Raw genomic sequence first — 142,558 nt, 5'->3', positions numbered from 1 at the left:
AGTCAAAGCTTAACATTTGTTCAGTGCAGACAAGAATTCAATCAAACATACTACAATGAGAGTGTTGCTGTTCCAAATAATTGCCCCTGGAATACCCTTACCCCCGCAGCCAGTCTAGATCCGTTGGGAACCGTGGTTGGATGCAGTTAATTATTATGCAGAATATTACGGCAAAATAATGGAGGTAATTGATGCATTGGATAGCACAGACAGTTCCGCTGTTGCAGCTGTAAAATCATTGCCTTCTGAACAGCTATTGGAAGATATTCTGTTCATTGATTCTAATTTTAAAATCGTGTTCAAAAGCATCATCCTTTTAGAATCGTCTAAACTACAACTCTCAGAAGCCCTTAATATAATGGATAAAGTATCACAAACCGTTATCCAAAATAACAACTCACTAATTTCAGAAAAAGTGAAATGTAAGTTGAGAAACATTATTGCTAAAAATTCTGCCTATTCACAACTTCACAACTACTGAGCGAGAGGAAAATAGGTTTTTTTTTGCGTTAACCTATTAAGGGAATGTTCGTGTACAAGTTTATGTACAAAACCGGTCCTCCTCTCGCTCAGTAAAATTGTAATGAATTCTTAAAAATAACTATCTCAATATTACTCGTATCACAATATTACCAACCTTTACCCTATCATTTGGCTGTTGTTGGCTAGAAATACACTATTGCAAGACAGGCTATATTATAACTAAGGTTCGGATAAAGTACTGTAGCTGTATCAGGGTAGGTTGTATAAATGTATAGGATAGGACCTTGACTTGGTTCAGTAAACACTATCCCCTTCCACTAATTAAAACTCTACCTGGTGGGAAGAGGGCTTCCCACATCCTAGCTAAAACATTAGTAAACTGGCTGGGGGATACGAGACAGCTAGTTTATGTTTGTAAACAAAACGCACGGACCAAGAACACCTGTCCTGATACAGCTACTTTATCCAAACCAATAATGATAATTTATAGATGGAAAAAATAAAAATGGAAACTAAAAACACAAACAAGAAAATGAAAATTTGGCACTCAACTAAAGAGCATGAAACTTGAATTTGCGTATGCAAAAACTCTCCATGATAACGAAAATAAAAAACGCCTAACGAAATGTCTGTAAATATGAACGACACTGTCGATTTCTTCTAATATTAGAACTCGCACATCCACACAAAACGCTCGGCTTCCATTTGAATTCCTCTGTTGTAGTCAGGGGCGGCTTTAAGGGTAGTGCTCTCGTGTCATGGCACTGCCCACTTGGCACGGGCGTAGGGCCGAAATCTTTAGATGGCGGCATATTTTGCATGGCCTATATTTTTAATTATCCTACCGGTATCATTTTTTTAAATTGCGCTCAAGGATTGACACATTATGAAATAGTTTTAAAGTAAGGACGACAATTGACAAAACGGTACGATTTTTTAAACACTGATGAACGTTACTGAACAAGTAATAACTACTTCACTGCGTTAACATTATGAATTTTGATGGTAAACTAGTACCTGATTGACTAGTTTCGACGTGGTAGTCAGGATTCCGAGAATCACGAAAAACCACGTCGAAACTATATTGCGCTCCATTATGTCTGACAGGCAAAGTAAACATTGCCGGCGGAGGCAGGGAGAAAGGTAATTCCTACTTAACCAATGGCAGAGATCACATTCCAGAAGTTGGGCAGAGGTAGAACACTTCACATCGCTCAACTTGAAGATAAGCGTGAGATGTGACCTCTGTCATTGTTCGAGTAGCAATTACTTTTCTCTCTTCCTCCACCGGCAGTGCTTACTTTCCCTGTCAGACATTATGGAAGTATAGTCAATCAGGTAATTTACCATCAAAATGCATACTATTAACACATTTAAGTAGTTGTTACTTGTTCAGTAACGTTCATCAGTGATTATACAAGTGTTAAAAGAATGTATCCAAGAACCGGTTTCTGAGGCTGACTCGAACAATCAATTTCCACCAAGGATCGTGTTACAGTTTCAAAAAAAAAAAAAAAAAAAAAAAAAAAAAAAAAAAAAAAAAAAGAAAAAAAAAAACAGAGACGCATAATTAAATTTAAATTGTTTTGCATTGTCATTCTCTTAAGTTCGGCAAAATAATCCGTGTTAATTGGCCAGTGGTATAGTCCCGCCGCTCTTATTTCCGACAGCCAATCACGTTGCAGGAGGTCGGCTATATATAAACGTGTGCGTCTTGTGATTCGCTGATGACGACGTTATGCATTTCCTAAGGCTCGATAAATACTTAATATAATCGCCCGCCATTTTGGCTCTTTCGTTGGCGTTCGCAGAAGCTCATGAGGACGTTATTTACCGCTCAATTATTTGCTGAATTACAGTGCGTTTGATTTATTATCATAGGAGCTACGACATGATAATGTTTAACGGTGTGGGAAATAGATTCCTCGTCTGGTAGCTCGGCAACGAAAGAACAAAAAAATGACGAACGATACTACTTACCTACACTTAATAGAACCATGATCTAGGATAGAACCTTCACTTCCTAATACGTAAGCAAGAGGAGGAGTCACGTCAGGAATAACAGCGTCGCGACTTTAGTGACTTGTAGGCCTATTGAAGTTGAAGGCTTTGTGCTAGTGTGGTACGATTTTGAAATAGTTAGACAATAATAAAATTGTCTATTATTTTTATTTACACGACGTAGTATAAATTTAATGTGCTCCTTTTCTTTTGTTTCATTGACAATGACGAAGTGACATTAAACATGAGTGACAAACAAACGCGCATTTCGGAAATTAGTAAAGGAAAAGCGAGAAAGGGAAGCTAAACTTCTAAAAACGCTTGGTAGAGTAGGCCTAAATACATTTTATACAAGAAATGTTGCTGGTTCGAGAGCAGTATTGATAGGCCTATATCGTCGCCTTGCAGACGTAACTTCACAAAATCGATTTTAGAGATACGCCCGTTTTAAGTAGACTACTTCCAATTTTGTAAACTACATACGGATGTATTCAAAACCGGTGTTTTTGGAGTTAACGTCTCTTCGTCGGCAAGGTGACGATGTGCTATTAACACTGCAACCGTAGTAAAAGATGTAAATGCGAACAAATTCAAGATAAAGAAAAACAAAAGGTTTCTGAATTCGAGTCGCACATACAGCCACCTGTTGAATTATACGTTAGCCTTGTTAATGATGATCCATCAGAGTGGTGTGTTAATGAGTCAACAATGGTCATTTTTGTACACCATGGAACTAATCAAAATTATTGTAACAGTGACTATTCTAATTAAGGAAGGCTGATAGCCGGTAAAACCAGAAATCTGAACAAAACGTATCTTATTGTAAACTTTTAAATGGTGAATAAACTTTGCGTAATTAGGCCTACTTAGTATATTCCTGTGCTATTGCCATGTAAATTGGAGGCAAGACTACGATTGCTACTCAGCATTTCAGATTGAAAAAAAAAAACATATTCTAGTATTATATCTCATTATGAAAAAAAAAATGTAGGCTACTGGCGCAATGTAGGCCCACTAAAAAGAGTTGTTGCTGCAGTGAAAAAGCTAACAAGTCGTGGACTTCCTCTACGTGGGTATGTTGAAAAATTCCATTCATCGCATAACGATCAGTTTATGATATCTTTTGAACCTATAACTGACAAGAGAAGTACTCGAGTTGTTAGAAAAAAATATTGGATATTTCTATATCATTAACAAGAAGTAATGGCGTAGTTATCAAATCTAAAAAGAAACATATGATTTTCCAGTGCGTTTAAGCAGAGGTCGTCTTCATACTTAAGCCTATCACATTACATCGGCCTACGAAATAAATCGTAATAGACCTGCATATATAGGCTAAAGAATTGCCATTTGTTACGTTCATGTGTTCAACACAGAACAGAACAGAATGTTTTATTTTCGCTGGCAGAGTTAAAGCCATAAGACCTTCTCTTCCACTCAACCAGCCTTAATCAATACAATACATATTTAAATTGCGAATATTTACACTACACTTTAAAGATTCTCCAGCAATATTCTTCAGTTCATTTTAACGACTAGTACATGTTTATTTAAATTTAGATAAACCTGTAAGATAAAAACACCGTAGTAACTTCATTTATGAGCTAATTTAATTCAATCAATTATAATTAATTTGAGATAGCTAGTAAATGATGAGAATTAATTTAATATAAGTTTATTAGAACTATGTTATAGGGAGAAAAAATATAAATCTAAAATATATTTAGTCTATATAATGAGGATATTAACGTAATGACATTTTACCATTAGGACTCCAAACATCGCAAAATCATCATTTGTAACAGTTGTCGTAAAGTACGCTTACATAAAAAACTTTTTTTTTTAATTAATAGGGTTTACTTAACTGTTTGTCATTCACCAATATGAAGCCAGTTGAATACTCCAATTTATCGACAGAGTCGTTGCCCAAGATGCATAATGCGAGACTGGTCTACTCTACACCCGGTCTCTGGCCTAAATTTTAATTTCGGGCTCGTGAATCGGCTTTACTGCACTTTCGAAGTCCGAGAATACCAAATAGCGCAATCTGTTCAACAAAATAATGTCCTCTGTTGCCACCACAAAACGAGTTGCTTTCCCCAGTGATGGATTTGTCGCTAGCTAGGCTACTTACGTATTTGAATCAAGCTTGAATTGTTGTCACCTTTTTAAGATTTCCGTGTTTTCTTTGCGTGGAAAAAAACAACAACCTTTCCTTTCATCTCATCAGTAATGACGACAGTTGATCGAGCTTTCTTCTCCGGGTAGGGTACATTCTGATTGGGACAATTTGCCTTCGTCTTCAACAGACTTGGCTGATTGTGAAGACGGTCTTGTACCAGTATTTGTTGCTTGCTCGTTGTCTTTGTCGAATTGTTTTCTAATCTACTCTAAGCATACCTTCCAACAACTTCGTACACTTGAGATATAGTTTTCGAAGTTCTAGGACTCCACGACACACCTAGTCGTAGCCCCAGCTGCGAGCACGAAACAGACAATTCCATAATTTGAATAAAGTGAGTTTATGATGTTTATGCTCGACCATGCCGAAATGTAGTAATTATACACCTGGTAGCAGTCCTTTAATGCATGTCATTAAAGTACACCTATTCATTAAAGTTCAGGTTTTCGATTATTCTCGGATATGCAATCGAAAGACTAGGGAAACGTCACGGAGGCTGGAAATCCAATACTGTCGCAGAAGGTTATGTTCTGTTACTATAATAATTAGCGTTAATTGTAAATAATATTCAAATAAATTCAATTTGTCATCTCGTTTTTCAATTTTAAATCAATTTCCAGGTTATACATTCTCTGCATTACATCAAGGTCAATGACATTATTGTTCCTCGGAAAAAATCAATACTTTAGCGTCTGCGCACATCTCACAATTCACGAGCTATGAACAAGGTCACTTCCGATCTTCTGTCAGATACAAATAAAATGAATACTTCTGAATAATTTCAAGTTAGAATTATGGTCGAGCATAAAAAGTCGTATGAAACTTGCCTATAATGGTAATTAAGACGCTCGTATGAAAATTATGAAACTCGCTTGTGCTCGTTTCATAAACAAGCATACTTGCGTCTTAATTACCACCATTATAGGCTCGTTGCAAAATGTACTATTTCGTTACAATTTTTCTGTATGACCTCGATAGGCCAATCTGCATTGATTTTCAGTCAAACTGGAACAAATCTCATACAAAATTGTGTATGAAATATAGGTCTTTGTCCAAAACCGAACATGTCCAGAGGTAACTTGAAAAATAAAATATCATGTTAACACTCTTTCAGCCAATATTAAACAAGTTCTATATGAATATAATATACAATGTAATGTCCTATATTTTCAATTGAAATTAAACAGGTCCCTTTTACACATTGTCTTGGGAAATCCCTTGTGTAGATTTCAGTAATCTAGCCCTACTCCTCTTGGGAATACCAAATGGATCTGTTGTGTAGAGCAGACCTTTCCAAGTGGGCAGCCCCCGTGATGCCGCGTGGCTGCCCTGGGTTCGGAGGGGCTGTGTCGAGCCTCAGGGAGAGACAGCAAATGAGTGGGAAAGAGACGGAATACCGATCGCTGAGGGGGTTGCACGCGTGCAAGGGTAGAGTAAGCCAGTGAGGTACATGGATGGCACATTTTATGACACATACGAAGAATTACAAGGCCATTACAAAATAATATAACAAAATAAAATTGTCCTTTTTCTCTGTAGTTAGGAAGACAAATTATATTTCTTTGATTTCTTTCTCTTTCATTTACATCAGGGAAAATTGTTTGAGCAGAATGAATGCGTAACACTGCTTCCAACGCAACATCGGACAAACATGACCTAGTTTTACTCTTATTCAGCTTCATGAGTGAGAATAATTATGTGTTCGCAAAGGTATATACAGCCAAACATAACAATTAACTTGCATGTCAATGCGTGGATAAGTGGAAACTATTTTTGTTCCAAGTTCTTACAAAACGCAACGAGGCCGCCTGAAATACTATTGTAGGCTAATATCTATCTTTCAAAATTGAGTGACACTGAAGCCTTATCAATTCTATTTGGAATTTGACTGGAGCCTGCTCAACATTTACGGAAAAGGGCGTCATAAAAATGTTCATAAAGTTCCTACACGCGGCGGGAGATTGTGGAGAGAGACTAATTGACTCAAACGTCATCAGGAAAGGACACAATATCTCTGAAGTTGAAATCATGCACTCCCTTACAAACATTCCTTCCGTAAAAGGCCGGCTACTTTTGGCGATATTTAGGGTAACAATATAGCTTGCATGGACAGCTCTTTCGGAACTTGGTTCAATATGCTGCGAAAGAAAGGAAAAATTAATTTTTAATGACATCACTATACAAAAAATACATAATAGTTAAACGGACAGAAAATCCTTTAACAGTTTAACAAACGATTTTTATGATAATTCCCATACATTGTTGACAACTGTTCAAAATAAACTTACTATAACCTAACCATTAACTTAATTATATTGCCTTTAGAGTACTTAATTACTTGAAATGATATTTATCTCGTCGTAAGAAGACTGCATTTCGACCTTTAGTTTCGTTATTAATGCCTTCCTCTCTTCGCCGATAATATGAGCGTGGGTATCAGAATGTTTAACTTCAAAGTGACGCTTAATATTTTACGTTTTTGCCCTACATTGATATGGCATATTAAACATTGAACACTGTTGTCGTCAGATTAGACAAGATACAAGCCCTCCCAAAAGGGGTTAAATCTTGAGCCGACTGTCGACGCACTTCTCTTCATTCTTATTCAAAACAGTTAAGCACAAACGATAGTATACCATATGGATGAATGAATGATGGAACACATAATCCAGTAATGCCTGCAGAATATCATCGAACAGACGAGAAGAGTTGATGATCGCAGGCATTCGTATACCATCACAGCCACAGCAACAGAGAGGAGTGGGGGTCCGCCCTGGGCAGACACAGGGCAGCGTCCAGGCGCCCTAGTCCTCAAATGCTGTATTGGAATGGTCTGGAGTAGAGGTGATAATCTACCCCTACCCTTCTTAGGAATACCATGTGGATTTGTTGTGTAGAGGATAGTAACCTACCCCTAATCTTCTTGCGAATACCAAATGGGTCTGTTGTGCAGAGGGCATAACATACCCCTACTCTTCTTGGAAATACCAAATGGATCTGTTGTGCAGAGGATAGTAACCTACCCCTACTCTTCTTGAGAATACCATGTGGATCTGTTACGTAGAGGACAGTAACCTACTCCTACTCTTGTTGGGAATACTAAATGAATCTCTTGTGTAGAGGGCAGTAACCTATCCCTACTCTTCTTGAGAATACCATGTGGATCTGTTGTGTAGAGGACAGTAACCTAACCCTATTCTTCTTGAGAATACAATGTGTTTCTGTTACGTAGAAGACAGTAACCTACCCCTACTCTTGTTGAGAATACAATGTGTTTCTGTTGTGTAGAGGGCAGTAACCTACCCTTACTCTTCTTGAGAATACCATGTAGACAGGGGCGGCTTTCGAAGAGGGGCTGCGGAGCTGCAGCACCCCCAGATATTTGTGGTTCTTGTCTCGTTTTATGTTGTGAAATACATTTATTATACAGTCCCTATTTAGCGGTTCGAATTTTTTAAAACTACGCTCTCATTGACATACACGCAATCGTTAGTGAAGTCACTTTCTTCCCTGGTGCTGCCAGAGCGAAGCCAGAGACAAGGACTATGGGTGAAGCCACTTCCTCCCCTGGAGCTGCCAGTCTCCTCTCGGATGCTTTGCGCGTTAGTTTTACCCCTCCCCCTGCTGCCCCTGGCCGTGAATCCAGAGTTTCCAGGCGCTGCAAAAATCGCAGCAGCTTGTGAGTAGCGCGCAGTTTTAAATACATTTTCTTTAATGTTGTGAGTATAACAAGTGCAACAATGTTTAATTCTGTACAATATTTACAGTCTATTCACTTCAGTACCTTAACAATTCAGGAGAAATGTGAAATTAAGTGCCCATCAGTTGAATCTCATAATGGAAAGAGCCGCTAAACAAAATACAAAAGCTCACATATTTTTTGCTAATTTATCCAGTATCCCTGCTTTCTTCTGTCGATTTCCATACAGTCTGTATTAGATTAATGTGTTTCAAAGACAATTCCATCAGATGGGGCAATAAGATGGAGTTTTAAAATAAGAACAGTAAATGTTGTTCATGAGAAGAAGGAGCCATTGCTAGAATGTTTTCAAACCATAATGGAATCTGAAACATCTAACAACATCACAATAAATAAGGCAAGCGCCCTGGTGCGTGCTCTTGAAGATGCTAAATTCAATTTCTGACTCAGTTTTTTTCATTTATTGATATATCATGTAGATATAGTATACAACCAACTACAACATCGCCAGTTAGATATTTCTAAGGTTCAAATCTGCATATAAAAATTAAGTTATGGTTTATTTAACGACACTTGCAACCGCAGGGGTTATATCAGCGTCACTGATGTGCCGGAATTTTGTCCCGCAGGATTCTTTTAAATGCCAGACATGAGCCTGTCTCATTTAAACACACTTAAATGCCATCGACCTGGGCCGGGATCGAACCTGCAACCGACTATGCTACCGAGGCCGACTCTGCATATCAAGCTTTGTTAATGCCATACAGACAATACGGAACAGTGCACAGTTGAGCAGCGAGATCTGTGAAAATGAAAGCGTCGTAAGGTCGAAGGGATTCAGATAAGGGTTTCGGCAGCCAAGGAAATGTGTGACCTCTTTTTCACACAAGCAAACACCCGATTCCAGTTCATAGATCATCTGATATTATCTTCTCTTCTGTGTCAAGAAAAATGTAAATGCTACAAAAACTCATTTCCTGAAAATGACTTAAATGTATATGTGAAGCTTTTCCCAATGCTCGATAAAGACAAACTCAAAACGGAACTCACTGTGTTGTATCAGAGACAAGAATTCAGAAATATCAGTGACGCAGTGAAGCTCTTGCAGGTTCTTCTATCTAAGAACTTACAGGTCTCATTTTCAGAAGTTGTGAAACTACTACGCATAACTATCACCTTACCAATGACAATTTCCGAACCAGAACGTAGCTTTTCGTGTTTGAAGAGAGTAAAATCCTATCTTAGAAATACGATGAGAGAAGAGAGACTGACCGCATTAGCTATGTTTTCCATTGTAAAGGCTATGTTAAACGGCATATCAGATTTTAATAAGAGGATGATTCAAAAGTTTGCAACCTACAAGACAAGGCGCATAGAACTAATCTTTAAATAAAGTAAGTTGCATGGTTTATTTTTGTATGCAGTCCCCCTGAATTCAATATCCACGAGCCGCCACTGCATGTGGATCTGTTACGTAGAGGACAGTAACCTATTCCTAATCTTATTGGGAATACTAAATGAATATGTTGTGCAGAGGACAGTAACCTACCCCTATTCTTCTTGAGAATACCACGTGGATCTGTTGTGTAGAGGACAGTAACCTAACCCTATTCTTCTTGAGAATACAATGTGTTTCTGTTACGTAGAGGACAGTAACCTACCCCTACTCTCCTTGAGAATACAATGTGTTTCTGTTGTGTAGAGGGCAGTAACCTACCCTTACTCTTCTTGAGAATACCATGTGGATATGTTACGTAGAGGACAGTAACCTACCCCTACTCTTCTTGAGAATATCATGTGGATCTGTTGTGTAGAGGACAGTAACCTACCCCTATTCTTCTTGAGAATACAATGTGTTTCTGTTACGTAGAGGACAGTAACCTACCCCTACTCTTCTTGGGAATACAGTGTGTTTCTGTTATGTAAAGGACATGACTTACTCCTACTCTTCTTAGATATACCACATGGATCTGTTGTGTAGAGAACAGTATCAGTATCCTACCCCTACTCTTCTTGGGAATACCATATGAGTCTGTTGTGTAGAGGACAGTAACCTACCCCTACTCTTGTTGGGGATACCATGTGGATCTGTTGTGTAGAGGACAGTAACCTACCCCTACTCTTGTTGGAAGTATCATATGAATCTGTTGTGTAGAGCAGTGGTATTCAACTAGAGGTATGCAAATACTTAGATGGTACCTAAAATGTAAACAAGCATATACGTTTCATGAATGATCAGAACTAATGAAAACTTACGTAAGGGAAAGATTTCATGACATGGCACACGATGTTGATCAAATGGTAAGAACATTAAACTGGACAAAAAATTTGTGATTAAAATTGATGTATTGATGGATGTGTCTGATGATACAAAGTCACTTATAATATTATGTTCGCTCTTTTGGTGTTAGGAAATGTGCTATTGCTGATGACATTCTAGAATGGAATTACCTGAATATAAAAAGGGAGAGGATATTTTTTAAATTATTGATAATTTCAAAAGATTAGAATTAAATTTGTAAAGGTACTTGTGTGTAAGTGTTTCAACAGATGGAGCTGCTTCATTGACAATTAGAAAAAGTAGTCTTGCTACTCGTATTCGCGAAATTAACCCTGCACCTGATTGAATATCTCTGTATGTTCTCTAGATACTCATTCTTCTATATATTATTTTCATTTTGTTGGTAGTTTTAACCGATAAGCAGAAATACAATGTAAAATAAGCAATAGACGGCCCCATTCATTCCAAAAAAAAAAACCCATTCTATATATTAGTTTTTAACAAAATAATCTGCCCTCAGTGAGGATGACCATAAAGATCCAGAATAAAAGCACTACAGAATAATTTAGAAAGACAAAAAAAATTACATACAGGAATTGTTTAGTAAAAAATCCAGAGATATGCAAACCCAATAGAATCATCAATGGCCAAAATATAAATGGTAATGTAATATTTGGATTGAATCCTTAAGAATATTCAATAATTTTTTTTTAATTTAAAAAAATCGGAAACCAAGTGCTTTTAAAATATTACACGTGAATTTAGGAAGTGTGCCATGTGCACCAAACAAAAGACCAGAAACACTCCACTGACTAATGGGAACGTTATATTTCTCACTTAGGTATGGGATACAGGACTCATAAATGGGTTTCTTCTCATCAACGTGTTGTGCCTGCCCAACATGGATTGTAGGATCAAGAACTATTCCCTTAGATTGAGCCCTGTGGATGGCTACAATATCTGCTCTTCTATTCGAATCTAAGGATGAAACGCAGTGGATCTCCTCATGTACCTCCCATCCACGAAGCTTGAGGACATCAGCAATATCGGTCCTGATCTCATGGTGTCGATTGTTGCGCAGCAGCTCCGTTTTGCGACAGAATCCCAACACATGACCAAGAGTTTCCGTCTAGTTGCAGCTAGAATGGCGACAACAGGTTGTGCTGAAACTTCTGCCGGGCACAGATCTAACCTCAGATAGATTGCTGGACTTTTAATTGCATTAATGTATTCTGAAATTGATAAATTTACTTTTGATGACAACCAGGAATTTGCCTTGGGGCACTCAGAATACAGGATAACACCTTTGCCCTTATGAGGTAATTTACACCATGATTCAAAACTTCTGTTCCGCAAGATCTTCCTCAATTGATGACAAGTAGTAGTGTCACGGAAGATAATATAGTTATAATTTGGAGACATTACTTTATACACAGAGAAAACTTGGTCGTGAAAAAAATAAGTCCCAATTCATACAAAATGCAGGAAATTGCTGTTTTATTTATTTATTCTAGTGACAGGTACATAGATAGCGTATCTTTGACCTAATCACAATCTCAAGATTAAAACAATAAAACTGGATACAATTTAAAATTAAATCTGAAAAAGTAACTAAATAAAATCTTTATAGAACTAAGAACTAACCAGAGATGTGAGGCTTCTTGCTTCCCAGTATCTGAAACATTCTGTCAGTGATTTTAGAGCTGGGCAACGTTGGAGATGATCCCTATTCATCACTTCTTGAAGGTCGCAAGGGGTGCAGGTTGGATTTGGATAAATATTGAAGCGGTGGAGATGCTGCACCAAGCAGTCATGTTCAGTTGCTAGGCGGAAATGCGCGACTGCCAATCTCTTGGTCTGTTAGGTATTGATAGAAGGTCCCTTCTCCAGTGTTTGTCATGTTTTTTCTGCAATGTCATGGGAGTGGATGTTGTGGGCAACTTCTTTGATATACAATTTTATTGTCTGGAAGGATGTTAGTTTAGGAGATGTTTGCAAAATTTTAGCACCTTTTTTGTCAAGACATCGACCTGCTCCTTGCCAAATGAGTTGCAGTGCTCGGGGACTCACTGTAGAAATTGCTGTAAAAGTATTAAATTTAATCAAGTCGCGTGCACTGAACTCCCGTCTTAAAAAAAAAAAAAACGTGCGAGGAGATGAGATACACACACTCAACTGTTTTTGCACACTAAGGTGTGGGGGTTATCAAATATTTTCGTGAATTATAATTTCTATATTATTGATTATTATATCTGTATTGGCACTTTATTTTTATTGTTTTAAGAAAATTTTTCCTTTATTGGTTCATATTTTTTATTTTGTAATATATTTTCTGCTTATTTGTTGGTAATTATCACTTGGACGCATATTGATTCGCCTTTTTTAATTAAAAGATTCCTTACAAAATTGAAATTCGATCTGGTGACGTATTTTGAAGATGAAGGACGGATTTGTCAACTAGCTTATTTGACGGATATTTTCAACTAATTTAATTATCTCAGTCTTCAAGGACAAAATATTCTAAAGCTAGGAAGTTTTGATTGACTGCGTTAATAAATAGTAATAGTAATTTATTCACCATAAAGATTTTTACAAATCATGGCTTCGTCAATCTTATTTCGAAGTCTTAATCAAGTTTCTGATTATACTATAAGCTTATTTATGAATTTGTAACATTGTTATTGCAGGACATCTGCTGACACGATTTAAGGAGAATTACAACTAAGATAGTATAAAAAATTAATAATAATACCAACAACAACAACAATAATATTAATATTCTTAGTAACAATAACGACCTATATGTTTTCACAATTACATATTAGTACTTTCATGCAAGGTGTAAAGACATAAATTCCTTTACACTATATGGCATATGATGCAGCAGCAACCTGTTGACTATGCTTTTAAAATTTTTTTCTTTACTACTTAATATGGAGCTTGAAATTTTATTATACATGTTTATGCCTCTATATAAAATACTTTAAGACTTGTGGTAATTCTATGAGTGGACAAATGGATATGACTTGATGTTCTTGTTTGATACATGTGGTAGTCTGAATTCAATTTGAATTTTGCTTGTTTTTATGAATGAAAGACACTGTTTCTAGAATGCATATACAAGGCATGGGCAGAATTTTGAGTTCTCTAAAAATTGCTTTACTTTGCGACCTTATAGGTACCTACTTGTTTCATAATTTTTACAATTTTCTTCTGTAACTTAAAAATTTCCGTAATTTTGCTTGTTTCGCCCCATAATGGTATGGCATACTGAATCTGGGAATGTATATAGCCAAAATAGATGGGTCTGAGAACTTCATTAGAGGTTGTTTTGCTTAAAATTCTGAAAGCAGATAACATGAATTATATAGCGGTTCAACTTTTCTATAATTTTCTCAACATGATAGTTCCAGGTTAAAGCAGAGTCAATTCAGATACCTAGGAATTTTGCATTTTTAAATTCCATTATGTCTTTACCATTGATTTTGATAGGAGTAGAATTTTATTGCCGATATTGTTAAAGAGTATGTAAACAGTCTTACTAACATTCAATTTTAACTTATTTTGCTGAAGCCAGTTTTGGAGGTAGCCATTGCTCTGATTGACTTTACTTAGCAACTCATTTTTATCGTTAGAATTACATAAATAACATACTGGTATTATCATCAGCAAACAAAACTGTCTTAGCAAAAGGTATATGAACTGGGAGATCATTGACATATAATAAAAAAAGTACTGGTCCAAGAACTGAACACCATGTTTCATAGAGGTGGAAGTCGAATGTATTGTATTAATTTCTACTAATTGTTTTCGACTGTCAAGATATGATTTAAACCAATTACTTGCTAGGCTTCTTATACCATGCGACTGTAATTTAGCTATTAATAGATCATGGTTTAACATATCAAAGGCTTTACTGAGGTCTATAAAGAGACAAAGACTATTTTCTTTCTGATCTTTTGCTTCGAGAAGATTTTCAATGAAGGAAAAGAGAGCATCGTTTATTGCCTAATTCTTCCGAAAGCCAAATTGAAAGTTTGAAAAAAACATTTTGCGATTCAAGAAAAGGAACTAGCCTGTTATATATGATTTTTCTAAGATTTTTGAGAATATTGAGAGCAATGATATTGGTCTATAATTTTCCATGCAGGAAAGATCGGGATGCTCTAGGAATACTTTGAACACTACATACAAAATGTTTATACAGCCAGTGCTGACATACTGCGAAGAAATTTTAATTACTTCACCTTTCATAAACGACATACTGCAGAGAAATTTTAATTACTTCACCTTTCATAAATGACATACTGCGGAGAAATTTTAATTACTTCACCTTTCATAAACGAAATAGAATATGTTCAAAACCAAGCTCTCAGGCTCATTACTGGTGGAATCAAAACAACTCCAATAGATTCTATGAGATTCCTCACTAATATTAACAGCATCAAAATGACAATAGAAGAAAAAGCACTGATTTGATATGAAAAACTTATCAGATTACCAGGAAACAATTGGCATTCATACAGTCCTCTCTGTAGATTGGAAACTCAAAAAAGTTTCATATCCATGGTTCAAGAATTAAAACAAAATCAATATCCCGAATTTAAAAGAAAATTTACAAATTAAACCAAACCATTTTACTCTATTAAATATAGAATATAATCTAAATTTAACAGAAGAAATACTGAAATCAGAAGTAAACACTGAAATAATGAAACAATTGTCTTTAGAGACAATTAATATTAGGTACCCTCCACAAAACTGGCTTCATTTATACACCGACGGACCCTTGATCTCCAGAGAACAAGGTGCCGGTGCAGGTGTTATGTGCTGTCTCTTCTCACTTTATAGATCTCTTGGATATGGAACAACAAGTTTTGATGGAGAAATCATTGTAATAAGTGAAAGTCCCAGGAATCTTCTATGCCACATCATTGAATTTAAGAATGCAGTTATATTGTCAGACTCTAAAGCAGCTATTCTATCAATAGTCTCTAAACACATACGTTCATCTCAAACAGCAGAAATATCTAAAATGCTCTCTCAATTAATATCACTCAATAAAAGAATTGTATTCTAATGGATACCATCCCATTGTGGAATCCTGGGAAACGAGAATGCGCATGTTTTAGCAAAGAAGGGCAGAACTGCTACTTACAGACCTGTTACTAAATCTACGTATTACTCTGTGAAAATATTTATTAAATCTACATACTTAGACTTCAACAAACAAAATTTGATAACACAATCTCAAGGGAAAAAATGGAACTCTCTGCATCATAATCCACAGTTAATTCCCGATTTACCACGAAAATCGTCTGTAGCTGCATTTAGATTGGCAACAGGCCATGATTGTTTGGCCAAACACATGCATAGAATTGGAATATATCAGTCCCCTAACTGCCCATTGTGCAACTCAAACCAATAAATGGATTCGGAACACCTCAAAATCTGTGCTTCAGTGGCTGACCATGATAATATCTTTGGAAAATATTGGAATGCAAGAGGTCAAATGACTTTATTGTCAAATGCCTTGCATTAGAAAACAACAACATAATTTTCCATGATTTATTTGTTACCATTTTTAAAGACAGAACACTTTTGCTATTTCTAAATATTCTAGAAAGATTTCTGTTGATAAGGAATTGTTACATATATCAGCTAGGGGCACAGAAATGAGGAGTGCAACATTTTTTATTACAGAATCTGGTATTCCAGCAGCACTACATAAAAATTTATTTTTTAGGCACTGAATAGTTTTGGTGATTTCGTCATTATTAACAGGGGATAAAAAAATTGTTTTAGCTTTGTTGGTACCGATTTGTAATTTAATGGTGGGATCATGTTTTTATTTAGATTTTTTGCCATATTGGTGAAATATTCATTGAAAATTTATCTGTTATTGTGTTATTTTGTACGCTTATTTTGATATCTACTATCTTTCTTCGGTTTTTACCCGTTTCTTTGTTTATGACTTCCCAAATGGCTTTATTCCTACTTTCCGCTTTTAAAATTAAATTATATTATATAATTTTTTGCTTCTAAGATAACTTTTCTGAGGATAGCAGTGTATTTTTAAAGTACTGTATATTTTAAATTCTTGGTTATCTGTAGTTTTATTAATGTTACTTAAAAGTCTCTTTCTCTTAGAAGAATTTAAAATTCCTGTCGTTATCCATGTTTTATGTTTTATGGGTACCATACCTGGTAGTTTTATTGTTTTGATAAACTTTTAATTTTGGGAATACCTGGTTGAAATAGTTCTGTTGTTTTAAGGTTAACATCTGGTTCATCTTCCTCTTCAACAGGTCTGGTAGTATTCTCCTTCCCAAGTGGTACTGGCACATAATTTGACTGAAGCATGCCTTGGTCTTTCCAGTTAAGTACAATGGGGATATTCTTCTTTTCTTACAATAATCATTTAACCAACCGTGCTATTTTTTTAATGATATTTTAGCTTTTCCGTGTTAGTTCGTGTGTTGCCCATGACATGTGAAAAATTCCCTGCCTACATTTATGTCCATTATTGCAACATTGTTGAAAATTTTCATCTTCTTTTTTAGTTTCCTGTTGAATGTTTTTACTTTTGTATTTATACAAGAACTTTCGATTGGATCATGTCTGTGTGGTGCACGAAATCGAGAAGTTGAGTCAAACTTTTACTTGAGTTACATATTTCTCGCTACATCATTTGTTCCACCCCACATTACAATAGTGTCTTTCTTGGTTAAATTCTTTGTTTCATTAGTTGCATTATTTATTATGCCCTTTATTAGATTGTTCTGAAATTCCGAAGCAATACCTCATGCATGACTATCTCCAATTAATATCAGCTTACGGATATTCTGCTTTATTTTTTTTATATATTTTTTTAAGGTTCTAACTGACACTGCTGGTTCTTCTGAGGTCGTTTTTATACACAAACTTCTGGTTTTTCACATTTTGGAGAGCCTGAAATCTGTCTGAAATGTTTACGGTATATGGTCAACTGATTGCGAAACTGTTCTAGGTTTGCACGTTTTGTTCGGCTGTAGCCATGTTTGTTGTTGTTCACAATGTTGGCTGGGAACAGTAGTAAGCCTAATTTTCGCTTCAAGGGAACTGCGTTCTTTTACGATAATTTTGATGATTTCTTCCATTGATTCTAACTCTTCTCTTGTCCTGGTTAATTCTTCTAACAAATCTGCACAACATTCACACTGGATTTTAAAGGGTTGCAGTTTCTCCAACTATATTTGAACATAGGCCTAGTTGAAAAAATTAAGTTAGTATTGCGGATGGAGTTTTGGAAATAATCAAATGCCACCTAGAAAATCCCAGGATAGTTTTTAAATACTTTCCAGAAATTGAGAAAGAAGACAAACATAAGATTATACGAGGGTAATTTCACAAGTCATGGCAACTATGTTATACGGGTAGCCATAGATATGGGACATCCTGTTGCAATGCAGTGTTGTTGTTTCGCTTACTCCGGAATCGACCTTGTCCTTATCCAGCACTGCTACCCGACTACAGCACTGACCTACCCCATTAATTCCTGGCTTAGTTGCCTCATGAGTGATGCCTTATTGGTGTCACTTGTGAGTTTCATATCTGTCTTTGTACGGTTGACTAAACAACAACAAACATCAGTTATTAGTCGAATACATGAAGCATTGGATTTCAATGCTGATAATCCACTTTGAATCCCGGTGAATCCAACTATAATTTGTGGTGGACAAAGACGGTGCTTGATGGAAGGACTTTCTCGGCTCTACCGACGTCTCAGTATTGTTACATTAATCATCGTCACACTGATTTTGTCCAATAAACGTGACAGAAATTTATGTGTTAATCTTGAAAAGTTGCTTATTGTTTATTGTAACCCAAATTATGGGCGTGAAGTTGTGGATGAATAAGTACAAGTGAAAAAGTCTGTAGAACAGAGAAACTACTTTCCAATGTACTTTGTTAAGTTACTTATGGTCTAATGGATATTTACTTTATGAATCATGGGTGATTCGATATAATTTCAGTGCCTTTTATTGCCCTATTTTTGTTGCTTTTAGAGGCTTTTTAGGAGCCTAAAGTACCATTTTTAGTGCCTTAACTTCCGATGTCTAATAATAACTAATTTCTTGTTCTAGTGTTCAGTTACACATAAGATGTTTACATGTTTTAAGCTACTATTTAGGATTATTTCTAGTTCATGCATTTGTTTCTGATACACTGCAGATTTTGATGTACCGTAATAATGATATCTTGTTGGAAAATGGGGTGTTACTGCAAGTTTACCAATACGAAGTTTTTTGTCTTCTGTTGCTGTTGCATCATCCCTGTGAGAAGCTTTTAGGGTTGCACCATTTGTTGTTCTTCATTCCTGGATAAATTTTTCTGTCTTCTTTTCTGTGGGCCACTTTGCTATAAAAAATCTTGAAGGTGAATTGGAGCTTTAAGCATCGGTGTCAATCTTGTAGAAGGTCCACAATCTTCATCTTCCTCTATGGCAGGTCTGGTAGCATTCTCCTTCCCAAATGGTACATCATTTGACAGAAATGTGTCTTAGCCTTTCCAGTTGAGTACAAAGGGGATATTCTTCTTTTCTTGCAATGTCATAGCAAAGTGGTTATAAACTTGCTATTGTCATTCGTATGTTTTGAGTATCAATCAGTTTATGTAAAGCGAATATTTTCGGTACTGGTAATATGAAAAACTTGCCGAATACATTAAATAAACTTGCCACTTGGCGACAATGTATTGAGTTCATTGTTAGACGTCGCAAGACGATCATAAAACAGGAATATTTGTAGTTTTCTGCAGCATGAAAATAAGAGAGTGCACACTGGTCAAAATGATCTGTGTTGGTCCTTCTAGGTGGCTGTACTTGTTACGCTCATAAATAATAAAGTTTGGGACTTCAAATTTTCAGAGGACCTATAGAGAGTAAGTTCAATAAAAGTCCCAAAGAACGAACATGATGAGTCAATACACAGAGGAGATAAATTAAATAACAAAATGGGTCAAAATGACATTCTTATTTAAATTTGTTCTGAACATGGAGAAACCGAGCAACATCACATTCTTACATTCTTCAGTGCAACATAGGCTATGAAGATCTGAAAGAACTATGCAGCTAGCTGTATGTGGTGCAGACTAATTTCAGCATCTAACGCTGAACGACCTTCTAGTGCAAATCGCAGTATATGTACAAGACTGTGCAGTAGAATAAGTAAAGAAATCCTTCATGCATTAATAAAAATAAGTGTTGAAGGACCGGACGTGCAGGGCTTTGTATACCAGGCAGAAGTCAAGGCGAATAGGGCTATTATGCTATTATATAAATATAAAGCATATTATTTCTCTTGGTGCATGCTTGCTTGAACATGAAGTCATAACTATTAATGTGTTTACAAGTTTCAAATGGATGTTACTTTTATTTACCAGTAGGCCTGTAGCTATCTGTATTTCTTACTGTAGGCCATTTAGCCCTATTGTTCAAAGGTTACAACTTTTTGTAGTAGGCCCTATCATACAGTTTTACTCATTCTTTTAACTGATTTTATGTAAATTACAGTACATAAACAGGATGCAGAAATCTTAAAACCTGAAGTTATCAGGATCCCACAAGACGAAAATGTCTTAATGCTACACTGTTAAGGTCTGCTCTCACTTAGCAGAATCGAACCGAATCGAATCGAAACGAAAAGTCTGCTGCCGCTCACATCCAGTGGAATCGAACCGAACAGCACAAGATTTATTAATTGTTCTTCGTTCATATTAAATTGTGATTTTTGTATACGTACTATTTCAGCAATAACTTCCAATAATAAAAATTAAGCCACCAAGAATGGATTTGGTTCATTTATTTTTTCATGAAGGCTTCACGAGAACTTATGATTAACGCGAAACAAGAAATTCTGTTCCGGCAGTGGAATAAATATTCTAGCTCCTGAATTCTGTTCTGTTCGATTCGATTCAACGCACCGCGCGTTTTCTGCTGTCTTCCATTTAAATATATTGTGAAGAGAAATTCTGTTCGATTCAATTCCACTAAGTGGGAGCTGATCTTTACCCACCATTATTAAAAAGGGCTTGTTAGAGAAGCTACATCCTATACACTTTCCAAATTGCAGATATAATTTCAGATAGAGTTGCAATAATTGTAAGAGGGAAAAACTTCTTATCCATTTGAAGTTCTCTGTACAGATCAGCTTTAACAAACAAGAGAGACATAGATACCAGTACTAGGCCTACATACTTAGAACAAAATTATGGAATCATAGAAAATGTTGATTTGATAACAGAAATAAAAACAAATAAATTTGATATAAGAAGTGCATCCAGAAAATAAGTTCTGATTTATTGTAAATGAAAGAATCGTCATATATCATTATTTTATTACGGTACTGGTATTACAATATTACAATATATTATCAGCTGTTTCTCTATTTATTTGCTTCAGTATTGGGACATTGTTATGTATTCTCTTTTAAAAATAGTCTGCAGTCAGTGTTTTATCGCAGTCCATTATGTTATCATCACTGTTGATCATCACAGTGATTTTATTTTATTTTTTTATTTCTTCCAGGTTAAGAGTTTTAGCTGAACAAAAATGCAATAGGTATCATACTGGTATATTCTCATGTCAATGAAATAGTAATGAAAATGTCGCCATTACACTATTATACAGACAAACGAAATTGCTTTTCAAATGTACCTCGTAGGAGTGTCAGGAGACGTGTGAAAACAAGAACTTAAAATACAGTAGCAGCTATTGCAAAGTGGGAGATATATTAACAGTAATTTTCAATATTCCTGGGATCTTGAAATATGAAAGATACAATACGAACAATTACCACGAGGTTTATTTCGGGTTAGGGAATTTATGTTTTCCATCTCTCGCACACCTTATAGTCTTCCTTTGAGACTAAGCAATAATGTTGGATATGTGACAACAAGTATGAGAATGTTAACCAACGTCATAAGCATAGGAGAGGATGCGCCACTTTTCCAGCTGTAAGTTTCCATGGATTCTGAAAAGAGAAAGTTACATTTCTTGTTAATTAAAGAAACCACTAATACCTCAGCAATTTTTCCAGTTTAGTTTATGAGTTCTGTTCTATTATTTGTGGCAGACATTTTCGAATTTTCTCTGATTTTCATATTTATAATTTTACTCTTTCTTTGTTTCTCCCTTAACTCAATATAAACATTTTGTTTATACCTACTGGAGAGACCTTGGTAATATAATCTTTTTGTGGATCCTATTCGGAAACTTGAAGCTTTTCAGTAGGTCTTACCTACTTACTTACTTACTGGCTTTTAAGGAACCGGGAGGTTCATTGCCGCCCTCACATAAGCCCGCCATTGGTCCCTATCCTGAGCAAGATTAATCCATTCTCTATCATCATATCCCACCTCCCTCAAATCCATTTTAATATTATCTTCACATCTACGTCTCGGCCTCCCTAATGGTCTTTTTCCCTCCGGCCTCCCAACTAACACTCTATATGCATTTCTGGATTCGCCCATTGGTGCTACTTGCCCTGCCCATTTCAAACGTCTCGATTTAATGTTTTTTTTATTGGGTTATTTTACGACACTGTATCAACATCTAGGTTATTTAGCGTCTGAATGATATGAAGGTGATAATGCCAGTGAAATGAGTCCGGAGTCCAGCACTGAAAGTTACCCAGCATTTGCTCGTATTGGGTTGAGGGAAAACCCCGGAAAAAACCTCAATCAGGTAACTTGTCCCGACCGGGATTCGAACCCGGGCCACCTGATTTCGCGGCCAGACGCGCTGACTGTTACTCCACAGGTATGGGCGATTTAATGTTCCTAATTATGTCAGGTGAAGAATACAATGCGTGCAATTCGGTGTTGTGTAACTTTCTCCATTCTCCTGTAACTTCATCCCTCTTAGCCCCAAATATTTTCCTAAGCACCTTATTCTCAAACACCCTTAACCTATGTTCCTCTCTCAAAGTGAGAGTCCAAGTTTCACAACCATAGAGAACAACTGGTAATATAACTGTTTTATAAATTCTAACTTTTAGATTTTTTGACAGCAGACTGGATGATAAAAGCTTCTCAACCGAATAATAACAGGCATTTCCCATATTTATTCTGTGTTTAATTTCCTCCCGAGTATCATTTATATTTGTTACTATTGCTCCAAGATATTTGAACTTCTCCACCTCTTCAAAAGATAAATTTCCAATTTTTATATTTCCATTTCGTACAATATTCTCGTCACGAGAAATAATCATATACTTTGTCTTGTCGGGATTTACTTCCAAACCTATCTCTTTACTTGCTTCCAGTAAAATTCCTGTGTTTTCTCTAATCGTTTGTGGATTTTCTCCTAACATATTCACGTCATCTGCATAGACAAGCAGCCAATGTAACCCATTTAATTGCAAACCCTCTCTGTTATCTGGGACTTTCCTAATGGCGTACTCTAGAGCAAAGTTAAAAAGTAAAGGTAATAGTGCATCTTCTTGCTTTAGCCCACAGTGAATTGGAAACGCATCTGACAGAAACTGACCTATACAAACTCTGCTGTATGTTTCACTGAGACACATGTTAATTAATCGAACTAGTTTCTTGGGAATACCAAATTCAATAAGAATATCATATAAAACTTCTCTCTTAACCGAGTCATATGCCTTTTTGAAATCTATGAATAACTGATGCACTGTACCCTCCCATTTTTTCTCCATTATCTGTCGAATATAAAATATCTGATCAGTAGGTCTACCTTCAAATAAAGTAATTTACAGTGGGTGATCAAATTATTAGGGACACTTGGTGAAAGTAGGAATTTCCTCTTCAAATTCACATAAAACACAAGTAATTTGGATTTTCTCAACTGGAAAAGCTTTATTACTCTAAATAGTGTTTTATAAACAATATTATTACATATTTAATTATGTAATAATGAATATGGAATGAAATAAACAAGAAAACTAATATTTTATCACACATCCCTTTGCAGCAATTACAGCATTAACTCTATTTGGCATACTAGAAATCCACTGGATACAATTGTCTTTAATTTCTTGGCCGTGATACCACACATTGAACAGTTTTTCTACTAAAGATTGTTTATTGGTAATAATTTCTGAACGAATTTGCCTCTTCATTAGCTCCCAAATATTTTCAATCGGATTAAGGTCCGGAGAGTTACCAGGCCATTCCAGAACCTTAATGTTGTTGTCAGACAGGAATTTGGTCACATTATTTGCCTTGTGACAGGGCGCAGAGTCGTGCATGAACACAAAATAATCATCTGGAAACCATTCAAGGACTTGTGGAAGAAGCCGTTCCTTCAGAATCTTTATGTATTGATATTGTCTCATCATTCCTTGAACAAAATACAGACGACCAGTTTCATGACCACTAATCACAGACCACACCATGATGAGACAATATCAATACATAAAGGTTCTGAAGGAATGGCTTCTTTCACAAGTCCGTGAATGGTTTCCAGATGGTTATTTTGTATTCATGCACGACTCTGCGCCCTGTCACAAGGCAAATAAGGTAACCAAATTCCTGTCTGATAACAAAATTAGGGTTCTGGATTGGCCTGGTAACTCTCCGGACCTTAATCCGATTGAAAATGTTTGGGAGCTAATGAAGAGGCAAATTCATTCAGAAATTATTACAAATAAACAATCTTTAATAGAAAAACTGATCAAAATGTGGTATCACAGCCAAGAAATTAAAAACAATTGTCTTCAATGCATTTTTAGTATGCCAAAGAGAGTTAAAACTGTAATTGCTGCAAAGGGATGTGTGACAAAATATTAGTTTTCTTGTTTATTTCATTCCATATTCATTATTACATAATTAAATATATAATAATATTGTTTATAAAACACTATTTAGAGTAATAAAACTTTTCCAGTTAAGAAAATCTAAATTACTTGTGTTTTATGTGAATTTGAAGACGAAATTCCTACTTTCACCAAGTGTCCCTAATAATTTGATCACCCACTGTAGGTGACAATAAAGTCTTACGGAGATGTAGGCGAGAAAGAGAGAGTAAATTTGACTTGGAGCTTCTGCAGTCGGGGGCATTATTATTTTATATATCGTAAATGTACAAAATAGAATCGTTGGGTTTATGATACTTCTCTTCCAAAAGAAATCGTGCTAGGAATTTTACCTCAATTAAAAATTCAATGTCCTTGGTCGAGTTTGAACTTGCGAACGTGGATCTGAGGACAAGCATGATAGTCACTGATGCTGTACTACTAAAGATTTACTTTGGTCTTGTCTGTTTCTATTTATTTTGAAGATAATAAAATTCTAGTTTTCATTTTTTTCTCATTTCATTTATTGTATTCCATAGATCTTACATTAGCATTGAAGCTTTAAGATATGGAACAAGTCAAAATTTTACAAGGTTATAATTTTTTGTCGAGATAAAATGAGGTGAGGCCGAGGATTTTCCATAGATTACCTGGCATTTACCTTATGGTTGGGGAAAACCTCAGAAAAAACTCAACCAGTTAATCAGACCAAACGGGGATCTAACCCAAGCCCGAGCACAGCTCTGGATGAGTAGTTTTGTTCTTTCGCAGGTTCTTGAAACTTTGTTGTACTATTGTCCTAGTCGAATGACATTTCATCAATGTTACACATAAGGTGATTAAAAAAGGATGGTGTGAAAGTAAAGCTGATTTATTCATAATCAAACGAACTGAACACAACTCTATTATCATTAACTTCAAAGTTTTACCTGTACACTACAAAAGCTCGATTTGAGCCGCATTGGTGACATGACAGATGTCGAGACGATACTCCAGTTTTGTCCAGACTCATGCCAGCATGTCCTCAGATATTGATTCCACTGCTTTTGTGATGAGTCGTCTCAGATCGTTCAGGTTCTATGGCATGGGGGTGACAGACACGAAGTCTTTGGTATACCACTACAGAAAGAAATTGTGGGTTAAGATTGGCGATTGCGGAGGCCAGAGTGATGTTGGTGAGTCGTATCCTGTATGGCCAATTCAACGTTCTGGAAGGTATTATTACACTTCCGTAAAATATGCCATACTATGGATTAAGGCACCTGTGGTTCCCTACTAGCTGGCTTTGTTGACTTGCTTGGACTACGTTCGTAAATGGCTCGTATCCTGTTTACTGTGGACGGACCGGACATTTCATAGGACATAAAGAGCCACAAGTTTCGAAGTACCTCACCCAGGACGCAATGTAGTTTCTATCTGGTGCATTCTTACCAAATTCATTCCTAAAGTTTCCAACAGCTCCCCGTTCGTGTGAATTCCATGACTCGAAACTCCTCTTACTTGTGTCAATGTCGCTATCTTGTGTAGCACTATACTATGTCTCTGGTAGTGATGACAAGAACTAGCAAATAAACACACAACAACTGGAGACCTGTTGATTTCACTATTCTGAATAATTGACCATTTATCATTGTTGGTACTCTCACTAGAGGTCTTTACTTTTGCACCATTCTTTTTTAATCACGGCGTATTAAGCAACTCTGTTAAAATGTAGGTACCTGGATCATTATAATCTTCGTCATTGTCACCATCTCTATAATCTTCATAACTGTCAAAATAGTCGACAGCACCTTGAGCTGATATGTAATCCGATACATTTGTCCTGCGAGTTGTAGTTTCATTCATGTCGATCTGTATTGTAGGGCTACTGTCATCAATTGTAGGAGCAGTAGCTACATCTTCAGTAGTCAGGTTATTGCTAACTGTGACAAACGATGTGTTAGTAGAAGTTTCAAGTGTTGTATTGTCGGTAGTAACAACGGTGATAGTAGATGATTGAGACGTGAGGGTGTTTACAGTTGTAGTCATAAGTTCGTTCGTGTCTCCTAGTCCACATCGAAACCACCACAGTCCTGTTGGACGAGGATAGTCTGGTTGGTGAGGATGTCCATAATCAACCTGCAAAAAAGAAATAGGGTAGGTATCACTTCAGTTTATGTAGGTACCAGTACAGACTTCAATTAAGATGCAGTAGCAGCAGCAGTAATTTATTCTACATATTATTAATAAATGTTAAAGACATAATGGAAGTTAAAAATACAAAATTTCTAGGCATCTGGATTGACTCTGCTTTAACCTGGAACTATCATGTTGAGAAAACAATAGAAAAATTGAACCATATATACTTTCAGAATTTTAAGCAAAACAACCTCTAATGAAGTTCTCAGATCTATGTATTTTGGCTATATACATTCCCAGATTCAGTATGGCATACCATTATGGGATGCAACAAGCAAAATTACGGAAATTTTTAAGCTACAGAAGAAAATTATAAAAATTATGAAACAAGCACCTATAAGGTCGCAAAGTAAAGCAATTTTTAGAGAACTCAAAATTCTGCCCATGCCTTATATATACATTCTAGAAACAGTGTCTTTCATTCATAAAAGCAAGCAAAATTCAAATTGAATTCAGACTACCACATGTATCAAACAAGAACATCAAGTCATATCCATCTGTCCACTCATAGAATTATCACAAGTCTTAAAAGTATTTTACATAGAGGCATAAACATGTATAATAAAATTTGAAGCTCCATATTAAGTAGTAAACAAAAGAAGTTTAAAAGCATAGTCAACAGGTTGCTGCTGCATCATATGCCATATACTATAGAGGAATATTTATGTCTTTAGACCTTGCATGAAAGTGCCTACTAATGTGTAACTGTGAAGGCATATAGGTCGTTATTGCTGTTAAGAATATTAATATTATTATTATTGTTATTATTATTATTATTGTTATTATTATTATTATTATTAATAATTTTATACTATCTTAGATACAGTTCTTCTTAAATCATGTCAGCAGATGTCCTGCAATAACAAAGCTACAAATTCATAAATATGCCTATAGTATAATCAGAAACTAGATTAAGACTTAGAAATAAGACTGACGAAGCCATGATTTGTAAAAATCTTTATGGTGAATAAATCACTATTACTACTATTACTATTAAAGTGTTTGCCAAAAGCCATTAGCCAATAATAAGAGAGTACAATAGATACAATAACAACAACAACATAATAATAATAATAATAATAATAATAATAATAATAATGAGGCTAATAAAATTACAATAATTAATAACTAAAATAATAGAAAACCTAAGTCTCTACATTAAATAGATAACATTAAAAATATGTATGTTTATTTTTTTCTTGGTTATTTAACGACGCTGTATCAACTACGAGGTTATTTAGTATCAATGAGATTGATGATAGCGAGATGGTATTTGGCAAGATGAGACAGAGGATTTACCATAGATTACCTGACATTCGCCTTACAGTTGACGAAAACCTCAGAAAAAACCCAATCATGTTATGAGGACAAGCAGGGATCGAACCCACGCCCGATTAAAGATATTATAATAATATATTGACAGCTGTGAGCAGTATGGGATGTAAACAAATGCAAACAAGACGAAGACCATGGTCATAGAAAGGAAAATAAAGAAGGTAAACTTGGGAAATCTAAATGAGACAGTAGAGCAAGTGAACAGCTTCAAATACTTAGGGTGTACTATAAGCAGTAACATGAACTGCTGCCAGGAAGTCAAAAGGAGGATAGCAATGGACAAGGAAGATTTTAATAGAAAAAGGAGCATCTTCTGCAGACGTCTGGAAAAAGACCTAAGAAAGAGATTAGTGGAATGCTTTGTGTGGAATGTGGCTTTGTATGGGGCAGAAACATGGACATTACGACGAAATGAAGAGAAGCGAATAGAAGCATTTGAAATGTGGATATGGAGAAGAATGGAATGTGTGAAGTGAATGGACAGAATAAGAAATGAAGCTGTGTTGGAAAGAGTAGGTGAACAAAGAATGATGCTGAAACTGATCAGGAAGAGAAGAAATTGGCTGGGTCACTGGTTGAAAACTGGCTACTGAAGGATGCACTGGAAGGAATGGTGAATTGGAGAAGAGTTCGGGGCAGAAGAAGATATCAGATGATAGACGACATTAAGCTATATGGATCATATGAGGAGACAAAGAGGAAGGCAGAAAATAGGAAAGATTGGAGAAAGCTGGGTTTGCAGTGAAAAACCTGCCTTGGGCAGAACACTGAATGAATAATAGATTCAATAATAATACAAATTACTAAATATTTTACAGGTATAAAAAAGTGAGTCTATGTATTAAAATAAAGGAATTACTGTAATAATAATAGATACATACAGTAGATCTAATAGAAATGATCGGGACGAAATTCAAATACAAACTACTGAGTCATTTATACCCGAACACACACTTTCTGAAGTCGAAATTGCAGTAGAAAAGCTGAAAAATTATAAGTCTTCAGGTATCAATCAAAATCCAGCAGTATTAATACAAGAGGGTGGAAGTGCATTATCTAGCGAAATTTATAAACTTGTACTTGCTATTTGGAAAAAAGAAATTACACCAAAACAGTGGAAGGAGTCTATAATTGTACCTATCTTTAAGGGGGAAAAAACTAACTGCAGTAGGTAACTTTCGAGGAATATCACTTTCGTTGATGTCGTACAAAATTTTGTCCAATATTCTATTGAGAAGATTAACTCCATATGTAGATGAACTTATTGGGAATCATCAATGTGGTTTTAGGCATAATAGATCGACTATTGATTAGATTTTTTGTATTCGACACATACTGGAGAAAAAAAAATGGGAGTATAAGGGTATAGTACATTAATTATTCATAATTTCAAAAAGGCACATGACTCGGTTAAGAGAGAATTTTATATAATATTCTTATTTATATTAATTTGGTATTCCCAAGAAACAGTTTCATTAATTAATATGACTCTCAGTGATACATACAGTAGAGTCCGTATAGGCCAGTTTCTATCTGCTTTTCCAATTCACTGTGGGCTAAAGCAAGGAGATGCATTATCACCTTTACTTTTTAACTTCGCTCTAGAGTATGCCATTAGGAAAGTTCAGGATAACAGATAGGGTTTGGAATTGAATGGGTTACATCAGCTGCTTGCCTATATGGATGACATGAATATGTTAGGAGAAAATTAAAATACGGTACTCGTACAATTAGGGAAAATACGAGAATTCTACTTGAAGCAAATAAAGATATAGGTTTGGAAGTTAATCTCGAAAAGACAAAGTAACTTATATGATTATGTCTCGTGGTCAGTGATCAGAACATAGTACAAAATGGAAATATAAAGATTGGGAATTTGTCCTTTGAAGAGGTAGAAAAATTCAGACACTCAGGACGAAATTAAATGCAGAATAAATATGGGAAATACCTGCTATTATTCGGTTGAGAAGTTTTTTTCATCCAGTCTGCTCTCAAAAAAGCTGAAAGTTGGAATTTATAAAATTGTTATATTACTGGTTGTTCTTTATGCACTGCACGCATTGTATTCTTCATCTGACATAATTAGGAACATTAAATTCAGACATTTGAGACGGGCAGGGTATGTAGCACGCACGCGAATCCAGAAATGCATATGGAGTGTTAGTTGGGAGGCCGGAGGGATAAAGACCTTTGGGTAAACCGAGACGTAGATGGGAGGATAATATTAAAATGGATTTGAGGGAGATGGGATATGATGATAGAGACTGGATTAATTTTGCTCAGAATAGTGACCGATGGTGGACTTATGTGAGGGCGGCAATGAACCTCCAGCTTCTCTAAAAGCCATAATGTAAGTAAGTTAAATATAACCATAGCACAACTATAATACGGAAAGTAATAAAACTGTGATATTAATAGTAAATATTTTAAAAGCATGCAAAAACGATGTCCTAAGTTGATCGAATTGACTGCTATACAAGCTTGTAGATTTACCGGTAATGCATCTGGAGATAGAGGAAAGATATTTAGAATTGCTATTGTAGAAAAATTTGTCAGCTTTAATGCATTTCATAGGAACACGAGAGTTAATGTTTGTGAAAGAGTCACATGTTATATCATCTTCAAGGGCTTTGACTGAAAATAGAGCATCTAGTTCCCAGCATCTGGAGTAGGCCTACCAATAAACTTCGACAATTAAACTAATCACAGTTTTTGTCACAGCTGTTTCTTGAGTCACTGGGAGAAATTTATATGACATGAATTTGCTTTGGATAATTTCTTATTTAGCTGATTCAGACTAGAATTCCAGATTACTGATGTCTATTCAAGTTTGGATCTAATTAATGTGAAATATTAGAAGAGAATCAGATGTAGAGGAAGAATAAATTATTGACCGTATTAGTTCAAATGAAAATATTTGGGATTAAGAGGGATGAAGTTAAAGGAGAATGGAGAAAGTTACACAACCCAGAACTACACAAATTGTATTCTTCACCTGACATAATTAGTATCATTAAATCCAGACGTTTCAGATGGGCAGGGCATGTAGCATGTATGAGCGAGTCCAGAAATACATACAAATTATTAGTTGGGAAGCCAGAGGGAAAAAGATCTTTGGGGAGGCCGAGACGTAGATGAGAAGGTAATATTAAAATGGATTTTAGGGAGGTGGGATATGATTGTAGAGACTGGATTAATCTTGCACAGGATAGGGACCGATGGTGGGCTTATGAGAGGGTGGCAATGAACTTCCTGGTTGCTTAAAAGCCATAAGTATGTATTAGGTGCAATGTTCTGGTTGCATGGGTGTGTATGTGTGTGTGTGTGTGTGTGTGTGTGAGTGTGTGTGTGTGCTGTAGCCTACATGCTTGTGAAAATAAAGTTTACTGTCAAATAATACTCCAAAGTGTTTAACACAATCATTCTGTTAATCTGAACATTATTTATATAATAGATGAATTTCAGAGAAGTACTTTTCCTCGAAAAGGTTATGACATTCCTCTCAGAAACATTAATTTTCATAGCATCATTTTCTTTCGACCACTTTGCAATTACATCACGTTGAAAAGATTGACAGTCAGTAATATTGTTTTGTTGTACGAAAGATTTTTAAATATCGGCGAATAATAAACAGTACTTATTCTTGCAAATCAGGCCTTTAAGGTATAACTCCGTATAAAATTGATTTGAATAATTTCGGGGAAAAAGTTGTTCCGGGGCAGGTATCGAACCCGGGACCTTTGGTACGTTTAACCAAAGGTCCCGGATTCGATACCCGGCCCCAGAACAATTTTTCCCTCGAAATTATTCAGAACTTATTCTTGTACAGATATCATTGATGAAGGTTATAAAAAGAAGAGACTCTAAAGTAGAGCCCTGTGGCACTCCACAGTTTAAGTTATATGATCTGAAAGTTTGTTAAATAGACGTACACAATATTATTTATCACTTAGTTTTCAAACCAGTTTATGTAACTTACAAAAGTTCAATACTTATTATCTTATGAAATAAACCTTTTATTTGGAACTACCAGTGGGGTGTGGTGATATTTCATACAGAGTAAGCAGTAAGCAACAAGAAATTAAAACATTACCCACGGTACAAACAAATAAGAGTACAGAATAATAATAATAATAATAATAATAATAATAATAATAATAATAATAATGATGATGATGATAATCATGATGATGATAATAAAATAATAATAATGACAATAATAATAATGATAATGATAATAATAATAATAATAATAATAATAATATAAGTGCATTACAGCTCATAAATAGTGAGCAGATTGAACTTGAGCAGAGGAAGATAGCTATATTCACGGACAGCCAAGTAAAACTGGCTCTTCTAAAAAACTCCTCAAACCATAATAATATAATCGAGATAATACGTGAAAACATCAAAAGCCTAAAAGAACAGAACTTCATTATCCACTTCGGATGGGTCAAGGCTCATGTAGGAATAGAGGGCAATGAACTCGCGGATAAAACAGCAAAAGAGGCAGCAACAGAAGATGGTCTTGAAGTGGCATACAACAGGAAACCTAAGACCACAATTGTAACGGAAATAGAAGAAGAAGGGTTCAACGAATGGGAGAACGACTGGAAAAACTCACTTAAAGGAGCTATATGTAAGAAGTTCTTCCCGTCTGTACGTCAGAGGATGAAACAAAATATTACGCTGACAGCAGAAGTAACCGCCATGATCTCAGGCCATGGAAAAATCAAGGCATACCTGCACCGTTTCGGGATCAAAGACGACTCAACGTGTTCATGCCTTCAAGATGCACAAACAGTAGATCACCTAATATACTCGTGTGTCAAGTTGAATAAACAAAGGGATATTCTGAAGCAGGGAATATATAGAAATCAAGATAGATGGCCAGTGTCACATGAGAAACTATTGTTAAAACACTATAAGGGATTCAGAAACTTTGTTCAATCAATAGATTTCACATCACTGTAAATATTGTAAATAGTGAAAAAACTACTCTACTTAAAATTAGTATTAGTATTAGTATTCAGTAGTAGTAGTAGTAGTAGTTAGATATTATGTTAAAATAATTATAAGCAATTCACCACCTTTATTAAGTCAATAGACTTCACGGCAGTGTATTATATTGTAAATAGTGAAAGCACTACTCCAGTTAAAATAGTATTAGTATTAATAATTTTAAATAATTCATAAACTGTATTCAGTCAGCTGACTTTACATCCTTGTAAATATTGTAAATAGTTTACTATTAGTTTTTGTTTTAAGTTCCGACAGAATGTAAAAACAGTGTAGCAACAAATGTGTGTAGTATTGCATTACTGCAATGGAGCATACTGAATAAAAAGGGGATTCATATAAAAAAAAATAACAATAATAATAATAATAATAATAGTAATAATAATAATAATAATAATAGGGGGAAGTCTTGCAGCGCCCGTCAGCTTACAGTAGGCCTACCAGTCAGTGTGTGTTTTTAAATACCGACAACAATTAGCAGGACGCGAAATGTAGTGTACGTTACCCAGTTCAATGCCGAATTCGAAGGTGTTCTATTGGATCATGTGAAAGATCTATCTGATAGATTATTACCACTCACAAGGAAAGAGTTTTTGAACTTAGCTTTTCAACTTGCGGAGGCCTTAAAAATTCCTCTTCAATTCAACCATGACAAAAAGACTGCTGGTAAGCAATTTTATTATGATTTCATGAATTTTATTTTATTGGGTTATTTTACGACGCTTTATCAACAGCTTAGGTTATTTAGCATCTGAATGAGATGGTGATAATGCCGGTGAAATGAGTCCGGGGTCCAGCACCGAAAGTTACCCAGCATTTGCTCATCTTGGGTTGAGGGAAAACCCCGGAAAAAACCTCAACCAGGTAACTTGCCCCGACCGGGAATCGAACCCGGGCCACCTGGTTTCGTGGCCAGACGCGCTGACCGTTACTCCACAGGTGTGGACGATTTCATGAATCATCACCCGAATTTGTCTCTCCGAACTCCTGAATCGACAAGCCTTAATAGATCAATTGGGTTTAACAAGCCACAAGTCAATTGATTCTTTGAGAGTCTTACAAATCTAATGGAAAAATATGAATTCGCACCCTATAAAATTGATAACTGTGACGAAACTAGTGTCACTTCTGTACAAAAACATTCCAAAGTTATTTTGCTGAAACAGAACCGTCAAGTGGGTAAACTGACTTCGGCTGAAAGGGGAAGAAGTGTTACTGTACTATTCTGTATGAATGCTGGGGGTCAGTACATTCCATCATTTTTCATATTTCCTCGACAATGCATGAATGAAAGACTTCTCATTGGTGCTCTCAAAGAGAGCATAAGTGACACTCAATCAAACGGATGGATGACATCCCAGTTGTTCTTGAAATGGATGCAGCATTTTGCTCACTATGCCAATCCTTTTGTTCAAAACCCCGTTTTGTTAATTTTAGATGGCCATATTAGCTATAAGGACTTGGAGGTGATCACCTATGCTCGAAACCAGAATATTCATATGTTAAGTACTCCACCACATACGACTCATAAGCTTCAGCCTCTTGATCGTGTTTTCATGAAGCCATTTAAAGATGCATATTATGAAGCTTGTGGGCTCTGGATGAGAAAGAATCCCACTGCAAGGATAACAGAGTATGAAAGAGCAAGTCTTGTAGGTGATGCTTTTGCAAGAGTTTGACAGGCTGAAATTGCAGTAATAGGATTTCAGTGTACAGAAATTCATCCCCTAAATCCCAATGTATTCACAGAGCTCGATTACCTACTGTCAATGATGACAGACATAGCAATGGATTCGAACATGGATCAAACTGAGAGCCCAACAGTTAGGCCTATGCGTCCATTCCCTGACATGACTTCTGCACCTAAGGCAAGTTCACATCATGAGACTAGTCCTAATTGGCCCACTCCTACTGATAGGCCTAATGATACCACTGTTGTAAAGGAAACAATTCAGCAGCTCAGCCCAATTCCGGATGCCAGTAAGAAGCGAGAAGTTAGTCGACGCCGAAAATCTGAAAGAAGTGAGGTTTTGACATCCAGTCCTTACAAGACATATCTAAAAGAAAAAAATAATGAAAAGTTGAAGAGAGAAGTCAAGAGCCTAGTGCGTGGGAAACGCCCCCTATCAGGAAAATTCATCCCAAAAAGCTCAAGAAAGACAACCAAGAAAAATGACGAAAAGGAGGAAACTACATGCAATTTTTGCGGGAATCTCATGACGAAGATTGGATCCAATGTTTTTCATGCCAAATGTGGGCTCACGAAGCCTGTGCCAGCATTCCTGAGACATCTGACACGTATGAATGTGATTTTTGTCAAAAGTAATATGTGACCGGTACTGCCTGCCAATTTTCTGATTGTAACGATTTTATGGACATTTAATTTGTTTATGTTTTGTATTAATATTAATTTCTGATTTTTTTTTTTTGTAATTACCATTGAGTTCAATAATATACGGTATGTACTTAAATTATATCAAAAGAGTGTGTCAAAAAGTTGAATGTTTTCTTATTTATAACCCAAAAACCTTAAGGGGTCGGAACTGCAAGACTTCCCCCTAATAATAATGATGATGATGATGATGATGATGATGATGATAATGATGATAATAATAATAATAATAATAATAATGATAATAATAAAAGCAGTGAATCTTCTCTGTAGCTATAGAAAACTTATAGCAGGAATTCATAGAATAAGTTCACAGAGTTTTACTACCTCTCCTAATGCTGCATTCAGATGGCTTGATTTGATGCAAACTAACAGTTCATTAATATTTTTACGCAGATCGTCGGAAATATATGTGACAGTTACTTGGAATTGAAGAGCAGGAAAATCAAACATGTTGGGATAACTGCAGTAGCGGCTGGTGGTCAAAATAATGAGTGTGCTACAATCTCTATATCGGCCTACTGTATACACTTATATGCATTTATCTTAATTTGAGACTCGCCTAGTGACGAAATATGGAGTTCCTTCCTACTGCAGAACTTGTCAATTACCCTGGTGTTAAACGTTAAATCCCTCCATACTGGACACCATACTCTTTTCTATTGACAGTATTGCAAGAGCAGTGAGGCGATCCTGGGACATAGTGTTCCTTAAAAACGTTTTTATGTGTTTCAAGCAAGAAAAACATATTTCTGGCTCAGCAGTGGTCATTGGTGTTGTAACCAAAATATTTAACAACTTCGTTACTTCACAGAATGGATCCCGTGAATTGTTGGAGACTATGTTTTGTAACAATTGAACAGCCATCTATATTTCGGAAGTCGGATCTTCCGTATAGAACTCCAAGTTGTGTCTTTAACATTCTTTTGTTCAGTACATTATAGCTGTTGACAGCAACTTCAAGTTCGCGTTCAGGAAAATTATGCAAAAAATTGTAAAAAAAATTCGCTGTTTAACAATTTTGTTGCATCTAGGTAGCTTAAAGATTGGAAACGATGAGTAGTTTCCTGAATTATACGGTTACATACCTCCTTGGCATCAATTTTCTGGGATTCAATTTTCCGTCGCTTGCCGATTGATTCAGGAGGTACCACAAAAAACTGTTAGATGGCAGCAGCAGTCGAACATTTGAATTACCAAATACATTGTACATAGTTCCGAGTTCCTCCACAAACAAGCATTCTTTCCTTACGCTTTACTTTTGCAATCTCCAAGCTGTGTTGTGCTGAAGCTGACTACAGCACTTCCCCGCGTAAAAATAGCCAATCAGAGCAGTTATTTCAGCTTCGCACATGCGCATTAACTGTCTACATTCTAATGTAAGTTTTGAGTAGCACAACGAAGAGCGAAGAGCGAAGACTAAACACTCTATAACGCGTCATGAACATAACAATGGGAAATTGTCAAATGGCAGATCAAATACCATGGTATTGCAAACACTTTATTTGAGCAAAAAATATCATTGTGCTGTAGCACTGTAGCACATAAGGATGGGCCGCCCCTGGGTAACTGTCTTTAAGGGAATCAAAACCAATCTCGGAGAACATCCTTTTATTCTGAATTAATGAGGGATTAATGAGTTCCAAGGAGCATAGGGAATCGAGATTATCGAACCTTTTGTTGAACTGTTGCAAAATAAAATTATATAAATAATTTAACAAAACAGGTATCCATAGGATGTCTCAATATCAAGTACTTTATTTAATCTTGTTCTTTTTCTGTGTGGCTCATTTACATCCCATTTCAGCTCTATCACGCCCCATATTTCTTCAAAGTTCACATGTCTCGCTTCAAGTTCTGTTTTAAGCTCTTTGACTTTATTTACACAATAACCAATATGACGAGACTTTGTTTGCGATATAGAGAACCAAACGTCAGTAAGAGGGAAAATATTTCCAAATACTGTCAACATAAAATGAAAGTTAAAGTCCTTCAATTAAACTAAACACTCATGGGCAGAAATCAACGCCTCATGATCCCACATTTCATAAGAATCAGTCATTTTATAAAATAATGAGATTAGCTAGTCGCGATATTCCGAAACTGTTCCTACTAATTGTGAATTGAAGTTCCTGCATGTTGCCGACACTTTGGGCAATCTCTTGCTGACTTCCTCACATAGTGCATGACTTCTTTTAGTTGATTTTGAAAAAAAAAAAAAAATAGTTGCCAATCCATTCAAAGTTAAGAAGAATACTCTGCAGTCTTTGATATTAGAAGCTGACTGTGACAATACTAAGTTCACTTCAAAGACATTATACAGGGTGATTCATTATTACGTGTAAATACTTTGTGTGTGTGTTGTAGAGGTGAAACTAAGACTAAAACGTTCTATACAACTTTTTCTCAAAACCTTTAATCCCAGAGTTCCAGTAGATGGCACCTGTGTCGTAGTAACTGCATAAGCATTACTTTTCTCCCACACATTTGGTGTGGTATTGTGGAGAATCAGTTACTCTGACCTCGAGTTCTGCCTCCGCAGTTGAATGGGGAAATCTACCGCGCATTCTTGGAACGCGAATTGTTTGGTCTGCTACATGATATCCCTCTTGCAACACGAGTGAACTTATGGTTTATGCACAATGGTGCTCCTGCGCATTACTGCCGCAACGTAAGGGCGTATCTCAATGCTGTGTATCCAGATCAATGGATAGGCTGCGCAGGGCCAATTCCTTGGCCAGCCAGATCACCGGACATGAACCCTCTGGACTTCTACCTTCGGGACCGCCTGAAGTCGTTAGTATATGCCTCTGCTGTACCTAACGTAGAAGTACTACAACAACGAATTGAACATGCGTGTAGAATTGTTCGTAATGAGTTGAACGGGCTGTGTAACGTTCAGAGATCACTAAGGCGGCGAGCACAGGTATGTCTTCAAGTTGAGGGACAGCACTTTGAACATGCATTACACTAAGAATTGTGCAAATGTCTAAAGTCTAGAAGAAATTGTTTTACATTTTTTACTGTGTTTTGTTTTAGTTCACAAAACGTGCATAAGTGGACTGCCGAGGATATGGGCTTAGTGACTTTGGTTGTTTTTGTATTGAAGTCAAATGCACTATACGAAAGTGATAATTAGTTTACATTTGGCGTTTCATCCTTTCTTTGTTTGGGACCGCAAGTTCTACGCAAAATGGCGTTAACTCTGGAATTAAAGGTTTTGAGAAAAAGTTGTATAGAACGTTTCAGTCTTAGTTTCACCTCTACATTACACACACAAAGTATTTACACGTAATAATGAATCACTCTGTATAGTACATAGTATTCAACATAGTTTCCCCTATTTGAAGAATCTCTGCCCTCGTTGTGACCTCTGAAAACTTGTTCTTGCTTTCCCAAAAAACAAACAACATCAATCAATCGGCTACCCAATCATTCACAAGAATAGGAGTGGTAAGCACAATAAGCCTCAGGCTGCAATGTAAGTCTTCGGGTCCCTCCTCCGTACAAGAGAAAAGAAAAAAAAAGTTTCATAATGTCCCTGTTTCTGCTAACAAATTCATTATGCTTTTGGTCACTCACATTTTTTTTTTTGGTTATCAGTCATGTGATCTATCCTAGAGTACAGCTTTTTTCCAATGTTATTGCATGCAGGTGATTCTGAGAAAGACTGTGGTCAGTGACGGTTCCTCGGGGGAGGGAAGGGAGGAACGTCCTCCTCACATTTTTCTTCTTTTGCAAGTAAATACCAAATGAAATATATGCCTTGAAATTCGAGGGAGATTCGATAATTTTTAAGTTCATAGCTATAAGAAAACCTCAGTTGATCGAGTTTTAAACGACGCGCAATCATGTGCTGCTAGAAAACTGTGAGAAAGATGCGAGATTGTTTGTGTGGAGGAAAGCCAATCCTTTCCTCCTTTACTGCAGTTAAAACACATAGACAACAGTGCACTAGCCGCGAGAGACAGAAGCAGAGTTTTAAAGCAAGTAAATGAACGGAGAGGGAGGAGATTCTCCTCTGAATCAGCGCATGGGCAGGAAATATAGAAACCGACTGGTCGTGCAGCAAGCTTGCTACTGCTGCCATGTAACGATGCTGCATTCAGCCAGACTAGAACACATCTAGAAGGAGACACCATAGAAACAGTTTTAACGCAAAGCTATGAAAGACACCATATTATAAACTTTTTTAAAATTATAAATCAAAATATATTATTCATTGCACTCTGTATAGGCTACTATTCATGGTTTGAAACTTTCGAGGATATCTGAAAGTTGAAGTTGGGTTTATATAAAACAAAGAGAAAGCAGTTCTACATTATTATCGCGGATCTTTTTGGCCCCTGAAATTCACTTCCATTCATTGTCTGCTAGACAGGGCAACAGCCAAGTTGTCAGTTTTGTACAAATATATTTGAAATTGAAAGTACTCCAAACTACATTATTTTCAACATAAAAAAATAATCGGCCACCGGCAGCTTTGAACAATAATGGTAGTGTGACTTTACAAGAACTGACATTCTTCAAAAGCATGTGATACTGAACTTGTAAATGTACGTGTGGCAACACAGACCACGTGGGTGGGTGAAGTGTTCTTGCTTTCCTAACAGATTATTTCCCATTCCCATTTCCGTAAAACGGTTCCGATTACGTGTTAGTACCTAGTCTCTTCCAACAGTGTGATGTTGTATTGTGAGTGAAAAATGCTGCGAGGTTGTGAATTTCCTTGTAATTGTTTATTTGTGCAAATATTCAACAATGAATGGGAGTGAAAACATATTATATTTTGGACAATTTAGGAAACTCAGTTTACAAGAACAGATTATTGCTATACAATAGGGAAGGCCAACCCCAACACTACTTGGTCTTACATATATGAATGTAGGCAATTTGTAGCATGTTTCATTCAAGGTGTCATTTTATACTGTTAACTTCCTTCCTCCTCTTAAGAAATATGCAGGAGCCACCACTAACTGTGATCCTTTTTTATAGCCTTGCGCACATTGTTCATATTATAACCCCCATGATTCCAAATAATTTAATAGTTTGGAAAAAAGAAGGCAGGGTCAGCAATATAATTTTTGAACTGAAGAACAATCAGTCATTGTTGTCATATAAATTAGAATTAAAATGCTTTATGCAAGTTTTAACTTTAGTGCAAATATTTAATTGAGGAGATGGACGATCTTTCTACAAAATTCATTTTTTGTTTTCAAATGACCAAGAAGAAAAAATACACCAAGGAAGATAACATATTACACCGTCATATTTAGCTGGAAGTCTGGTATCCGTCTCCATTTCGAACAATCAACACTGCCACTACAATAATCAGTTTATGCAATTGCATACCTCAGCCCTCTAATACAGCACTAGTTCAGTTTATCACTAAATAAGATAAAAAAAACTGTTACAACACTTAAGAAACACAACATAATGATGTTCGCGTAGGCTTCCACGACTGGTGAACATGGTGTGTGGATAAGCTTCAGGGCTTCTACCGCGTTGTCTTGGTGTTATTGGCTGACGTTTCGACCACTGTGTTGTGGCCATCTTCAGAGCAGTTGTTGGATAAGGAAATAGTCTGCCAGCTCTTATATATATAGTAGTCTCGATGGGGGGGAGTACTTGCTGTGAAAGGTCGTAGGTTCTCCTTCTGGCATGTGATTGGTCCTACGTTGTCCAATCCGGTTGAGGTCTGTATGAAGGGGAGTATTCATATTAAATACTGGCCCTCATAAGGTCCGAAAGAGTGACCTTGATACCGTGCCCGATGTCCGGATGAAGGGGGGGGCCGCCTACATGTGGAGACCTGGTTTCTTGTTCCTAAGTCTAGGTCGTAGGTTCTCCTTCTGGCATCTGCTTGGTCCTACATGGTCCAATCCGGTTGGAGTCTGTGTGAAGGGAAGTATTCATATTAAATACTGGCCCTCATAAGGTCCGACAGAGTGCCTCTTTCGGACCTTATGAGGGCCAGTATTTAATATGAATACTCCCCTTCATACAGACCTCAACCGGATTGGACAACATACGACCAATCAGATGCCAGAAGGAGAACCTACGACCTATCACAGCAAGTACTCCCCCTCCCATCGAGACTGCTATATATATAAGACCTGGCAGACTATTTCCTTATCCAACAACTGCTCTGAAGATGGCCACAACACAGCGGTCGAAACGTCAACCAATAACACCAAGACAACGCGGTAGAAGCCCTGAAGCTTATCTACACACCACAACATAATGATGTTAACCATAAATATTTTGTAAAAAAAACCGTTCATTTCGAATTGGGCGTAGATTCAACCTCACTAAACCGAACAAGACTTTCTTTGTGCGTGAAAGAAAAATAATTCAAAGCATTGCTCCAGAGGAGTGTATTAATATAAAGGCTCAGTGGTTTGCATGAAATAAAACATAACGTTTCAGTATCAGGATTTTCTTCTAGTTTCTGCTCCACATTTCTTTAACTTATAAAAAATACAATATAGTTCCCTTCTTTTTGTGTACCGTACTTTTAGTTGTGTTTTAATATATCTCTCATTCATAGTTGTATTTTTTTCTGAGTCAATCTTTGCTACATGTTCATGATAAAAGCTACAAACATTAGATATTGGTCTCCCATTTTATACTATCCCCAGATGATTTGCTGTCCGAAGTTGAAGCAATTTCCTAACAGTTGATGTAGAATGCTCCTACTGCCATCTAGCGACAAAATGTGGCAACTACCTAATGGATTACAGCAGAGGCCCAAGCGCCTGGAATTGGGTCTCTCTGTGACTTCGACAGATATTCCGCATCACTTTAGCATGGTTGGTATATAGATGCGCAGCAACAAAATCAATGCAATCACATAAGTAACTCAATTTCGATCAAAAGTGGAGTTAGGCCTCTCTTGGATTCTGGGATTCAATTATATTACGAGTTTATAAATGCAGGTAGCGCATTTATGTCATGACAAGAATAAAAAAAAAAATCAGCACCTATGCATTTGGTTAAGTTGAGTACCGGTACCTGGAAAGCAAGAATGTATCAACGGACTTAAAGAAAACATCAGTAGAGAAATTCTTAGCATTTCACGTGAAAAACTCCACTAGGTTTGAAGGATTATATTCTGAGGATGTAGGCTTGCATAAGCCAGATGATAATGATTCCGAACGTCTTTTATAAATGAACAATACGTGCACTTTTACTTTATAAACTGGTATAGATTGGTAGGCTTAGTAACACAACCTTGTCCAATAACAAATCTCTGCTGAATGACTGAAAATGACAAAACATGGAGTACCAGTACTGGTACAAAGAAAATTAGACCATGTATGATCAAAAGACATTTACCTAATTCTACAGCTCAACAACGAAAGTGTTTAATACATGTGTAACAATGATAAATCCTATATTATACATCTTGATTAACTTACACACTTTTATCACTTAAGAATTTTGTTATGCTAACAACTTGCTAGTGTTAAAGAAAACTAAGTAGTGAATTACTGGTATCTAATTGACTAATTTCGACTTCATATTAGTCAAGTAGGTAATTCACTACTTAGTTTTCTAACACTAGAAAGTTGTTAGTATAACTAAATTCTTAAGTGACAAATCATAAGTACATTATAAGAATAATGAAATTGATGCTTGGAGATACCATTACCAGTATTAATTCTGGATTGTAGTCACAATTCTTCCTGAGATGACCTCTCACGATATTTATTTATCAGAAAACCTAAATGATAAGGCTTGCAAAAGCAATCCCCACATATTGGAGAAGCTAAAAGACAATATTCTACGTGAGATGGCAACTAAAAGACAGTCTTTTACATGAGATGACATTAATTATCAAAAATAATCTTTGCTGTATTAATGACAAATTTTTACTAGGATACCAAGAATGTATGGTATGTGAAAATGAGAAGCATTTGGAGCAAAAACTATAGGTAAGTGTTCCTGTCCCTTTCTGTGTTTCCTCTATTAGCCAAGCATAGGCAATTAGCCAGTGGCATTTCATGGTACAATTTATAGGTGGTTACAGTTAATTTATATTTATAAATTTTAATTCATGGTACCATAATTAAAATTGCAATTTGGAAAACGTATTATATGACTTTCACGTGTTAAATTTTGTATTAACTTGTTAACATGTTTCGGCCTGCTATCGGCCATTATCAGAACTGGTCGTTGCTGGTCTTGGCGCCTTTTGTTTTGTTTCCTGTAGGGGTATGTTTGTGTAGTGTAATGTGGAGTCAAAGAGTGTGTGTGTTATGAAATTGAGTTGTGTGTTGAGAATTTCATTTGGATGTGTTTTTGTGTGTTTCTATATTTCGTTTTGTTCTAGTGTGTTTAGTTTCTGGCTTTTTGGTTGAATGTGTAGAATTTTCATGTCTTTGTTGATGGCTGTATTTAATAGTGGAATTTGTAGTGGATTGAAAGGATAAATTCCTATAGGTGGTCATAAAGATCCATGTGTGGTTAGCATTTGTGATGTGTTCTACATATGTGGAAGTGTTTTGTTATGGCTGTGATGTGTTCTTTGTAACGTGTTTGAAATGATCTGACTGTCCTATGTAGAAGTGTTACCGGTACATTTGAGTTTGTATACGACTGTGTGGCTGTATTTGTTTGTTTGTGTTGTATGTGTGTTGAGATGTTTTTGAAGAGTATTATTTGTTCTGTATGCAATGTTGTAATATAATTTCTTGAATGAGGTTGCAATCTTGTGTGTGTTTTCGTATGTTAGTGTGATGTATTTATGTATGCAAGCTAATTATATCAAGTTTAATATTCTAAACCAGCCTAATAACATAATCTAGCCCCAAAACCTAACTTTATACGTTATACAGTACAGTACCAGTATAACCTAGCAAGTTAATCTCACTTTACATGGTAATCTAACCAAGCTCATTATCATCACCTAGTCTGGTACGAGGTTTCTAGGTATTCGCACTGTTTCTAAATGTAGAGACATCCAATGTTTCGGAGCTACATGTCGGCTCCATCATCAGGGAATGTAGTGAAAGGGGAAAGGGGAACCTTTTTTTTTGGATCCATTGCCAAGAACTATTCTCCAGGACTGGACCTAGCCTGATAATATAAAATATGTAACTCTAGAACATAGAATGTTTTATATCATCACATGGTTAACACACACACAACCCAAAAACTACATCACAATCCAGTCACCATAAAAATCTTAGCTATTAAATTATTTAAATTTGCATTCTTACCAGACCAGTCTCACAGTTGTAGCTGTAGTACGAGCTATTGGAGAAGAAATAAATGCGCCTGCCAGTAACATACAGCACGTCTTCTAGATCACCCTTGATGCCTCCCCAGTCTGTGATTGGTTTGGGGTAGGTGGCAGGGACTTGAGGGTATTGTGACGCATCATACTTCCAATACAAATCTCCTGTAAGACAATTTCCTTAAGAATAACTATTGTCAAGTAAATATACGAAGTATATTCGTCATACATAAGTTATATACTACCAATCAAAGAGACTCCCCCTCCCCATATTCTGGTCATCGACACTGTTGGTAAATTGGTTACACAACTGGCTTCATATGGGAGAATGGTGAACAGTCAAGCATCCACCATTAGTTAAAAAAATACAGTTTTATAATGGCAGAAACTATGCCGAAACTAGTTACAATTATATAGTATTACTTCTTAAATTTCAATAGTTATAACACAAGTACATTATTAAAAGTTGTCAATTTAACTAGTTTTAGTGCATTATCATTAGAAAAAAGAACAACAGCAACAGCAAGTGGAAAAATAGCAAAAATCTTTTGATTCAATACAAAACTGAGATTCACTGAAATATATTTCCTATACCGGTAATAAGAAAGTAAAATTATAGATTGGTAAACGAACAATGAAGAGGTATAGAATTCCACGTTTCTTTTAGAAGACTATGATAGAAGTTTTGATAAAAGAACAGGAAACGAAGAAAAATTAGAAGGTCATAATTATGATAAAACTTACCTTTGAAGAAATAGAAAATCCGATGACCACCCCACATAGCCCCTTGAACATTATCAGGTATTCCAAGCCAATTCAATGAAATATAATAAGGATTCCTATACGTGTTAGAATAGTAATTATAGCACCAATACTTGTTCTTCTTGAAGAAATAAATTAACCCTGCGCTAGTTGCAGTGGCAGCATCAACACTGCCTGGAAGTCCAGGCCACCGATGAGAGATAAGCTTGGGGTAGCCACTTGCGAGTCCATCTGGGTATAACTTCCAATAGTAGTCATCTGTCACACAAATTTCAATAATTTATTTCAATGGAATATGAACAAATAATGATTCAAAATGTTTCTAATTGTATTTATGCAGTGATAAGAAGAGTAGTAGTAATGGTAGTGATGAAATTGGTATTGTGGGTGGTGATGGTGTTGTTGGTGATACCGTACTGTGATGTTGGTGTAGATTGGTGATAATGGCAACAACAGTGTTGGTCATAGTTCTTAAAGTGATGATAGCAATGATAGCAGTCATGATGATTGATGATAGTGGTAATCACGATAGTGGTAATCACAATAGTGATAGTGATAATGATGATGGTGATAATAAGAGTGAGATAACAGTAATGATGATGTAGATAGTTGTGACGATTATAGTGATGAAGATGACTGTGGTGGTGATAAGTAGAGACAGGTAAAATATAAAATGTCATATTCTAAATAATTCCTGTTAGCAGCACAGGAGGAAGGATTTTCATGAACCATGATGTGTATAGAATGCAATTAATGCCAAACATTTTTTCATATTAGGAAAATTTTGGTAAAATTCTCACATTTCATAAAAATATTTATATTTTTCCATATTTCGTACGATTTTTACTTCTCTGTTAATATTTCCATAACTATCACTGTACCACATTTTCCAGATTATTATTATTATTATTATTATTATTATTATTAATTGATTACTAATGGACTTACTTTTGTTAATTATGTAAGATTGACACGAGTAAGTCCACTAGTAATCAATTAATTATATTCAAGTGTTAAAAGTAGTGCACGCAAGATTCAAAATGGATTATTATTACTATTATTATTATTATTATTATTATTATGACTACTTTGAAAATTCAAATCTCTTTAGTACTAACCAATTTGGCTTTAGAAAAAGGAAATCAACAAATGATGCAATTGAGCTTTTAATAACCGAAATTTTAAGAAATTTTGAAAATAGGTCACAAGTTAATGCTGTGTTTTGTGATCTCTCCAAAGCGTTCGATTGTGTTGATCACAACTTAATTTTATCAAAATTAGAATTTTATGGTATTCGAGGAAATACACTAAATATTTTTAGAACCTATCTTCATAGCAGAAGGCAATTAGTCTCAATAGGTGAAAATTGGTCAAGTCTCTCCAGTATACATTATGGTGTTCCACAAGGCTCAATAATTGGTCCACTGCTATTCTTAGTAGCAATAAATGACCTTCCTAAATTCATTAAAGCTATAACAATTATGTATGCTGATGACACTACATTCTTATGTTCTAGCTCTACTCTGAATGAATTACATGCTCTAACCAATGATATTCTATCACAAATGGCTTAAATGGTTTGAATCTAACTGTTTTTTGCTTAATCAAGAAAAAACTATCAACATAACTTTTACCCTAAATCATGTAATAAAAAAGGACAACATACAAAACTATACCAAATTTCTAGGACTTTTTATAGACTCCAGTTTAACATGGGAAAAACATATCGAATATATATGCACAAAATTATCAAGAGTTATATATTTATTAAAGAAATTAGTGACTTGCGTTTCTCAAAATTATTTAAGATGTGCCTACTTTTCGTTCTTTCAGTCGATAATTAGGTATGCCTTAATTTTCTGGGGCAATGGTAGCAAAATTGGGAGTGTCTTCATTTTGCAAAAGAAAGCCATTAGAATTCTATGTCAATGAAACTATCTTGAACATTGTCGACCTCTTTTCAAACAATCACAGATATTAACTGTAATAAATTTATATATGTACGACCTAGTCCTTTACACTCGACAAAATATAATTACTCATTAATAGCCAATATGATCATGAAATTAGAAATAGTGAACAAATTAATATCCCATACTGTAGATTACATAAAACTAATACAAATTTTTCTGTCATGGGGATGAAATGATATAATAAGCTTTCCAGTCAATATTGTAAGTTACCAACCAATAGTTTCAAAGCTAGATTTTATAATTGGCTTTTAATTAATCCTTTGTATTCTGTAGAGGAGTTTCTTCACATAAATTCATACGAAATTGTTTTTTTAATAAATAAAGTTATTTACATTTAAGTTAGTTACAATTATTACATTAAGAGTGAAGAAGTGTTTTAATTAATTTTAGAGTTTCAAAATGTTTTGTGTTTTCATTCTAATTAAACTTCACTGTTTTCAATTATATGTGTATTTTCAAACGTGACGAAGCCTATCACTGTATGGCTTAATAAATTGAATTGATATTACAGAGAGACAATAAAGATGTTTTCCAGGAAATATTTGAAAAGCTCAAGCCACCCATTCTACCAACATTCCAGGATTCCTAAGGGCAAGTGGAATATTAAAATTCCTTCTTAAAAGCCACTGAACTCGTAGTGTCAATGAATTTGGGAAGTCAAAACAAAATAAGTGGTTCTTATCCCACATTTGCTCATTCTTTCGAATCTAATGAAAGTCTTTCCAGTGTTGTCGTGTCTAATTTTATATGTGCGATTAATGTTTCAAATGTGTTTCAATCATCAATTTTGCTTTCTGCTTAATTTATACTTTTTTTTTTTTTTGCAAACTTCATAAGTATTTCATCATACGAAACAATATTAACTGATAGAAAGTATAATCTTTTGAAAAAATATAGAAGAGTTACTTATGTTGTATTGTGACCAATGTTGAGTCCAGCCAATGTGAAAACTTTTTCTTTCCTTTTTTCTTTTTTTTTTTTTTTTTTTGTTTTCTTCAGTACAAAAAATTGAGCTATCTAGTTCCTGCATTCAGGTAAAGATTTGATGATGATGATGATGATGATGATGATGATGATGACAAACTGTTTAATTAATTACAGTAGAATCCCGATTATCTGTCACACTATTAACCGATTGTTGGATTATCCGTCTGTCATTCTCTCCTTTTTTGTTGCAGAAAAAATATTGAGTACATTAGTACGTATTTTTTTATAGAGAGTGATATTAAAAGCCTTTGCCCTTACACATTATGATCTACTGTTCGACTGACTTGTTTAATTTCTCTGCAAAACGTCTTTCTGAAGTGCTAAAAGAATACATGTTGTGCTAAGTATCGAAGAGAAGTGCATATAATTGAGTGGTTTTTGGAAAGAAGAACTGTAGTTCATCTCACATCGGAATATGAGATTGGAGTTACAACTATGCGAGATTTAATAAAAACAAGGATAAAGTGTATAAATTACTTCAATCTATAACATGAAACCTACACTTTTGCTATCTTTCCACAGAAATTCATCATAGGAAGTTTCCTTGACACTTAGAAGACCGTCATTAATTCATTCATTCATAGTATTCTAACGCTACAAACCCAGCATTCTCCAGTCTTTCCTATTTTCTGCCTTCCTCTTAGTCTCCGCATATGACCTATACTTAATGCCTTCTATTATTTGATATCTTCTCCTGCCACGAAATCTTCTTCCGTTCACCATTCCTTCTAGTGAATCCTTCAGTAGGCAGTTTCTTCTCAGTCAGTGACCCAGCCAATTCCTTTTTCTCTTCCTGATTAGTTTCAGCATTATTCTTTCTTCAACCACTCTTTCCAACAGAGCTATTATACTTAAAAGTTCTGATCCAGTACCTAATGTGTTAAAACACATAACCACAGAGAAGTTTATGAAACTGAATTATGCAACACTTAATTTATGAAAGTCTTCTATGGTACGGATTATCCGATTTTTTCGATTAACCGTTCAGCCCACCCCCTTCAGTACCTCGGATAATAGAGGTTCTACTGTATGTAGATTTATTAATTTCATTTAGTAGCATATTAAATATAGACATAACTATTAGTCTTTAAACGTTGTTTTGTAAAAAATTATGTAATTCTGCTCCAAATGGTTTAGGAACGAAGATATTTCTTCCAATTAATAGTTTGTTTTTTTTTTGTTTTCCTGGCAAGTCAAGCCTAATACAAGTGATAGGAGCGGGACAATAATTATCTAAAATAAGTTACGGCATGTTAAACAAAGGAGCATTTTCATTTGGCAGAGTACTCATGAATCAACCTTTTATCTGTTAGAATTTCAATGAAAAATACTTTCTTGAGCTTTATTGTACTTCGGCCAGAATAATTTATCCATCTTGAGCTGTTGTAAGTAGATGAATATCATCCACATTGGAAAATCTCAAACGAAATGCCATATTTGAACATCGAATTAGGCCTACTTCACTTGCGTCCAAGTTATCCCCTATTGAAATAACCAGGGGCGGCTTAGAGGTAGTGCCGTTGTGCCATGGCACTACCAGAATACAAAAGGAAAAGGAGAATTCATATTTTCCGCTCAAAACCTGAGAGAAACAAGTTACGCTTATACAATCTCTACCGTCAATATGATCTTTGCAGCGAAACACGTTGTAACCAGTGTTTGGAGGATGGATCTGTGCCAGGCACTACATCCCATAAGAAATATAATGGGATGCGCGCGCAATCTTCATGTTCGCTCGTCCTTTTCAGCATCTAAAGCATGATCTAAAATGTGCCAGGCATAATTTGCCACTGGCTTTTGCAATGCCTGTAAAACTGTATACATCCCCATTTTCTACGCTGATCCCTTACTACCTCTCGCTCTGTCTGTCCTTCCACTTTGTCGGAACAAGTTTCTTAGAGTGAAGACTGCAACAATAAGATAATAAAATCTCTCCCGGTTTCTTCAAAACTTGGCTTGAGAAAGTTTTCACTTTATTATTTCTACAACAGTACCAATTGTAGTGTGAACGTGTTAAGTCGTGAGGTTGTCATCGTAATAGTGGTCGTGTTATCGTGTTGTGTACTGTGAAAAAATGAACTCGGTTGGCACTTTATTGAAATCTCCGTTTTCAACATTAACATATGAAGACAAACTTCGTGTTAAAGAATTAGGCAGACCTATACCGCACTTAAATATTCATCAAAAGCAGCAAAGTACTAAAGTTAACAGATCTCGCAAATTCAACCCAGATATTTATTTAAAAAACAACTGGTTGTGTGGATGTGATGTGAAAAATGCGTTCTTCTGTTTCCCGTGTGTTCTGTTCGGAGGTGAACTTAGCTGGTCAAAAGTGGGTGTGACAGATTTAGTACATTTATGGGGTAAAATAAAAACACATAATAAGTCAAAGGTTAATATGAATAACGTCTTCAGTTTGTCTGTGCTTGGTAAAGCGAACATTGAAAATCAGTTAAATTTACACTACAGACTCGCGATTGCAAAACACAATGAGCAAGTTGATAAAAACAGATATGTGTTAAATTTAATAATAAATTGCATACGATATTGTGGGCCACTAGATTTAGCACTAAGAGGGCACGATGAATCTGAGGAGTTTTGTTTGCAAAATAGACAACTTCAACAAAAAAATGATGGATTTATTTTCAAGTCAGAAGAATCGGCGAATGGGTTTTATCTATCGCGCATATTAACCTGGTCAACAAAAGTCCTCCAGTGCTCCAGTTGTATAAATTTTGGTGAGTGATTATTATTATTATTATTATTATTATTATTAGAGACGAGAATTTCATGCACTATAAAATCCCAAAATATGCATGCATTAATGCACTATCAAACAATGAAATATGCATGATCAAGCGAAAAATACATTAAAATATGCACTTTTATTTTTGTTTCAAATATCTTATTTCACTTCACTTTTTTTGCACAGTTAAAAACCTAACAACATTTTTAAATTGGTTTCTGTGAGGTTCCTGCACTTGTCAGTCAATATGTTTTTTAGGCAGAGAATGACCTCTCTATATTGCAAGAAGTTTAAATTTGAATGAACATATTTGTGACAGTGTCAGGTCAAATTCTTCATTCAAGTTTTCGCCACAAATAACCTTCTTCACTGAACAAAAGAATCCGCAGTCCGAGTTAGCATTTATGACCCTGTTCAATTTGTTTTACGCCGCTACTTCCACTTTCCCACGGGCATAACTGAGGGATCTATGAAATTCTTTGCAGATTCTTTCTTTTGTTCCATTCTTACAATATGTGAAACAGATGCAACATGCTGATCGACTTGAAATTTTTTAGTACATTTCATCTGAAATTATAATAGACCTTACGGTTACCTAGATACGATTTAAAAACGGACATCGTAATTTAATAATTATTTTAAACAGGTTTTGTAATTTCTTTACAAAGAACAATTGTCATATAAAATGTTCGGAAACAGAACAGCATTGCTTAACTCTTTACTCCAACAGTCGCAAAATACGACATCCTCATCTGACCTAATAAAATCTTTTCCTTTACAGTAATCCACTGTGCAAAGAGTACTTTTGGAATCTTTAAATTGGAAACATATTAGAACCACATTAACACGCGCAAACAGAATAAACAAGCACATTAACAACTTACGATATTCACACACAGCAAACACAGTTTAATGATGATTCCAAATTTAGAAGAATCTAAATTGCTACTAATACTAGAAATGGAAGAGAATTTACAACCTCCCTGAAAGAGGATGCTTTTGACCTAAATTATTTGTCGGCAATTTCCTTGAACCCTCTATATTTCCTCTCTACTTACTATTCTCAAAATATCCAACGTAATAAATTCATTTATGACACGCAGTGTATAGAGGGTCGTCCGTAAAGTGTTGTAAAAGTGGACTTCCGTCCAGGGAAAGGTCTTCTAACACCTTATTGTGAAAATCTTAACATTTTATTTAATTTTTCTGTTATTTATTTTTTTTCTTTTTCTTCTTCAATCCTGATACCTGAAGCTAAAATATGGGACATAAAATCGAGAAACTGAGGTGTCCACACAAAACCATTAAAACATGCATTTAAACTGAATGTAATGTATATTATATGCATTATTAAGCTAAAAATTACCTAAATATGCATTAGGCATGTTTTTATCCCTAAAAAGTCGAAAACATGCAAATATGCACGGCAAAAGTACACATATTTGGAACCGGAAAGTAATGAAATGGATATGTACTAAGTTTGAGCTATGTCTTATGTTCCTATAAAAACATGCATTTGCATGGAATTCTCGTCTCTAATTATTATTATTATTATTATTATTATTATTATTATTATTGCTTATTTCTTGTCTTTGGTTTAGACCATAAGCGGATCCAGGGAGGAAATAGTAGGAAAAAGAGTTACTCTCCCCCTTAGAGTATTCTGGATATACCACTGATTTTGGCACTAGGCATTAAATATGTATGAGCTGCCACTGGAAATAACGTGAGGTGAATGGCTCTGATTGGTTCTTTTATCAATGACGTCAGTGCAGCATTAAGCATTTAACATTATCAGGAGGGTGCAAAAACTCTCTATTATAAAAGTGTTTTACACGTTATTTTTTTGTATGACAACATTATAAAACAGTTAGGTAATAAAAATAATTAATGAATGGTACGGTATCAAATTTGTAATGATGGGTAGTTTGATATCATGGTCTATGAAGAATGGATTGCTATTACAGTAGTGATGTATTAAATATTATTGTACGGAAATCGTTTCATTATATCAGGGGCGTATTTTGCGGACTTCCGGGGCTACCGGCGGTAGCCCAAGGAAATTACAAAAGAAAAAGTTTATAATATAACATAATGTAATAAATTTGTATCGTTAGTTTTACCATAGTAATTAAAATTAAAGTAATTGTTAGATTTACATGCGCTCTCTGCTCTCAAAAAGAAACAAGTTGTCAAGGCGGCATCGCTGGAGAAACCGCTTGCTACGTGAGGCAGCCTGTGACCGTTTTGCTCACGCTGTCCTTCGCACAACTGCCCGTCCCCCCCTTCTGTTTCCATCATGCACTGTAGGCGGGCGAGTTGCCGCTCTCGTGATCGGTTTCTTCGCAGGCGCGAAGCAGCAATACGCTTAGTACGCTAGCAATTGAATGGGATTGTGTTCTTGCAGTGCATTATATTAAATCTGTGATTTGTTCGAGTGTCTAAGAGTTATATTAATTGTGAATTATTAAGTTTTTAATTTCCCAATTAAGTGATATTGTGAAAAATATGGCAGAACAAGTTTCTGGAGAGGTTTGTGTTGAAAATTACTGTGTAATAGAAGGTTTATTAAAAGTGCCTTTTAACCGTCGTACATAACAACGAGAAAGTTGAAATTGTGAAAATGGAAAGACCAACTCCTGAGTTAAATTTGTCCATGGACGTAAAAGAAAAACAGCGTGAGTACACACGCCATTTCACTTCAACATCATGTGGTAAGTGGAATTGGTTGTGTGGTACTTCTAAACTGTCTAAACTATTTTGCTGGCCATGTTTGTTATTTAGCCGCGAAACTAATGTGTGATCAAAAGAGGGGTTTTCTAATATGAACTCCCTTCGAACGGCAGTCCTTTTTTTTTTTTAGTAGGTTATTTTACGACGCTTTATCAACATCTAAGGTTATTTAGCGTCTGAATGAGATGAAGGTGATAATGCCGGTGAAATGAGTCCGGGGTCCAACACCGAAAATTACCTAGCATTTGCTCGTATTGGGTTGAGGGAAAACCCCGGAAAAAACCTCAACCAGGTAACTTGCCCCGACCGGGAATCGAACCCGGGCCACCTGGTTTCGCGGCCAGACGTGCTGACCGTTACTCCACAGGTGTGGACCGGCAGTCCTAGAATACGACAAATCAAAAGCTCATATTTGTAGTAGCATGAACTTTGCAAACTTTGGGAAGACAAGAAATGATTTACAGCTAGATAAGCAAAAAGCTCTACACATCAACCAACACAATGCTCTTGTGAAAAAAAAATCGGAAGATTTTACTGCGTCTTATTAATGCAGTCTGCTTTCTAGGAAAACAAGAATTGGCTTTTCGGGGTCATAACGAGAGTGTGGAATCAGACAATATAGGATATTATATTGAATATTTAAATTCCTTAAGTGAATTTGACCATTTACTGGCCAATCATCTTGAGAGTTCAACAGTATTTCGTGGTAATTCTCCCGCAATTCAGAATGACTTAATATTTGCTATAAGTGAGGTTATGATAAAGAACATAAAACCTTTTGTGGCCATTGTTGTTGATGAAACAAGTTACTGCTCTAATCAGAGTCAATTGTCCACTGTTTTAAGATACGTCGACAATACTGCCAATGTTCAAGAACGGTTTATAGGATTCAGAAATGTCAGTTCGGACAAAACTGCTGCTACTTTGTTTCAGCATGTGGAAGGTGTTACAGCAGAATACAATGTCGGCAATAAGTTAATTGCACAGACATACGATGGTGCTTCAGTTATGGCGGGAAATATTAATGGCTTAAAAACAAAAGTTCAAGAAAAGTATCCTCAAGCACTATTTGTCCATTGTTACAGCCATGTTCTTAATTTAGTTTTGCAACAAACTACTTCATCCATTCCAGAATGCCGCATTTTTTTCAAAACACTGTCGGGTTTAGCTGCATTTTTCTCATCATCTCCTAAAAGATCAGAAAACTCAAGAAATTTATGAACAAGAAACTCCCAAAAGTAGCACCAACTAGATTCAATTTTACATCTTGGCTTGTAAATATAGTAAACGAATACAGAGAAAAACGGACTGCTTTCTTTAAAAATATCATTTGTAATGACTCTGAAGAAAACTGGGATGATGCTGTAAATGTGCAGGCTCAAGGATATTTGAATTTTTTCGCACAGTTTCAGAATATATTTCTTCTTGAAGTCTATGCTAGAGTGTTCGCACATACAGATGTGCTCTACAATATTCTTCAGACAAAAAGTCAAGACATAGCATACTACTTGCAAGAGGTATCAAAGTTAAAAAAATACTATATCCGAGTTCAGACGTAGTGGGTTTCCGTCCATATGGAGTAATATGGAAAATGAAAATTCTTCAGCCAATACAATGGAACCACCATTAAAGGAAAGGAGATGATGAATTGAAATACAGGCAGCTGTACTACAGCAGATCGTATGCAGATGGAAATTACTGACAGATTTTCTGATTATGGAAAGCTTCAGTTCACACATCTTCTAGATTCTCAAAAATTTTCTGCTTATAGAGAAAACTTCCCGAATGAGGCACTAAACAAATTATTTCAGTCCTATAACAGTCACTTTGATCAAGTACGTTTGAAAAATGAATTAAGTGTAATATATTCAGCAGAAGTCTTTGATTTTTCGAACAAACCTATCCATGAAATATTATCTGCCATATATGAAAACCAGCTGAACCAAGTTATTCCTGAAGTCCTTAAATTGGCAACATTAATTGTGACAATACCAGCTACGTCAGCATCGGTAGAAAGAACATTTTCTGAGTTGAAGAGAATAAAATCCTACTGTAGATCAACTCATACACAAGAACGTTTATCCGGCTTGGCACTAATATCCATTGAAAAGTCATTTTACAGAAACTTTGCAAGTGGCCCAACTGTAATTTCAATGACGAAGTCATCAACGTATTTTCGTCCCAATCAAGACGTCTGAAATTCACATAAATATGTAAGGAATTTTATTATAGGGATTTAAAAATATATTTTGTGTAATAATAGGGTCAGTGGTAGCCCAAACCCTTTAACCAGTATACGCCACTGCATAATATTAATTTTATGGCACAAGACAAGTGTGGAGGTTGTGAACAATACCAGTCATTTCCATCGAAAACAAGAAATGAGTTTTTTTTATGGCTTCGGTATATTTAGAGAGTCATCTTTCTGAATATGTTGTTGTTTTTATTCTAACTCTGTTATTTCCATGAGAAACAATATGGTAAAGTCAGGATTTTCAATCAAAACCGGATAATTCCATATTATACTAATATTAATACTTTCATTGTCTTTTTCTGTATCAAAAACGGACATTTCCAACTCTCTGTACGTGTTGCAATTACAAATCCATTCAAAATCGGTCATTTCCATTTCAATGTGCGAGAGTGATAATGTCTTATTGCTAATTAAAATTATTGTAAAAGTGTTATACTGTAATATACTGCACTAATTTTTCCATGATACAGTAGAATGAAAGTGATGGATATTTAGGGAGATAAGCTTTTCAACTCATATTTTTATTTTCATGCAATGTGCATTCACATAGTTGAGCTAAAGGTATTTTAATTGAAATGGTTGTAAAAGTGTTACGGTACGAATAATTATATAGTAAGCACTGGCAAGGACGCCATCTTCCCACAATAGAGATCCTGGGCACATATTTCCCCGTTAGAGTGTAGTCATAAGAAAATTTAACAAATTTAATTAAAATATATGTATATATTTGGTAATGTAAGCCTATATGCTCGGACCCCTATTACTGGAAGATTGCCTGCCCAATGTTTACTATAAACTATATAATTATAAACATGTATAATAAAATTCCAAGCTCCATAATAAGCAGTAAACAAAAGAAGTTTAAAAGCATAGTCAACAGGTTGCTGCTGCATCATATGCCATATACTGTAGAGGAATTTATGTCTTCAGACCTTGCATGAAAGTGCCTACTAATGTGTAATTGTGAAAGCATATAGGTCGTTATTGCTGCTAAGAACATTATTATTATTATTATTATTATTATTATTATTATTATTATTATTATTATTATTATTATTTTATCTCTATCTTAGATACAATTCTTTTTAAATCATGTGAGCAGATGTCCTGCAATAACAAAGCTACAAATTCATAAATATGCCAGTAGTATAATCAGAAACTAGACCTAGAAATAAGATTGACGAAGCCATGACTTGTAAAAATCTTTATGGTGAATAAATTACTATTACTATTACCATATTCCTTACTTTATGATGCAGTTGATGTAAGTGACGTGAATGTTTTACTGTTTTAAATGTCAAATAGCTTTTTTTTCGAACAAAAGTGAACATTTCCCTCAAATTTCCAAACAAAACCGGACAATTCCAAAAGATTTTTGCCTATAAAATGCATAGAAAATAATTAAAACCATTATTATTGACACCATTAGCACGACACATAAAATTATCTTTCACTTTTGGGTAAAGTAAAGGCTCGATACAATTTTTCCTACTTTCTGAAAAAAATATATATTACCGGTATTTTGGAAATGACGATTTTGTTCGCAACCTCCACAAGTTATGCCATCATAATAGAAGTAATTAAGTTTGAGTAGGCATGATAATATTTTATGACACTGGAACAGTAGTGTGGCATGTTATTGTGCACGATTTTGATTAATGATAAATACTGTTTATAATGCTGGTGTACAAAAGAAAAAAAAAAGCTTTTGCTGAAAGAAAGGAAACAGCAAAAATTTTGTGTCAAAATGTGTTTCCCTTTATAGTGTAGTGAAAGTATTTCTTTTGTCTTTATTATCAACAAGAAAAAGCCCTAAGTGTAATTAACATGTAAGAACGTAAACTAACAGTTTATTTAACGTTTAAAAAATCATATACAAGACATGCTTAATAAAATAAAACACATGTGCATAATTTCAAGGGAAAAATTGTTCTGGGGCCGGTATCGATCCCGGAACCTCTGGTTGAACGTACCAGTGCTCTGCCAACTGAGCTACCCGGGAACTCCACCCGACACTGTCTCAACTTTTCCCTTTATATCCACACAACTCACATGGGCTGACGAAACGCCAGAGACCCACATCGAGTGTACACAAACTTTGTGTGACTTGGAACTGTGGTTTTCTGTTAACGTACACAGTGACGTATATATTATGCAAATAGATTTGCAAAACACATGTGTGTACAATAGGACGAGCTGACGAATTTAAAATCAACATGAAGTTAGAGATCACAAACTGTAGTCTTAAAATTACTGCATTATAATGGATTATTACGTTACAGGCTCTATGGGACTATACTTTGGAAAAGTGGAGGAAGGCTGCGGTATCATAAATGGCTGTGAATACAAAAATTGTTTGGACCACTTTTGATAATAGTGGTGCTCGTAGTATTTATATAGGAACCGGTATGATATGAAAGTGTGAGGGATTATATAAATAACTACAATTCTTTGGTCAGCGGGAAAAGGCACATAAGTAAAAAAAGTCGATTTTTCTGTTGTACCAAATCACATAAGTCTAATATTTTATCTGATTTTTGAAATAATAAAATTTATTTTATTTTAAATTGAAAAGGGTCTTACTTTAACCAACATACATGAATTTCATTATTATACTTATATTCAGTTAAGAGTAAATTAAAAAGAAAGAAAAATTAATTTTTAATTAATTAATTAAAACCTTATCATTTCTTTTCTCGAAACTCACCTTTTAATACATATATAATTCCTGGTGGATATTCGAAAATGGCATCAAATGATGAATTGGAACACAAGTCAGGCGTCTGATTTCTTTTCACTCCATATAAAGACTGAAATGTTAGAAAAAGAGACAATATATGGAAAGACTGTCCGCGATTGCTTTTATCATTGTATGATTTATTTTTTGCCAGGTTATTTTTGTTGAGCAAATTTATGTTATTTACATGATTTTATTAAAAAATATAAATATGAAAAATAACCGTCCTTTGCCTCTACAAAATGTGTGTAGTAACTGTCTTTTACATTGTATTTTAAAATATATAGGCAGGCCTACGGTACATCATATCTAAAGGATATTGAGTTATATTCATATACATTTACTGCATCCACCTTATCACATACATGATCTGGGATATGTCAAATGTATCACATTAGCTATTACTAAAATACGACATATAAAACTAAAATTTAGGATGAAAAAACTAAAATTCAACACACAAAAAATTTCAATATAAATTATGAACAATTTCAATATTAACAATTCACATGTAGGCTAAATGTGGACCGGGACTGACTTCAGCTATAAAGCCAGCTTCAACCAATGCAAAATTAGCGCGATGTTACCAACAAACTAGCGCAAGACTCAAAATTATTGAAGGAGATGGAATGAAGGTTCCTTCCTGGTTCATAAAGAACTAATTTTTATCCTTCCCGACATAAAATATGCCCCTCTATCCACAACATCCTACATTCTGCTTATATGTGCTCAACAAATAATAAGAAATATAAAGTATATGTGTATTATCTATACTATTAATAAATCTGTAACCAAAATTTTTCTGGTAATTTTCGATTTTTCAAGAATAATTAGTGTTAACATGTATAATTAACTATCCTGAGACGACAAATCGAGTTTTTTAAATTTTTGTTTGTATGTCTGTATGTTTGTTACCTTTCCACGTGATAATGACTGAACCGATTTCTATGAAAATTGGAATAGAAATTAAGTTTGCAAATCTAGCTTTCAGGTTAAGCTCTCTGTGAAGAAGACAAATAATTTCAAGGGAAAAATTGTTCCAGGGCTGGGTACCGATCCCAGGACTTCTGGCCGAATGCACCAGCGCTCTACCGACTGAGCTACCCAGGAACTCCACCTGACACCGTTTTCCCCCTTATATCCACACACCTCGAGTGGGTTGACGAGATGTCAGAAACCCACATTGAGTACACATAAACTCTCTAAGATATGCGAAGAATTTTTTTCATATTGAGTACAAGACTGTGCGCAGGATTAAATAAAAAAGGGAGGCGAATTTGAAGGAGGAAAAGCATTTTTTGGTAAAGTACCAGTAATTTATAATACAATTTTTGATAAACCGCTTATTAATTACAAAATCACGATTAAAAATGGTACAGTATGTATACTTCTGGTATAATATATCACATTGAAATATTTCACTATTTCATTTTCTATCTCGTTGATTTCTTTCCAAAATGGTGGGGGGAAGGGTTAAATTCCCAAAATCCTATTTATATACACTTTTAAATGTCTATTTTCGTAAACAGAAATAGGCTTATATTATAAATTATTACAATATAGAATAACTGTTTCATATGAATATGTGGAAAATTAATAAAATTTGTGTACTTAAAGCATAGGCTAAGCAATGCACAAACGAAAGTTTATCTTCTCATTTGGGTAAATTGTGTTTGTCTTTTGAATAACAGTTCAAGAAAATAAACTATACATTTTAAATACGAGTAGTAACATCATTCGCAACATGATGACCTGATTTTATTGCGAAATACAGTATGAAAATATGTGTCATCTTTGTGATACTAAATTTTATTATTAGGCACATCATTAGCGCAATGGCTAGAGCATCGGATTTTCATGCTGGTAACTAGGGTTCGAATCCCGATGGGTCCAAATAGAATTTGTAGTGGACTAAGACAGTGCTTAGTGGTAGGTTTTCGCTGGGTAATCTTTTTTCCCCTACTGGCATTCCACCATTCCACCATTGCTCCATTAATCATTCATCACCATGCGGTACTATGTAGTTCACCTCTCATGGTGCATAAAGGGCACTGCATCTAACAGCTAAAAGAAGTACAGATTCAACACAATGCACACATATCAAGGGCACCCACAGGGGGTAGCCAGTGGTAGTAATTGCTATCACTGAGTTTTTTATTTCTTACGCGTTTTTATATTTTTTTCTACATATTCGATACATGTTTTTTTCCAAACCCTCGGTAAACAGTTCAACAAAAGCGAGTACTTCATTATATCCCACAGTTTGATATATCAAACACGATGCAGCTTATGATTTTTTATTGTTGTATATTTGCAATTCTGTTTTTATTGTGATTGTTGGTACACCAGGTGGCTTATAAATCATCAACCTCTATATTGGTAACAATGGAAAAATTAAATATTTTAATTTGGCAGTTGTTGCGAGTGTTGAAATTCCAGTACCAGTCTGCTTGGAAGATGAATAACACGTAAGTTGAATTTTTATTTTATGAATAGTTGGTTTTTGAATGCTCGATTTTTATTAATTATTTTAACGTGTTGGCAAATGTGTATCCTTTCAGTTCTATTATAGTTTTTCATAATAATTTGAATAATATGGGCTGAAGGGTTAGGTACTTTGATGTGTGATATATCAAATGCTGGATATTTATGTGAACTTTTATCCATCTTACAGGAAAGATACAGAACAATTGATAAAATGGATAGTTGAGGTGTTAGATGCAGATGAATCTGAAATATGTGCAAGTCTGCATGCTGCTTAGAGGTGATACTTAACCCTCCTGCTGATGGCATCAACAGTGATCAGGATGACGACGATGAAAAACCTACTTTTATGGATCTGAGTAGAGAAATTTTACGTCAAGAAGGTGAGATGAGGATAGTTAGACAGAGGGACCATTTCAAACAGGGAGAGGATATAAATTTTGAATCAAACGTTAATGAACTTAGAGCTGAGAAACGATCAGAAAATTTAACAACAGTCGCATGTCATAGAGAATTACCATCAAACTCTACTACTTCATCTCATCTGAATGTTTATCTTTCTTCAAATTCTGAAAATATAAACAAGTCTATACCTAAGAAAGTAAACAAATCTATACCCAAGAAAGCTAAATATGCAACGGAATGGATTGAAAGAAATCTTCATAAAACTAGTTTAATTTCTCTACCACTCTTCCCTGATGATACTATTTTTGAGTTTAATTTTGATAAGTCTCCCGATGAGTTGTTCAAAATGGTATTCGACTTAGAAATTATGGAAATTATATGCAGCTCAGGAAGGATGGATTATACATTTGTCCACTGAAGAACTATACATATTTTGTAATTCCTTTAGTTTCTGGTTATGTGAAGGTACCACACCGGCAGTTATTTTGGGATACACGGGATGATACACAAATGCAATGACAAGAAATCGATTTCTTCACTTCAGTGACAATTCTGAAATTTATCAAACAGATAGGGTATTCAACGTAAGGACCCTCATTGACTACCTCAACAATAAATTTCAAGAATTTGCTCAACCTCTTGGCTCGAAGTATTCACTGGATGAAGCTATGGAGCTGTATTATGGTTGTCACTCAATGAAGCAATTCATTTGCGGCAAATCAATATGGTTCGGCTTCAAGTTCTGGTGTTTAGCCACACTTGAAGGGTATCTTCTTAAATTTTGTCCTTATACAGGAAAAAAAGATAGGATTCAAGGTGAATCATTGGGGTCGTCAGTTGTTCAAAGTATTTGTATTGGGTTTATTCCTATTAACAGTTTTATCTTCATTGACAATTATTTCATTCTTTAGAATTTCTCAACACAATGTTACGACATAATTTAAATGTAATAGAAACAATTCAAGCTGATAGGACTGTGACTTGGAACAAATGAAAAATGAAGAGGATAAGAATTTTTAACGATGATTTTTCTTGGCAGTGTTCCAAAGAACGGGATATCGTTTCATATACTAGGAGCTGGAAGTCATGCTAGGTGAATGGCAAAAGCAATTTTTGCATTCAAGAAATACTTGTTTCAAGATCAATTTCAGTTACGTCATAAGGAGAAGAACTCTTTAAGAAGAATATGTATTTTTCTTGCTCGAGTGTAGGCTATGTTCGAGCCTGGTTTCTGTCAGAAGCAATTAAAGCACCTTATCATGATTTCCTATTCATGCATGAACTGATAAATTATCAGGATATTGATTCAGAAATCAGTAAGGCTTGTGCAAATAAATTTTCCAACCATCTCTGGTACTTAATTCCCGAAACTGTGGCTCTATCTTTATTTGATGACTGTGTTCCAACAGTGGTTAAAGCAAATATGGCTCAAGTTATACTGGAAGCAAACGAAGGTGAAGAAGAAAATCAACTGAAGAGCTACATTCTGGAACAGAATGATTTTTCTTCCTTTACAAATATTGAGTTTTCGTCTTTTGTAGCTCCTGGTACTAAAATTTTCTTCACGAGATTTTCTATCAACACCGATTTCCTCAACAAAGACCCTTCAACTTGGAAGGATGGTTCTGTTTACAAAAGTGGAATTTAAAAAACTTTAGAAGATAGTTGTTGTGAAGGACGTTGCAGAAAAAAAAGTCAAATTTATTCAGGATTACAATAATATTCTCACAAAAGATGAAAATGAGAAACAATATGTTTTAGAGATTGTTACCAGAGACTGTAAAAAATATCCAACTGCTACTAAATCCTAACTTAGAAAAAATAATGTTCAATGTTCGTTCATATACATAGTGTTTTGATTCTATAGAAATTATTGTTGTAAATAAAAATGTGTTTCTCTTATAGAAGTTGTGTGCGTTACAAAAAAAACCTTATATTTCTTAAATTTTTCATTTTATTTTCAGGAATTTTTAAAATTAATTTTTCAGAAATTTCGTTCAGAATATTTTTAAACAATTGCTGGGGTCGCTAGAATGCCCACATAAATTTCTCTAAGAAGAAAAAAAGAAATGGTCGAGATAGGGAAGAGTATACCGCTTTTGTATGGAATTAATCGTTACGTATACAATGTTCCAACTTCAAAGCGTTTGAGGGTCGCCAAGCAGTGTCCGATTGAGCTGTAAATTTGCACAAATCATTTTTTTGTCAATTGGAACAAGATAAGGGAGTGGGAGCAGCACAATTTTAACTTTCGGAAAATTACCTATAGCTAAGGGCCACCCTAGTGTATATGCGTAATTACCAGGGAACGGATTTATATGGACTAAAAATATATGAAATATGTAAATATATATGTAGTTATTTTTACCAAAATATGGAATTAAATATGGACTTAAAATTATAAAAAAATGACTATGTACGTTAAATATTGGTACATTTTAATCAAACTAAACAAAAAATATAATGGACGTACCTTATCTTCCAATGTAGTTTCAACAAAACACAATTTTTATTGTCTGTTACCATAACAATAGGTTACAAACATTTCTTTCAAGTGCTGAAAAGTGAATCTTCTTCTATTGTCTCTGAGGATAGATTTATACTGACTAAAAGAGCGTTCGACGTCACAAGAAGTAACTGGTAATAATTCAATTTCACAATGTCTGCTGGGGATAAGTCCAAGTTAATCTTCACTGTTGATTCACCACTCATCACAGCAACAACCTTTTGTAGTTCTTCATATCCAGGGTTTTTTGAAAGTACAGTGTCCACCTTAGCTCTTACTGCATCTGCAACTTTACCTCTACCACGATTCAGTTGTTCCACAGTACTATTTATAATTTCAAAACTTTCAGATAGTGAAAGGTGCCTATTTTGGAGACTTTTGAGCGTTTTTATGATGCATGAAAATGTATGCTGAATGTGAGCTAAGTCATTCTTCACACTTATGTCACAGGTAACTGTTTTCGCAGTATCAATTGAGACTGCATCTTCAGAGTCCAATGCAAGGAGAACATTGTTAATAGAGTCTATATGTTCGGCATAATATTCAACTGCTTCTAGCCATGTACCCCATCTAGTTAAAATTGGCTTTGGTGGCAATGGAATTTCAGGGTACATTTCTTTCAACACGTTAACTCTACTGGGAGCTTTGAGAAATACTTTTTTCACTGATGAAATCAACAAATCTACTTTAGGGAAATTGTCTCTGACCACTTCTGCCACACGATGAAATGCATGCGCCACACAAGTAAAATGAGTCAATTTAGGATATACAACAGATAATGCTTGTCCAGCTTTGACCATATAAGGGGCAGCATCGCTAATAAAGAATAACACATTATCGTACATAATACCCTTTGGCCACAGGATACCCATAGCTTCGTTGAACAGTTTAACTATAGTTTTGTTATTGCACTTTTCTAGAACATCACAATGTAAAAGAATTCGTTCAGAATATTGTTCACTTAACAAACCGATAACTACATTACCAACAAGTCTACCTTCTTTGTCGGGAGTCTCATCAATGGAAACCCAAATTGAACTATCTTTAATTTCATCTCTTATCTTCTGTATTGTCTCATCGTAGATGGATGGAGCATACGTCTTCCTAAGTGTTGACTCATCCGGGATTGTATGTTGAGTATATTTTTCAAGGAATTCCCTGAAGACCTTATTCTTTAGTTTGTAGAGAGGAATATCAGCAGAGATGAGAGAACGGCACAGGTCGATGTTAAACTCAGATCTTACATTCGATGTTGTTGGTTGTGTTAAAAACAATTGTCTCTGCTTGGAATTTAGTTGTTTGTTGGCCTGATGTTTACTAGTTGTAATGTGTTGTTGCACCAGGAACTTTTGTGTAGATGATACTGCACACTGACACAAATTACAAAATAATATTTTATTGTCAGTTGATAAACCATCTTCTTTAAATTCTGAAATGTAACTTGTTAGTTTTGATTTTAAATTGACTGAATGACGTACTTTTGGCATATTTACCGTCTTTATAGTATGATTTACAAAACTGAACCTATGTGTACTCTGACTGGCATTTAACTGTTGAGCTGCACAACTGAAGTCTGTTAAAAATTTTAAATTAAATTAATACAGTTTTGTAACTTACTTTCCCATTGTTGATAGGACTGCTAATTTTCAAATAACTCTGATGTTAAAGGGATTACTGAACATGTGTTTAAATCTCTATTGTTGAAATGTATTTTTAAAAGTTAATGGAATTTTGTTTTGTTTTATTGTTAAACCTAATATAATATGGACTGTTTTATATGAAATATGGAAAATATATGGAAATTAACGAAAATATGTACTAAACTCTAAAATATGGAAAAATATGGAAAATAAAAGTAGGATTTTTCAACCCTACACATTGTGAAACATAAAGATAATGCAAAATATAAATTATATTAGCTTTATAAGTAAATATGTATTTACATATAAATCCTTTCCCTGGTAATTACAATAGGCTATAAATGTGAACAATGAACAGTATAAATCAGTTGATCAGTTTTCTTCGAGGTGGTATGGAGAAAAATTAGAAATAAAACGTTCGTGACCCGATAGGTCGGACTTAAATATAAGTCAGTGAATAATGGATTGGGTAAACTCATTAATGGATATTTCAATAATGAATGGTACATCAAATATTAAAAAAATGTGATCCGTAAAAATTTGTTTATACATTTTTTCACAGCAAAGAGTACTATCTGTTTGCTTCGTAAATCGAAACCTCAGCCTTCTGGAACTGTATTCAATGTGTACAAAATTTCTGCTTTTTATTTATATTGCATAACATTTTATATCCATAAAGGTTCCGTTCCTCCCCTGGTTCCCCTATCATACATTTGTTTGAAATTTACTTTTAAGTCTATATTCCACAATGTCTAAAGATGATTAAAATATCCTCATTATTAGGAAATTCAGAAGCGCTGGAGACATTTCTTTCAACAGTAAGATGAAGCTGTCAGAAATTGCAACCATTTTCATTACATTAACTTTGTGTAGTTCTTTTACTAATTGAGAGCTTTTAAAATCATGTTCAATTTGATTAACATTGTGATCCTATATGAAGGGTCCAGGGGAAGAACCTGCTAAGTCACATTTTACTGTTTTTACAGGAGAGCGAGTTTAATGTTTCAAGGTCCATTACATTCTATTGTATCGGAGTTATCATTCTTCAAATATATGTGGCTTAATCAAGTTTTTACTCTGTACAATTAAACCACTGAAATCTCTACTGCCTGAGGTATTTCATGGCATCCAAAACAAAAAATTGATAATTTTGGACTCAACAGGTTTTTCCCCTGGACCCTTCATATATGTTAGCTCTAGAGAAAATCTTTCATTCTGAATGGTAACATAAAGTATTGGTAGGCCTTATCATTAAAAAATGGGAAGGTTAATAGAAAATAGGTGAAAAATGAAAGTAGCCCTTTCACACGTCATGAATACAATTGGGGGGAATGAAAGTAGGGCCCCAGGCTTTCTTGACCTCGACACTAGAATGAGGTGATGTAGTTGGCATCATGCTCTGACTGCGTTTTACCCCCAGGAATGACCTTGTACTCAATTTGATAGGAGGCTGAGTGAACCTTGGGGCTGTTCTGGAAGTTTGACGATGAGAAAATTCTGTTACCATCTAGGATCGAACTTCGGACCTTCCAGTCCATAACCAGCTGCTCTGCCAACTGAGCCACCCAGCAGCCAATAGAAAGTATGAGTCTATGTAAATAACATACTTCGAATTAAATTGCATGATCTCCTGAGTCCTGAGAGTATAGTGTAATAGTACCTATACAGTGAAACTTCCCAATAGCGGACACCGCTGGGGAGAAATTAAATATTCGTTATTGAGAAGTGTCCGCTATTTAGAAAATCGTTAGTAGGTATACAGTACATTAAAATTTCTCATACATATTCAACACTATATTTTATGGTACAGTACAGTAGATGGTGAGATTGTGAATATTTACAGTATTCATCCAGATTGAAATTGTACCAGTAAATGTTTTGTAAATGAAATGAACATCACTAACCTGAGTTTTTCCCACATTAAACTTTGTGGCCAGCTCACGAACACTTAATTCTCCTTCTCACTATGCTTTACAATATCCACTTTCTCTTTTAGTGACAAACGTTTACGTTTTTGTGACATATTTAATGTGACTGTACTTCCGAACACTCAACTTGACAAACTAAGAAAGTACGGACTGCTCACGTACAGTATCACAACTAACAACTGTGCAGCTTACCTCCAATAAAGGACAAGAACGTTCAAATGCACGATAATGATTGTTGCAAAGAATTCCGTTAGAATTCTGTTTAATTTACAACTGTCTTTTTCTTTTTCTTTCATGCTGTCCGTTATTTGGAAGTTTTAATTGTTGTTGGGATATACATTTCAGTGTCCGCGTCCGTTATTGAGAATGTCCGCTATTTGGAAGAATTTTATCATAAGGTCCAATGTTATTTTGCAGGGGAATTTTAAAATGTCCACTATTGAGAGGAGTCCGCTATTGGGAAGTGTCAGAGCCTTAGTTACAAGCCGGGGCATGGGTAGGTTTGGCAACGCAGAGTGGAGGCGGGAGATTTTAGAGTGATATTGTGTTTGCTCATTGCTTTCGTTATACGTAACGCGTATTGTTTCAATATTACTTCATGCACAAAGGTAAGATCAAGATTCAGAGTAGTGATGTAAATTATTACGGGTTCGAAAATAGTGTTTTATTGCAATCAATTAGCTATACTTCAGAATACGGCGTAAGTAGGCTACTTACATACAAAAGCTGCCACTTAAAATAATTACAAAAAAAAAACATGTTTTTATTGATAGTACGAAGGTAAATAAATAAATAAAAAAAGATATTCCTTGCACCGAAAATAATAAAATCAATAATGCAATAAAGACGTAAGTTCCTACGCAGTATTCTTAAGTTCCATTCAGTTAAGAAATTTGTGGCTAGCAAATTGACAATGTTTTGCGACTTAATGGTGTTTCATCTGTGAAAGGTTTAGGATATATTTTAATATTATCTTATGCGATTATCTATCGTGTTTTTCTACAAATATTTCAGATGCCTAGAAAGTGCTGTGTGCCTATGTGTCGCAGCAACTACACTTATAATTAAAAAAATAAAAATAAAAACATCAGTACTTGTTTTTTTATTGGTGGTACAAGGGGAAAATAAATAAATACTTAAAGAAATGTTACTTGTACCAAAAATAAATAAAATAATGACGTACTTTCGCAATACCCTATTCCAATCAATTAACCATTATGTGGCTAGTAAATTGACAATGTTTTTCCGCTTAATGTTGTTTCACCTCTGACATGAAAGGTGTAGGATATCATATGCATTTTAATTTCATGTGATTATGTCGTGCTTTTCTATAAATATTTCAGATGTCCAGGAAGCCAGTTTTAGTTTGAACCTGGCCAGTCACCATAACAATACTGTTATCCTAAATTATTTGTTATAAACTTTTTAAAATATAATTTTAAATAAATATAACTACAGAAAACAAGCTAAGAATGTGAATTGTGCAAATAGGCCTAAAATAAAATGTAAACAGAAGAAACTATTGACATTCCTATTATAATAAAAGTATGAGGATGTAAATACAGTTAAGCCAAGTAAAACAATCTATGAAAAAATGAAAACACATCCCTTCAACATAATACGTAACAAAACGCAACATTATCTATTAAGTACATGTATGTATCAATTAGCGTAAACTCAGTGGACTTTAAATCCTGTAAATACCAAGTGGGTGAATGTAGAGTATCCAACGTCCACTGAACGAATATTTCACTTTTATCACTGCCAATGTTGCGCTATAATCGTATATGCAAGGTAGGCTATAACAAAAACCTAAGCTAACCAAACCTAACTTGTCAAAGAAACAACAAGTTATACTAAATATGTGTAAAATTGGCCTATGTCTCTATAGTGGACGGGACATAAGTGACATTGACCAAACCAACAAAGTGATTATATGCATGTACAAATTATAGATAGTTCTGACGTATAGCAGGCATTCCGAATCTTCAACAAAACTGCAACATTTATGGGATCACAAAACAGCTGTTTACAATGACTTTGAAAACCAACGGCGTAACTTTATTGATATAGCAGGCGAGAACCAACAATTTGACTAGAATTCTGATACACACAAATCACAAATAAGAATATAAAAATGTGGTTATACAATATTTAATAGAATAGTCAATTACTTTGTCATCCATAACCGTAAAAATTCCCAAAGACTGCAACCATTTTATTTCCATTTATTGTCTTGTTTTTTTTTATCACCAACACGCATTTAGTTTATAATACATCAACAATTAACGTTTGGTACGACCGCAAACATAATTCCATCGACACACACTTATATTGTAATATTAATTTACATTGGAAATCGGCATTGGCACAAACACGTGTACTGTACGGTCAGCCTCCGGGTGACAGATAATTACAGTGTTGCCGACGTATGGCCCCGGCTTGTAACTAAAGAAGGCTCTGGAAGTGTCCATTAAGGGAAGTTTCACTCAAGCCCCTAAAGTCTCGGCTGTGCGAAACGAGGAAACCGGGGCAAATTGAACGCTGCGCTTGCCGCCATATTGTTGGAGAGCAGACAAATAATAGCAGTGCGTAAGTCACGCAATTTAACGCTGTGATGATCTAAAATTGACATATTATGGCCATTTTCGACGTTTAACGTAAAATTAGGACGAAATAAACATATTCAAAGTTTCATTGATATGTGTTAGAACATTAAAGAAAAGAAAATACGTATGCAGCAATTTATAGAAAACATACTGATACATCCATAAATAGGCCTACACAATACACATTATAGATTGTATAATTTTACGATAATAAGCAAATTGTTAGGTTTCAGAGAATCTAAAATTATATTAACATATTAACTCTTAGATCACAAGACATAAATATATGCACCTTGACTACACAAGTTCTTGTTATAATCAAATTCCTAAGTGAAATAAATATACGATAATCAGTATAGACTTGTTGTTAAGTTTTAGAGAATCAAAAATAAATTATATTGCCGGTACTTTTAGACCACAGGACGTAAGTAACCACGCAAAATATAATACATTGCAAACAATAGGTAACGTGAAGACCTAAAAACTAAACAATCACTTTATGCAAGATAAAAAAACCACATACTTTTTATGTGTGGATTTTTTACATATTGTATTTTTATTTTAAATAAATAAAATAGATATAATATCATTGCTTGTGGAGTGATGGTACATAATTTTTATGCACATATACAATATCAATAAGATGTCATTCCTTGCTTTTGTTAATAAAATATATCCGGCAAAATGTAAAAGAGTTATTTATAGGTGAACTCTGAATCATAAATTCACAAAGGAGGCTTAACTATTATAGCTATTCATTTATTTATTATCTGTATATTTATTTATCCATATATGGATCTTGAATGAAAGTTTATCATCTTGCAGATAAATTCATTTACATAATAAAAACAAAAAGTTATCGTTCCACTAATGTTTTAACATCTGATGTGTAAGTCTAAATAATTCACTCAGTGGGATTTCTCTACAATCTGATATACCTGTACTAACAATTAAGTATTCTTTATTGTCGTAAACTACTGATTGATTTTTAATGATATTGATATTGTAACAACAGAGATAATATTATATCGCACCTTTTGCAAGTAGCTTGGAAAATTAAACAGGGATGGTATTATCGCCGCGCTCTCATGGTTAACATTCGGCAGGTCTTTGAGCGGCCTCATGCGTTCGGCAGGTCTTTGAAATTTAATTGTATTATTGTTTTCAATTTCTTGTGTCGCCGCTCCAATCACTCGCCTCAATTTCAATAATGCAACCAATAAGCTGCTTCAATTATTATTAAATGACACTTACTTGTCTAATCCACGTAGACTTAACCCGAGGTTGCAATGTCTTGTGCTGAGGACGAACATTAAGGTATGTGATTAAAAATTATTATTAAAGAGTTATTATTAAGAGTTAAGAAAGCCAACGTACTCGTATATGAAATAATAATAATAATAATAATAATAATAATAATAATAATAATAATAATAATAATAATAGCCATTTAACAATATAACAAACTATCGAGAAAGTAGACGTGACAACGTGACGCTTAGAGTGAAACCTACAGAGCAACAATCGGTCGGCAAAATTATTTTTTTAAACCACACCGCACGTTATTGTATGATGCCGACATGTTAAGCATGTGTCCGCGGCGATAATATATCATCTTTCAAAATTATATTGCCATTACTTTCACACTATTCACTAAAAACACCCGAGACAAAACAAAGGACAAGTATGACAATCGTGTTTACCGCTCTATTTCTACCAGCAGCATGGCGGCGTAAACATGCGCAGACTGGTTTCAATTTTGGACAGCACACCAGCGCTCTGTGTGAGTCTAGTATACTATTATTATAACGTCTTTGGTTTCACTGTACCATACTTCATCCATGATTATGATATAAGATGTACGTGCAGAGACTCAAATTATGGTATAGTGTAATATGCCTGCATTTGTGCCCTAACTGTAACCTGCATTTTTCCTCATGTCAGTGACATTTCTTTGAAGTGTAGAATTATATCGAACTTTAAAAATAAAAGAACAAATGTCTCAGGACTCAGGAGGGTATATTCATGGGATGATACATAGTACATGGTGTAATATTTTGCAATACATTACCAGTACAGCACAGTTAATTTACCTGTATAGCTCGAATATCACCATCACTTAAAGTGAAATTTTTATTGAAGATTCTTGAGTTAAATGGATTCATGATGGATTCATTAGACGAAGTATGATTCAAACCCAGTGCGTGGCCAAACTCGTGAAGAGCTACTGGGAATAAATCTACACCTGAAAATAATATCATAATTTCAATATTGACAATGAAACATGGCAACATTGTAAAGTTTATCTACTTAGAAGGACGGTACGTGTAAAAGATGCTCAGATTTTAGAGAAACAATGCAAGATCATTTAACTGAATTCATGTACACTTAACGGCAAAAAGAATGGGCTGCCGACAATTTCTAAGTTCCAGAGACATAATATTGCACATGCTTGACTCGTCAAAGCCGTAGTTCACTAGGTAACACATAAAGAATTCGCGAGAAAAATGATGAATATCACAGTTTTGTTAAGGTTGATGTCATTATCTAATTAAATGGATCACTACGAAATTTAATGTTGTTCTTATGAAAAATGGTAAAAAGGAGAATTATCACCAAGAATACAGTAATCTTTTCCTTTATTTTCTATAGGAACAGCACTACACCTTGCAGTTATAGACTCAATTAGATCATTATCTAATCCTTAACAGAAATGTGACATTCATCGTTTTTCCCGCGAACTCTTCACATAATTAAACCCTTTAAATTTGCTGTATTTTGTTTAAGAGTTTAAAATATGTATAAAATCGAACGGAAGGTTGATTCTAGATACATCAGGGCCTCTGAAGAGTGAAATAATAATAAAATTGGTAAATACAAAATCAACCGGAGCGAATATGAACAGGAAAACCACATATTATGCCGAACCAATATTAACAGTCACAGTAGCGTAAGTCGTTACGGCATTTGGTCTATTGAACAAGTTGGTAGTAGTAGCTCAAGGTTCGAATCTCCCACAAGCTTCTTTTTTTAATTACAAATTTGTCTCGCAAAGCTATATTTATGTGGCAACATTTCTTAGAATTTGCCAAACTCTAATAAATAATAAACCTCCCTCTCTCTTCCAAGCAATACTCCTGTCTGTTAATAAAACTTTCTGTCTTGTCATTACCCTTGAAGATGGCAGAGAGACAACAATTCCGTCAACAAGTCATTGTCTTGGTTTGCGTAGGTTATTCTGCGTCGATGGCGGCCAGAGAGATTGAAGTCCCATTGTCAACTGCTTTATTTTTTATCGAGAATGGTGAAATTGTGAATTTTCCCATTCCTGGTCAGCTACGCATCTCTACAAGGGAAGAGGACGCCATGTTATTGAGAGAAGTTGAGAACCAACCTCTAGAACTGCCTCTCAACTCAAGATGACGTCTGACTTTCCATGTTCCCCACACACCATAAGGAGACGTTTTAGAGAGTGTGGCATACGGTGTCATTAAGCTGTGAGGAGAGAACATTTATCGATGGAACATGTCATGGACTATCTAGCATATGCTACTCTCCGACGGAACTTTGATTGGAGAAATGTCATTTTCTCCGACGAGGTAATTGTCTCCAGTAGCAACGATGGTCCTGCCCTAGTTTATCATATGGATGGCCAGCGATATGATGAATGCTTTGTGAGGCGACTTAACAGGTCAGGTCGCGTGAGCATCGCATGTTGGAGGTGAATGTCATAAGATGGGGCAGAACTTCTGGAACGCATCCACGGTCAGTTTACAGCAGAAGTCTACAAACACATTTTGGCAACTGTAATGATCCCTTCCACCCGAGAATGATATCCAGAAGAAACACTTTTCTTCCAGCAGGATAATCACCCAGTACACATCGCCATCCGGATTCAAAGATAGTTTACGAGGAGGCCTGATGTCGACCTGGTTGACTGGCTTCCAAAATCACCAGATATGAATCCGATTCAAAATTTGTGGGTTACAGTCAAACAGATCTTACGCTCCAATTGGGCAAAAGAACCACTCATTCAGATAGCTGACGAATTATGAGACAGAGTTCTAGATGCGTGGGAGAAGGTGGCCATGAATTTAGACCTGTTCCCTAATCTTGTGGACTCCATGCCATGCAGAATGAGGGCAGTTGTTGACGCAGGTGGTTTTTGTGGACGAGATACTAGTTCCCACCACAGGCCTTTTTTTTTGTTACTATATTAACAAATTGTTTGTTTTTTGTTTATTTAAGTAGTTACTTACATGTTTGATATCTGTGCGGTTTTTTAGGCTGTGAAACAAGTATTTTTTTATACAGGCTAGGTCTCGCCTATTAATAGCCCACAGGTGATGGGCAATAACATTTTTACAAGGCAGGCATAACGAAGTTTAAGAAGAAATGCCATTTCACATTTAAACTAACAAATTAATTAAAAACTAAAATAAAAAAAAAATAATTTCATACCGAGAGATGAACTCACAACCTCTGGTACGGATGTCACACATCTTAGCAGTCAACCTTACAGTGCATAAGGTTGACTACATTGTAGACAGATGACTTTCAATGAAGAGACACCACAGCAATGCCTTGAAGTGCAGTGCGTTTACACAAGTGAACTGTGCGATAGAATTGAGCATTTCTATCGACCAAGATTTGGCCCAGTCTTTTTGCTGTTAAGTGTACCTATCATATATTTGTCCAGTCAGAGCTCTGAAAATTCCTTACCATAGGGATCAGAATTCCATACTAGAATGACAGATCTTATAAAAAATGTGAAGTGACTGGGGGCAAAACTTTTTCATATTACTGGTATTTCCATTTCCACAGCCATCCTTAAGGAGAGAGGATGGTATAACTTGACATTTTTTCTAATTAATGCACATTTCCATTTTTTTTCTGTATTCAGAAATGTCATTCACTAAAATGTATATGTCTAAGCCATTTTTGAAAATAAATTCAAAATCCCTTTGACATTTTATTCCCAAAAGCACGTTCTTTGAATTGTCTACATCATAATTTTGATATTGGCTCTCAAAATTGTAAGATAAACGATTACATTTTAGAGGTGCTTCTATGGAAATGTGGAGGGATATTTCTGTTCCAGAGAAAAGTTTCCTAATAACCTAAAGAATGCGTGTTCCAAATATCATGCATGTAGGATTAATAGTATCGAACATATGTATATAACATTTTGTATGAGAATGAAGCACGAATTTGAAGTTCAGCGTCATTTGGAAACCCTGTGCACCAAAGGTATAAAAATGGCACCACAGCAGCTAAGAAAGCCATAAATACGCACTAAATTTAATGTGATGAATTTTTCATATATCAAACATTATTTTAAAGCAAACAAATTTTGTTTTTGAGATTTTACTGATTATACACTATATTTAATCATCCTTTCCCCTTGAAAACCACGTGCACAAGAGATTTAAAAATAATGTCGCAGTAGCTGATAGGGGCATAAATGGCATTAAATTTTATTAAACATATTTTTCACATATCAAAGTGTATTTTCAAGCATTTTTTTTAATTCACTGGTTTTCCAACATATTAAAACCATCCTCTCCACTTAAGGGCATATGTACGTGAACGACCACAAATATGATTAGAAAATGTAGGCTCTAAATTTCTAAAATTTTACAAGAAAATGGACTCACAATTGGACAAAAATTACAAGGTACCACAACAAGACTTATTAGAACTTAAATATCTGATAAAAGTATAAAAAAGGTTACTAATAATATTTTTTTAGAATTCACCTTTCACTTTAAGTTAAATTTTCCAAAATTTGAAAATTTTCACATATTATTTCATAACTTCACAACCATTAGAGATAGAATTATGAAATTTTGTACACTGATTTAACATGCATTTATGCAAAACGTAGACTACAATAATGCCCATTTCCTTGAAAATAGAAAAATTAGGTGACAAAATATTATGTAAATTTTAATATATTTTATATAGGACAGATAAAAAATTAATTGTATTAAAATAAACAACTCTACATGTCTGAGAGTAGTCTACTTTTCAGAAATAAGTGTTTATTACATGCAGGAAAAATATTAAAAATGTCAGAGAGACCATAACAATGTTATAGTTACCAAATGATGTAACTGGAGAATATTTTTGTTTTTTTTTTTTCCTCCATACTTTGATAAAACTGACTTGAAAAATATTATTAGTAACCTTTTTTATACTTTTATAATATATTTAAATTCTAATAAGTCTTGTTGTGGTACCTTGTAATATTTGTCCAATTGTGAGTTCATTTTCTTGTAAGATTTTAGAAATTTAGAGCCTACATTTTCTAATAATATTTGTGGTCGTTCACGTACATATACCCTTAATGGCTAGTGTTCCATTCCTGTCTTGGGTAGTTTCTGTTACTGTTAACTAATTTGACAGAGACGTTAAATAAAGAACTACACTAAATTATCTAATCTTATCGGAGAATCCCTTTGGAAGGAGGCGTTACATAAAGCATTGCATTGTCAGTGCTTTTCTTCTGGCGGAACAAGCTGGAATGGTGTCGGGCGACTTTTCGTTGTATTTGCCATCTTGGAACCAAGAAATATGTTAATATTTTATGTTTTTAACATAATTTTTCTTTGAACTCTGCATAGGCCTTGAGAGTCTTAAAGTTGGACGAAATGGAGATTAAAAACGACAAAATTCCCGTGTACTACACAGCAGTAGCTGCCGGTGATCGAAATCCTCGGTGAGGCCAGATGCAACTAGTTTAAGTGCCTCCAATAGAAAATGTTTATTTATGATATTAATTATTATTGTTATTATTATTATTATTATTATATTATTAATATCATTATTACTGTATTATTATTATTATTATTATTATTATTATTAGTCTTATTATTACTAGTAATGAAAAATAATAATTTCACTCGCCAAATAGCTGTTATGCTGTGAGTTTCAGTGATTGTTTCAGTGCAATGAAGCAACCCATATTATGTGTTGAAATTTCCCTTTCTTTTCTATTTATTTTTTTCCCTTGACAGCAACAAACCAGGCCAACAGAGAAGTTTATTTTACACCACATTACCACTTAACCATTTATGTTGCCCATACCAGGATGCAATAGAAGCTCGCGTTTTAAGATTATCTGTCAGAAAAATTGTCAGCGATGTCGTAGGTATCTCGGTGGGCTCTCTCTTTATTTAAAACTTCCTTTCTTTCAATATTATTTCTTCTCGAAAAAGGACACTCTAACAATCAATTAACTACACCAGCATTATTTCTATTTATATTTTCCCGAAATACATAACAACATTGGTCCAGATTCACTACTATACTACGAAGTACAATAGTACAACACCCTTGCTTAAGTCATAAACTAAGACATAAGGGAAGAGAATAGTGTGGGTCTCTGCCTGTCAAAGAGCTGGAATTTTTGTTATTTATGGCCTATTTAGGAAGACAAGTCACCATTGCTATTCCCACCCCACTCTACCCTTGAGGCTGGCCCATGGATGGGAGGAGTGAAACCTGACCAGGCCACGAGGCCAGACGAATTGTGCCTCAGCTACAACGTTTTAAGCGCAACCTCAAAAGCCCGCAAAGACACACAAAATGCAGAAGCAGATCTGGCACGAGCCATCCTGGCCTCAGAAACAAATTTTACTGCAAAACAAGTCTATGTACATCACAAGCCAGGCCCAGCACGAGCGATCCTGGCCTCAGGAACAAATTTTACTGCAAAACAGGTGTATCTACTTCACAAAGTTTTCAAATGCTTCTACAGCGATATATGCTTCATTCAAATAACTAATAAATTATATAAAAACGCAAGATTTTATTTCGGTTAAGCCAAGTGACTGAGGCCCGGCCTCACTTGCCTCAGTCAATCAGCCGCCACTGCTACACAGTAAGCTTAGTCATCTCCCTGTCCACTACACAGAGTTCCACCACGATTTTTTCCAGAAGAAAAGCACTGACCATCATTATACTACCGTATTTAGGACAGATTTAGAATCGTTCTTACTTTACTCATTGCACTGTAATAAATCACCATGGACATAATTCCAGGTACCTAAGTCAGCCATTACAACAGTGGGGAGTAGAGGAGACGTAGCTCACTCCTTAGGGGTTACAACTCTTAACTGGTTCCACCCCAACCAGAAGATTTCCACTCAAGTGTTATTTTATTTCGTGAGAACAAATTCTCAACTGGAAGTTTAATCTCCCAAGTCATACACGCATATGTGCGCCACTGCGAGGCTAGCTCGCTTAGTATTTTATGGCTTGTTTCCCATTAAATGAGTAATTATACTATATAATATAGAATGTAAAATGAAATATTAAGAATGTAGGTATAGTGAAGACTAACTCGAGTTAGGGTTCCTGATGGTCCAGGTCCAGCTCTTATTGAAATACACAGCACCAACCCGAGGCAGAGAAGCTCGGGCAAGCACATTGCTGGCACTCGAACTGTTGACTCCATTGAATGCGATGTTAATATCTGCGTTTCTATCAGTTTTCCAAAAATTTAAATTGGTGACAGAAGCCCAAATTGCTAATGTTCGTTCCATAACTTCATCCACAGCTTTACAAAGAAGATTGGCAGGATATCTGAACACTCTGTATGTGAGATCTCCCTCATCCCAAGGCTGTGCTGAAATAAATGAAAAATTGCATTATAGAAGAACAAATGAGAGGAAGTTTATTATTATTATTATTATTATTATTATTATTATTAAAACAAATAATGAGAGTGTGTATATTCCCATTCAACAAATAATTCTGCGACAGTTTTTGATACCGGTACCTGATCTCTCTCAGTACATTGGCTTTCCCTGTCTCGTGATTGCACAACCACTTCATTATCTGAAAGAAACATGTTTCTGAGGATTTGACAACAAAGTCACTGGCTGTTCGTAACTTTATACTGCTCTTGACTTATCTGATTTGAATCTCATACTTGATTGTCAGTATCATTACATGAAGAAGGTTGTACACCTACGATATTTTGAATCTATGTGCTTTCTCTCCCATATCAAGTGTTTCCACAGTCGTAGTCATGATGACAATTAAGTTACCTTATTTTATTATCTAAAGTTGAGAACAGAGTACAGAAGCTCATGGATCGGATTCATCAACCATGGCTGACTTGAAAAGTTTTATATCTTCTTGGTCCGAAAACAATGGAAGTACTGGTAACTATTAGGGTAAGGTTGCTATCAATGGGCCACTTAAAAGAAATCTTATATAATATCCTCGGATAAAGTAATATTTATTTCCTTTTTCAAGCAAACTTAAATATTATCTTCTGTATTTCACTACACTACAAATAGAAGTTATAAGTATTCGATGTTAATGAAATATTTGGAAAATAAAAATAAGCATCATCGGCCCATTGAAGGAGACTGGTTTCCTTTGTTAGGCCAGGTAGTTTCCATGAATGGGCTGCAGAATAATATTGTTAAACAACAACCCACATCTAAATAAATGCCAATACACAATATCTTCGGCATTAATATGAGTAGTGTACTGGCATGTAGAACCACAGAATGTGTATTCGAACGCAAGCATGACCACTAGGGCACTTAAAAAATCTTCAGATATTTCATTAACACAAGAAAACGAAATACATCATTGTTAGTTTGTAATCAGGCTAAGACCTCCAGCATTTCTATCTCAAATTATTTACGATCTTACAGAAATAAAAAAAAAACACTTTAGGCCCTAGTTGTTCTATAGTGTGATTAAACAGAACTAAAACATTTCAAAATGACCCAAGTTTAAGAGCTAATAAAGCAAAACAACAATTTATATACACTGAGAACAAAACATATCAAGACAATTGAAGTATTAGACTATAAATACCATTACTTATTGTTAAGCCAATTAAACTCTTATCCTTCTTCTCTCTTTGGCTGACCAAATAAAAAACTGCAAAACTTAAAAAAGAACGTGCAATGGAAACCACGAATTCAGTTTTGTTTATAGCAGCTTAAGATGAGATAAAACAAAACCTTTTTAAAATGTTGTCAAACTTTAGTCACAGTTTTCACAATAGAATACTTTGGCTCCTTTTGTAACACCAGCACAATTCTCATGAACCCACTCGTTACATGACAGACAGTGAATCATATCTTCTTTTATGTCATTGCAACAGATGCCATAACACCACGACTCCTTGTTAGAATTAACTTACACCTCGTTGAACCATTTGAAGAAAACGAGAGTTTGGTTTGAGCTGACTTCTCTGGTGCAGAATTTTCAAGACGTCTCCTTTCAGTTGTTTGCTTTTTACCTCTTCCAGTCTCTGCTTGTACGGACTACTCGTGATCACTATCATTTTCTGAGCTTTATTTGCACTTCTTCCGAGAGAAATTTTGTTTGGTATAGGAGAAGATTTCACCCAAGGAAATTTGCAATTTTGGTGCCAATGTTGCTGCATCAGTTGGAAGAGATTCTAAACTATCTTGACTTCCAGATGCTATTGCTCCTTTTTCTGGATTCACGGTATTAGGCCTATTTGGTTCTGGAATTTCCTCAATAACAGGTTAAATTGTAGAAGCTTCAATAAAGGGAATATCATCTGTTTCAAACTGCATTGCTGCGACAAAATGACAATCTTGGAACACATCCCTGTTGACTGGCCAAACTTCTGTTTTTGGAAATCCATTCACTGCAGTCCCTATTGTTGCCTCCAGTCCATACGCTTTGCCAAAGAGTCGTGGTATATGAAACTGGGTAACAACTTCAGGTTTGCTCACTCAAATGTTTAAAAAACGACACGTCCAGTGGCTGCAACCTAAGAGTAGTGTGCTCTGGAAGTGCCAGCATGATGACTCCATTCTCTCGAGCAATATCTAGAGCATCGAGATTTCTGGTGTGAGTTCAATGTCCATTGAGAAGAAGCAAGACTTCTCTTTCCTTTGAAGGACGGATAGTGTCGATGAAATGCCTTAACCACCTCACAAATACATCTTTGTTAATGTATCCACTTTCAGGAATACAAGCAACAATTGTTCTCGGTGGAGCTCCATCTTCTAACCCCTTCGCAGAACGCGAACGTTTGTAGATGATCAGTGGTGGAACATACTAACACGCAACACTTGTGCAGCAAACTGGAGTAGTAGAGAAACCTCTTTCTCCATTGGCAGTCGAATCTACTGCTCGTTTACCTTTGAAGGCAAGTACCTTTCTAGGTTTCATTTACACAGTTGATAAACCAGTCTCATCAACGTTGAATCGAGCTGGTTTTCGTCAACAATTTTCTGCAAGGTGTCAAAAGAGTGACTTCGTTTTCTTTATTAAACCCCTTAGCTCGAGCAAAAGAGGTCACTCTGGTTGACGCAAGATAAGTTCGGGATGTCTCCTCATATATGTACTGTACATTACCATTTTTTCCAGCGATTCTCATCTAGGAAAGAAAACATACATATTTATAATATATGCATGTATAACTAATCATTCATTTACATTATACAGGTAGCACGGCTCTTTGTTAACTAATTCGAAACAGTAGTTACGAAAGTGCGCACGGGTATGGTTTCCATCATTGGGCCACTAGCCCATTCATAGCAACTTGGAGTGGCTCATTGAAGGCAACTAGCACTGCATCGTTTAGCATGACCCTGTCTCCGTTCACAGTAACTAAATTTATAATATAAATATGACTAATTAACGAGAATTCACAATACTTTCAGACACTGTCTGTAGAAATTTATACAGGATGAATATTTGACAGAAATGCTTCCTTCATTACATTAGTAAATTAAAAGAAAAAAGTGAAAATCTTACCTTCTCTCACTGCTACTTTGTGTCTGCGTCGAGCAACTCACAACTATTATGGCGACACTTTGGCAACCTTAAGTACACTAAACAGCCACCAGAGTGTACCTATTGTCAATACCTATGGAGAAATCGAGCCGGCCCATCGAAGGAACTGACCGATTGATAGCAAGCTTACCCTATATCAGATAATGTCTTTAAGATATTATGTTAAGTGACGAATTATTTTAGTAATTTTCATTTTTATCTACAGAGATACCCAAGGTAAGTTTATATAAAGGATTTTATTCTGAATTTCTTCAGAGTTTACACTGGAAATTTAATGGTAATAAACCGTAAACTCATTTCCTTCTATTAATTTTACTGCAAAAATATAAACTCCTCACTTAAGTTTGAATGCCAATTAAATAATGAATTACTATAGACGAAACCATTGTTAAAATTGCCTCCATGGTCACAGAGTTTCCCAACCCTGGCATAAAATATTGTATTCCTGCCAAAATCCAGTGAGTTCTCCAACTATGTGATGTTATGCATAATCTCACTTAATCTTTAATGTTATCCAATAGATTAAATGAAAAAGTGGCAATTCTGATTTAGCTGTTCCTATACTTTAAATTTAAAATCAGTGTTGAAGCAATGGGGGGAGGGGAGGGGAGGCAGGGTAAAGGAGTAAGATTTACCTCCTGAAAGATTAAAATAATGTAGATTTTTACCTTCCTAAAATATTAGAGAGATATATAATTACGGATTTTATCCTTTGCGACCAAAATTTCAAATTTACAATTTATTTGAATGAGATGTATAATCGAGATGAAAGAAATTCAAAGTCTCTTTAGTTATTTACTATAATACCGGTAACAAAAATATCCAAATTCGAACCATTGTGATAAGAACACAGAATTAATGTTGTTCAGTATATCACAACAATGAATTCAGAAGCAGTCTCAACATTGTCGAAGTCGGGCGCTCATTATGCTGTTTCATGTTTTATGTTGTTGTAAATAAAAGTAAAATTCTTATGTTACCTTAAATTAAAGTTTCTTTATCGATAACATAGTGTGTGTTCATCTGTTCACACTTACGCTTATTAACAACTCATCATATATGCAAGATAAGAAGTTAAGACTAGGCCTAAGTGTGGGAACTGGAAATGTGCTGTAAAATGGAATAAACTTGATAAAAAAAAATAAAAAATAAGCCTTGATATCAGTCCGATTTGTGATATAAAATAATAACAAATACTCGAGAAGTCGGGAAAAATAATTACTTTTAAAAATATGTTTGAATGCTTCTTTTGTCATGATTTAACTCCTCTTTGTTTTTTGTTTTATGGTCAAATTTACCCCAGTTTACATTATGTAAAATAGTTCATTTCAGAGGAAATAGGGAGAAGTACATCACGCAATCTTTCTTAAAAATATCTTGCCCCCCCCCCCCTCAAGCAGAATCTGAAATGATGCCCTTGGATGTGTATACTTGTTAATAAGCCCAGGAGCCCAAAAATGGCCACCGAGAGTCTTCGAGTTTTATGATATGCCACTAATCTTCATTATTATCCTTCTCAGGCTCAACTCACACGGACCACAACTTTGCGATTATTTTGCAGTTATGTGTCGTTGTGCTGTGGGCAGTCAGGAATTAGTATGAAATAAATATGGAAACAGATGATAGTAACTCACATGGACCACAAACTGAAGTCATTGTCGATAGCTGTCATTATGTGTGGTCACCTACAGAACCACAGAATTGTTGCTGTTGGTGGTCAAGCGCAACTCACACATGTGACATGCCAACCACTCGCTGCCGACACTGCATCCTACCTACTTAACATTTTTCCACATTGTTGCCTTTGTGTTTGTATTCATTTTCAATACTAGAATAAATGTTTGATTTTCTTCCTGCCAAGATATTTTTATGAATAAAATTAATCTGTGGAAAAAGGACACAATATACTCTTCTTGTAGATATTGTGTTTGAATGTGAGACAGAAGTTGAGAATTTCATTTCCAGTAAAAATACAAAAATATAATTTAAAATCTACACCTTTAGTGATCAAATGAAAACGGTATACATACAGAATGAAACTCTAAAATGTTTTTTCTCAAAACACCATTTTGGACTGTGTGCCCTTTTCCCATAGACTACCTCAATTACTTTACTTACCTTATAGACATTCCTCAGGTGATATACTTTTTTTCATTGTTGTATTATACTCTTCATTAACTCACTCAATAAATAATCAAATGTAATTTTGCTCATTTTAAAGTAATTAAAAATTTTATCATCATGCATTTTCAACGAATGATATAGCAAGTGAAACTGGCTCTCATTTTTGTTTTCTATAATAGGATGAACCAAAAAAATATCTGTTTCGACAACGCCTCTGCCTTCTACAACGTAATGAAAGCCACAACAGTGCTTTCTCTTGAAAATCCATTTTGGTACTAAGCTTGCGGCGTGATGTGGTTGTCTGTGGTCAATATGGACTTCAAAGTTAAGGTCCGTATGAGTTAAGTCGACCACGAAAAAAAAGTCTGCATGTGGTTGGTTCCGACGAAAGCACACCACACGAAAACTGCAAAATAATCGCAAAGTGTGGTCCTGTGAGTTGAGCCTACATGTTTGACAACAATGCCTGAAATATGGCATTTCTTTAATATGCTACGGTCCACACCTGTGGAGTAACGGTTAGCACGTCTAGCCGCGAAACCAGGTGGCCCGGGTTCGATTCCCGGTCGGGGCAAGTTACCTGGTTGAGGTTTTTTCCGGGGTTTTCCCTCAACCCCATATGAGCAAATGCTGGGTAACTTTCGGTGTTGGACCCCGGACTCATTTCACCGGCATTATCACCTTCATCTCATTCAGACGCTAAATAACCTAAGCTGTTGATAAAGCGTCGTAAAATACCCTACTAAAATAAAAAAAAATTTAATATGCTACCAAGTCAAAATTAATTTTAATGTTATTCAACAGTGCAAGTGTTTCTTTTTTAAACAACAGTATTTAGTCTATTACATTTAATATATTAGTAGCCTATATAGTATGTTTTTCGGGTCTTTTTTTTTTTAAGTATTTGTACAGCACATCTGATGTAGTATTAACTTTAACTCTGCACAGTGAAACCAAGTACTGTACAGTATAACATAATATTATTTTGATAAACCTAAACCCACTGGTTTGAATGAGTGAGATTATGGTTCAAGTGCTTCGACAGGAAGTGAAGTAAGTTGATAATAACTCATTTCATCATTTTCAAACAATAACACAAACACTGTGGATGATAAAATCCAGGCTAGTTAACTACTTACTTGTAACACATAATCCTATTTGTTGGAATGAAACTACATTGAAAGAATTTAAATTAAAATACGAATGGTTAGTATGTACCATACGGTAAAGAATGCAAGTTGGGTGTTCAATATGTAAAGAAGAAGTTACAACGACTGCATACCTGTAAGGAATGGAGTTGTATTTTTGTGGGTCCTGTTGAAAATAAACTAGCTCAGTCTTAAATCATTAAGAAGAAAGATTTAGGTACAAACATAAGAATTTTGAAGCACATTTAATTGTGTGCAGACAAGATAAAAAAAGGGAGCGAAAAGTACTAGAAACAGTACAGAACAGTAGAAGGATATTTTCGATAGTCTAAGGAAAATGTTTCCTTGGCACAGCATATTTTATAGAAAAAAAAAAGTAAGCCATATTTAGATTTTCATGACATTATGATCTGCAAATTGAAAATAGACTGCAGATGGTCAAAACACTACACAGCAATTTCAGCATCATAGATTACATTGCAGGCATGACGAGGAAAAAGCTATGTTCATCTATCAATAGCTAGTAAATCCAGAATCTGTGTGTTCATCGATGAGTCTGAGACTATGTCTGTAGCTTCACGTTCTCTAATGATGCGGGTAAACTTGTTAAAGTAAGAAGTTTTGTACCTTCACTCTGTTAAATAATTTAACTATTATGGTACCAATTTACTTTAGTGACTAGTTTCGGTAGGAACTTTTCACCATAATCAAACTTCTAGTGAATTCCTGTGCCTTCTCTTGCTTGGTGTCTTGGTTGGGGACTGGGGAATGTGTAGGTAGTGGTGAGGACGTGTTTGTGATTGGTAGGGTAGTGTTATGTCGAAAACAGCATGCATTCTGAAATTCAGTTGAATGTTGAGGTGTGCTTATATATTATTTCGTTTTGTTCTAGTATAGTTAGTTTCTCGCTTTTCGGTTCAATGTGTAGAAGTTCCATGTCTGTCTTTATATTTCTCTAGATGTAGTTGGAGTTGGTGATGTGTTCTGCGTAGGTGGATGTTTTGTGTGATTTGATTGTGGCTGTGGTGCCTTCGTTGTATCATGTTTGAAAAGATCTTCCTGTTTGTCTGAGGTAGAACTCGTTACAACTATGGGATGTTAATTTGTAACACCTGTCAGGTTATATTTGTTTGTGTGTTGAGATGATTTTGTAATGTGTTGTACCCCTATGTTCTGTATGTCTGTATGTAATATTGTATTTTAATTTTCTGAAAGAGGATGCAATTTTGTATGTGCTTTTATATCCGTATGTTAGTGTGATGTATTTGTCATGATCTTGTGTTTGCTTCTTTGTTTCTTGCGAATATGTTTTGCCTTTATTATGTTATATATTATGCAGGTGTTGTATCCATTCTCTTGTGAAATTTATTTATAGTGTGTACTTCTTCATTATGGTCTTGTTGGTCCATTGATATATTGATTAATTTGTGTATTATGGATCGAAATGCTGTATGTTTGTGTTATATTGGGTGATTAGAGGTTTGTTTATGTCTGTGACTATTGTTGAGTTTCTGTTAAAATTTTAATTTACGTTTATTATCTACCTCTGTTATTGTAATATCTAAGAAATTTATGGATTTGTTGTTCTAAATTTATAATGTAGCCTATTGTGAAATCATTGCAATAAGTGAATGTCTCAGGAATTTCTATGCCACATCAATAAATTTAGGAATGAAGTTATATTGTCAGACTCCAAAGCAGCTATTCTACCAATCGTCTCTAAACACACGCCTTCATCTCAAACAGCAGAAATAACTAAAATGCTCTCTCAATTAATATCACTCAATAAAAGAATTGTATTCCAATGGATACCATCCCATTGTGGAATCCTGGGAAACGAGAATGCGGATGCTTTAGCAAAGAAGGGCAGCACTGCTGCTTACAGACCTGTTACTAAATCTACGTATTACTCTGTGAAGAGATTTATTAAATCTACATACTTAGACTTCAACAAACAAAATTTGATAACTCAATCCCAAGGGAAAAAATGGAACTCTCTGCATCAAAATCCACAGTTAATTCCCGATTTACCACGAAAATCGTCTGTAGCTGCATTTAGATTGGCAACAGGCCATGATTGTTTGGCCAAACACCTGGATAGAATTGGAATATATCAGTCCCCTAACTGCCCATTGTGCAACTCAAACCAAGAAATGGATTCGGAACACCTCAAAATCTGTGCTTCAGTGGCTAGTCATGATAATATATTTGAAAAAATATTGGAGTACAAGAGGTCAAATAACTTTATTGTCAAACGCCTGGCATTAGAAAACAACAACAACATAGTGTAATTTTGAGCGTATTTTGTGTATGTGTCTCTGTAGGTTTTAGATCTGTATTTTGTTTCCATTGTACAGCATGGAATTATAATTTCGTCGACATATCTGTGCCAATATATGACGTTGTCTCCGTGCTTATTATTATCATTATTTAGGATGTGTAGGCTACCGGTATCTATGTTATTTATAAAAATTTCTTCTAAGGTGCTGGACATGGGTGATCCCATGGGTAGGCCTTCAGTTTGGGTGTAGTATTTATTATAGCCAAATCTTTCACACACTCAAAAGTTTCGCTGCAATATATACAGGCTTAAATTGAAGTTACCCACTTGATGAGCATCAGTCACAAGCAAAAGCACATCGTCGTGTTTTATTTCACTTGCTACAGTAAATTCATTGACTTACCATACCAAGCACATCGTCGTGTTTTATTTTGCTTGCTACAGTAAATTCATTGACTTTCCGTACCTAAAGTCTTCAGATTGTGGAACAGATCACTTTCTCGAGACACTCTATTCAGCAGGAACGTTGAGCCCCTGTCCCCTGTCTCTCTTCCTCCATTGTTCTGATTACTGGTACTACATTTGAAGAGTCCACTGCAAGAATGATGGATGTCACTTTCTTGTCGAAAATGAACGAAGACTGTCAATGCATAGCTTAAGACAGATAGAATGTACATAGAGAGTTATATGGCATTAGCACTGATAGTCATTGTCCAGTAATGGTCGGAAAATCTCAGTTAAGCTTTGAGCTTTCAAACTTTCAATTGCTTCTCCTGCAAAAGTATTCCAAATGACATCCATCATTCTTGCAGTGGACTCTTCATTTGTTACAAATCGTCCCATTGAATTGATGGTTTCATCTAGCAGCACTCATTTCTTTCCATTAACAGCTTGTCGAATATCTGCCACAGTTTTCTCGTAACACTGATTTACATATTTCTTTTTGCATACCGGTAGTAGAGGAATCTGAAAGCTTAAATTCTTTCCAGTATCCTTGTAGTTTCACGTTGTTCAATATTCAATGGAATGTTGACACTAATGAAGGCTTTGCACAAGTCTTCGTGAAAGTGTAAATTGTTTGATGAATACTGGCTCAGAAATAGACATCGAAGACCACACATATGTTCATTGCTATCCACTTGTTGCTCTACTCTTAGTTTTTTCTGCTGCCACTTTCATACGGTACTGCAGATCTGGCAATAGAACACTGTTCCATTTGTGCTAAAAATCTTTCTCAACATCATACTACAATACAGACTGTTTCAATTTCACCGTGGTATTTGATTTTGTCTTCAGCATAATGCACTTTGAATTTAATAGACCACTTTTTAGCCTTCAGACTATACTGGCAGCGTTTGGAAGCATGCACTTACAAATTTCACTTGTCTCCACCCTAAACATCCTTATTGAAAGGGGTAGCCTATGGGGGTGGCTGTCTGACCGTCACCATAGAGAGGAATACCTGGACAGAATGAGATGGCAAGTATCTCTTTCTCTTTCAAAATGAACAAGTCAATTTGAACCTCATGCACAATAGGAGAAACTGACACGACAATGTACAATGACAGGAAAGACTGGGAAAAGCCCGAATTTCAGAACAGTAAATGGAATAGAATGGAATTTACGGAGGGGGGCACTATGGCTCAGCACTGCGACCTGTTAAGGTCTATTGCGCTAACCCTCTAGTGGTGCTTTCCCAAACCCACACTGGCTGACCACACTAAGGTTCTCTGTGTACCTAGGTTTCAAGCAGGCAACCCCACTCGTCCCTAGGCCAGCACCCTCCGTGCACCACCAGCCAGTGATCGGGGAATGCTACGGAATGGTAACGAAATGGAGAAATGGTGACGGAATGATGTAAATGCCTAATATGGGGAAAAAATGGGAGAACCCCGAGAAAAATCCCAACTAAACCTTATGTGCCACAAATGTCACTATGGATTTTTCAATGAAAAATCCCAGCCCTGACTGGGATTCGAACCTGGGCCGCCTGCGTGACAGGCTGAAGGTCTGACCACTCAGCCACTGCAGGGACTTCAGAACAGTGAAGAAGTTGATAACCAACTGAGAGTCCCGGGTAGTAGTGTTACAAACACAAAGGATCAGCATGCAGAAGGCTTGTGATCACTTGTTCCAAACCAGCTGTTATAAGCAGACAAATCTATATTGTGGAATGATTCATTACATAGGGGTGGACATTTTGACTTCATTGAATTTGTAGAAAAACCATTAAAAATATGTGCAAAATCATGGACGTTATTGACTAAACTGTGTACAGAAAATAAAGGAAATAAAAAATGAAATAATGAATTTAATGGAGATTTGTAACCAAAATTCAATGAAGACACTAAAAAAGCGACTGAATAGAACAAAAATGATGTTAAGAGGAAAAAATGGTAAAGAAACGACCTATCAAATATGTCTTATAACACTCAATTTATCATAAAAAATGTAAATACTAAAGCAGCTATATTTCTGGCTTACCAGAAAAAAAAGATGAAATTTTTTCATATTGCTAGCCATAATAATTATCCTATAAAATTCTTAAGAGAATTCTCAAGTCTTACGATAATTTATTTGAGCATTACCTTATACTAAAATGCCACTTACATGTTCTCCTGGTGTCACTTTCGAAGTCGAACTTATCTTTCTCTCCACAGCGAGGCAACTTCATAATACCCAGGGTTTCATTGTTCAGTACTCCTAAAAAATAACGATATGAACTTTAGACCATGAAGAATGGTATAATTACCACCACCACCACCACCACCACCACTGCCACCTCCGCTGCTGCTGCCGCTGCCATCACCACCACTGTCACCGCCACTGCCACCACCACCACCGCCATCACACGTTTCCAATAAAGTTATGGGTCGTCTCAGAACATAGCTTCCTCTTTATAATCCTCAACATGGTTACTTTCCCAGCTAAAACCCCCCTCCTTTAAGTTCGTTTTCACTTACTCCAGCCATCTAGTCCCGAGTCTTTTTAAGGTTCTTCTGCCTTTTACTGTTATTTCCCTTGCTCTCATGGGCGTACTTCATCTATTCTTTTCAAATGTCCCCGTCATTTTAACCTTATTTTCTCTATTAAGTACCATACTTTGAACTCCTAATGTCTGCCTAATAATTTCATTTCTGATTTTGTCCCTGTTTGTTTTCATTTCGATAATTCTTAAAAATTTCATTTCTCTTGCCTGCATTCTACTTATACTTTTTAACCATGGTACAGTGTTTCCTAGAGGCATAAAAGCTGGCCAGAAATACTAAAAGCCACTTTAACACTTTTTTTTTACCAATTTTTGGTACCAACTGAAAGATAATATCATATTAACAATATATCAGCTCTACTGGCTTATCTTAGGACAATGTTTCTCAACTGATGGCTCGCGTTCCGCTGGGTATACTTGAACAGTGAAGTGGTAGACCCAGTTTTTTTTCGTCCATAATAAAGGCGCTTAATTTAACACTTTATATATATATATATATATATATATATATATATTAGTATTGATTGAATTAATCTGTGCATTAAGTTATTACAAACATTTTACGATTATGTTCATGACTGTTTAATAGTAACTTTTTAATGTTGTTACACGTTAAAGTAACTACACTGTTTATTATATTTATTACGGAGGCACTTAATAAATAATAAATTCTAAGTGAGCACGTACACAATACAGAATCAGAAACACTTTAGCACTTTAGTAGGGTAACGAATGTTCATTGATCACTATTACTAGTATTGGTACTGTCCTCCCCTCCGAAAGTTGTGACAGCGCTTGCAGTAGGCCTGAGCCGTCCCTAGTTTGTTTCAGAACTCAGTAGATGTATGACTTCCACATGTAGTGTCCTTTTCTTGTATTTTGTTCGGTTCTCTTGGCGGAAGGATGTTATAAAAGGATCAGAGGTGGCAAGGAGTCAATTGAATATATCCCGATTAGTGGCCTCTCTTGAAATCTTTCTGGCATACAGTTCACGAAATTGCTTAAGGTGTTTATACCTTGCTTCTTGTGCTTCTTCCTACATTTGTCCAATTGAATGATAAATTTGCAAAACGGCTTAAGTCCACATTTTGGGAGTTTTGAGTTGAGAGCATGATTATGTTACTATGTGCAAGGGTCATCGTTTAGTAACAGCATGACTTTAATCCACGACTTTTGTATAGTTTTCCTTAGCAGCAGAATGTTTGGTTAAGGGGTAAAACGAATTTAGTCCTGGTCTTAAGTTGTTTTGCCTGTCAAGTACTGAAGAAACTTACATAATATGTAATTTTAATTATACAATCAGCTGACAAAATGTTTTTTGTCTGTTGTCATTGGTAATTCTTCAGTTGAGAAAATTTACTACACTTGAAAAACAGAGCATGAAAATGAAAAGCAATATGTTCAGTAATCATGCTGAACTTGTAGCTGAAGTAAAAAGTATTGCAAAATGGCGCCAAGTTAAGTATCTAGAGAGAGAGGATTTTCTTGCTGTCACATTTGACTACATGAAAAATGTAGCTTGCCTAACACCAGTTCAGGATATGTACTACTATTGCCAGCTCACCGTCTCAGTTTTCTCTGTGCACAGCATGAAAACTAGTGAAATGTCCTTTTGTGTCTACCATGAGGGACAGGCCAAGAAACGTCTTAATGAGGTATGTAATTTTCTCCTGCACACTACTTCGATAACTATGTCACATCCAGTATATTAAAGAACTGTGGTTGTTCTGCAACAGTTGTCCGGGACAAAATAAGAACAGCCTACTAATCAAATTCTTAGTGGCAATAAGTGCTCAGAAACATTTCTTACAACATCAAACTTTTCTCCATCAGAGGTCTGTGCTCTTGTGATTAAAAAATTGTTTAAAATAATGTTGTTCAACAATTGCAATAAGGTTATTTTATGATTTTGGTATAGGCTAAATACATTTAGTTAAACATGTTTATGTGTCAATAACCTAATAATTATGATGTAGAATTGAAGTTAATTTGCAGAACAACTTAAGTCCTGAAGATAATTAAATTTTTTACAACCTGAAGAAGAGTACAAAAGTATGAATTTTTATACTAAAAATTTTTCTCTTACATATAAAAAATTATATTGTAACAATATATGGTTCAGCGAAGTCAAAAACAGTTTTCTTTAATTTTCTCAAAACTACTTCTAGGGACATAAGTCGTTTTGTAAATTCACCATTCAATTGGAAGTAATGCCTCGGAAATAATAGTCGAACCATGAATGTGTATTTTATGTACAGTGACAGGCATGGGATACCAAGAGTATAGTGAGACAAATAATCTGGCAGTCTCAGTTGCATATTTTTCAAATTCATTTATGTTTATTTCAGATCCACAGGATATGGTTTTAAATATAATTCCACATCTGTGGATGAGATTCCTGTCAATGCCGGTTATTTCTGCACTTACTTTATTTTTGCAGCGAATGTTAAATTTTTCGCAATCCCTGCAGATTTTCTTACATTTTGAGTTTTTCTACGCTTAGACTTACTACTGCTCTCTCCAAACTTTGCCTGTGGTCCTCCTCTTTTCTGTAGAGTAGGTTTTATAGCATTTAAATCACATACAAACTCTTTATCTAACACTGCTCGTTTTTTTTTTTTAAATCAAACACCCATCCTGTTAGATTGATCGATTCTGCGAAACAAATTAATGCAAAAACGAGAAACATGTCTTTCTAACAATTTAATTTGATCATGGGAGACTTCTAGACCGATTTTTGTAATAAGAAACTGTAATACTACGTCTTTCTGTTTCTTACGACCACTTTTTTCCTTCTGTAAAGTATCAAACAATTCTTTCCTTTTGCAACGGTACTCCATTCTGAAACCAAAATAAATGACTAAAAATTTGTTACTTTTTACTTTTATAACTATTTGATAGCCAAATTGAACATAGTTTTGCTGTAGAGAAGAAATTAACTGTTACTGAGAATATTCGTATTTTAGACGATTAATTTGAAGTACGCTAATACATATATTTGTCTAAATTTTATCAAAAGGGGCAAATATGGGCAATTTTACCTTTCAAGATCATCAAGTAAACATGTCAGGCTACACGTTGGTCAAGGAAATAACACGGGGCAACGTGAGGCAATTTTTGCTGGTCTGCATAAAGACCGAACTTAAGGAATCACAAAATAAAATTTCACATAATATGATTATGATTCCTCAGCGAAGCATAATATACTTAATCATTATAATAATAACGTATTCTTAATTCAGAAACATAACTCTAACAATCCATAATAACATTTACCTGAAAATCAACCACAGAAGTACAAAAGATATAATTGAAATTCTAATTGAAAAACACACAATCACAACACAGCAAACACGACACTTCATGCACTACTTTCAAAGGTTCGAATACAACTGCGTAGAATTAGACCTGCTACGAGGGTGGCTGTTTTATGACCGCCAGACCTTGGAGATAGTTGGGGTATATTGCAAACACCATAAAATTAAAAGTGAAAAAATCATTTTTGGCCAGCTTTTGAGCCTCTTGGAAACACTATGCATGGGCTAGGTCTCACATACTGTTATGTATGTATATATTTATTCACTCTGCAAATGTGTATATACCCGGTGGCAGTGGTAACTAATTACACTCAATAATGACAATTAATTATAAACACAATTAATAAAAAAATACAATTAATAATAAATTAATACTACTACTACTATTACTACTACTACTACTACTACTACTACTACTACTACTACTACTACTACTACTACTACTACTACTACTACTACTAATAATAATAATAATAATAATAATAATAATAATAATAACAGGAAGCATCCTAAATTAAATGAAGCATGATCACTTAAAATAACATTTAAAGTAAATCTAATTTGTATCTTAACCCTAAGTTCGAACTAAAACACACGAGTATATGTTCATACCTGCACAAGTATCTTTCAACACTGCACTCATTTTGCTGACTACTCACTCACTGCACTGGAACTACGACACATTTCACTGATTCTACCCTGATTTCACTAACACTTCAAAAACATTTCACTGTTCAAATACCGGCACCGGTTTGTACTTTGCATTTCCACTATATGTGTTATGTAATAATATTTATACAGCATAATCTTGATTTCCTTTGATACATCCCAATCTCACAAAATATTCTTTACTGTATTGTAAAATTTAGCACCTATTCCAGGTATTTTAGTGATTTCTTCTTTTATTTTTCCTGTGCATGAAATTTTACTTCCTAAATAATCCGTTTCTTCGACTTCTTTTAAAACATAGTTTTTAATTTTTATGATTTCAATGTCTGTCTGTCCTCTTCCAGTCTTAATTACTAGACATTTCTCTGGCTTTACTGCTAGCCACATTTTTCAACTTCTTTCTTAATTTCATTTTATTGTCTTCGCATATTTACAAACTGAAAATAAAAGCTATTAATTCAGATGTTTGGGATGGGTAGGGCATGTAGCACATATGGGTGAATCCAGAAATGCATATAGAGTGTTAGTTGGAGGCCTGAGGGAAAAAGATCTTTCGGGAGGCCGTGACATAGATGGGAGGATAATATTAAAATTGATTTGAGGGAGGTGGGATATGGTGCTAGGAACTGAATTAGTCTTGCTCAGGATAGGGACTGATGGCGGACTTAGGTGCGGACAGCAATGAACCTCTGGGTTTCTTAAAAACCATTTGTAAATAAGTAATTGAATAAAAGCTGTTATGGGTTTCAAAAGCACGTTAAATCAAGATACCTTACTTACGAAACGAAATGCAGAATTTATAAAACATTGATAAGACTAGTGTTGATGTATGTATGTGTGTGAGACCTGAACCATGTTCCTGTTTGAAATTTGTATGTATGTATGTGAAACCTGAACCTTGTTCCTGTTTGTCATTTTACGGTTAAATATAATTGAAAGGACAGTAGCCTACTACGAAGTGTCTATGGTGTAATACAAGACAGAAGAGAATGAAGATTGAGATATAATAATGATTGTACCAACTCTATAAATCCACAGACATAATTAAAGCAACAAATTAAAGCAGCAAGACTAGGATGAGCAGGTCATATTAAAAGATTGTCAGATAATGAAATTTCTAGGCTGGTCATGGAATGTAGGCCGGAAGAAAGAAGAAGTGCTGGATGACCAAAGCTTAGATAGATGGATGGTGTACCGGTAATGAAGGATCTGAAAATACTTGGAATCCAGACGGTTGCCAAGTATAGAGAGAAGTGAAGGAAAGTTCTGAAGTGGCTGAAGCCCAGGGCCTGATTTATAATTTCAGAGGTCCAGAGCATAATTTTCTTCATGAGGCCCCTTCTTTTCATATATGACTAGCCCTGTCTCATTTTACTTTAAATTCTGTCACCTTCTCCTTCCACCACGTATTTAAAGCCCAGTTCCCACGGTGCTTGTTTTCTTGCTGGCTAGCAAGCTGGGTGCTGTGATTGGTACGGTGCTGGCTCCTGTGTTGGCTAAAGTGATGGTTGTTGTGTGTCTCAACGCTATGTTCTGAGTCACCTCGCTTGGTTGTATATCATTGTTTATGCAAATAAAAAAATGAGGTACCCTACATAAATATTATTTTAAGAAACACAGGAAATGAATATGGGTAAATTATGAGCGCAGAAACGCCATTTCGTGACACTTTTTAAAATAACTTGCTCCAGTGAGCTCTGTGGTAAAATGCTTATTTATTATGGACTGTATGGTCCAGTAAAAATACTCATCTTTACGACAAAACTCTAAACTATTATGTTATGTGAACAAAATGAAACTTAAATGTATAAAATTAGAGTATTTTATGTGGACCAAATAAAGTTGCAATAATCAAGTTATACAATATTTCGACAGAATATCAAGTTTTCTGTGCGTAAAGATCTATTTTCATCTTACCTCAGTCCTCATATGTAGTATTACATCCATGTAGAGAAACTACAAATTTCATATAGTGAAGGAATTACCGAAATTAACTTCTGAGATTACTTCATACAAACACACAAATATTCTCTCTATATTAATATTGATAAACGTCAAATCCGCCTTAAATAGACGGAGTAATTTGTTTTTATTTCATTATAGCCATCGACGTCGTTCCTGCAATAACTCCTATGTGACATATTTATCGATTTTCAAATTTTTGCTCTATTAAATAACTTAAATAGTTATACAGCAAATAATAAAATCTTCTATATGTAATTATATTTCTTTCTTTCGAAAATGTAAGAATTCACGATCTCCTATGTACCACTGCCATAGAATGAATAAATGTGTTTTTCTTCCTAGTGAAAAATTTTATGTTTTGCACATAGGAGTTATTGCAGGACCAAAGAAGCTATAATCTGAGATGGCGGTGAAAATGTATTGTATTGTTATTTTAAAAGTCTTGTATATTCTTAAATATCAGTTCTATCAAAATTTTGCTCAGAATGAAACTTATCGGAAATCATTTTTAAAGAAACTTTTGTTATGTAACACTTTTCACAGAAATCAATAATAAGCGAGATATTTCCATTTATTTAATTCACGTCCCCTTATAACACCCTTTTAAATAAAGTATTTTGAATGCTATATAGACTAAAATCTAAGTTACAACGAACTTAATTTATATTCCAATTTTCATCGAAATCCGTTTAGCTATTATCGCGTGAAAAGGTAACAAACATACAGACAGAGAGACAGACGGACGGACGGACAGAGAGACAAATAAAAATTTCAAATAAGCGATTTTCGATCTCAGGATGGATAATTACACATGTTAACACCAGTTATATTTGGAAAAGCGAAAATTACCAGAAAAATTTCGGTTACAGATTTATTATTAGTATAGATTATATTATATTATGTTTTATTATATTATGTTATATTATATTATATTATATATTATATTATTTAAAAAGTGTGTTGATAACGAATTTACTCTGATAAGTAAATTTTTAATTTGTTGTGGGGGCTCTTGAATCTCAGGAGGAACAACTTTTACAACAGCGCAACATAATCTGCTTGGCTTATTACCCAATTTTTTTCCATTGCATTTATTGCGTATGTATTTTAACACGATTCAATTGAGCATAGTTAAAATTTGGATTATAAAATAATGGAATGCTAAGCTAACGTACTATTATTGCATACCAGTACTAAATCAATACACTCTCGTTGTTTGTTAATTCTCTGAGATGAAAATGAATATGTACACAAACATTATTTTAAGAATACAGGAAACGAATGTACAGAATAGCCTATCAATTTTCCTGTGCATAAGAAGCTATTTTAATCTTACCTGTCCTCGATTCACTCAGAAGTTACTGTAATAACATTGTAGCATTATGTCCATCTAGAGAAATTGAGGAGCGTTTTTGCAAAAGTCGATAGATGCAGAAATCAAGATTTTACAGAAATTACATTTTTTAATTTAAAGACAGAAATATTTATTTTACAACAACAATTTTCACAGAAAGCATTCTTTGTTCTGAGGCAATGAAAGTAGGTTTGAAAAATATAAACACTTTTTTGTTATTACTTGTCAGTTTTAGGCGCAAAATATAAGAATTTTTTCAAAAGTCAATAGATGCAGAAATCAAGATTTACAGAAATTACATTTTTTAATTTAAACATACAAATATTTATTTTACAACAACAATTTTGACAGGAAGTATTCTTTGTTTTGAGGCAATGAAAGTAGGTTTGAAAAATGTAAGCACTTTTTTTTAATTACTTGTCAATTTTAGGCGCAAAAAATGAGATTTTTTCAAAAGTCAATAGATGCAGTCTATCTTCATATGAATCTCATTACAACATCAATAAAATTGAAGAAAATTATTAGTGTCAACACAAAAGTACAATTTTATCACAGAAGTCTAATGGGACACATCTGCTAGAACTGTTGTGTAGAAGTCCTTTGCCTCGCCTGTTACTTCGAAATACTGCATGAGTTTCTTAACGTCATTCTTTTTTTCTTTTGACACCATGTTGACTTCTGAAAGAACAGGGGAGTTTAACACACTACCACATGTTTTAATTCTTTGCTTTAGCACACACACTGCCACTGGACACGCTGTGTAGCCTATGTGTTTTGCACAGTAACAGAAACATCACGATGTTTTCCCAAAGTTTTACTGTAAGTGATCACTCGCTGCAGAGCCATCTTAAATGGTAGTGTCGATCTTAACACCTTTTGAGCACTCGATTTTAAGTCCATGATTTTCCAGTCCTTGTTGAGATTTTTGACTGTGCCATGATTTTCTAGTATGTTGTGGTAGCCATTGGGAGTCAGTATGTCTTCCGTTCTCCTGTAGTCTTTTTCTGTTCTTCCGAAAAAACGATCTGGAGCCATATACGTAGCTACGACCGCGTATCGGAAAGAAATGAAGAATGCGAGTAAAAATATTGTTTTGCTCCGAAAAAAAAACCATAAGAGTTGTCATTATAATGCTATTCTTGTTCTGACTGGCAGAAGAATCAGAAAAGAGATGAATGGTGGAAGGAGTTGCGAATTTTTTTTCTAGATTAAAAAAAGAAACTAGCAATACAGATGCGACTTAGTTACATCCCCTTGATGACTGGGTCTCCAACCAAATATAGAATGAAATGTCCTTAATTTCTTGTCGTTTTTAATGTATCATAACACGTAGGTTGTACAGCTATACTTGCTTTGCGTAGAACACTTCGCCCACTGATAATTTCGGCAGAGGTTGATTTTGTTGCAAGTCAAAACATATCTTTATTAATTCTGGATTATCATCTTTCATAATTTTGTAAAACTTATCTGCACGAAGTTTATGTGGTCTATATTGGGTCCTGAGTTCATTTCTTTTACCAAGTCTGTCTCTGCCTTCATTTGGAATAGGTCTATCTTGCAGGTTGAGCAGGAATCAGTACGGGGAGTTTTAAATGACAAGTTGAAATAAGTGTAAAATAAGTTTATACTTCGAGAGTGAGTAAGTCTCAAGTAGTCCAAGTTTTTTCTTTTTTCACAGAAATATGGCCACATTTCTTTTTATAGAGTTTTCTGGAGGCAGATATCCCTTACTAGATTTTCCCCTAGTAGGCCTATAGTGGCTCTCTCTGCATTTGTACATCTTTATGTAATTTTTAACTCCTGTTGTAAGATTCTCATACTTCTTATCTGAAATATTTCCTCCTCTATTTTCCCTTAGTGACTGTCCTGTAGAGTAGAATCTATTTGCCAGAAGAGACAATCGGTCCTTCGAGAAACCATTTATGCCTTGGAAACTTGATGCATAAACAGGGATTATCTGTCCATCTGCTTTCCTGATATTGTATTTAATTGACACACTTTGTTTTCCTCTCGAAGACTCGATATTCACCATCCTATGCTTTGGTGATGTGATGGTCATGAACTTAATAAGTAATTTGTCTTGATTTATTTTGCATAAAATCTTAAATTTATTGTGAAATGCACTAATGTCATCCAAAGTTAACTCTGCCACTTTACACTGCTTACTTCATTTAGTTTATGGATTGGAGGAAGAGTCTGCAAGTCCATGAGGACATTTTATATTTGGTTCATGCTTCTTCGTTTTACGCTTCCCTGTACGAGGACTCTTCTCTTTAGTTCTGTATTTCCTACTATTCACTACTCCTTGAATCATAATCATTTCATCTCCTGGATCCATTATTCACACACAGAAATTAACTAGAACATCAGAACACTGGAAAATGCTCTCACTTAAAACTCGTCTGAAGTCATATGTGAATGAAAAGTATTTCACTTCATATTCGCCACTTCACTGTCAAGTTGAGTGGGAGAAATAGATAAATAGTTTTCGCCTCAGTAATTTACAGTTATGCGAGAAATCCTAGACAGTGAAGCTTTAGTTTGGGGAGGGAAATCAAATAGCTTCTGTCTCAGCGATTTACCGCTAGGCGACAAAATAATAGCATTCCAATTCTGTCGGCAATCCTAATAAAATTAAATTGTCTGAAATACTATGCTGAAAACTATTTTATTTGACCCTGCACATATTTCAAATAAGGACTCGAGCATCTATCGAGTTTTGCTTTAACTAAGCGACAGCATCTATCGAGTTTTGAAAAAACCTGGAAGGTTTGGTGGTCTCTACACACGGTATGAATCAAGTTTTGCTAAATCCGAGTTCATAGGTCGATTCCGAAGCTAGAAAACATACGATATCCATATATAACTCATTTTCGAAAATTTCTGCATCTATCGACTTTTGCAAAAACGCTCCACAATTACACTTTCCAATAGTGAAATAATAATTATAGAAATCGGTTAATTAGCTTCCAAGATTACTTCATACAAACACAGAAAATTATTCTCTGTAGGCTATGTTTAATAGCTTCCGTTTGTTGTTGTCCAAGGCCCCTTATAGACGAAGTCATTTGTTTTTATTTAATTACAGATCATTAGATGGCATTGTTATTTTAATTTTAAAACTCATTTATGTCATTAAATATCAGTCCTATCAAAATTTTGCTCAGAATAAAACTTGAAATCATTTTTAAAGTAACTTTTGTTATGTAACATTTCTCATGTGTGATTATGTACTGTAATATTACATTACCTGTTGACTCAAGTCCTGCAAATATCTGAAAATCTCTCAGTGCTGTCTCCAAGGATTTATTGAAATCTGTAGTGTTTGCAGCAGCATTCAAAAGTTGAGGATCCACATAGCCATATTGCACAAGATATTTCTGGAAAGATAAAAATTATTTGGTTTGGAGTGCCTTCATGCTTACTAAGGCATATTGCAGTGTGTACAGTATAGTTTACCCATACATACCGGTACTTTCTCTGTTGCTCTACCAGTCAGTTCATAGACTGATAACTCAGTTTCCAGCAGGTGTCAGTAATATAGTGATGACAAGAAAAAGATAATAACAATAAAAGAATGTCAAGAAGAAATAAAGTTATTATGACGAGGTAAGAATGGTGACTACACCAATGCTATGAAAATAATGCCATTTCTAGTCATGGTACATGAATCTATAGAGTGTATTAAAAATTATTTAAGCAGATGACCATGACAAGATGTGCCTCTGCATTAATTATATATTTTCAAGATATTTCAATAGCCTTTTATTTGTCTTCATTTATCTTCATGTTATAACAAATAGTGAATTGAAGACCTAACAGGAAAAAGGATGTAACATGAAATTTATGAAATATGTGACTTAGGTAGAAGAAGTAATTTTGAAGCATTCATTTGTAACAATAAATGATTGCTTAATAAACTTGTATCCTTGATTAGTCAAATGGTTCACCTAGTAAATATTTGCCTAACGAAATGTTCCCCTGAAATTATTTTCCTTTCTCCTGAAACGTGTATTATAAATTTGTTGGTTACACCCTTATTTCAGAGAGGTCTTCAATTGTGCGTATGTTTCAGTTAGTGTTATAATTGCTCAAATAATAATTGAAGACATTATTACAAAACAGCCCTATACTTGTTTTTTTGAAAGATGGGACATGGCAGGAGCATTGCGATCGGAAAAACAACTGTATGTCACATAGCGTGGTAGGCCTGTTGCTGTTGTAACAACGGTTGAGTTGCCAAACTTATCATTCCCACATGGTGAGTGCTTAATATCTCTCTTTGCGACATTTATTGTGCACATAATGTTAGCATTGGTAGGTTTCGTGTTTGATTCTCTGTCGATTTTTGTATTGCTTTCTTGCCTTCGCGTCAATTGTCAATGAATGTTTTAATGTCAGCCATCTTAACATCAATTGCTATCTTCCATCAGCTGGCAGCATGGTAGTCCTTATTGGCAACATAGCACTGTAGTTCCAAGCTCGGCTGCTTAACTGTCATGTCTCATGTTTAAAAAAAAACAAGTATAGTCATTTTTAATGAAATTGAGTTAAGGACAATTTTGCTATTACCGGATTTGAAATGTTTATAGACTCCAAAAACGACCCATGTTAGGTGCAATAGCCACAAGGATAAACTATAGTTGTACGAAAATAGCTGACATGTGTTGTTCTTTTTATATTTTCTTTTCTCTTTTTGTAATAATATCTTCAATTGAGGAGTTGAATCGAATATGGGCGTAATCCATGTTTTGCCCTTTTTCCGTTCAATGCATTATTAGATTCTCTAATATGTATTTGGTCACCTTGCAAAGTTTCGATTTGATATCTCTTTTCTAGTGGTCTGTGGCACAGTATAAGTGTTGAGCTGTTTTTACACTTTAATCACTGTCTAGTATATACAGTCACGAACCTCAATACGTAGTAAATATGCATCCATAGCAGGGGCGTATTTTGCGGACTAAAGAAAAAGTTTATAATATAACATAATGTAATAATTTTGTATTATTAGTTTTACCCTAGTAATTAAAATTAAAGTAATTGTTAGATATATTTTGTGTAATAATAGGGTCAGTGGTAGCCCAAACCCTTTAACCAGTATACGCCACTGATCCATAGATAGTTGCTAACCACTTGGATCGCTACTATCGCCTCATCATAGACAATGCGAAATAGTACCTGCACAGTCTATTGTTCCTAGCACCCTCAACAACTCAAGCTTCGTGACTGCATACACTAGACTGTGGTTTAATATTAGTTATCAGGTGGTGGTTGGAAGGTTATGTTTTCTAATTTCTACGTACATACTTGGGACTTCAGGGAGAACTCAATTTATTATTGTTTTAAAGGGTTAGGTACAGCTTACAGCAGTAAAACTTTTGGAAATATTCAACATTTTTTCCTCCATTACTGTATCTAGTACAATAATGAAAGTTAGTATGTGTAAAACGGTGTCCTTCTGCTATATGAAAAAAATATATACATTTTTACTATTTAAAACAATTATTTACATTTTTCTTTTTCAAAATTCAGTTCACTGTACAGTGATGAAGCGTTTCCCACATGACTAAAAAACTATCCAACATTCTGTGATGAAACTTTTTGTGTGTATTTATGCATGTCATATCGACAATATGGTGCAAGATCACTTCCGTATCTTTGATAGATTGTCTGATAAAAAATAAATTCATTAACAAAAATGGTCAAATATCAGTATTTCTTCTAACACAAAATAAAAAAAATATGTTATTTATTAAGGAATGTAGTTGAAAGAGCATGATATTGTAAACATGTGTTTCAGCAATAAAGTAAAAGAGAGAGAACATGAAGAAGTTAATAAGTTTGTGAGTTATGAGGGAAACGCTTCATCACTGCACAGTGAACTACCACCATTATTAATTAAAATATATATATATATATATATATATATATATATATAAATTTTTTTTTAAATCGTAAAAATATTTTTTTCATATAGCAGAAGGACAGTGTTTTACACATACCAATTTTCATTATTGTACAAGATAAAGTAATGGAGGAAAAAAATGTTGAATATTTCCAAAAATTTTACCGCTATAAGCTGTACCTAACCCCTTAATGTGTCTGCTTCAGAGAGTTTTCTCGGTTGTTACTGTCCATATTCTTTTGTCAAGAGGACGCAGCATTTAACAGATTTAGATGTTCCAGCTGTCCCACCAAACCCTGTGAAATCGAGGAAGGAAAATGATGTTAGGAGTCTGTACATATTCCTGTCAGAAGAACAGAAGACAGGTTACTTTGAACTAGTCTTTGCTAAGTTTCATCAATTTACTTGACTTTTGTTGTATCTAGTACATTTTTCTTAATTTCCTCATCTTTTCTTCTTTTACACAAGTGGAATCTTTAATATTGTTCTGAAAATATGGTTGTGTTTACAAAGGAGAAAGCATTTTACTTGTAATCATTTCTCACGAATTTTAAAATATGATGAAACACAATGTTGTCCTTAAAACAGTATAAATTGTGTGTTCATATTCCTTGTGTAATCCTCTTTATTTAATCCTCAACAAGAAATCACAGAAGGAAATTTGTTCTGTCGTTTTTCCATGCATAGGGTAATTGAATGGAAGAAAAGCCATTGAGTGGAATAAGGACAATTGCAACGGTATTTTATAACGACTATTTCTTCCTTGCTGTATACACATTTATATCAATTAAAATGTTTTTCAATTAATAAAATATTGAATAACAGCGTGAATGTCCGTTCTTTACTCTGAATAAAAATGTGTTATTTATACAGTTACTCAAATATTTCAAAGGCCTTTTTCTCAAAACTTCAATTTCTGGGTTATGCCCGTTTTCGATTCAACTCTTCAATTGATATCTGGTCATTTTATTAATTCGTGTTTATTAATTTTCATTAGTAATACTTTTCCTATCTTCAACTATGTTTCTATTTATCAATTACTACATACCGGTACCTACTCAAACACGAATGCCAGCGAATTCATCATATAGGCCTACCCATTATGCAATAAATTTAACGGTGATGCCGAGAATATATTAATATTTTCTTCTAAGTGTAAGTCCCGGTTTCATGGTTTATGCATTGGATTGTGCGAAGATGAAGTTAAAATTCATGGCGAGTCTCCTTCTTTATGGCTGTGCTCGTCCTGTAAGTTGAAAGATGAAAATCCTACATCTAACAGTGGTGGTAGATGGGTATACGCACTGGCACATGTGCACATTCTGTACTAAATTGTTTTCGTATCGTTTTTGTTGGTTTCTTATTACTTAATTTGTCAACATTTCCCTTCTTGAAACCTGTATTCTGTCTTGTGGTCACTTAAGTTTCCGCACACTGTGAACATCAAGTTATATCCATCTGTCCACTCATAGAATTACCACAAGTCTTAAAAGTATTTTACATAGAGGCATAAATATGTATAATAAAATTCCAAGCTCCATAATAAGTAGTAAACAAAAGAAGTTTAAAAGCATGGGCAACAGGTTGCTGCTGCATCATATGCCATATACTGTAGAGGAATTTATGTCTTTAGACCTTGCATGAAAGTGCCTAATGTGTAATTGTGAAGGCATATAGGTCATTATTACTGTTAACATCATCATCATCATCATTATTATTATTATTATTATTATTATTATTATTATTATTATTATTATTATTATTATTATTATTATACTATCTTAGATACAGTTCTTCTTAAATCATGTCAGCAGATGTCCTGCAATAACAAAGCTACAAATTCATAAATATATCTATAGTATAATCAGAAACTAGATTAAGACTTCGAAATAAGATTGACGAAGCCATGATTTGTAAAGATCTTTATGGTGAATAAATTACTACTACTACTACTACTACTACATAAGTACTGTACTTTGGTTTTTATTTCTATACGCTATACACCTTCACATTGTGAGCATCTGCGTATGGGTATAGGCAATAGGGATATCCTGAACTAGCACCAACAGATTGCGCACGTGTACTTTGAGGGATGCGCTTTGCGTGTGCATTTGTTTTTCGGTATGTAAACATTGAGGATATACGTAGTGTATTAGTATATTAAATACTCTTAAAAACGACTAAAAATGGCAAATTTTTGTCATGTTCCATATGTAAAAACCAGGGAAAGCTTTTGGTCTTCAATCAGGTCCCGAAATATTCTGAATATATGCTTTAAACCTTAAAAAATATACGTAATTAAATTGCTTCTCGAAAGTACTAGCTATTAAATAAAAGTAACTACTTCAAGTAAGTAATTATTGACTACAGTTTCATTTTGGAAGAGGAAAAAGAAAAAAATAATAAAAACATATGCAATCTCGACAGCGAGCTATGTTAGCTTAGATTATATGCAGAGAAAATTCTCGATAAACTGGGATGTTTATTATCCAGGACGATCCGTTGTGAAATCCATTTCGTGAATAATGTTTTTAATGTACCGTACCCTAATTATTAAAACCATGTTATAACTTCAAATTTTCAAAATCATCCTACATAATATTCAAAATTGCATGTCCTTAACCTACAAAACGCACGACTAATCGTGATACTACTTCGATCATATTATATCATCCTATTGAAAATTGCATTTGATCTTTCTGCAGCTACAGAAAAAAAAAAATACAAGGAATTTAATCTCAATAATCTCTTCCCTAAAAAAAAAAAAAAAAAAAACATATTGGTGGCTGCATATCCTGTTTTTAGCGTACGGTTCTTAAATACTAATGATTAAAGAGGGCAATATTCACCTTCGACATAGTTTCTATTTTTTTATTCGTGCACCTCGTTCTCAAAGTTCTCGTTTAGGTTCATGAACATTCAATTTACTCCTATCTATATTCTGCATACTGCAGATTTCCCCACCCATCTCGGGCAATCGCTCAATATTATATACAGGTTTACGTTATTATTTATTGTAAATTAAATTAAATTATGAGGTAAGAGAATATTGAATTATATTAAATTATACTAGGTTATACAAAATAATTGTAAATATAATTTTGACACGCACAGAAAACTAACATGCGGGAAAATGTAATCAACTGTAGCATATTATGACACAACAAGCCCTACAACATGTTGCGCCGCATGGAACGCTCCTGCCATCTAGCGGTAAAACTTCGCATAAGATATCCCTATTGGTGGTGTGAAGGGAGGGCGTACACAAAATACGGTCTTCCAGGAGCATCATCTACGAGCTGCTACTACGCTCACACATCATTTCTTGTTTGCTTGTAAAAACGAGGTCCAGAAACATCAGCGAGCTCACTGGTGAACATTCTCACATGAACATGGTGCTTCCATCTATTGACTAAGGAATAATTATTCAGAACAAAATATATGGCATCATCTTAATCGTAAAAACACAACCCAGAAAGAAAATAATAATATTTAATATTTTTACAAATTATATTTTTTATTTGTTCTCTTGTTTGTCTGCCTATTTGTTTATTTGTCTGTGTGTGTGTGTGTATATATATTAAACTTGAGGTTTTATGATTTTATATTATAAAATTATTGCAAGTTATTTTAAAAGTAAAATGAAAGTTGTCAACCATGTCGGCTATCTTGAGAGGATGTGTCAACATTATTATCCTCGTACCACATTGGAATGTGCAGATTTAGCGGCAACTAGTTGTTTGTAGAAGAGCGAGGATTCTGTGAATAATTACTGTTCAGTAATTGTAAAGTATGTTATAAGTTTCTGTTGTGAAACTGAAAAATATATACTTGCTTCTCCAGGTTATAACCAAAGCTAGGAAGTTGGTACCAAAACTGTTGTGTGAGCTTGGACCAAATGAAAAGTAATAGCGCATCTTTCAATGTCACTGAACCAAAACGACAAACACGTACAGCCGGGTGGTAACCACACATGTGCTCCAATCGTCCACAGCCTTAGAACAAGGAAATAATAAACGACTAATGCAAAAACAATAATTTGTAATTATAAACTTCGTAACTCCCAAACTAAAATAATTTACACACACACACACACACGCACGCACACACAGATATATATTCACGACTCTCCACAGCTCCACAGAATGTCACTATGCCTATATGCCTATGCCTGTGATCACCTGGTAGCAATAGGGAGCAGGACGAGGCGCGAGTACTCAACTCGCTGTACTCAGCTGAAATCTACTCTTTTGGTACGAACTTTCTACCTATGGTCACAGTCTAGTATATACAGTAGCGAAGTTCAATACGTAGTAAATATGCAAACATTAGATAGTTGCTCACCACTAGGATCGCTAATATCGCCTCATTACAGGCAATGCAAAATAGTACCGTCACAGTCTATTGTTTCTAGCACCCTCAAAACTCAAGCTTCGTGTCTGTATACAGTAGACTGTGCTATGGTTATAACTATGGAAGACAAATTGATTATTAAACAGAATGGAACACTTACACCATCAGTAAATTTAGACCGTGTCTCAAAGCTACATTTTCAGCTGCAGTGAACTAGATAGTTGTCTAAAAAGCTGGATGTGACGTCAGAAGTCACGATCCAAAGCTACATAGTGTATCTCAATGAAGTCCATAGTAGCTAGTAAACGAAAATGCTTGCTTGAGTGATGACTCGTTTACCGTACTTTATTATAATTGTCGATAGTTTCCTCTCTTTACACCGATATTTATTTTTTTGCATAGTTTACATTCTTAACTTGTTTTCTGTAGTTATATTTACTTAAAATTGTATTTGAAAAAGTTTATAACAAATAATTCAGGAGAAGAATATTGTTATGGTGACTGGCCAGGTTAAAACCAAAACCGGCTTCCTAGGCATCCGAATTATTTATAGAAAAGCATGACAGATAATCGCATGAGATTAATAATAAATATAACTAAATAAAAGTAAGAAAAACATACATATGCGGAGGAAAATATAATTTCCTTGTCATGACCCTCTTATGCGGAGTCTGGTTGTTTTGTTGACGGCTGTGATGTTGAGGTGGAAGGTGTGGGAACAGCTGATTGTGAATACGCTGCACTTGATCCAATCATTGACACTACGCTTTCTGGCAAATTGTAAGTGTGGAAATTTTCGCTCTAGCGTTTGACCACAATTTTTTTTGTGAAATCTAACACTTTTTAAATCTTATATATTAAATATATTAAAACCAGCAAAAACTACAGTTTCATTTGCTTCAGACGAACTGTCGGCACAAAATTCCAAAACTCAATTGCTTCGGGTCGGTTCGAAGTGGAAATCTCCACGTTGCGGGGAAGAACCAAGAATTAGCTGGAGTTCACGACTCGTCACGTGCCAATCAAAGTAACCACCGTTATCGATGTTGGAGCAGTAGCATTGAGAGAGAGAGAGACCTAGCCCGTGAGAATCATTGAATCAGCATCTTTCACCCCTGAGCACTGATCACAAACGAGATCAGGGCTTTCACGTATGAATCATTAGACTACTCAACATGCACCCATGCCTCTTCTAAAACTAAGAAGTGCATTACTTCAGTTGAATGTTTTAACTTAAAAGAAAGGAAAAAGTGTAAGAATATAAAAATCAGCAGAAAAGTCGCTAATCGTATTTTACAAAATTTGTCGCCGAGACTGATTCAAAATTCCCTAGATTTAGCGACTTATTGCTAAATATGGCAACACTGTTTCACCGTCGCCTTTGTCTCCGCCAAGCCCCTACAGTCTCGGCTGCGCGAAACGAGGAAACCGGGGCAAATTGAACGCTGCGCTTGCCGCCATATTGCTGGAGAGCAGACAAATAATAGCAGTGCGTAAATCACGCAATTTAACGTTGTGATGATCTAAAATTGACATATTATGGCCATTTTCGACGTTTGACGTAAAATTAGGACGAAATAAACATATTGAAAGTTTCATTGATATGTGTTAGAACATTAAAGAAAAGAAAATACGTATGCAGCAATTTATAGAAAACATACTGATACATCCATAAATAGGCCTACACAATACACATTATAGATTGTATAATTTTACGATAATCAGTAAATTGTTAGGTTTCAGAGAATCTAAAATTATATTAACATATTAACTCTTAGATCACAAGACATAAATATATGCACCTTGATTACACAAGTTCTTGTTATAATCAAATTCCTAAGTGAAATAAATATGCGATAATCAGTATAGACTTGTTAAGTTTTAGAGAATCAAAAATAAATTATATTACCGGTACTTTTAGACCACAGGACATAGGTAATCTGGCAAAATATAATATGCGAAGGTAGCCAAATTACATTGAATTCATTCTTCAATTAATAAAGGGAATGCTATCAATTATAAAAAGTATCGGTACCTAATACATTGCAAACAATAGGTAACGTGAAGACCTAAAAACTAAACAATCACTTTATGCAAGATAAAAAAACCACACACTTTTTATGTGTGGATTTTTTACATATTGTATTTTTATTTTAAATAAATAAAATAGATATATTATCATTGCTTGTGGAGTGATGGTACATAATTTTTATGCACATATGCAGTATCAATAAGATGCCATTCCTTGCTTTTGTTAATAAAATATATCCGGCAAAATGTAAAAGAGTTATTTATAGGTGAACTCTGAATCATAAATTCACAAAGGAGGCTTAGCTATTATAGCTATTTATTTATTTATTTATTATCTGTATATTTATTTATCCATATATGGATCTTGAATGAAAGTTTATTATCTTGCAGATAAATTCATTTACATAATAAAGACAGAAAGTTATCTTTCCACTAATGTTTTAACATTTGATGTGTAAGTCTAAATAATTCACTCAGTGGGATTTCTCTACAGTCTGATATACCTGTACTAACAATTAAGTATTCTTTATTGTCGTAAACTACTGATTGATTTTTAATGATATTGATATTGTAACAACAGAGATAATATTATATCGTACCTTTTGCAAATAGCTTGGAAAATTAAACAGGGATGGTATTATCGCCGCGCTCTCATGGTTAACATTCGGCAGGTCTTTGAGCGGCCTCATGCGTTCGGCAGGTCTTTGAAATTTAATTGTATTATTGTTTTCAATTTCTTGTGTCGCCGCTCCAATCACTCGCCTCAATTTCAATAATGCAACCAATAAGCTGCTTCAATTATTATTAAATGACACTTACTTGTCTAATCCACGTAGACTAAACCCGAGGTTGCAATGTCTTGTGCTGAGGACGAACATTAAGGTATGTGATTAAAAATTATTATTAAAGAGTTATTATTAAGAGTTAAGAAAGCCAACGTACTCGTATATGAAATAATAATAATAATAATAATAATAATAATAATAATAATAATAATAATAATAATAATAATAATAGCCATTTAACAATATAACAAACTAGTGCTTATTCTTATCGAGAAAGTAGACGTGACAACGTGACGCTTAGAGTGAAACCTACAGAGCAACAATCGGTCGGCAAAATTATTTTTTTAAACCACACCGCACGTTTTTGTATGATGCCGTCATGTTAAGCATGAGTCCGCGGCGATAATATATCATCTTTCAAAATTATATTGCCATTACTTTCACACTATTCACTAAAAACACCCGAGACAAAACAAAGGACAAGTATGACAATCGTGTTTACCGCTCTATTTCTACCAGTAGCATGGCGGCGTAAACATGCGCAGACTGGTTTCAATTTTGGACAGCACACCAGCGCTCTGTGTGAGTCTAGTATACTATTATAACGTCTTTGGTCTCCGCCAACGAGTTAGATACTATAGAGAGGCTAAAGACCTCTGATAAGCGCTCCCTGCGGAGGCCAACAGTACTATGGATCGTTCCCTAAAAAACATGGCGGTCTATAGTACCGCCAGCCTCCGCAAGGAGTGCTTATCAAAGGTAACGAGTTGGTACATGTATTATATTTTTCAGATACATCGATATTTAATTTAAACATTTCGCTATAGGTTTTGTAAAAAGCTGATTCATAAATGAAAAAGTAATAATTTAGACATTAAAATTCCCAAAAATGTCTCATTCCCTCGGATTTAAATGAAATGTACCGTAAATCATAATATTCGTTGCTGGATAATTAAACCCTCTCAATAGAGGTACCATTGCCGCAGAGAATTATAAGATAAGACGGACTGAGCATAAGCGAAGTATCTGTATTAATAAGTTTGTACCATCAAGAGTTTAGTACGGTATTTATTGTGTTTATAGGGCCTACTCCAATTTTCTTTTTATTAATGCGTAGGACTCTTTTTGTTACCAAAGAGGAAAGTTAGCACTTGCATCACACACAATTTGTCATAATTATTCGAAATAATGTAAGAACAGTTTTATTCTGCAAAAGCCTCTGCTTAGTTGCGAGACACGTTTGAGATCAATGCTTGTTTCAAATTATATTAGACTACACGATGTCTCCATCACGCGACAATATTTGTTTCAAACTATATTAGACTACATGATGTCTCCATCACGCGAAAAGAAGTGTACCTAGCTGTGGCTCCTGTTGTTTCTGATAACAATGTTAATCGGAAGTATCTTATCGTTTCAATAAATGTGGTGAGTTATGATCATGAGTAACTTTCTATTAGTGCCATTCTTTAATTATTATGTTGAATGCTAAGAGATTATTTGTAGTTTTAATAATTTCAGTTTTCAAAAGTTCTCTGTGTTAATTCCAATTTGAAATGAATTTTTCTCAATAACTTAATTACTGGATATTTTTTTTTTTAAATTTTCGCCACTACCTTTCCTATATTTTACTCCTATTAGTTACATACGTCGTCTCTCTTGATATCACCTGGCGAGCACTGAATTACATAATTTCAATTTAGGTTAGATTGGCTGTAAGGTAATTAAATTTGTGACGAAGTCAAGAAATTATTTATTTTTCTTCTGCCGATTAAATTCATCGTCTTTAGGTGCTTTGCTTTGGTTGCATCGAGTATAGCTTGTCATTTAATATCTGGGCTATATTTAGTGAAACTAATAAAACATAGGCCTACAGCTGTTATAAAACGTAAAGTTTTGTGTGTATTTTACTTTTTACTTATTAACATAGTCTTAATATGTAACTCAATTCACAATAATACTAACTTCATCACAGTCATTTCCTACAACATCCGAGCCACGCCCCTTTGTTCTGACTAACCGAAACATGGCGGACCAATGTTCAATTGTCTTCAACTTTCTGAGGTCTTTGTTCTATCTATAGTATCTAACTCGTTGGTCTCCGCTCAGCGTTGTCAAAATGTACGCGTGCTCCGACTTGCAACTGAAGACAGCTCTGCTCCAGTTAATGAACAACAATTATAAACAAACAAATGAACACATAATGCATAATGCGAGAAACATTTGAAAGAAAAGTCGCAACTCTATCCAAGGCCTGCTACTAGAGGGCTACAGTATTACCACAGTCTAGTATTATCGCCGCGCTCTCATGGTTAACATGTCGGCATTATACAATAACGTGCGGTGTGCTTTTAAAACATAATTTTGCCGACCGATTGTTGCCCTGTAGGTTTCACTCTAAGCGTCACGTTGTCACGTCTACTTCCTCCATAAGAATAAGCACTAGTTTGTTATATTGTTAAATGGCTATTATTATTATTATTATTATTATTATTATTATTATTATTATTATTATTATTATTATTATTATTATTTCATATACGAGTACGTTGACATTCTTAACTCTTAATAATAACTCTTTAATAATAATTTTTAATCACATACATTAATGTTCGTCCTCTGCACAAGACATTGCAACCTCGGTTTTAGTCCACGTGGATTAGCCAAGTAAGGTGTCATTTAATAATGGAAGCAGCTTATTGGTTGCAATATTGAAATTGAGGCGAGTGATTGGAGCGGCGACATAAGAAATTGAAAATAATAATGCAATAAAATTAAATTTCAAAGATCTGCCGAATGTTATGCACGAGGCCGCTCAAAGACCTGCCGAATGTTAACCATGAGAGCGCGGCGATAATATTAATACACACAGTCACGAAGCTCAATACGTAGGGAATATGCATCCAATGACAGTTCAACTTTAGTTGCTAGCCACTAGGTTTGCTACTATCGCCTCATCACAGATCCCTTTCCTAGCAGACGACAAAATGTATTATAGGCCTACTTTCGTTATCGTGTTTGTTTTTTTTTTGGAAAAATTAACACGTTCCTCCCATTATTGATATATTAAGTACATAAGGTTTATTTATTATTTTCATGAAGTACATAGAATGTTTTATAAACTCACTTTGCTGTATCTTTCGGAAGAAGGATAACTCTGGCTTCTTTTTCTTACAATTTATAGCGCTACAAACGTCTCCTCCTTGTCCCATATTATTATTCCAATTATTGTATTTTAGCCATTAACATTTATTACGATGACGAACATTTCACAGTTTACACAACTTTTCTTCACAAGCAACAATGCGAAATAGTACTCCCAGTTGCTAACCGCTTGGAGCGCTGTATCGCGAGAAATGTAAAAAAAATCTCACCTCAAACTTCGTGACTGTATGATATTAGACTGTGGTATTACCACAGTAGAGGTATTAATACAGTAAGGAATCTGTGTCTTAATAGGGCTATGATATATGATCATCTCCAGCGCGACTGGTGGCGAATAACTATAACTACATGCTCACATATCTAATAACTTAGAAAAATAAATAAACACATCACAAAATATGTAATATTAAATAAAAAGATGCACATTGTTGCATGCCTGACATCTTAAATTTAAATAAATTTAAACAAAGAAACAATATGAAAAGCACACTATTTTACTTGAGAACTGACACTAAATTCAAATGCCACTTAACCTGTAATTATATATATCAGTAGCGGCCCGCGGTTACAAAGGTTGGTAGTTCTGCATTAAAAATAGTGTATTTAGCAAACGCATGCTGTTTATTGCATCTAAATCGGATAACGCGTGTAATTACCGCCCCTTTTCGAAGTTGACTGTGCACCCGAAATTGTACTCCAACCATCCGCGCGTCCTACTCACCCCGTGCGCTACATCTCTCCCACCTGGCACAACTAGTCACGTAATGGAGATACGGCCCACATGTTGATACTTGAATGAACAACCATCAGGAACTTTCTATCTTCGAACGCTTTTAACTCCTACCGAATTCCGTTACGCCAACTTTTCTAGCCTACACCCGTACCGGTTGACGGAATTATAAGACAAGAGAGCTGGGAGTTCCTACAGATTTGCAATAAAGTATCGTAACTTGACCAGTTTGTTGCATTATTAAATTTACTTCTTTGGCATAACAGCGCAAGAAATGAGTTGTGGGACAATAGAAATTCTCCGTGTTTCCCACTCATTACATTAGCCCCGCCATTAACCAGCATAATTAATTCATGTGGTTCAATTATGACTGAATTATGACCGTTTAGCCTATATTTCATTAAGATAGTTTGCACAAAAATTTCAGCGTCATGTTTTGGTGGCAGTGAAGAGAAATGTCCAATAATTTTATTGTTATCTAGCAATTAATTTTGAATTGTTTTCGTAGTTCCTTTGAATTGTGACGAGCCCTATAAATGATCTTTGAAAGTTTAATCTAAACGTGGAGTAAAATCAGTCAAACTTCGAAATCTTCTGATTCGGCAAGTCCTCGCATCGCTAATTCAAATGCGGCACAGAATTTCACACAGTTAATTATTTTAGATAGACCATATCTATTTTTAGAAACATTTTCATCTTGTTTGTGAATGTTAATCCAATACGCAGAATTAAGCTGTGTTAGAATATTTTAATATATCTAGCAGTGACAAATCTGTTTGACTTGAAATGAGTTTCCGAATTTTCATGCTTTTCTAGTTTTTTAAGTCAAATTAACTAAATCCTTCACTCCAGTCTTTGTCCATGTATTTTCTCCTCTAAACATAATACACAGGTGGGAGAGAAAGCGTTTTCATGAGCGCAGCAAAAATCCAATCCTTTTCCATTACACATTTCGGCATTAAAATGACTAGTAGGCTACATGATTTCCTCGACTCTTTCCAGAAATTTCAATATTAAAATATGATGTAGGACGTCCTAATTTCCTAATTTAACGTGCAATTTCTCTTTTAATTTCGAAAAGGGTTGGTCGATTAGGTTTTCATTTCATTCATTTTAATATAAAATATAGACACACTGACTAATCACATCATACCACCCACAGTACTAACACTGGAACTATAATGATATGCAGTAATCCAGAAGCCTATGTGTTCTAACGCAGGTCATAAAGAGATGAGGGTGTTGGTGGTTCTTTTGCAGGGGCGGACGCAGGATTTTTTTTCGGGGAGGGATTTGAGGAGATAGTAAAAATGGAATAATGAGAAATAAGTTTATATACTCACAATTTGTTTCCGAGTCACAAACATTTACAGGTTGGCCTGAGTAGCGTAGTCGGTATAGCCTTCTGTGCTCGAAGTTGCGGGTTCTATCCCAACACAGTTCGATGGCATTTAAGTGTGCTTAAATGTGACAGGCCTCATATCGGTAAATTTATTGGCATGTAAAAGAAGTCCTGTGGGAAAAAATTCTGGCGCACCAGTGACGCTGATATAACCTCAGCAATTGCGAGCGTTGTTAAATAAACCATAATTTTTAAATTTTAATATTTACAATGACTGCAATACAAAAACAATGACAGGGTGATATTTACAGAAGAAGATGACGAGGCTTCTTAGATATTTCATCCAGTACTTCATAAGCTTTTATTTCTACATTTTTATGTATCATCATCAAGACCAGTCCATTTAATCTGTCTGCTCCTCAAGTAAGTCTTCAAACACTGCAATGTTGAGAACGACCATTCTGGTGTTGCTGTAGTTACAGTAACATGTAGAAAAGTTTTAGCGCCTTGTGAGTGCAGGGAAAAATAATTTCATTGCACCTGTTCAAAGATGAATAAAATCAGTAGGCATTAGGTGAAGATTTTTCTGATCAAGGAAATTTCTTCTCCACAGCTTCAGTTCATTGAAGAAAGACTCTGGTGATGCATCAACGTCATTGGGCCACTGATTTACTATAGCCTCAACAGCAGTTTCTAAATCTTCATCTGATGCTTGCACTATGTTTTTAGGCAGCAAAGTTTGCATTGACTTTAGGATTCCCTTATGATTTAAAAACCTGTCCTTGAGCTGACTAATAAAATAGTCTAAGAAGGGAAGGAGAATTGAAAGCCTAAAATACTCTTCAGGACTCTCTGTCTTGAAGTTAGAATGCTGTGTTTGTCTCCCTGCAGTTCTTGGAATTTCCAGCGTAATTCCAGTAAGTTCAGCAACACTTTTTGCCTCTAGGTTCACTGGCTGAAAATTTAAACGAAAATCTTCCAGTTCTCTTTCTAGATTCTCACATAGTTCAATGCATGTCTTAAGGTCCATCTGTTCTGACTGTAGTAGACTGACTAAACCATGTGACAGGCTAAAAACATGGCACTAAAAATATTGGTTTCTGTATGGCTTATATTACGATGTACCGAAGTACATATGATAATATTTCAGTGCAGAAATTCTGCGTCATCATATGATGATGGAAGAGTGGAACAGAGAAAAATTCTCTTCGGAAACGGGATTTGAACCCGGGTTTTCAGCTCTACGTGCTGATGCTTTATCCACTAAGCCACACCCAATTCCCATCTCGATGTCGGATCGAATCCTTTCAGTTTAAGTTCAACTTCTTGGGTTCCCTCTAGTGGCCTACCCTCATGCACTGCGTCATAGAGATGTATGACAATGGCACAATGTCCATACATGTGCAGAGGTGCGTATCATGATATGCGAAAAATAATCACTTTGTGATTTAAGATGGTGCTTATTCCGTCGGATCCTGGCCACTTAGTCACTCATAACGAGTTATATTATTAGTCCTCTTGCGTTGGATCTCTTGTCAGAGAACAGTGCTAATCTCCAGTGGGCAGTGGATCAGAGTTGCGAAGCAGAGGCACGAAAAATCCCAGATATAGGGATTTCTTTCAATGCAAAGATACGTTTATTTAACATTTTAGCAAAGAGAATTTACGTGGAAAACCCTCTAATTCCTACGTACATTCACGAATTAAAATCAATTTTATTTTTTTTTCTTGTTTCATATTTTTCTCAAAATTTCGGGAGGGGATATATCCCCTTAATCCCCCCCCCCCTTGCGTCCGCCCCTGTTCTTTTGTGTATTCGGAGAGAGCTGCTTTGGTTGCAGCTCTAATGCAGTCTTAATGGGATGGTGAACAATACCAGTTTTCTGCTGCCGCCTGCCCTACGTTGAGCTCCATGAACTGCCGATCACAGATCCGAAAAGTACACTACAGGTAAAATTCTCGAGCAGCTCAAGGCTCCTACAGACAGTAAAAATCTCGAATCGAAGGAGAATGAATTGGAAAAATAAATGAAACAATGAACTAGGTTACATAAAAGCACGTTTTACATTTTTAATTTTACAGGTCCATTTAAATGGCGGTTCTGCAGCTCTGCAGTTCTTACTGTAGAGCCGCCACTGATATATATGTACTGTAGGCAGAGTCCTGCAGACTGGCCCTCAGCGCAGCACTGTCAGTCCTAATGCTTAAGCAGCCCAGCCCACCCAAGACCAACACTGCTTGGCGCGGCCGCTTCGTAGCCGTGCGGTGACGTCAACCCACTAGTTGACTGCATTCTACTCCTTTTCTGCTTGCGCTTGGCGTGTGGCATAAACATACAGGACACAGTACAACATTAAAATATTTTCCACTGCTGTCGAACACAGATTTAAAAACTGTCCCTATGGTACTTTTTGAAATTTTCATCCGACTTTGTATTTTTTAACTTTCTAGCAGCGATTTTCTCCTTCACTACTTTTTATCTAGAGAGATTGTATTTTAGAAAGTATGCTTTCACGGCTGGTGTCTGTGATGAAGTTTTTCCGGGCTGCTATTACACTATCAAAGTTTTTTGCAAAGATCTTTTTATAAAATATATATTAAACATATATGACAGTGTAATGGGTTTTCTTTTGTAAAAGTTCCTTTGATAAAAGATCTTTTATTAAATGTAAGTGCAGCTTGTTATCTTTGATAAAAGAATTCTATACCTTGAAACAAATATGGCGGAACGCAAATATAACTAGATTGTTGCTACCACAAAAATTCTGATATCGGAGTATGAAGCAAATTAAATGTAAATAAATAATTTTTATAATATAATATTAATATTATTAGGGCGAATCCGGAAATGCATATAGAGTGTTAGTTGGGAGGCCGGAGGGAAAAAGATCTTTGGCGAGGCTGAGACGTAGATGGGAGGATAATATTAAAATGGATTTGAGGAAAGTGGGATATGATGATAGAGACTGGATTAATCTTGCACAGGATAGGGACCGATGGCGGGGTTATGTAGGGCGGCAATGAACCTGCGGGTTCGTTAAAAGTCATTTGTAAGTAAATAATATTTTATAATAATTTGTATAACTTTTCAAGTCCTCTCATTGTACCTCTTTCAATAAGTTTTGATGTTTACCTCTCTTATCACGTCTTGCAATCCATGGTTTAACCCCTGACCACATATTTATTCATGGTGTTATAAACATAACGCATAAATAACAGTATAAACAAATTGTAAACTTAACGCGTAAATATTAGCATAAACAAATCCACGGAACGTGTGTTCATGTTGTGGAACAAGTGTTAGGAGAGATTTGTTCCTAAGTTTAGGTCATGTTTGATAAAATCTTCTGAAAAGATTTCATGTAGTGTAATATACCCCAAATCCTATCTTTTATCAAAGATCTTTGATGTAATATTTTAGCATAATATTCTTTGTCAAAGAATTTTGATAGTGTAATAGCAGCCTCACAGAGACTGTAATTTCTTTGCGATGCACCATTATTTGAACTCATCTTGAAAAACAGAAATCAAATGTTTGAAACAGTAGCTGATCGTTGATCGAACCGTACATACAAGCACAAACCCACACCAACTCAATTCATAAGTAACTGATAGCGGAAGCTTGGGCTCATGCTTTGATACAAACCAGTCCACCGCACTAAACCGCTCCACAAGCAGTCCGCCGCGACCCGTGCGGTAGTGCAAGGGTGACGGCACGGGCTAGTTCCGTGCGACACTGCTCAGCCCGTTGCGGTCAGCGAAGGAGAAGCCCGTGGATTTGGACAAATCTGCACGACTCTGACTGTAGGCCATATTATTACAAGTTTAATGACTCGAAAATGGTTCATTAGAAGGTTAATATGACTGATTTTAATAAAAGTAAAAAAAAAAAAAAAAATGTTGCATTAATAGAATAGAAATATCATTATTAAGGCTTATACAATAAATTTAATTCAACAATAATAAGAAAATTGTAATATCCATACCGTGATATTACCGATAATTGACAAAACTGTAATTCACAGTTTTTAACAACATCTGAGAGCTTTGGAATTTAGACAAGCGGGAATTTCAGAGTTTAGGATTTTTAAGAACTCGTAAAGCCTTGTATTCAACGACCCAATTGGGAAATGTAAATATAGTACAGAGTGCAATGATAGGAAAGACCTTGTTTCTGATGTTAAGGAGAAAAAAAATTGAAATAGCCTATGTAGACGTCCAAGAATATCATCGGTGTAGCAGTTTAATTCCTTGTATAAGCGTTGAATTATACAAACTTTAACATTAATATCATATCGTGTGTGTAAGAGTATTGGGTATATCAGTAGACCGTTTGTGTTCATGTACCTAACTGATTTGGATTTTGTTTTAAAATGTATGATATTAATGATTAAGGCAGTGATGAATTATGGTATGTAGGAATTCAAAACTGGTTGTTCTGGAAGTGTTACTTGCATGGACGGTAATTTGTATTCAAATGTTTTAAATTTTATTTTAGCAATTCGTTCTCACACCGCATATTTATAACTCATTTTTAAAATTTGAAATCATTACACGAGAATTTAATTTACTCAAAAATTAAACGAAATAAAAATATAAAAACACGAAACTTAACCACGTTAAGAACGCATGCTAAGCGTAAGCCAGTAGGCCTACACTAACATGTGTATGTTTTCTTTTTATCTTTGGAGAAAGTGAAAAAATGCAATTGTGGGTTTCGTCCTTCGTTGTTGCTGCAATTTAAAGCCTGAAAAATAAGGTTCCTTTGAAACCTTCATTCTTCTAATAAATCTTTCGTTTCTGTATCATCACCATAACATAGGCTATAAACAGCTGAGTTTTCCAGTAGCGTTAGTTATTTGTCGCTTGGAGCACTACCTGTCTGGCAGAAGAAGTGGCAAAATTTCCTTACTGTATGAATACCTACCTATACCAGTGGCGTAGCATGACATTTTGAGCAGAGGAAGCTAACTCAAATTGTCTTTCACGCAATATGAGAAAATGTATTACAAAAATACAGTCTTAAAATAAATAGTAGTCAATGTCAAGTCAGCAGTCGAGACTGGTTGGAACATCGTAAGTAACACCAATAAGGCATGGCCTCAAATGATACGTAGTAAAATATGATTTCACGGTTTACACATATCTCTTAACAAATAGACACGTATACGTATAACATTAGCTCACTCCCTGTCATACTTAGAGAAATCACAATATTAGTATCATTACGTAAGTATGCGTCTGTCTTTTGGTTGTGTCCTTCATTGACAACAAGGGAGTCGGTCATTTGTTTTTTAAATCACACTTTTGTTCGTAAGTCAGTCTTGATAATACAATTGTCCTAAAAAAATTCAAGTAAACTAGTGTCAGGAACTGTTATTTCGCTCATTATTTATTATATCAGCCACAATGCACACTAACACTTCAACTGAACACAACTGACGAAAAGGGATAACTCGGAAACTACTTATTTTAAATGTTAAAGCTGGCTTCTTGCGAGCCTTGCGACTAGGGTAGTTTAGTTAGAAAGGCATGGAAAATCTGCGGGGTGCATTACACAGAAGAAACCAGTCTGCTTGGAAGCTGGTGTATGCAGGCTTCTTGTTTACTGCTGCATCACAAATTATCCTGAGCTGCCGCATCACAATATTTAACGCGTAAATATAAATTCTATTAAAATTAATAAATAATTTTCTCCATAAACTGCAGGTTTATTATGAAATTATTATTAACTGGGGAAGCTAAGCTTTTTAGCTTACATTGACGCTACGCCATTGACCTATACCTTATTACATTATTGTTAACGTCACAGTAGGCAACTATGGTAGCAGGCCTTCCAAACAAATAAAATTAATTTCAGTATTTTTCTGTTTAAATAATTTGATGGTGCTGGCTAAGAAAGAAACCTATAATTTTATTTTCCTGAAGTAGTCTCTCAAAATGGAAAATCGAGCGAGTTGGCGCAGACGGTAGCGTTCGTGACTCGTATTCGGGAGGTCCCGGGTTCAAACCCCGTGAACGGCAAATCTGACGGGTTTTCCATGGTTACCCTCAGTCACAAAGGCAAATGCCGGATTGGAAAATTACATCTCATAATTCATCACCGTCTCAGTCACCAACTTCATAAGCATTAATCAAAATCTAAAATCAGTTACATGAACACAAACCATATAGGCTACAACACACAGCAGATTCAGGAACTCAACAACAGTAACAACGGCCTACTGGTATACCCACAGATCCTAACACTCGTTCTGACCACAAATGTTAAGGAGACACTCAACTTAAAAATTGGAGAAAAAGTGTCATAGAAATGAAAAATTAAATTTCTACACTAATTTACGTGACAGAACTAAATCAATACGCAGAATTCTTCCACTTTTCATTGAGAAGTCAGTCAAATGCACAAAGCCAAAAAATAAAAAATGATAATTAAAAGTGATATTTCAATTAATGACTGATTAAAAATTGAAATATTTTTTATTTTGAAAAGTATTGGATCTAATGAGCTGAGATTTTGCATGTTACTTTCCATGTGTATATTAAACTTTTTCTCCAAATTTGAAAAAGATTGGTCAAATAGGAAAAAAGTTCCAAAATATAGTTGAATGTCCCCTTAAAGCATAAAAAAGAACGTTTTAAATATTTCAGTCTAGGAAATATTTGCTGTTCACTTTTTTTTTACAGTTGTACATTAATACCGCTACTTAAAAAAATAATCATACCTTATAGAAGATGCTAGAAATGTCGTCCTCCCTCAACTAAGCAGACGTTGTATAGGAAAAACATATTCTGATTAACACGATTAAGTTCGGCCACTGTAATGTTTCTGTTTAAATTTGTTTTAACGATATATACGATGTTTAACTTCACAATAATTAGAATGTTCAACTTAAGAAAATAAAGACAAAGTGTGGTTTACTCTTAAAAAATCGGATCGATTATTCGTCTTGCACTAACAGCACACCGTACTCCAACTATAGTATGATGAAAAGGGATTTCTTGAACATGATGTGGATTTTCAGAACACCAATAGCGAGTGTTTTGATTGTTTACATGACCGGTCAGGTGGAACCACGCCTCATCTGAAAAGAACACGAGCTGTGAAGGTGCGTACACACTTAGCGAACGAACAATGAATGAACGACAAACGAATGCATTCGCTGATAGAAATCGTTACGTGTGTACGTCGCAGCAAAGGCAAACCGATCGGAAGTTGGTATTCGTTGTGGACGGGATTTGCCATTAGTTTGTAGTTCATAGCAGAACGCAGCGCTTAGTTCAATTTCACCAACATGATGTCGAAACTGGAGTGGACGGAAGACGCTGTTATAAATCTTATTAATGCATATAGGGAGCAGTGGCGGCTCCTGTATATTTCTTAAGAGGAGGAAAGAAGTTAACAGCGCAAAGTGACACCTTCTTGAGAAAAAACATGCTACAAATTAGCTTACATGCATACATGTAAGACCAGGTAATATTAGGGTTGGCCTTCCTCCCTTTTGTATAGCAATAATCTGTTTTTGTAAACTGAGTTTTCTAAATTGTCAAAATATAATATGTTTTCACTTCCATTCATTGTTGAATGATTGCACAAGTTAACAATTACAAGAAAATTCACAACCTCGCAGCATTTTTCACACACACTACAGCATCACACGTGTTGGAAGAGACCAGCTACTAACACGTAATCGGAACCGTTTTACGGAAATGGGAATGAGAAATAATCTGTTAGGAAAGCGAGAACACTTCACCCACCCGCGTGGTCTGTGTTGCTGCATGTACATTTTACAAGTTCAGTATCACATGCTTTTGAAGAATGCCAGTTCTTGTAAAGTCATACTACCGTTATTGTTCAAAGCTGCCGGTGGCCGATTAATTTTTTTAATGTTAAAAATAATGTAGTTTGGAGTACTTTCAATTTCAAACATATTTGTACAAAACTGACAACTTTGCTATTGTCCTGTCTAGCAGACAATGAATGGAAGTGAATTTCAGGGGCCAAAAAGATCTGCGATACTAACGTAGAACTACTTCCTCTTTGTTTTATATAAATCCAACTTCAACTTTCAGATATCCTTGAAAGTTTCAAATCATGAATAGTAGCTTATATAAAGTGCAATGAATAATATATTTTGATTTATAATTTTAAAAATGTTTATATGGTGTCTTTCATAGCTTTGCGTTAAAACTGTTTTTATGGTGTCACCTCCTATACGTGTTTTTTTGAAAGAGGGACATGACAGGAGCGTTGCGATCGGAAAAAACAACTGAGTGTCACATAGAGTGGTAGGCCCGTTGCTATGGTAACAACGGTTGAGTTGCCAAACTTACAGTTTCCATATGGCAAGTGCTTAATAGCTCTCTTGGCTACATTTATTGTGCACACAATGTTAGCACTGGCACGTTTCGTCTTTGATTCTCTGTCGATTTTTGTATTGTTTTCTTACCTTCGCGTCAATTGTCAATGAATGTTTTAACGTCAGCCATCCTAACGACAATTGCTAGCTACCATCAGCTGACAGCGTGGTAGTCCCTATTGGCAACATGGCACTGTAGTTCCAAGCTCGGCCGCTTAACTGTCATGTCCCATCTTTCAAAAAAACAAGTATAGATGTGTTATAGTCTGGTTGAATGCAGCATCGTTAGATGGCAGCGGAAGCGAGCTTGCTGTAAGACAGTCGCCCATGCTCTGATTCAGAGGAGGATCTCCTCCCTATACGTTCATTTACGGTTAAACTATAAAACGTCTTTGTCATTTACCTGCTTTAAAACTCTGCTTCTTTCTCTGGCCGATAGCGCGCTGTTATCTATGTGTGTTTACTGCAGTGAAGGAGGAATGGATAGACTTTCCTCCACACAAACAATCTCACATCCTTCTCACAGTTTTCTAGTAGCACATGAGTGCGCATCGTTTAAAACTCGATCAACCGAGGTTTTCTTATAGCTGTGAACTTAAAAATTATCGAATCTTCCTCGAATTTCAAAGCATATATTTCATTTGGTATTTACTTTCAAAAGAAGAAAAATGTGAGGAGGAAGTTCCTTCCTTCCCTCTCCCGAGGAACCGCCACTGATAGGGAGCAGGAAACTTTATGGAATCCCAAGTATCCTACTTACCACAATAAAGTAAGAAAACATGATGTTTGAAAATTATTTTTATTTGTTTGTTTTCAGTGGACACATGTTTGTTTTTTTATTGTAGGGAGCAGAAGTCAAAAAGAAAATTGAGTCCCTACTGATATCATTCCGGAGGGAAAGATAGAAGTCCACGAAAAGATCTGGAATACGGAGTGATGAAGTGTACGAGTCAACTTGGTTCGCGTATAAACAAATTTCGTTCCTTTTGGACAAATTCACGCCCAGGAAAAACAAAGTTCCAACCTTGTGCACACAAAATAAATTATTGACACTGAAAAGTGCCTTTTCGTAAGCATGATGCGCATTCGACAAACACAGACAAATCTCTCTTTTTAGTATATCAAGGTAATTAGTGTCAGTGAGGTATCCGTGCACTGAAACTTTCCCCTGTCTTGCAGTCGTACCTTAATAAAATCTTCCAGTTCCTCAATTATAGCCATACTTCTGGAACAATCCTGGTGATCAACTGTTTCGACATTTTGAATAAATGGATTAAACTTGTATACGAATCTCCTGCAGCAAAGTATTGAAGTGTTAATGCTAGCTTTTCCTGAATAAGTATTGCTTCTCGCCAGCCTGTGTCTTTCTTGGAAATTTTGGGCCCTATTTGCACAGTAATATTTCGAAGTCTGTTTCTGAAATGCGACAGAAGTTGTGAAACTGTCCCGATTCCATTCGACGTAAATCATGAAGTAAGTCAGTGCCTCTAAATTGACTGCGACTTTCGTAGAGTGGCGTCTGCCACCATCGCCTTTTGGATTTTAACTTTCTTTTTGTTAAAATGCCTATAATAACAACGCCTACACTTGCTATAATTATATTTTCGTCTGCCTTTATTGCGGATAATCAGCGAACGTGAATGTTTTCTGACCATTTGCTGATGATTTGTACGTTGCTCCAAACAACGAACGAACAACGAAGTTTCGCTTCATCATTCATTCGTTGTTCGTTCGCTAAATGTGTACGCTCTTTGAGTCGATTAAACCTTGTCACTGATGAAGAACTACTCACAATAACGCACTCGTGCTACTGGATTGCCTTGTAATCAAACAGTGGTCACGTGTGCACTTACAAGGCTTCAGTTCTAACAATTGTATTACCGGTACTTTATGCGCAGAAGATACTGAAACCTCCACTTATGCTAATTTCGGGAGTGATTTTGTTGGCGACCATTTAACATGTGCGCCAATTTTGCCTAATTTATCCTCTGTTAGAACTGTACGTTTTCGCGTTTTTTTTTTTCACTGAATCAGCAGATTCAAATCTGTTCACATTATCATGAATTACAGTTTTCGAAGGAGGTAATTGACTGGGGAACGTCTGAATGAATTCCAACACGAACTGATTCGTATTTATATTACAACTTTACACACAAAAATGTGTTGTTCTAGAATCAGCTGTCTAACAATCTTCGTGAACGAATGTACACTGCCCCGAGAGAAGGGCATATTTAAACTGGGGGAGCGCTACTTGCCGCGGCCGAGAACCAACACACTGCGCCAGCTGTCAGTGCAATAGAAGCCCTGATGTACCGTCGTTATCATACTACGAGGGTCGCTCCAAAAGTAATGCACAACATTTATTAAAAAATTACATTTTTAACCTAAAGCTTTGCAATTTTTACAGAATGTAGATACATACTTTAGGAACAAAATGTCACTTTTCCACATAATTCCCGTCCTTTTCAACTGCCTTACGCCACCTTGGAACTAGAGCCTGTATACCTTCACGGTAAGTCTGGACCAACACATCTGAGCCACTCTTTAGCAGCGTGCACGAGGAGTTATCATCTTCAAACCTCGTTCCGCGAAGGAATTCTTTCCGTTTACCAAAGAGATGGTAACCGCATGGTGCCAAATCAGGACTGTAAGGCGGATGTTTCAGTGTAGTCCATCCAAGTTTTCTGATCTGGTCTGTGGTCTTGTGACTGACATGTGGCCGCACGTTGTCGTGGAATAGCAGAACATCCTGCTTCTCCCGATGTGGTCGAACTCGACTCAGTCGAGCTTGAAGTTTCTTGAGAGTTGCCATATACGCGTCAGAATTAATGGTGGTTCCGTGTAGCATGATATCCACAAGCAAGAGTCCTTCTGAATGGAAAAAAAAACATGGAGTAGCCATAACGTTTCCTGCCGAAGGCGAAATTTTGAATCTCTTTTTCTTTGGTGAATTTGTATGATTCCACTCCAGTGTCTGCTCCTTTGTCTCCGGTTCAAAATGGTGGAGCCATGTTTCATCTCCTGTTACAATTCTTGCAAGAAAGTCATCTCCACCATTCTCATACTGATCCTAAAGTTCGCTGCACACAGTTTTTCGGGTTTATTTGTGAGCTTCTGTCAACATCCTCAGAACCCACCTGACACAAACCTTTTTCTACTCCAACTGTTTCAATATTCTGCACACACTTGCTTCTCCTACTCCAACTTGGAGTGACAAATTTTTTTACTGTTACGCGTTTGTCAGCCACAACCATGTTGTTAACGCGCTGCACATTGTCAGGACTTCGTGCAGTGCAAGGTCTGCCGCTGCGAGAAGTATCCCGAATATTGGCGTACCCTCTTTCACCAGATAATCTGTTTGCCCACCGACTAACCGTACTGCGATCGACAGCTGCATCTCCATACACCTTTTTCAACCTCTTGTGAATGTTTCCCAGCGTCTAGTTCTCACAGCACAGGAACTCGATAACAGCACGTTGCTTCTGACGAATGTCAAGTACAGCAGCTATCTTGAAAGAGTGCTATCTGGCGCTACTCACGAAATTACTTAAATTAAATTTGAATACAAGCAGAAAGGATGTATCTATGACCTCCATACATTGCAAAGTTGTAGAATAAAAAAAAATAATTAAAGAAATGTTGTGCATTACTTTTGGAATGACCCTCGTAATTGCCAATGCATTTTGAACAAAGAATTAGTACTGGTATTTAATTTACCTCTCTATCATTCGCTTTCAAATTAAAAAAAAAAAAAAAAAAATTTTCTCTTAGTGAATTACACGAGTTTATAAGAGAGTGAATACGAACAATAGTGTTAATTACTTGTGTATTCAGGATGGGCCTGGAAAAATAACTCATTGCTAAATATTGTATATTGGTACAGTTTGTAATCTAATCAAGCAATTGACAATTTTGGCACGATGTCGAACAGATCATCTGTTTATCAATAACACAAGAATGGAAGGTTAGAAACGAGATAAGATAAAGTTAATATGATGACACACAACATTTTACGTTGGATACCTGTGATGTAATATGGCTAAGGAATATGATGATATGGTAGTTATTTTAATTGAATTTTTGACAGTTCGAACTTCTAGTAAAACATTCTACTGTAGATGAAATATTGCTTTAAGATATACCTACTAGTACCTACGTTAATTTATTAGTACACAATTCGTTTTGTGAATTTAAAATGAATTTAATTGTTCCTAATATGTGAGGACAGTCCAGTTTCTTCTATTATTATTTCGTAATTTTTCATCTTCATCTTACTGTCATTCCCACAAGCCAGGCAAATTAGGCGTGAGATGAAAATATCAGAAACTCTTACTTAGGAAGGATATGGAACAAACTTTCCAATTTGGGAATGGAAAATAGAAACTGGTTAGAAATGTGAAGGAAGAAAATATACACAAGTTATTCCTATTCTATGAACTATGAAGATAGTTCGAGACCAACAGCCAATCTGGAAAGTAATCTAAGTCTGCACAATAACACAATCATTTTGTTATTTAAAATGCGAAATTTAAATTAATCGAACGTAAGAAGTTTCTCTGTTATCTTAATTCTAATTGATATTTCCCTTTAATTCTGTCAATCATAGTCATACTGCAGGTATAGCTATATGAAATATTTTTTATCAATAAAAACAGTTCTAATAGTTTCACTTTTACATAAATTAATATATATATATATATATATATATATATATATATATATATATATATATATATAAAATTTTAAGAATAATTAACATTAAATGCAGAAAAATTTAATATAACTTTATCGTTACGGTTTATTACGTATTATGAACATAATCACTATTTTATATTATAATCCCTAGAACACTGGATCGACCAATGTTGATGTACGGTGGTGAAGATAGGTCCATTCGTGTCAATAAAAGGAAATTGTTGTACCGAATTGAGTGACATTCTTAAGGGTAATGGCGGGATGTACGAGGCGAATAAGGGGAAAGAAAATAATATATGGTAGATGTTATTTTAGAAACAAGTGACTGCCATTCAGATGTAGGCTTATAGAAGACTGAATGGAAGAATTGTGTTTCACATAGACGATTCCAGAATTCCACATCTAATTCTAAATTGAGTCGTCCATTTCCAATATCTGTTAAGTCCTTCCAACAAACTTTTACAGAAATGAGGAAAAACTGTCATTTGCTTCCAAATTCGCTTTTCTGTAATTTCTTCGTTCAGTTTTACTGTATATGGTAATTTATTTCCATCTGATCTACATGAAGCACTGAAATCATACTGTAATAGTTTCTTTTTAATTAAATATTTTAAGTTGGACTTAACGGTGTTAGGTTCTGTAACTGATATAACAGGCTTTGGAACTATATTTGACTATTCAAGATGGCACACAACAAGGAAGAATACTTAAGACATTTTAAATAAAAGTGACTTAATTACCATTTACTATTAAAAATTGTAGACTAGAATTAGTCTGTTACTATAGTATATTAGCACCAATTTATCACTAGCAAAAAAAAAAAAAAAAAAAAAAAAGCAGATGGAACATAAAGTTTACAAGAACTATGATTCATGAGTGACACATTAAGTAAGTTAAACAAGCCTTTTAAGAAGTTATTTTTAATAACACACTTAATATGATAACGTGCATAAAAGCTAAGAAAATAAATATATTTTTTATGATTCTGTTTTTCTAATGGATAATAATTATTTTCCACTTTTTACTTAAAGATTTATCATTCTATCATCTTAATTTGGTAGTTTACCTATTTCAACATTCTTCTGGCTGTTCAACTCCTATCTGTTGTGTTAAATTTTTGTAAAATAGAAGATTCCCGTAACTCTCCCATTCAGGCCCATTGTGTTTATTTAAGGGGGTTGTGATATCTTTCATTTTGTCTTTTGTTTAGCTTTACACCCTTTTCAATTTCTGTGGGTTGAGTTTCCATGAATTAATTCCCCCTTCTGCAGATATGTTTTCCTACTCCAATATCAAGTTTGCAGCTTTGCTCACTTTGAACAGTTACTGACTTAGTCCGTAATGGTTTTCTTCTTGATAATGTTTCTTTTACATCTTTAACTGGAAATTCCAAGCTGAAGAAGTTTTTACTATATCTTTGACGGCCGATTTTCAGACACCTGTAGGCTACATCTGTTCCCAGTTTTAATATAGTCCCAAATTGAATAATATATTTTCATAGTCAGTACGTTTCAAGATAAGGTTTCTTGCTCTAACTTGTTCCTCTATACGACCAAACAGTCTATCGGGAGGTATAAACGAGTGGCCAACAATTAGGAGCAGTACAATAATATTCTTGGCAGTTTTTGGAGATTCTTTGGCTATCAGGAGCATAGCATACCTAACATAATGTGGTTTTTATTTATTAATTTAGCAGAAATGATGGATTCAAAAAAGTCTGACTGTAACGAAAAACAGCTTGTTACGTATCCCTATAATAAGCCTCGGAATAGGACTGATTCTCTGGCACGACCACAGCAAAGGAATAAGGATTTGAGATTTGGCACTTGGAACGTAACTAGTCTTTATAGAACAGGAGGGGTAACATTAGTAGCAAAAGAACTAGCTAGATATAGAATAGACTTCGTAGGAGTACAAGAGGTTAGGTTAGATGGGAATGGCATATCACAAATAGGAGATTACTTGTTGTATTATGGGGAAGGAAACAATAATCACCAATTAGGAACAGGATTCTTTGTTCATAAAAGAATAAAATCAGCAGTAAAAAAGGTCGAATTTATCAGTGACAGGTTATCATATTTAGTACTTAAGGGTAGATGGTGCGACATCATAGTTATAAATGCTCACGCCCCTACAGAAGAGAAAGACGACCATATAAAGAATAGCTTCTATGAGGAATTGGAACATACTTTTGATCAGTTCCCTAGATATCACATGAAAATTTTATTGGGGGATTTCAATGCTAAAGTAGGACGGGAGGATATTTTTAGACCAACTATTGGAAAAGAGAGCCTACACGCAATTAGTAGTGACAATGGAGTTAGATTAGTCAACTTTGCCACATCGAAAAATTTAATTGTCAAAAGTACAACATTCCCCCATAAGGATATACATAAATATACTTGGACTTCTCCAGATGGATTGACACACAACCAAATAGACCACATCTTGATAGATAAACGGAGACATACTAGTATAGTAGATATTCGAACTTTCAGGGGTGCAGACTGTAATTCTGACCATTATTTGGTGATTGGAGAATTAAGAGAAAGATTATCAGTAGCCAAGCGAGTTGAGCAACAAGTTAATATTACTAAATTCAATATTTTGAAATTAAAGGACGAGGAAGCTAAGCAAAATGGATTTGAGGGAGGTGTGGTATGATGATAGAGACTGGATTAATCTTGCACAGGATAGGGACCGCTGGCGGGCTTATGTGAGGGCGGCAATGAACCTTCGGGTTCCTTAAAAGCCATTTGTAAGTAAGTAAGTAAGTAAGTAAGTAAGTAACGTTAATTGAAATTGTATCATCTATAATGCACTTTTTTTCTTTTGGACTTAACAGGCATTGCTCCTATATACGCTTATGGACATAACGTTTTATGGACCTGTAACAGTCATGGACGTAACGGGTTCTGGAAATGTAGCCAACATTCAGTCGTAAATTTGAATAGGAAGTAATGTCTATAATACCTGTAAATGTAGCTTAAAATGTGTAAGACAATGCCAGCTATCAGATGGTGTACAAAACGCAACTTTGAATTTTTGTGGACTTAACGGTTTCTGGAAAGGGGCGACTCAATTGTAAACCTACAGGAAACTGGACGATAAGAGATTTTCTATACGATTAGACTGTATTATATTAAAAAGGCCTAATACATATCGGCAAAAGTCAAGAGAAGTGTGCTGTGGTTGTGTGCCTACAAACATTCAGAAAGATTTCCAAAGAATTCTTAGAGGATTGTATAGAAAATACTTTTTACTTTTATCTGTAAATGTATCATAATGTACTTACAAGGGCTTCCCTGTCATGTGCTGGGGAAGCTAATGTCAACAGAACTAATGAAGCAATTGGTATCAATTTCTTGAAGAACATGTTTGCAGATCACGCTGTATTAAAATGATCGATTATACTTCACTCTGCAAGGTCAGGCTACTGCACTCATATACGAGTAACTACCTCTTATCATAATTTCTCACCAGCGCTATCTGCTGATAGCCAAAACAGTTTGGTTCCTTGTTCATTTTTCCAGATGTATTTCAAAACAAATATTTAAGTTCCGATATCTGTAGAGTGTAAAGCAATGGCATTTCGTTTCCATTCTGCTATGGTTGCTCCGTTAGTATTTTTGATTCTGGAGAATGCTAAATTGTTCCTGTACGAGTTGAAGATATTCAATTTCCTAAGTTATGTGTATTTCATAAGTTTATATATTTGAATGCGGATATTTTCATTCATTGAACATGATCTTTTCATTCGTAGAATTTTTTTATTGGCAAATGAATTTATAATTGATATTTCAAACTTTCATTATATATAATTTAACCAATTTGTTATTTTCTTTTGTGCTGTTGGATATTTCTTTACTTCTAAGGATTGCTTTAGTTTCATTTTTCTTTGTCGTCCAAGTGAGCCTTTCGTATGGAAGTACTGGAACAGCTATTGTCTTACAAAATGTGATGTTTATTTACAGTGCATTTATTATGAAAAAAGGTGCCGTTCTCATTACAATTTACAAGTTATACAGATTTTATAATAGCACTTGAGTTAGGAAGTATTGTTAAGGGCAACTTCTTCTCAAGTGGGATCATAGTTTGCTGCCGATTATATGATTAATTTTGCCATTCTGTGAGAGAAATATTAACTAAAAAAAGTTCAAAGAGGAAAGATGCCAGCACCGGTTTTCTTTTCATTTTTAAATGATTTTTGTACGCATGTTACATTCACACAAAAATATGAGAACATATTATTACCTTGTAATCTTATGTATGTATGTATGTATGTATGTATGTATGTATGTATGTATGTATGTATGTATGTATGTATGTATGTATGTATGTATGTATGTATGTATGTATGTATGTATGTATGTATGTATGTATGTATGTATGTATGTATGTATGTATGTATGTTTGTATGTATGTTTGTATGTATGTATGTATGTATGTATGTTTGTATGTATGTTTGTATGTATGTATGTATGTATGTATGTATGTATGTATGTATGTATGTATGTATGTATGTATGTGTGTATGTATGTATGTAGGTATGTATGTATGTATGTATGTATGTACACTGCAAGTGGGCAAGCACCCGGTGGCAGTGGTATACACAATGTAAACAATACACAATAAAATTTCAATACACAATATAATTATATACACAATACAATAAGAATACACAATACAATTTAACACAATAATTACAATTAATAATAAAACATAAAATACCTCATTTTTCAATACAATCTACATTCTAATATGTACTAATATGTATAGGCCCTATATAAGTTTCAATAGTCTTTCACTTTATTCTCATCTTACTCACTGTAGTGGCACTATGACGCATTTCACTGACACTATAACACATTTCACTGACACTATAGAACACATTTCATTGACGCTATAAACTATCACTGATCGGAACTATTCACTGCACTATAAAACCATAACTTCACTGACTCACCTCGCTTCACTGATACATCAGTTCAAATAAGTCAAATAATTACACCCTTATGCATACGGTACTTATAAACAGAACTACATTTAAGCTAAACATTTCTAGTCTAAGGTCCTCTTACACGCTATTTTTAAATAATTTACAATTCAAACCAAGGCAGTAACTCGTCAGGCTAAGTAAATACATGTCACCTTAAAAATTAAATGTTAAATGTCACCTTAATTTTAATTTGCACTTTATACACAACTTTTTAAGTTATTCTTGAATCTCCTTAAGGAAGGACAGCCCTCAAAGACCGCTGCAGGTAGGTCATTCCAATCATTTATAGTTCTATTTAAAAATGAAAATTTACCTACATCCGTTTTCTGTTTCCTACATTTGATTTTAAAATCATGATCGTTCCTACCATAGTACGTTGGCTTTTCTAACCAAGCCGTTATGTCTACCCATGCTTTCTGACCTAGATGTGCTCTATATAATGATGTTATTCTAGTTTTCCTACGTCTGTTTTCCAAAGTTTCCCATTTAAGTTCTTTTATCGTATCGTTTCCATCTTCTCTTTTACCTTTAAAGAATTTAGCTGTCTTATACTGGATTATTTCTAAGGAATTTATCTGATATATTCTATAGGGATCCCAACATGTAGTTCCGTATTCCATTAACGGTCGCACTAACGTTAGATATGCTATTTCCCTCGATTTGGGGCTAGCCTTTCTCAAGATTCTCATAAGAAAGTGAAGTGCCCTCCATGCTTTATCCGTAACATTATCAACATGCTCTCCTCAAGAAAGTTTGGAGTTTAAATACACTCCTAGGTATTTACAACACTGTTCTTGCGGAATTACAACACCACTGAATTCGTAATTAAGACTAGTTTCCTTTCCGGTTTTACAAAATGTTATAGATTTACTTTTAGAACCATTTATTTTCATCCTATGCATTAACGCCCAGTTATAAATTTTATTCAAGTCTGTTTGAATAGCATCCACATCTGAATTATTTCTAATCTTTCTATAGATAATGCAGTCGCCTGCAAATAGCCTCATATTTGATGTAATATTCTGGCATATGTCATTTACGTATATTATAAAGAGTAATGGACCCAGAACGCTGCCCTGTGGCACTCCTGAACTTACATTTCCAATTTCCGATATTTCATGACATACTCTAACCTTTTAAGAATTCTTGGATCCATAGCACCACTCTTTTATCTATTCCTAGCCTACTTAACTTATCTATTAATATGTCATGTGGCACCAAATCAAATGCTTTCGAAAAATCAATCACAACTGCATCGATTCTTCCGCCTCTATCTACCTCTTCAGCTAGATCCTGAACCAGCGACGTAATTTGACTATCACATGAGAAGCCTTCCCTAAAACCATGCTGGCGGTTGTAAAACCAGTCTTTCGCATTTAGAACATGAAGAATATAATCCGATATCAAATGCTCCATGACTTTACATACAACAGATGTAAGGCTAATCGGTCTGTAGTTTCCGACATCTAATTTATTTCTACCTTTATGTATTGGTACCACTAAAGCTGATTTCCAGTCACATGGAACATCTGCATTGTTTATGGAAACATGAAATATACGCATTAAGTATGGAATTATGGCCTCGGAACCTAATTTAAGAATCTTTGTAGCAATACTATCTGGTCCTCGAGACTTCCGATCTTTTAATTTCGTTATTGTCTCTCTAACCCCTTTGGAAGTTATTTTGAAAGTCGAATTTGGTTCACATTCACGCTCTATGACACAACCACTCCTATTAGTGGGATTATTATTATTATTATTATTGAAAACCGAAATGAAATAGGAATTTAATAAGTCGGCATTTTCTTTGTCATCAGTTATACTTTCTCCGCTTTGATTTCGTAAAAGCACTACTCCTTAATTTTTTCCTTTTCTATTGCGTACATAATTATAAAACTGTCTCCAATTGTTACTTTCATCTTCTTTTAAAATGGTTTTTAGAAAATTTTCCTGAGCTATCCTTTTTTCAAAATATATGCCTTTAAACAGTATTCATGGACTCTTTATCACGATGAAGAGAATTTATTAAACTTTTATTATCGTTGTATAGCTGATATACAAGATCATTACGAACCCTCGTCACAATTACGTAGTAAACTTAATAGTTTTAAAGCGAAAATTCTTTCAATTTATAGAAAGAGTATGGAAGGTTTAAAAATACGCAGTCGTGTCCAACAAGAAATAAACAATGAACGTACTAATTTATACCATCTTATGAAAGTACATAAAAGGCGCCATTCCAATATATTGTTGCAGGTCACAGATATGGATGGTGCCCATTATACAAAGCAATTTGATATCAGTCAATGCTTCCACCGTTATTATACAAACCTCTTTACTGTGCCTTCCAATAGAGATACTACATTTGACATTTTTCAAATACCTCCATTACCATCGGTGAATGCGGAAAATAATAGGGCATTGACACTACCAATATCAAGAAATGAAATTTATACTGCTATTCTACAGGGTAAAAATTCTAAAACGCCTGGTTTTGATGGGATTCCGCAGGAATTCTATTTAGCCTGTTGGTACATTATAGGTGATGATTTAACAGCGGTTTTCAATGTCATTTTGCAACGTAATAAACTGTGTGAATCTCAAAAGCGAGGAATTATTACGCTAATTAGGAAAAATGGCCACTCTACTGATGTCACCAATTATAGACCTATTAGCCTCTTAAATTATGATAACAAAATATTAGCTAAGGTTCTTGTGAATAGATTACGACCTTTACTGACAGAGATTTTACATCCTGCACAGAAATGTGGTGTTACTGGAAGAAATATCTTTGATGTCACATGCTCACTACGAGACTGCATTGCCTATTGTCAATATACAACACAACCTGCAATATTAGCGTCATTAGATTTTCAGCGTGCTTTTGATAGTGTTAGTCACTCCTATTTATTCAATATACTTAAATGCCATGGATTCAGTAATCAATTTATTCAATATGTTCAGGATGCTCTATACTGATATTTCAGCTATTATCAAATTAATGGTTATTTTACGTCACCTATTCATATACAGAAATCGGTGCGACAGGGTTGTCCGGCGTCGATGGTACTCTTTGCACTAGCTCTTAATCCGCTATTGTTTAAACCGGATAGCATTATTAATGGAATTGCGTTAAATGGTTATAGATTATCAACATTGGCGTATGCGGATGATGTTAGTGTTATTTTTACTAATGACACTGATATTCGGAATATATGTGATATCCTTCAGTATTTTGGTTTAATTTCTGTACTTAAAATTAATGCTACAAAATCGCAAGCCTTGCTTCTTGGCAGTTGGAATCCTGTATCAGCACTTCCTCTGTTAAAAATTGTTGAAAACCTCAAAATTTTGGGTATCACATATTTTTCATCTTTACAAAAAATGCAAGCGGCAAATTGGGATCCTTTAACTCAACGAATTAAGTTCACAGCCAAGGAATTATATAATAGGGACTTGTGCTTCTATGAAAGAATTTGGGTAGTTCATACATATGTATTGTCACAACTATGGTACAAAGCACAGATATTAGTACTGCCAAATAATAATGCACGACAGATAACCAGTGTTATTTCGTGGTTTATCTGGCATGGCAACATTTTTAAAGTGCCGTTTTCCACACTTGAACGTTCTTTCAAAAGTGGAGGGCTTGGTCTGTTTAATATAAAATATAAATGTCTCGCTTTATTTTTACATAGGAATCTTAAGCTACAAGACGGTGGTGCATCTTTTTCGACTGCATGGTTGCACTACTGGAAATCGCAGCTTGACCTCCACATCCCATTAGACTTAAGTCAGTTACCAACATATAATGTACACTTAAAAACATTGCTTCTTGAATTGTGTTATTTGGATCTTTTGAAAATGGACTTTCGTATTGTGTGTACAAAATAAATTTATAATCGTCTCCTCAATTCTTTACCTCAGCCAGAAATGCGTATAACAAGAATTATGATACCAGGTGTTCAACTGTCACAAGTTTGGAAAAATATCACTTTCCACTTTCTTCCTGTTGATATTAGGTCTGTCTATATATGGTCACGCATGATATCTTGCCAACTAAAGAACGTTTACATCGCATCCATATGATTGACTCTGATAGATGTACGGCCTGTGGTCAACAAGATACGATTATTCACCGTCTAGTCTATTGCTCTCGTGTTGTGCCGGCTTGGGAGCGACTGTTAATTTATTTACGCCGAATCGAGTCGAAATTCTCCGACTGGTTCAAACACTATCACCTGATATGGCCTGATTTCCACATTTCTCCACCTGATAAACATGTTGCGGCCCTTTGGACGATAGCCCATACTGTGTATTTTATTGTTCAATATCATGAGATTATAAACAGGGAGACTTACATTGATTATATGTGTTCTGAAAAACTTAAGTTTTCTCACAGAAAAAGACGCCATAACCACTATTCGTTAGCCTTTAATTTCTTATGAAATGTTTCTTTCACAAACTGGACCGGTCATCCTTTTTTATACCACTCTTATAGTGATTGTGGCTAATGTGAAATAGGTTATTTCTTCACTTCTGTAATCTTAAAAAATATATATCGGCCCTAAGAAACATATTATGTTATGTAAATAAATTACGTTCTTCACTTCATTATTTTTTACTGATTTTGTTGCTAAGTAATACTGATATGGTATTATAAAAGAAATTGAAGTTCATTTTTTTTTGCTAAGAAACAATGATATAATACAGAAATAATTAAAGTTCCTCAATGGTAGCCTATTATTTGCTATTGATTTTGTTGCTAAGTAACAGTTAATATGTGGAAATGACTGAAGTTTTTCATTTTATTATTTGTTCTTCATTCTTAAGTAACAATTATATAAAGATATTTGTTATATGAGTAATTTAATATCAAAGACGGACATCTGTCGTCTACATAATTTTGATCTAGAGGCAATTTTTTAAATCGCAGTGTTCTTTGTAATATTTAACACAATTTATTTTATAAATGTAGTGTTAGAGTTTGCATATGGTTTCACTATAAGTGGAAAGAACATGAAAAATTATATAAGAAACCACAGCTCTAAATTTCTATTGAGGTCAGATGTCCGTCTTTGATATTAAGCTACTCATATATTTGTTATGCATAATGATTTTGTTACTATTTGTAGAAATGACTAAAGTTCTTTATTTTATTCTTTGTTCTTGATTCCTAAGTAACAATTACATATAGATATTTGTTATGTATATTGATATTGTTGTAACTGTTACTATAATAAAAAAAAATACACAAAGAAAACATACCTATCAGACCCCTAATCAACTACAAACAGGCACCAGCACACAAACTAGCCACACACATGGACAAAATCATCAGAAACAACATAAAATTCAGAAAACAGACAACAATAAAAACACTATAGACCTAGTCAACAAAAGAAAACAACAACACATACCACACAGTCCAACACTAGCATCTTTCGATATCACTAACTTATACACTAACATACCAATACAAGACACATTATAGATACTAAAACAAATGCACATAGATAACGTACCACAAGAATACATCGAAGAAATCATCCAAATCACAGACATCATAACAAAGCAAAACTATTTCACACACAACAACAAATACTACACCCAAACAGAAGGAGTGCCAATGGGATCACCCATATCTAGCATACCGGTACTAGCAGAAATATTTTTACACAACATAGAACAAACATACATACTCAACAATGAACACAACAAATATGCAGACAACATAATATACTGGCACAGATACGTAGACGACATACTCATACTATACAAAGGAAACAAACGACAAATACATAAACTACATCAATACATAAACAAATTACACCCAAAACTTCAATACACACTGGAACTTGAAAACAACAACTCCATAAATTTCCTAGACATCACCATAACAAAAATTGACAACAAAAACACCTTCAAAATATACAGAAAACCAACCACCACCACCACAAACATACACAACACATCTAACCGCCCCATACAACACAAACATGCTGCATTCAGGACAATGGTACACAGATTACTCAACATACCCATGAGCTAACAACACTACTATGAAGAAGTAAACACAATCAAATACATAGCACAAGAAAACAGTTACAATCCAAACATAATAGACAACCTCATAAGAAAGACAAAACAAAAACTTAGCAAACACAAAAAATACGCAAAACACAACACAAACACAAGAACACAAGAAATACATCACACTAACATATGAAAACAAAAGCACACATAAGATCACATCTTCATTCAGAAAGCAGAAATACAACATAGCATACAGAACAGAAAACACACTACAAAGACATTTCAACACACAAAAAACACAAACAAATAAATACGACCACACAGGTGTATACAAACTCACATGTAATAGTTGCGACAAGTTCTACATTGGACAGACAGGCAGATCATTCCAAACACGCTACAAAGAACACATTAAAGCAATAACCAAAGGACACAGTACATCTACATAGCCGATCACATAACCAATGCTAACCATACATACAATAACATAAATGCGGACATGGAAATCCTACACATACAACCCAAGAACCAAAAACTCAACACACTAGAACAATACGAAATATACAAACACACTAAAACACACCCCGATCAAATTCTCAACACACAGATAAATTTCAGTAGGCCTACACACACACTATTTGACTCCACTTTTCAACACTTTTCAACGATGAAACGCACCCACACAACAGGCAGAGAAGTTCGAGATGACGCCGAGATCTATTAGGCTCTGAGGATGGTGTGATGAAGCACCGAAACAGCTGTAAGCTGCACAGACTTACATAATTAACACGAGTAAGTCCGCTAGTTAATCAATTACATATATCTTAGTTGTGCTATATAATTTAAAATTAATTACAGAAGATATATATGATGCTTTTGCAATATTAGAGAGAGACAGAGAGATAATAAAACGTTATAGCTGTCCTTTCTGAAGTTTACCATGGAGATTTAGCCTACTGACTCATCAAAAACAAGATAATATTTTAATTTATGTATGCCGATAAATTTTAATACAATAACAGTTTTTGTTTTGTTAATGTAACTTCGAGTGGGAAGCTATCTGTTTGAAGAAATTATTCCATTTCAATTTTTAATAATATAAACAATAAACATAGATATAACGATTCTCTTTCACTTCCTAGCCTTCGTTTTTATATTTACATTAAATACAATGGAAATATTTTATCAGTACTGTATAACATGCTCGTTCATCTAAAAGTTTAATAAGACTATGCTCAAAGGACAAATTGTAAATGAAGGGAATATCTGTGTCAGTGAAAGATTATTAAGGAAGGTGGATCATCATTATTACCATCATCCTGACAAATATTAGGCCGAGTGCCCTGTTATGGTCTTGTTTTTGAGATATGCCAATGGATCTTTTTCCCCTCGGGTCAATAATTAAAAATTGCCTTGGAAATTTGTTGCTGCTCATTATGTTGATATGATTTTTCCAATTTTCTTGATTTTGCCAAATGTATTCCATCACTGGTTCAGCCTTGAATTCCTTTATATCTTATTCCACTTGTGATCGAATTTAGTGTATCCCGCAGTATTCCTCATGAATCTCATCTCACATGCTATTATTCTATTATATCATGAGATCGTAAGGTCCATGCCTCACTTTCATAAAAGAGAACTGGTCTTGCGAGAATATTATACAGGCGTAAACGAGTATATTTCTGAACAATTGCAGGGTTGAAAACACTATTGATTATGCTCATAGTTTTAGTGTATTTGTTGCAACCGAACATCGTGCCACAACAATCAAGGCAACCGAACATCGCGCCAAAACAATCAAGGCAACTGAACATCAAGCCACAGCAACCTAGTCAACCAAACATCATGACACAACAATCAAGGTAACCTAACATCACGCCACAACAATCAAGGCAACCGAACATCACGCCACAACAATCAAGGCAACCGAACATTGCGCCACAACAAGCAAGGCAATTAACATTTATTTATTTATTTACTTATTTATCTATTTATGTCCATAACAGGGCAAAGCCCCAATTACAATAGACAGTACAGATAAAAAAACATATTGCATACAACACGAAAAAAGAGGTAAAACAGATACAAGTGTAATTACAAATTGAAATGGAAAAGGGAAGGAAA

The 142,558-nt window shown here is 35.0% G+C and overlaps 1 protein-coding gene across 2 annotated transcripts; it reads right to left on the bottom strand.

The window, feature by feature from the left end:
• Window positions 1-20,961: 20,961 nt before the first annotated feature.
• On the bottom strand, window positions 20,962-132,839 carry LOC138705011 (collagenase 3-like). 2 transcript variants are annotated; one of them, XM_069833548.1, is made up of 10 exons: window positions 132,695-132,839; window positions 101,284-101,413; window positions 90,350-90,442; window positions 78,726-79,010; window positions 72,472-72,623; window positions 58,777-58,879; window positions 45,359-45,634; window positions 44,598-44,779; window positions 26,168-26,567; window positions 20,962-21,659 (listed from the first exon to the last, which is right to left on the bottom strand). In XM_069833548.1, exons 1-10 carry the CDS (start codon window positions 132,773-132,775, stop codon window positions 21,535-21,537), a joined length of 1,827 nt encoding a protein of 608 aa, XP_069689649.1. In that variant the 5' UTR covers window positions 132,776-132,839; the 3' UTR covers window positions 20,962-21,534. The 2 variants fall into 2 exon arrangements, with proteins under 2 accessions (XP_069689649.1, XP_069689650.1); XM_069833549.1 differs by lacking the exon at window positions 78,726-79,010.
• Between the last annotated feature and the right edge of the window lie 9,719 nt (window positions 132,840-142,558).

Source organism: Periplaneta americana, chromosome 8, assembly GCF_040183065.1.
Source record: "Periplaneta americana isolate PAMFEO1 chromosome 8, P.americana_PAMFEO1_priV1, whole genome shotgun sequence".
NCBI classification, from domain to species: Eukaryota; Metazoa; Arthropoda; class Insecta; order Blattodea; family Blattidae; genus Periplaneta; species Periplaneta americana.
Note: the sequence above shows the minus strand (reverse complement) of the source record. Positions and strands in the feature narration are given on the sequence as shown.

What these genes read in the sequence shown, in the direction of transcription:
- LOC138705011 (XM_069833548.1), bottom strand. Translation starts at nt 132,775, where the DNA reads ATGTTCTTCAAGAAATTGATACCAATTGCTTCATTAGTTCTGTTGACA. An exon ending in GTGATATTCGAGCTATACAG is followed by an intron (nt 58,880 to 72,471) that starts GTAAATTAACTG and finishes CTAACATTTCAG; the next exon opens with TCTTTATATGGAGTGAAAAG. An exon ending in AATTATATATGTATTAAAAG is followed by an intron (nt 45,635 to 58,776) that starts GTGAGTTTCGAG and finishes TTTGTGTGACAG; the next exon opens with ATGACTACTATTGGAAGTTA.